The sequence below is a fragment of the Equus asinus genome, chromosome 1 (assembly GCF_041296235.1).
Source record: "Equus asinus isolate D_3611 breed Donkey chromosome 1, EquAss-T2T_v2, whole genome shotgun sequence".
Classification (NCBI taxonomy): domain Eukaryota; kingdom Metazoa; phylum Chordata; class Mammalia; order Perissodactyla; family Equidae; genus Equus; species Equus asinus.
The window spans coordinates 201074128-201193106 of NC_091790.1; the positions used below are offsets into that span (position 1 = coordinate 201074128).

The window sequence follows — 118979 nt, forward strand, 5'->3', positions numbered from 1 at the left end:
AACAAGAAAATATCAACAACTCAACAGAAAAATGATTTTTAAAATGTGAACAGTTCACAGAAAAGGAAATGCACGAGGCTTTTAAGCTTAAGATGTTTAACGTTACTCATAAGAAGAGAAAAACAAAGTAAAACTAAATGAGATCCCACTTTTTACTTACCAAGTTGGCAAAGATCAAAAAAGTTCATAATATACTGGGCTGCAAGCGTGGAAAGAAACAGATACTGTTGTACATCGTTGGTGAGAGTTTATCCTACGACCTCTGCGAAGAACAATTTATTGATATACTTCAACATTTTAAGTGTACATACGTCTTGACCCAGCAATTCCATTTCTAGAAATTTTTCCAACAGATTTTGTACCTATGCACCGAGAAGTATATTGCAGGATATTTGTTGCAATATCACTTATAACAGCAATATTATCTAATTAGATTAGAAATAATCTAAGTGTCTCTCAATAGGATATTAGTGTCAAGTAAGGAACTATGAAGGGTCTGAGGTTTTACCCTATTGCAAGTTCACAGTTAGCCTGCCATGGTTTCCACAGATGCTGGAGAAGACAGGAGATGCCTGGGTCAGAGACAAAGGGCTTTATTGCTCACAGAGCCAGGCAGCATGAGCTTCATGTTCCCATCAATTTGCCCATGGGGGTGATGTAGTAGGGCCCGGGTGACCACCTCACACACAATGAACCTGCATCACAGCCAAGGAACAGTGAGCTTACGAAACTCCTAACCTAGGGTTGCCAGATTTAGCAAGTAAAAATACAGATGTCCTGTTAAATTTGAATTTCAGATAAATAAAAAATAGTTTTTAGTATAAGCATTACATAGGTTACACTTGTACTAAAAATTACTTGTTGCTTATCTGAAATTCAAATTTTACTAGACATCCCCTATTTCACCTGTCAATCCTATCTCAGTCTTATAAGGGGGATGTTAGCAGACTTGTCCAACCTCTCACCTAGAGGAAGACAATATCTTTATTTTCCTGGTCAGGAAACAAATCTGCCTTCTCCCCCAGAGGGAGACACTACCTCTGTCCTCCCAGGTTGTTTGCCATACAAATATCCTTGAAAAGCTAGTCCAGGACGAAAGCTGCCACAAGACATGCAGAAACGCCATTGAGAATTGCCCACCAAAAGTTTGGATAAACTCTGGAGTAAAAACAAATGGTAACATCCACCTCATGTACTTGATGTAAAGATCAAATTAGACGATTGTGTAAAGTGACCCCAAAATAGTAATCACTAGTTCAGTGTTGGTTTCCTTACCTATGTGGTAATTGCTGTTTTTAATTTTTTCAAGCCTCTTTTGTCAAGCTTCTAAGAAGTCATTCAGCTTGCCAACCTCTCTACTCTTCTTCTGCATCTAAGCTCTACTCCCCACATTACCACGTTTTCAGATCCAGCAGCAATGGCCTACGTGTACTTTTCTGCATATCTCATGCTGAGCACACCTCTGGGACTCTGCCTTGCTGTTCACTCTGATTGGAATGACTATCTCCCATTCCCAGGACATCTGATAACATCTATTTTTCCTTCAGGACTTAGCTACCATGTCACCTTCTCCAGGAAGCCTTCCCTGAAACTCCCAGGACACAGAAAAATTTTCTTTCCTATACGCTACTTACTATGGCTACTTTCATTTTTATATCTGTTATGGGTTGAATTATGTCCCCCAAAAAAGATGTGTTGAAGTCCTAACCCCGGATGTCTGTGTATGTGACTTATTTAGAAATAAGGTCCTTGCAGATGTGATTAAGATGTAAATTAAAATGAGGTCATACTGGAGTAGGGTGGGCCCCTAATTCAATGTGTCTGGTTTCCTTATAAAAAGAGAAGAGATGCAGACACAGAGAGGACACTGTGTGATGACGGAGGCAGAGATTAGAGTGATGTGTCTACAAGCCGAGGAGTGCCAAGGATTGCCAGCGGACACCAGAAGCTAGGATGGAGCAAGGAAGGACGCTCCCCTGGTGCCTCAGAGGGAGCAAGGCCCTACTGACACTTTGATTTTGGACTTGTAGCCTCCAGAACCATGGGAGAATAAATTTCTGTTTTTTGAGCCACCTAGTTTGTTGTATTTTGCTATGGCAGCCTTGGGAAACAAATACAACATCCCATAATTACACATTATGCTTGAGTTGAAATTATTTGCTTTCTTGCCATCTCCTACCCCCAATAGCTCCGTAAAGAAAGAAACTTTGTCTTATTCTACTCGTTAACCCCAGTATAACATCTGGCACATGTAGGCACTCATAAATGATTGTTAAACTTAAATGCTATAGTGTCAATGATCATTGATGACTTTTCCCAAACCCAAAGTTGTTAATCAGTTTATACTTGACAGTGAAAAGACAATTTTGCATATTATTGAACATTCCAAATTGTAATGTCTTCTCAGTGAAAAATCTATAAGCATCTTCAGACATCTCTGATTTGCAGGCCCTTTGTCTTATCTCATTTAGTTAACAATTTCACATGAGCATTTGGTTTAAAGGCCACAAAGGAGGTAGCACAGCAGAGTGGTCAAGAGCTTGGACTGTGAAGTCAAAGGAACTTGCATTTGAATCCTGACTTCACCTTTTTTTTAGTCCTCTGACTTTGGGCAAATTATTTAACCTTTAAAGCATGTTATTTTCATTATAGAACAGTTGAGAAGATTAGATCATATAACACATGTAAAGTGCATAGCATGGTCCCTGGCATTTGGTACTCAATAAATGTTAGTGATTATTGCTGTTAAGAAATCACACAATGGGGGCTGGCCCCTGGCCGAGTGGTTAAGTTCACGTGCTCTTCTTCGGAGGCCCAGGGTTTCGCCAGTTCGGATCCTGCGTGCGACATGGCACCACTCATCTAGGCCATGCTGAGGCAGCATCCCAAATGCCTCAACTAGAAGAACCCACAACTAAAAATATACAACTATGTAGCGGGGGGCTTTGGGAAGAAAAAGGAAAAAATAAAATCTTAAAAAAAAAAAAGAAATCACGCAATGGGAAAAGACTTTAAGATATTTTTTCCAGAACTAGAAAAAATATAAGAATATTTTTATAGTTTTGGAGTAAGGAGGAAAACATAAAACTTAGAAGGCATAAAGGGAAACACTGAAAGATCTGACTACATAAAAAGAAACTTTGGAACATTGAAAGACATAACAAAAAAATGGAAGTGAGGGTTATATTGCTGGTGGGAATGTAAATTGGTATAACTTCTCCGGATAGTAATCTGGCCATAGGCCTCAAAATCTAAATAAATAATCATAGCCTTGCCCAGTAATCTCCCATTCCTAGCAACTGAGTCTCAGGAAAAAATTTAAAAAACATATAAAGATTTATGGACAAGCAGAATCATCCTAAGTTTATGTAGTGGTGGAAAACCAGAACCTGAATGTATAAGTAAGTTATTAAATACCTGTCCAATGAAATAATGTGTACACATTAAATTATGTTTTAGAATAATATTTAATGCTATATAAGATATTCAAGTATATTAAGTAATAAAGGCAGCTTGCACAACAGTATTTATGGTTCCAGCTATGTTTTAAAAAACCCAAATATACATAGAAAAAAGAAGCCTGGAAGGATAGACACAGAAATTCTAAGAGTGATTCTCTCTGGATAGTACTATAGGTGGCTTTTGTCTTCTTTATACATCCCTGTATATTTCAAATTTTTTGCAAAGCACAGAAAAAATAAAAAATGTGAATGGAGAAAGACAAAATGAGAGTAAATGTGTCAACCTCAGAATTTTGGTGGCCACTGGTGGTAAAAACACAAAATAATCTCAACCTATTTACATCATATAAATATAAAGATATTTAAATAATTTAAATATAACATCCATAATTTCAGTCTATATGGGTAATAATCACTTGGGAATTTTCATCTACAAACTGTGATCTGACCACTGCACAATTGTCAGGTCTTTCGCATATGCCTAGATGAAAACTACATGCACATGTAGTGGGGCTGAGCTGACCTTTGGCCTCAGGCTCACTATTTGGCCAAATTCTGCTGTTCAGCTGTGGCTTCAACCTTGGCCACTGCAAAGTGGAATAGCTGAATGTTCACTCAGTGTCATTTCTGGCATCCTTAACCTGCACGTGAGTAACGACCTGTGATTTAGGTAGATTTCCATCAGATCCCATCGGTGGATCAATCTTCATTAACATAAACATGGCAGGTCACTCATATTTATTCTTAACATCTGAATTTCTACTTTCAAATTTAGGTATTCTATAATCTAGATGTAACTTGAGGTATAAAATTTGATAATGTGCTTTATATGTTGAAACGCTAATAGTCAGTTGAACTATATATGAATCTATTTTTAATATTGCAAAAGTAAAAGGCTACAATAATTACTGAGGATTGTGAAAGGTGTTGAATCTATCTAATAAGAACTTTCAAATACTCAAATGTATTAACAGTTAATATGAATACTGAGAGAATGTTATCCAGGTAACTTTAGAAAGAACATTATATCCTTTTTGAGCCTACAGATGTTTATAAAAATATAAATACTATCACAGGTCAAAATAATAAAGATTAGATTAATAGTTCTAATTACTATAGAATTATTTGGTACAATTGCATTCATAACACTAAATAAGCTAATCTTTAGACTAATGTTTAATTATTTAACTCCATTTAGTCTGTGAATGTTAAAAAAAAAGCCCTATTTGGTAATTTTTCACATATTAGGAGGATAAATTAAAAGTAGAATGTCAACCGTGGCTACCTCAAAATTTCACAAAGATGAAAAAACTCACATACAACACATATATATAAATCACTTTGATTGAGACAATTAAAAATGTAGAACATGAAAAAAAAGCAGAAAGTTTAGATTAAACGGGGCACCCAAAATACATTTGTTCTCTCTAGACAACAAACTCTACAAGAATGCTTTTAATAAGACAATGCCTCATGGTTTGGGATCTATGAAGCTTAATATTTTTTAAAGCTTGTAGAAATAATTGCTATAGATCGATAACCATTTTCAGCAGTTGAAGAGAAAGGATTTTTGAGATTTGCCCAAGCTATGAATTCTAAATCCTGACTTCTTTTAGAAAACGTTCCTAAAACCTTTTTCCTGATTTATGATTTGCTGTGCACAAAAAAGTTAATGAAATTATTACATATGCTACTACAGTATATGGCATATGTGACATTTGGACATGAAGAATCAACCTCAATTTTTCAGATTTAAAAACAGAGAATTAATGATTAATTCAACCATGTTTCCTCTTTCCTTACCTGATGAAAGATTCCTGGGTTTCACACACATTATGAATCTGACTTTGAGAAATATTTATGGAATATAAAATCAGTAAAGAGAAATGCATGAACTCCACTTCAGTGGCCCAGGGTCACCGGTTCGGATCCTGGGCACAGACATGGCGCTGCTCATCAGCCCATGCTGAGGCAGCGTCCCACATGCCACAACTAGAAGGACCCACAACTGAAATATATAATATACTATGTACTTGGGGGATTGGGGGAGAAAAAGCAGAAAAAAAATTAATAGACTTGAAAACACATCTTCGAAGGAAATATTAAAAGAAAACATTGGAATAATTTAGATAGGAAGAGAAAGGTCTGAAAAATTAATGCTTCACATACTTGAAGAAAGTTATATGATAAGCATTAGACTATAAGTCAACACACCTGGGTTCTAGTTTTTAATTACATCTCTAATAAAATTTTTATTAACCCAAAAAAAAAAAAAAAGAAAGAAATGCATGAAATTGTCATAGACCATGGAACAAATATGGTGAAGGCTATGAGCATAAACATAATATAATTAGTCTACACCTTTCATTTTTATATTCAGAAAATGGTTATAGCTTAAAAAGATGTGGTGGAAAATGACTGGGTGCAGGCAGAAAGATTGTAGACCACTTCTACAATATTTTTCAGCCAATAACAAATTACGTGACACAGAAGAGATTTTGAAATTGTCTTGTCATGTACATACACAACATATTTAAACTAGATGCAATAGCAGCTATTGCATCCTTCAAAGGCTGATAGAATCAAGAAGGCCTTAATTTTGTATTTTCCAGAGAACATTAGCAACATAGGAAGACTTACTGACAGCCAATGGTTGCTTGCAGAGCAAGCAGGTTGTTTGCTGCAACTTGCTGAATAAATTGGCGTGTCTTAAGAGTGCAAGTATTTCCTACACGGCTCCTGCCGAAAAGACCTTCCTCTGATTCTACTCCAGGGCAGCTGCTGAAATTGGTGTGCATAAAGGAAAGCTCAGACGCAGATGGAAACGTCGATTATTTTCTTAACTTGAAAACCAATTAAATGGCTCCATTTTCACATTTCTGGATCCAAACTTTAAGGACAAATTTTTCTGTAGTGATTGTGTAGAGCAGCAAGAAAAGACAAAAATATTAGAAATTACGAATAATATAAAGGACAGCCGTCTTAAGTCTGCTTCTGAAAACATCGTGCATCTTTTTGAAACAGTGCACAAAACTTCACTCAGTGAAACTGCTTCAATGAAATGCCATCAATCATCCAAAAAAATTTCAAGGCCAAAAATTAAAAAGGAGAAAAGTCTTTACCTTTTTTCCTTTTTTTTAAAGATTGGCACCTGAGCTAACATCTGTTGCCAATCTTCTTTTTTTTTTTTTTCCTCGTCTTCTCCCCAAAGCCCCCCAGTAGGTAGCTGTATATTCTAGTTGAGGTTCTTCTGGTTGTGCTATGTGGGACGCTACCTCAGCATGGCCTGATGAGTGGGTACCATGTCTGCACCCAGAATCCGAACCCGCAAAACCCTGGGCCGCCAAAGCTGAGCACACGAACTTAACCACCTGGCTACGGGTGCGGCCCAAATCTTTACCTTAATAAGTTCCTATTAGGAAAAGGCACATTTAATAAATCGGTGGCAATATTACCATATTATGATGGCAGAGCTAGCCTCCCTTCTCTACGGAGCTCAGTTGAAAGTACCTCATTTAGTAATGCAAATGTCCCTGTTTAATGGCCTTAGCAGCAACCGACAGTTGACAGGACTGAGAAATTATTGTTCTTGCCTTATAAGGTCAAACTCTAAAATTTTAACTACTACATTTTTAATAGTAAAATTATAAAAATGAATTTCCTTTCCAAGAAAATTCAGATTTTTTTCCAGAAGATCACTCTGTTATGGCGATATTTTGATTCAGAGAATAGCAATTTTTAACTATCAAACATTCACCCTTTGACCAAAATATACATTCAGGTAGACTTCAAATTACATGCTGCAGGCATAGCTACAGTCTAAAAATAGCTTGTATGCTCAACAGCAGGTGCCCCGACAGGATGGTTCTCATACTTTTGTGATTTATAGATACTTTGACTGTTATGGACATTGACTTGATTCATTTGTTGAAATACAGGTTTGGGAGGACCTTGATTCATGATCACATGCTCGAAACGAGGACTGTGCTGGAAACTCCGGGTTATGCGGTTGTCTTACCAGAATACACACTCTGCCAACCTCCACAGATAACACTTGGTTCTTTCCCGTAACCTCAATCATCCGAGACATAAGGAGGACTGTAGAGTTGTGGTCCTAACACGGGCCACGTGGGATGTGAACCGCTTCACCTCGGCAGCCACATGTGCAATTTCTGCAAACGACGAACGTCTTCTCCATCCCAGATGCGTGCCTCTCGGTCACTCACTCTAACCCACAGCTCCCTTGGGTCCGGCCTGCCACCCGGATCTCCCTCCGCCGTTTCCACCTTTCTAGAACGGGCTGCCCTCCCGCCCGGGCGCCTCCCATCAGGCGGTCCCTGCGAACTGGGCCGCCAGGAAGGACCACTGCGCAGACAAGCCCTGGTTTGGGGCCCTGAGCTCCCATCTGGGGCGCGTTCTCGGGGCGCGCCAGGAGACAGGTCTCCGTGGAACCGAGCCCGCCGCCGGGGCCGAGCCGACCTAGCCGCGGGGCGGAAGTGGCCGCCAGGGCCGGCAGGGGGCGCGCTGCCGCGGCCTGCGGCGCGTCTAGGCCCGAGCCGTTCCGGCTGCGCTCGGTGCCCACAAAGCGCCAGCTGAGGGGCCGCTGCGGCCGAGCGCGGCTGAGCCTGCCCGCCCCCGAGCTCCTCCGGCCGGCCGCCCCGCGCCCCTGCCGCGCCCCCGCGCCCGAGCACCGGGCCCACGGCCGCGCGAGAGCCGGGCGGGCGCGCCTGCGGAGAGGCCGGGGGCCGGCCTGCGTGGGGCCGCGCGGCGGCGGCGGCGACTCCGGCCGGGCCGGGCCGGGCAGCGCGGGGCCATGGCCGAGGCAGCGCCGGCTCCGGTAAGGCGGTCCGCGCACGAGCGCTGCGAGCCCGGGAGGGTTGGGGCGCCTGGGGCTCCGCGACCGGGCCCGAGCGAGGGAGGCGGGCGGAAGGCGGCGTGTCAGGCGCGGGGCCCCGGAGCGGGGCGCGCCCGAGCGGCCGAGCGCAGACGGGCGCCCCGGGGGCCCCCGGGCCCGATGGCCGGGCGGGACGCCGCCGGCGCGGGGCTCGCAGGCTCTCTCCCTCCGCCCGAGAGGTCCCGCGCCGGGTGCGAGGCCCAGGGCTCCGCAGCCCTGCTGGAGGCTTCTAGCGGGGAGAGTCTGGGACGCTACCGAAAGGGGAATGAGTGAAGAGGGGCGCCTCGGCTCGGCGTCCGCCCGCCGCAGCCCGCCACGCGCAGGCCGCTGGGCTGGCGTGCCCGGCGGCCCCGTGCTCGCAAGATCGCCCTCGGTGCCGTGCGCCCGGCCGCGCACAGCCGCAGGTGCGGCGGCCACGGTGACACTTAGGTGTGTCAAAGGACTGCGTGCGGCTCGGGAGCGCCGGGCCCGTAGCTGACAATGCCGGCCACGCAGGAGGGCCTCCGTCCACGCTGCTGCCCGAGTGACCGGTGCGGGTTCCGAGGGTGGAGCACCGTCTCGTGTGGGTTCATTCAGCCGATGTCGGCGGCGGGCCCGCGGGTGCCGGGCGCTCCACCAGTTGCTAGTGCTGCGGAGACGACCGGGGCAGTCCCTGAGCCCAGACCCGGGTAGGACGAGCAGGGACCAGTCCAGTAACAGAGGACTGGAAAGTATGCCTTGGATTTACCGGTTTGAGAAGCCTTTGGTCACCCCAAGGAGAGCCGTTTTAGTGGGTCAGGAGCCAGACTGCTACGGAGGAGTGACATGAAAGTGAGAAAGGTGGAAGGGGAGGACGAAGAGGAAGCAGTGGCAAGGGGTGGGGAATAGAGCAGAGAGGAAAGCCATCCCTACCCTTGGACCTATTCTTCCTTTTCCAATCTTTTTTTTTTAAATATGGTAGAGATCATGTGTCTATGCTAGCCCTGCCCAGTAGACACATAATGGAAGCCACATATAACTTTAAATTTTCTAGTAGTCGTGTTTAAAAAGTTTATAGAAATAACATTAATTTTAATATTTTATTTAACTCAGTGCGTACAAAATATTTCAATGTGGAATCAACATTAAGAAATTAGGAAGTTTTACATTTTCTCCCCATACTGTGTCTTCAGAATCTTGAGTGTGTTTGATACTCATGGCACATCTCAATCAAAATAACCGCATTTCAAGTGCTCAGTAACCACCATATTGAACAGTGCAGGTTCATCTTATGGAGAAGAATCAAGAGATTGAAATATTGACCATAAAAGAAGAACAGTGTACCTAAAAATGTGGAAGGAGTTGGCATTCAGAGCTTAAGTGGAGAGATCAATTTTAAATAGGATGAACCTTTTTCCTGTAGGAAGAAAAGCAAGATTAAGTTACTGATGAGTTTGAAGTGGGAAGGAATGTGAAGAAAAAGAGGAGAAAATTGAGAGCGTTTGGTCTAAGTACTCTAATTTTCTTCTCAAAGTAGGAGTCCATGTCATCTTCTTAGGGAGAGGGGGCCTGCAGCGGACAAGAATCTCACTACTCAGCGCGTGTTCCCTGAGCCAGCAGCATCAGCATCACCTGGGAGCTTGTAAAAATGCAGAATCTCAATTTTCCTTCCAGACCTACTGAATCAAAGTCTGCATTTTAACAAGATCTCCAGATGATCCTTATGCACATTCGTTTGAGAAGTGCTGTGCTAAAAGTTTAAGGAGAGTGCTGGCGTGGGAGTTGTAGTGGCCACTGGACGGAAAGGGAAAAGAGACATGGGGGCACCAGGCAGTGTTGAGCCCCCTCTGAGCTTAGAGACCGTTGGTGTGTGGTGACACCAGTTTACCCGGTTGTGTGACTTCCTTTAGCAGGGCTTACTAGCCTGTTTACAGGATCAGAATGAGAACCATCGGACTGATTCAAAGCTAGAGGTTAGCTGAGCAGGTGAGGCAGAAAGACACATGAGTAAAGGGGTCAAAGATGGCTGAAATGATCAAGGAAGAAAGCAAAGCCTGGATCAGGCTGACAAACCAGGAGCAAAGAGAATGGGCAAGGGTTTAGTGGGATTGCAGAGCAAGTGAAATGAGAATAAGGTGATGGGTGAGCTGGAGAGATGGGAGCTTGTGGCCAGAGAGCAGGTTATCAAATTCATAGAGTCAGAAGGCTTTGTAGGGGTCATCCTCGTCAAACCTCCTATTTTTTTGGTAGAGATTTCTTTTTTTTAAAATATGTTCTTTGTTTCAAAGTGCGTTCAATGTTGGGGCAAGCTATTATTTTCTTGGAAAGATCTAGTTCAAAAATTATTTATATAGGCCAATGTTTGCCTGCCTGAAAATTCCGTGTTGGTTCTAGTTCTGCCGTCTAGAGTAACACTGTAAGATTAAACAAGCCTGTTTTGCTTTCTGTTTTATAACCCTTAAATGTTCGCAAATAGTTGTGTGTTTTCCAGACTCAACATTCTCTGCTTATTCAAGGTTTGCTGAATGGTATGGTTGTGGTTTGTAAGCAGGGTGGTGGACAGGGCCACAGCATAAGTCAATCAAAGGTTTATCAGAGGGCACTGAGCTCAGTGAAACCTGGAGAGATCCTGATGCATTTAGCCTTTTCTAGAGAGAGGGGATGCAGCAACAGCTTGAGCCTCTGGACGCTGGCTCTAGGGCTTTGCATCCCAGGGAGTATGCCGGGCTGGTTCTTGATCCAGCTTCACTCATTCACTGTCTTGCCTAATCCATCCCTGAACCACCAAAGCAGCTCTCTTGGCTCCTGATGTCGATGAGCTCCATAAAGAGGAGGCTTATACAGGTGGTACTAAAACTGTATTTAGATTAATCTCAGTTGGCCAGTTAAGCGGTCCTTATCTGATTTTATTTTGGATTAGGGCTCCTTCTAACACTCAGTGTCTTGTCTCATCTCTCCACTGCGCACAGACTTCTGAATGGGACTCCGAATGCCTTACGTCCCTGCAGCCCCTTCCTCTTCCCACGCCCCCAGCAGCAAATGAGGCACACCTGCAGACTGCAGCCATCTCCCTGTGGACAGTGGTGGCCGCTGTGCAGGCTATAGAGAGAAAGGTTGAGGTCCACAGCCGGCGACTCCTGCATCTAGAAGGACGGACAGGGACAGCAGAGAAGAAGCTGGCCAGCTGTGAAAAGACAGTGGCCGATCTTGGGAACCAGCTGGATGGCAAGTGGGCCGTGCTGGGGACCCTGCTGCAGGAGTACGGGCTGCTGCAGAGGCGGCTGGAGAACCTGGAGAATCTGCTGAGAAACAGGAACTTCTGGATCCTGCGGCTGCCCCCGGGTATTAAAGGGGATATCCCAAAGGTAATACTTTCGCTTCTAGATGGAAAGTGGTCTCACTAGTCCTTAGCCTAGTAGTAAGGGATAATCTTGGTCAGTCAGTTAGGCTGAAGGAACTATGAAGTTGTTTTGTGTTTCTCTATTTGGGAAGCATTCCATGTTTAATACAGCGATCATTGGAAAACTGTTTCCAGTCCAAAGTTGGCTATCTGATAGATGGATTTTCTTCTCTTTTGCTTTCTCCTGCCCATTATCCCCTGGTCACTTTTCTCTTTGTTAACCTGTCTGCCACGATCTTGGTGTGGAAACTAAATATCATTTAAATCAGTCAATTTGAATTTGTTGTCAATTCTGGTGAAAAGTTAGAGGGAAGACAAGGGAGGGGAGGTAGAGTAAATAGTTAACATAAGGGTTTGGGACCATCTGGGGCTGACGTAGATCCTGCCCGTCAGCATCCTTTGCAGAAGTGTGCCGCAATGCTGGGGCCCAGCCTTTCTGGAGGGAATAGCCCATAAAACAAAAGGGAAATAAACACTATTCCTCAACTATGGAAGACAGCCTTGAGCCAGCTAGTTTCCAAGCATGCCTGCTTATTTATTCCTTCATTCAACAAATATTTCTTGAACACTTACTATTTGCTTGATGTCTACATCCTGAAGGCACAGCAGTGAACAATTCACGTAAGCTCCCTTGGAGCTTAAATTTTAGTGGATAAAGAAAGATAACATTAAAATCCATTTAAGCGCTTTGGTAAAAATATAAGTGCTATCTGATGATTTATTTTAGATTGGCTATCAGAGAAGTTCTCATAAAGGAGCTAATATTTAGGCTGAGACTAAATAACAGGAAGGATCCAGCTGTGAGAAGATCTGAGGAAGAGCTTTCTAGGCAGAAAGAATACCTAGTGCAAAGTCCTGAAGGCTCAAAGGGACTAGGGACACTGAGGGGAAGGAGGAAGGGCAGCCGCTGTGTGCACTGAGTAAACAGGAGGCAGATCGTTTAGGGCAGTGTGTTTCAGCCCTGGCTGTACATAGGATTCATCTGGGGAGCTTTTAAATTTTGATGGGCATCACACCTAGAGATTCTGATTTAATAGGTCCAGGATGGGGCCTAAGCATTAATAATTCTTGAAGCTCCGTAGATGATTGTAATAATGCAGCTAGAGTTTTGAACCACTGGGTCAGGCATTGGAGACCAAGGTAAGCAGTTGGGGTTTTATCTTAGGTGTAATGGGAGGAAATTGAAGGGTTTTAAGCAGAGGAGTTATACTGGTGTATATTTTGAAAGAACCACTTTGGCTGCCATGTGGAGAATGAATCATGGGGGTAAGAACAGGAGCAGGGAGGAAAACAATAGGCAGCTGTAATAGGGGTGAGAGTGGCCTGGATGAGGGTAGCAGTAGTGGAGATGGAGATAAGTGGACAGATTCGGGATGTTTTGATGGTAGAATTGACAGTAAGACTTACTGATGGGAAGTAGGGAAGGAGGAATTAAGAACAACAATAATTGTAAATTTAATGTGTGGTGATTTACTTAGAATTTTACTGTTCTGAGTGCTTTAGTTATTTCATAAGAACCCTAACTTGGGTTCATATAGTTACTAAATATAAATAACAGAGTTGTCTTGTAACCCAGTTGGCTCCAGAGCACATGCTCTTAACACCTTAGGTTTAGTGACTCTTAGGCTTTTGGCTTGAAGAACCGGATGGATGGTGTTGGCATCTACTGAGATGGGGATATCTTGAGGCATGGGAAGGAATTAAGAGTTCTCCTTCGCAGTGTTAGGTTGGAAATGCCTGTGGCACATTCTGGAGAGATGTGAAGTGGTCCCTGAAGCTCAAAGGTGAGAAATATTTGGGAGTCGTTGATGTCCAGGTCATGTTGTAAGTCAAGAGGCTGGAAGTGATGACCTCAGGAAAGAAAGTGGGAAAGCAAGAGGAGTCCCAGGGCTCAGCTCCAGGGAAAGGAGGAGCCAGCAAAGGAGACTGAGGAGGAGTGGCCAGGGAGGCGGGAAAGGAAACAAAACAGGAAAGTATGTGGGGTCACAGGGACAAGGAGAAAAGCATTTCAAGGAGAGAGTTGTCATCTGGGTTGATATGTTACCGAGAGGTCTAGAAGGAAGAAGATGGTGAATATGATTTGGCAACATAGACGTTGCTGGGAACCTTGCAAGAGTTGTTTCAGTGCAGTGAAGCCGGGGATGGAAGGCTGAATGGAGCTGGTGGAGGGGTGAATGGGAAGAGAGAAAAGGGAGAATGACAATAAAGGACTCTTTCAAGGGTTGTGAAGGGGAGCGGAGATGAGGGAGTTGGAAGGGATGTCAGAGGCAGTATCTGACAGAGAACTTGCCCCAGTGTTTTTATTTGTGTATCTGGAGCCCCCTAGAAGTTCTTTGGGAAAGTTTAAATTTGTATTTGCCGTAAGAATAGCAGAAAAGGGAAGTTAAAGTTACTTATGGTATTACCCGGATAAATGGGTAACATTCAACCTGTCCATCTTAAACTCCAAAATCATATAAAAATAATGTTGTGATTTCTTCATGAAATTAGAATATATTGAAGATTTACTAGATTGAAATACAGGAAGTAAACTTTTGTGTCCTTGCTTTGTTGCAAATGCTCTTATTCTGCCCTTACTTTGAATTTTAATTTTTTTTAATTTTGGTAAATATACATAAAATTTACCATTTTAACCATGGTTAAGGGTACAGTTCAGTGGCATTAAGTACATTCACATTGTTGTGCAAGCGTCACCACCATCCATCCCCAGGGTTTCCCAAACTGAAACTCTGTACCCACTAAACAACTCCTCATTCCCGCTGCCCCCAGCAGCCACCATTCTGCTTTCTGTCTCTGTGAATTTGACTACTCTAGGGACATCATATAAGTGAAATCACACAATTTTTGTCCTTTTGTGACTGGCTTGTTTCACTTGTGCGTAACATCCTGCAGATGAATCCATGTTGCAGCAGGTCAGAATTTCCTTCCTTTTTCATGCTCAATAATATTCCATTTTCCCTCAGAATTTTAAAAGTATTGGTCCATTATCTCATAACACCAAATGCCATTGATGAAAAGTTTAATACCAAACTGATTATAATTTGTAAGAAACCCATTTTTTTTTCCCTGGAAGTTTTTATCTTCTATTTATATTTTTCTAAAATTTGTTGGCTATGTCTGGATATAGGTCTTTTAAAATTTGTTTTGGACCCTTGGTGTGACCCTTCATTCAGAAGAGTGGTATCTTTTCAGCTCTGGGAAATTTTCTTCTATGAATCTATTTTTATAATATTTCACACACCCTCCCCCATTTTTTCTGTTCTCTTTCTGGAACTGCTGTTGACAGATGATGGATTATTGTCTTTGTTTCTTTAAATTTTCCTTAATATTTTTTACCTTTTTAACTACAGTTTCTTGACCTTTCCTTCCAGCATTTCTAATTTTTATTTTTAACAATTATATATTTAATTTTCAATAATACTTATTTTCTGCTCCTTTTTTTAAAGCAGCCTGAATTTTTTTTATAGATGTAATATCTACTAAATTTCTTTGAGAATCTGAATTAGAGGGTTGTTTGATTTTTAGCTTATTGATTTTTTTCCCTCTAGGATCTTTTATAGTATTTGTTCATCTTGGTGCTGTTAGCTTTTTAAAAAAAAATCTTGAGTAATCTGTGATTGTTCATCCATATTTATAAGTGGAGGATTAGATTGATTACTTTGGTTAATTACAGGAAGCTGACATGTTTTCTCTGCCACCACTTTAGTCTCTTTAACCACAGGATCTTTCATTTGCAGGAGAGGGCTCCCTCCATAGGCGCTCCATGTAGATGGGCTTCACTTTAAGGTGCTGTGGCCAGGAGCAAATAGGCAGTGCAGGGACCACCCGGAGCCCAGAAGGAGTAAGGCAGTACTCCAAGCCGTCAGCTCCCATACTGGGGTCCCCTGCTGTCCCAGGCAGGTTGTGAAATTTCCATAGAGATATGGTCTGTCATTTCGGCTTTGGGGTAAATGCTGCCGGCTCTGCCAGGGTTGATGAGGAGGACGAGAGAGGGGGTCCTGCTTCTAAAGATAGCCCTTCAAACGGCAGTTTACAGCCACTTTTACTCCTACTCAGGGTATCTGCTGACTTCGAGCTTGGAATTCTCTGGATTCCTCCACTGCAGTCTTTCCCTGTGCATCAGGGAGATGCAGCTTCCTCGCACACCTTAGACCCCAGCACACGCCCATCCTCCGGGTCTCAGTGAGACTCATCAAGAACTGTCTGGTGACGGCCTTCTTGCTCATTCTTGGCGGTGTTGTAGATATGTCCCCCATCTCAGCGCTGTGGTTTCAGTGGAGTCTGGGAGGGAAGAGAAGGACGTGTGTGCTTAGCTCACAGTCTTGGACCAGAAGCCCATCTGATCGTTGATTTCTGTGATCATTTTATTGTGAGTTTTTATTGTAAGCTATGACAAATCTCCTGTGTAGTGAGGTTAGATAAAAATTAAGTATTGAGTGTTTACACTTCCCTCAGCCTGATTGTAGGTGCTGAGCAGGATGTAAAAATGAGTAATTTATGGTTCTAGCCCCTAGGAACAAAATTTCTCGTTGAGGAAAAAGATGACACAAATGAAGCAGAAAGAAATAAAATTGCCTAATAGTATTGGACAGACCTTTGAATCTTCAAGGCTATGTTAAATTTATGAAGTATGTATATTTTTATTGAATTTTTTAATTTTGGAAAAGATACATGTATATACATCTTAGGGGGCCAGCCCCGTGGTGAAGTGGTTAAAGTTCCAGGTGCTCCGCTTTGGCAGCGCGGGTTCATAGGTTGGGCGTGGACCTACTTCACTGTCAGCCATGTGTAGAGGCATGCTACGTACAAAATGGAGGAAGGTTCGCACAGATGTTAGCTTAGGGCTAATCTTCCTCAAGCAAAAAGAAAAAAAAAAAAAGGAAGATTGGCAACAGATGTTAGCTCAGGGCTAATCCTCCTCAGCAAAAAACCAGAAAAATGACAGTGTCCAAAACAAAGAAATCTACCTGTCTTTTAGGACTAGCTGAAGCCCCATCTCTTCCAGACTCATCCCAGTCCCATTATAGCTCTATTTTAAAAATTTCTTGTCCATGTTATTAATTTGAATACAGTCATACATTCCTTTTGGGCAGAAACCAAATTTTTTTTTTTTTAAGATTGGCACCTGAGGGGCTGGCCCCGTGGTCGAGTGGTTAAGTTCGGGTGCTCCGCTGCAGGCGGCCCAGTGTTTCGTTGGTTTGAATCCTGGGCGTGGACATGGCACTGCTCATCAAACCAGGCTGAGGCAGTGTCCCACATGCCACAACTAGAAGGACCCACAACGAAGAATATACAACTATGTACCGGGGGGCTTGGGGGAGAAAAAGGAAAAAAATAAAAATCTTTAAAGATTGGCACCTGAGCTAACAACTGTTGCCAATCTTTTTTTTTTTTTCCTGCTTTTTCTCCCCAAATCCCCTCAGTATATAGTTGTATATTTTTTTTTAGTTGTGGGTCCCTCTAGCTGTGACATGTGGGACGCCGCCTCAACATAGCCTGATGAGTGGTGCCATTTCTGCACCCAGGATCCGAACAGGTGAAACCCGGGGCCACCAAAGTGGAGCACGTGAACTTAACCACTTGGCCATGGGGCCGGCCCCCAGAAACCATATTTTTATAATCTTGGTGCTTCGGATAAACCTTGTACTCAATGGATATTAATATGTTGTGCTTTGTGAGTTAAATACTGCTTTGCATTTGTACCTATGTCTGCAAATGACTCTTTACATGTCCTTCACCCTCTCAAAACGCACAACCCTAAAGTTTATCACCTTTCTCCTTGAAAATATTGTCAACTCCCGGAGGTTGGATCTGTCTTAAGTTTTTCCTGTATCCTTTTAGGGTCCCGCACAGTTTTTTGTACTAGTAGGCACTCAGTAAAGATTTCTTGAATGATTGAATTGCAGTGGGAGGGACTAACCCCGGTGTGATTGTAATTTCAGGTACCTGTGACATTTGATGATATCTCCATCTACTTTTCCACTCCAGAATGGGAAAAATTAGAAGACTGGCAAAAGGAACTTTACAAGAATATCATGAAGGGCAACTACGAGTCTCTCATCTCCATGGGTGAGGCTAAGTTGGCCCCTTGTGAATGAGGTGACAGCAGCTCCAGGAGGGCTCAGAACAGTCTCTTTTCCTCCAGTGGTCTTCATTCTCACTCTGTCCTCACACCCTTCAGATTCTGGTTCCAAGCTAAAGATTTCCAATTCACCCTTGCTAAATAGGAAATCATCATCTCTCCTTTGCCAATTCACGGGATAGAGAGTGAAGTTCAGAGTTATGGGTGTGCCAGCTGCAGTGGTTTCCATGGGTATCCTTCACTTTGAAGGGTCCTTGATCTCTCCCCCACCCGAGGCACACTGTCGCTCTTACCCAGTGAAAGCAGCAGGTGGCGGTGCTGAAGTCGCACATGTACCTTTCCCACCCTTTACCTCTCCTCTTACCTGCTTGCCTGATAGATCTCTTCCATATTGGAGGTGGATGGATGGGGAAAGTGAAATAGAATATAAAAGAAATTCCCTGGGATTGTGGCTCTCAAAGTCCTCAGCACAGCCTTCATGACAGTTAGTAGCATCCTCATTGATCTCTTTGTCATACCCCTTTTCCCTTCTTTCTCTCCTAGATTATGCCATGAATCAACCTGATGTCTTATCTCAGATTCAGCCAGAAGGAGACCATAACACAGAGGACCAGGCAGGGCCAGAGGAAAGTGAGATTCCCACAGACCCCAGTGAAGGTAAGTGGGAGAAGAGATTATCTAGTCCTTGTCTCTCTTTCCTGGTCAGGGATGATGGCTCAGCACTAAGTAAGCAGGGCTTGGGGTCCTCGAGCCTCTTGGTGCTAAAGCAACTAGACTGTGAATGGATCATCAGGCATTTAAATAGGAGGGGGAGCTTAGAGATCACCTTGTCCAATGCCTTCACCCACCAATACCACACATCTGAGGGCTATGACAAAGGTTCTGAGACGTAAATATTTAGGAAAAAGAATGTCCTTAGATGGCAGAGGAAGCAGTCATGCTCATCTGAAGGGAAGGGCTTGAGGGAATGTACACGTGGCCATTAAGCAGTGCTGGAGGAGCTGGGCGTCTGCGTGGTCCCTCAGAGATGCACTTAACCAGTGGACCCCGATGACATCCACCTGGGCAAAGCAGATTTTGCTTGGTTTGGGAGCCAGCTATCATTAATTAACTTGCCTTAATGTTTTTAGTTGGCAGCTGCTTGATAATGTGTGGGAAAGACTACTAGCCACAGTGCAGCTGTATTATTTCTCTCAAGCCCCACCTCTGCTATCAGAAAAATCTCATACAGTTTTTGTTCTTTGCTTGATAGAAAGCTCATAGAAAGTTCATCCTGCAGACATCCCTATTAAATGAACTTCTCTTACAACCTACCTCCTGTCCCATGCACTGTTTTTTTTCTAACATTTTATTATGAAAATTTTCAAACTATCGGAAAAGTTAAAACAATTTTACAGTGAACACCTAGATACCTACTGCCTAGATTTTACCGCTAGTATTTTATCACATATATATCCATCTCTGCATTCCTCTATCCATCCATCAACCCATGTTTTTTTTTTTATTATTTAAAAAAAATTTTTTTTTAAAGATTTTATTTTTTCCTTTTTCTCTCCAAAGCCCCCCCAGTACATAGTTGTATATTCTTCGTTGTGGGTCCTTCTAGTTGTGGCATGTGGGATGCTGCTTCAGCATGGTTTGATGAGCAGTGCCATGTCCGCGCCCAGGATTCGAACCAACAAAACACTGGGCCGCCTGCAGCGGAGCACGCGAACTTAACCACTCGGCCATGGGGCCAGTCCCCCATCAACCCGTCTTATTTTCAACCTATTTCAAAGCCAACACAGACATCACATTTCTCCCTAAATAGTTCAGCATGAATATCATTAGCCTAGAGTTCAATATTTGTGTTTTTTTTTTCCATTTGAGGTAAATTTTACATACAGTCAAGTGCTCAGATCTTAGGTGAACATTCTCTAAGTTTTGAGGAATGCATATATCTGCCACACATATTATTTCTAAGAACTGTGAGTGATTGTATTTAGGCAATGTAACAGGTGGAATTTGATTCATCTCTGTATCATGGATACAAATAATGATTCTAAAATCATATCACAAATAGAGATGGCTGACTTAATTCATTACTGGAAAGAACTCCTTAGTCTACTTTATTAGTTCCTGACACAGCCTCGATAGTATAAATGAGTGTGTCATTTTTGGGGACGAATGGAAAAGCTGTAGGTAAGTTGGCTTTGTAATGATACATGAAAGTGTCATTTACCTGCCATCTTGTCAATTTATTTTTACCTTCGTTTTTACGACTCCATTTATGGGTAGTCAACCTATATACATTAATACATTTTTACTTAAAATTAACAAACACTGTAAGCATTGAATTTATTTAATACTCTGGTTTGATTCTTTAGAGTTTTAGCTTGCTTTGATGATTATCAACCTAGATATTTACCAGAACTTGAAGATAGGATTCATATGACTTGAACTGATCAATATGTAGAATTTTAAAAAAGCTCAGATGTGTCTATCCTTTAGAACCCTTTATATTTTCTCCCTTTTAGATTTAATTATATATTCATGGATTTTATTCATTTAATGCAATTATTTTTTTTTTGGTTGCTCAAATTGTCAACTTGGCAAGTGAGAGGACTTTTAAACTGTCTCTTGTGTCCTTCCAGTACTGCCTCAGTACTTGTTTTCTTAAAAAAAAAGGTTCCAGAGTCTCCTCTCTCAGTAGAGTCTCACAGGACACACTTAATCCTCCAGCAAGGGGTTGTGATAACACATGCAGAGTGTCGTCTCCCAGAGAAGCTCCCTGGAGACTCAGTGCCCAAGGTTTTCACTGGAGCTGCTCATGGAAGCACCCTCTGCCTAGCACACACCACAATTCCAGACTCCCAGAAGGCAAGTGGAGGTTCAGCATAAACCACACTGTTTGTACCAACAGTTTAGGCCCTGTGAGGCACTCTTAACATTTAGGGAAAGTTTTACATCAGCACAGGGAACTGTTTGCCAGCCAAGGGCCAACCTCGTAAGCAGGCCTTTCTAAGTCTCAGCGTCTCAGGCCTGCTGTGTTGACACAGGCCTATTTTAGATTTTCTTTCTCATAACACATTAAAAAAGTCTGGGTTCCTTTCAGTGGAGAATAGTATTAAACTGTCTGGTCATTAAAGTTCATGAAAGATTGTTCCACACGAATACTAGGAAGAGGATACTAATGCTAGGCCACTTTAATGAGAGAATTTATAAAATATCTTTCTGATAGATTATTCTCCACTTAAGCCTAACCATTTAAATCATTTTTAAAATCTTGTTCTAATAAGGAAAAAAAGAATCAAAACTTTTATTTTTGAGCAGACAGCTTCTCTCTTCTCTAACATCATCTTTTTTTAACCAATTTTAATATGCCATGGAATTTGTTGTTAGACCAGTGTGTTTATGTTAGAGCATTGATGTACTTTTCGAAACCTGAATTTTCTAAAATACATTTGGATTTATCTATATTTCTTATAAAACCCATAATTTATGATTGTATTCCATTTTAGAGCTTTAACAACTGTGCATTATAATTAAATAAAAATATATAGGTAGAATAGATTTGGAGATAGTGATGGTACCATGTAGCATCCCCTCCTTTTTATGTCCAGATGTCATGGAATTAATTTTATACTCCAGGGGCCAGCCCAGTGGCGCAGCGGTTAAGTGTGCACGTTCCGCTTCAGCAGACCGGGGTTCGCCGGTTTGGATCCCGGGTGTGGACACGGCACCGCTTGCCAAGCCATGCTGTGGCAGGCATCCCACATATAAAGTAGAGGAAGATGAGGCATGGAGATTAGCTCAGGGCCAGTCTTCCTCAGCAAAAAGGGGAGGATTGGCAGCAGATGTTAGCTCATGGCTAATCTTCCTCCAAAAAATAAAAATAAAAAATAGAGCATAAAATTTTTATTTTATTTTATCTCCATTACTTGAATCTGATGAGGGGAAAGAGAAATTGTATCCTCTTAGGGAATAGTCATTGATGCCTAGTATCTTAGATAAAACTGCAAACAATTAGTAGAGAATGGTAGTGAATGGGAGAATGTAGAAAAATACAAACACGAGATTTTCTGAAATTCTTTAACTCTATTACTAGGGCTAAACTGCAGACCAGCTGTGTGTGTGTGGCCATTATTTGGTCACTGATAGTTTTAATACTGAACTCCAATTTTTTAGAATTTTTTGGAGAAAAAGTTTACCCAAGAAGTTCAGATAGAATAATTACTGAAAGTCCATTATCTAGGCCTTCTTCTAGTTCAGAAGCTGTGGACTCAAGCCAAAAGTCTAGAATGACCCAAAAGTAAAATAAATTAACTTCTAAAACTTGTAGTCCTGGGGAGACTTCTTTGATCATTGTCATTTCAGGTACATTGTCATTATCCTATGTTTATCCCTGTTTACTCTGGTCCAGCAAAGCCATCTCTTCCTAGACAAAATCAGTGATTAAGGCACATCCCAATATGATAATCTTTTTATCTTAGTTTAACCTCTTTGAGAGCAAGAATCATCCTGGACATGATAAAACTTAGGGGTTTTAACTTATTACACAAATACTTAACACATTCTTGCTATGTTACAGTTCCATACCTGTTTCACAAAAAGTTTAAAAGGTTTTACTTTTTAACTATGATAGTTTCATGTGTCAATTATTTTTTATTACCTGCTTAAGATGTCAGACCTCAGCACCAGTTTTAACTCGCTTAGTTTATAAACCTTCATAACATTCAGAACCTCGAGGTTCCAGCTCCTTTTTAAACAGCACGGGCCCTTATCTGTTTAAAACATACACACACAAAATCAGAGTTCCTCACAGTTAAAATAACATTCAACCAGTGTAGACATTAAAATTTTATATTTTCTTGTGATCGGCCTTTCTATTTTTCACCACCTCTCAAACCTAAAACCTCAGCATTTATCAACTTCCTCTTACTGATCAATATTGTTTTTCTCTATTCTCTAGCTTTCTCCAAAGGCTGCTGCTTGCATGAACCAATGATTTTCCCGTCACTTTGTGTCTCTTTAAGTATCCACTGTTGGGATTCCTCAGGCCTACGAGGAATGTGCTTTGGTGTGCCATTGTGGCGACCTGGCCAGCTTTTGCCCATACTGTCACGATACAGGTGTCTGTATCAGGCCATCTTAGTGTTCAAATGCTCCTGCTCCTTTTATTTCACTGCCAGAAGGTCCTCAGGTTGGACACTCCCACCAAACTGTAGCAGACACTGCTGTATTCTATGCATTCTATGACAGTAGTGCAGAGGACCAACTATTTAATAAAATAAAACTTAGTAGTGGGGCCAGCCGGGTGGCGCAGCGGTTAAGTGCGCATGTTCCGCTTCTCAGCAGCCTGGGGTTCGCCAGTTTGGATCCTGGGTGCGGACATGGCACTGCTTGGCAAAAGCTGCTTTCTTGGGTTAAGCCAGCTCCCTCCGACTGCAGACCTCAGGCATCCCACATATAAAGTAGAGGAAGATGGGCACAGATGTTAGCTCAGGGCCAGTCTTCCTCAGCAAAAGGAGGAGGATTGGCAGCAGTTAGCTCAGGGCTAATCTTCCTCAAAAAAAACCACAAAATTTAATAGTACTGATCTAGTTAACCGACCAGAGGCGCATAATCATTCAAAAAGAGACATTAGGTTCCTGGGGCTTCCCAAGTTAAATGAAGACATACTCAGCCGGCAGGCTGTAATAACAACAGCTGCTTATGTTTCTGGAGAACTGCCTTGTTTTTTTTTTAGCCCTCCATAGCTTTTACGGTTGGCTGCTGACTAATATAAGAAAAGATTGGAGGGGCTGGCCCCGTGGCCTAGTGGTTCAGCTCTCTCCGCTTCAGCAACCTGGGTTCGGTTCCTGGCTGTGGACCTCCACCACTTGTTGGTGACCACGCTATGGCAGTGAGCCACATAAAAAACAGGAGGATTGGCACAGATGTTAGCTCAGGGTGAATCTTCCTCAAGCAAAAAGAGGAAGATTGGCAACAGATGATAGGGCAAATCTTCCTTAGCAAAAAGAAAGATTGGAAAGAATCCAGATGCCCATCAGTAGGGGACTCTTGAGTAAACAATGGTATAGCTACATAGTACAGCTATAAAAAGGAATGAGAAAGATCTCTGTAGACTGCTGCAGACAGATACCCGGAATATATTGTTAAGTAAAAATTCCAGTTACAGAACAGTTTATGTTGTATGCCACATAAAGAAGGAAAATATGAAGATGTATAAAGTTTAAAATGAAACCCAACAAGAATGGTTACCTATACAGGGAGAGAGAGACTAGAGATGGAAGGTAGGGCTGTCTGAATGTACCTTATTTTATAGTTTGATTTTGGAGCCTTGTAAATATTTTACATAATTAAAAAAACAAATTTAAAAAATCAATACATGCTGAAATAACTAAACCATGTATCAAGCTGGTGACATAAACACATAAAGTAGATTTCTTTCAAATGACTTTAAAACATAACTATAAATCCCTAGATGGATGTGTCCTAAAGACTAGAAGAACCACAAAACATCTTAAATTGTGTTCATTTTTTTGTTAATAATATTGGTATTATTTTGAAACATATATTCAGATAAAGCAAAGATTATGTTAATCTTATTATGAACCAAGATTTTCAGGATAAGAGAGAAAAGATACAAGTATAAAATCAAAAGATTTAATTAAAACCTTGTAATCTTAAATATGAATCATAAATATTAATATGAACTCAAATGACACTTTTCTTTTTCTAAAAGGTATGTATTTTATAGCTCTGTCCATTGAAAAGACTTAGAAGCAACGAGAACCTATTAGCGTTAGTATGCTTATCCAGAGTGTGGTCTCTAAATTCCATTTCTCAAAGAGATTGTTGATTGTGTGCTTGGAGCAGGAAATGTACCAGATGAACCTGGGACGGTTTGTCATAGCAAAAATGAAGGAAACTAGGTGTTTGATGACATGAAAAGACATAGAGCTGATCTGAAGGGGCTCCTACTGGCCAAAGAAGGAACAGTTTGAGCACTAAAAAGAATGGCTGCAATGGATTGAAACTCATCAAATAACATTCTATGAGTTCATAATGATAAGCAAACAAATCAAAACCACGTGAATCACTTTTGGAGGTTTCTAAGGCACTATCATTATTCAGAAAATTGATGAAGGAAGCAGTTAAGCATTTTAAAAGTCTCATGTTTTGCATGAATAGAAAGTTCATCCTCTGGATGTCTGTTAAAAGAACCTCTTCCTTATACACAGTCTCCCCTGCCTGCTTTTTTCTTTATATATACGTGTGTATAAAAGCTGGGAGAAAAAAAAATAAGGTGGGACTATATTTAATACACTTCAGCCTTGTGGCTCAGAGTAGGAAGCTGAGAGGCAACCTGCCACGTACACTAAAACCTGTGTTTTTCCATCTGTGCAGTCTGACAGTCTTTGAGGCCTTACTCTTGTCTAACCTCTTATCTCTGCTTTGGGCACACATTTAGGTTTCAGTGGTCTCTACTTGATTTGAAAGGCATTGGGAAAAACAGTGAGTTCTGTTCATTTTCTAGGAATAAAACCATAACCTGCCTACAAGGCTTTTTTGAGAAATAATATAGAGAGCTTGAATTTACTCTTTGGACCTTGTCAGCTTGCCAGCTTGTCCTTTTAGGCCAAAAAAGGCTATATATGCCTCGGCTGGAATAGCAAACACAGCTGTTTCTGTGCTGACCAAATGAGGCATGTTATGTGCAAAGCCTTGAGAGGCTGTTCTTTTTTCTTTCCAAAAGAATCCCCAAGGCCTGAGGAACTTGCAAATACTATTCTCCACCATCCCAGGATTCAGGAAACAATGACCTGGATCATTTTTTCTTTAAAGATTGGCACCTGAGCTAACATCTGTTGCCAATCTTTCTTTTTTTCTTCTTCTCCTCCTCCCCAAAGCCCCCTGGTACGTAGTCGTATATTCTAGTTGTGAGAGCCTCTGGTTGTGCTATGTGGGACGCCGCCTCAGCATGGCCTGATGAGCGGTGCCATGTCTGCACCCAGGATCCGAACCACTGAAACCCTGAGCCACCAAAGCGGAACTCGAGAACTTAACCACTCGGCCACGGGGCTGGCCCCTGACCTGTATCATTTGATAGGCAAAGGTAGTAGGATCTCTTGGAAAGAGCCCAGAATTGGGAACCTGAAAAGTATGTTTCTGAGCAGTCAGATCTGTGTTTAAACTGATATAACTTTGTAATTTTGGAAATGTATTTGTTTTTTTAATTAACATTTAAGAAAAACTTTTTTGGTCAGTTTTGTTTCTTTTGCTTTTTTCTGCTGTATTTTATTTTATTTTATTTTTTTAAAGATTGGTACCTGAGCTAACAACTGTTGGCAATGTTTTTTTTTTTCCTGCTTTTTTTTTTTCCTCCCCAAAGCCCCCCCGGTACATAGCTGTATATTTTAGTTGTGGGTCCTTCTAGTTGTGGCACGTGGGACGCCGCCTCAGCGTGGCCTAACCAGCGGTGCCATGTCCACACCCAGGATCCAAACCCTGGGCCGCCGGAAGCGGAGCGAGAGAACCCAACCACTCGGCCACGGGGCCAGCCCCTGTCTGCTGTATTTTAAAGCAGACCTTTGATAATATGGCGTTTCACTGTAAATACTTCCTTATTGGCCACTTAAATGGAGAAAATATTACCTGCTTCATTATTTCATAAAAAAGCTGTGAGAGAAAAAAGTGAGAACATTTTGAAAATAAGTGTGCTAATGAAATGACAGGTACTGTTGATTCTAGATTATTTCAGGTGTCACCTCCAAAATAAAAATTGATTTCTTTTGAAGTGGGCTCACTGAAAATAGTGAATCAGGCTGAGTATATCATATAAAAATACATCAATTTGGTTTCATTTTGAACTGGTGCTCTTGATATATGCATTTTTTTAAAAGGCTGATTCAGTTTTGTTGTGATGGTTAGTTAGAGATAAGTATTTGTACAAAACATAGTGTTCAACAAACCCACATGATTATTGTCACTTTTTGAGTCAGTCCCCTGAAGGGCATTCTCTTTGTCCCCCACAAATAGAGCCTGGCATTTCAACATCAGATATTCTTTCTTGGATTAAACAAGAGGAAGAGCCCCAGGCTGGGGCCCCACAGGCGTCCAAGGAGAGTGACGTATACAAAGGCACCTATGCCGGTGAGTAATGGAGGAAACATCCATGCCCAGAACAGCTTACACCAGGACTGACCGCAGACAGCAGGTGAAGGGGTGTGGGGGCAGAAGTGAGAGAAGAATGGAGAAAAAGAGGGGTGGGAGGAGACACACTCAAGTAAGCTAGAAATGAAACTAAGATAAATTTTAAGTGAGAAAACACTCTTAAATGTAACAACAAATTAGAATTGTCAGAGGAAGAAAAATAAGTGCATGCAGATGGACCAAAAGTATGAAGATAAAGAAGAACATTTGAAGATTGTGTAGAAAGGATAGAACAAAGTGGCGGGGGGGACAAGCAGTGGAGACAAAAATGTCATTGGAGAGGCGCAAATGGGAATGTTAATGAAGAGCTCTCCCTCAGGAAAACACGATGGGAGAAGAAACAAATATCTTCCTTCTAAGATATTTAGCACCAGCTGTATTTTGCCATCTGAATTATAGAAGAGAATCTCAAGGTCAGAAGGGACCCAATTCTTTCTATAACTTAACGCAACCTGTTTTTTAATATCTTCTATGCCCTGTGTTCTTTTAGGCTCTAGGAAATAAAAATTAAAATATTGAGGACACACATATCATTGCTAGGCATGCCTGTTGTTAAATGTGAAGGGTGAGTGGGATGGATGACTAACGTGAAAGAAATGAGAAGTTTGGAGAACATGCATCAGTTTTAGTTTAGTATTTAGATAAAGCCTAAAGAAGGATGTGAAGCCAGAACTGGGCCTTAGAAGACTGGTATGATATGGTTGGGTATAATTTGGGAAGATAGGAAGAGAGGGGGTGCATTCCACAAAAGAGGACAGAATGAGCAAAGATGTAAAAGCAGAAATGTATACTTTACTTTCAGCGAAAGTAGAGAGACAGCTGACTGCAGTGAAGGAGTTACCTGGCAGAATGAAGAGGAGTAGGAATAGATAAGTACGTGATTTTAGGCCTTGTCACACTAGGCACCAGAGAATCGCTGAAAGGTCGTGAAGAGGAGAAACAGAATGAAGTACTGCTGGGAAGCTTGATGCGCAGGTTTTTCCTTTTCCAAGCAGGGAGCGTTGCAGAGGTGCAGTCGTGAGTTCTCTGATTTGCCACAGGGACCACAGACGCCTTGATGATTATCTCAGCCCTCCCTGAGCTTCTTATCAGAGCCAGCGAAGGGCTCAGGCAGTCTGTTAGAGCAGGGCAGGAGGACTAAGAGTTGCCACAGACAGGTGTGGACAGGCATGACTCTGAGTCCTTTCTTTCAGATGAAGAGCTTGTCATCAAAGCTGAAGGCCTTGCTAGAGCCTCCTTGTGCCCTGAGGTTCCGGTCACCTTCTCTTCTCCACCAGCAGCAGCAGCAAAGGATACTTTTTCAGATGTGGCTTTCAAAAGCCAGCAGTCGGCATCCATGACAACTTTTGGACGTCCAGCCCCTGACCTGGCTGAAGCCCCTGAGGGACAAGTGACTTTTACTCAGTTGGGAAGCTACCCCCTCCCGCCTCCAGCGGGGGAGCAAGTGTTCTCATGCCACCACTGTGGCAAGAGCCTCAGCCAAGACATGTTGCTGACCCACCAATGCAGCCACACTGGTGAGCACCCCTTACCCTGTGCCCAGTGCCCCAAGCACTTTCCGCAGCAGGCCGACCTCAGCAGCAGCTCCCAGGCCCAAGCCGCGGAGACACCCCCCACCTGCCCCCACTGCGCCAGGACTTTCACTCACCCGTCAAGACTGACCTACCACCTCCGGGTCCATAACAGCACTGAGCGCCCCTTCCCCTGCCCCGACTGCCCCAAGCGCTTCGCCGACCAGGCCCGCCTCACCAGCCACCGGCGGGCTCACGCCAGCGAGCGGCCCTTCCGCTGCGCGCAGTGCGGCCGGAGCTTCAGCCTGAAGATCAGCCTCCTGCTCCACCAGCGGGGGCACGCGCAGGAGCGGCCTTTCTCCTGCCCGCAGTGTGGCATTGACTTCAACGGCCACTCGGCCCTGATTCGCCACCAGATGATCCACACAGGCGAGCGGCCTTACCCGTGCACTGACTGCAGCAAGAGCTTTATGCGCAAGGAGCACCTGCTGAACCACCGGCGGCTGCACACGGGCGAGCGGCCCTTCAGCTGTGCGCACTGTGGCAAGAGCTTCATCCGCAAGCACCACCTCATGAAGCACCAGCGTATCCACACCGGCGAGCGGCCCTACCCCTGCGCCTACTGCGGCCGCAGCTTCCGCTACAAACAGACGCTCAAGGACCACCTGCGCTCCGGCCACAACGGAGGCTGTGGGGGCGACAGTGATCCCTCTGGACAGCCGCCTGACCCTCCAGGCCCCCTCCTAACTGGGCTCGAAACCTCTGGCCTAGCCGTTAACACTGAAGGTCTGGAAGCCAATCAGTGGTATGGGGAAGGGAGTGGAGGGGGAGTTTTGTGAATCCCCCGCCTTTCGTGGTTATCCAGGCTCGCAGCAGGGCGAGAGAAACGCCCACAGCCCCTCTACCCCCGCAGTAATGACCATCTGGCACGTCGTTGAGTTTGGGGTCCTGTACGCTTGGCTAGTGACATGCTTGTGTTTCGGAACTTCAGCAACATTACAAGAGCACCACACCTTGAAACCCAGAAAGACCTGGAAAGAAGCCCAGCATCCCCATCTTTTCAAAAATATTACCTAAGCAGAAGTTATAAGAATGTTGCAGAGAGGTTGGAAAGCAAGATTTGGCCTCTGGTAATCCGTCACAGGGTAGTAGATTGATACTAATTGTAGCTCCAGGTAGAGACAGGTGTGTGGGAAGAGCCTCCAAAGCTAGAAGCCCATGGTGAGGGCCGGGAATGTCTGACTGAGGCTTGTGTCAATTCATTGATGGTAGGATGGTTGCTAGAAGAAAGTGCTCAAGCCTGGGTCCATGTTCCTGCTCCTCCCTGACGCCAGCTCCTGTTTGTTCATGGGCTTATGTACTGCCTCTCCCCAAATAACACCAGATGGCCTTCCCAGGTTTCCTAGATTAATTCTCCTAATAGATTTTGTTTAATATTGGGGGAGCAAGAAATCGGACTTTAAAAGCTTTTTAAGGAGGACAGTTCTTAATTTGCACCAGCTTGATTTGAAGCATTCAGGCTCTTCCTGGCACTTATACTGCTAGAAACCTTTGTCAAGGTCCTGGTTAAAAAATTGGGAGCAGTGTTCTCAGCCCCAGCTTTAAAAGCTAGAGATCCCAGAGAAATGACAGAACAGCCTAAAACTTGTGCCTGAACCATATTTCTTAGAGTCATTTATGTCAAATTCTTACTGTTTCCAAGCCAATAAGCTGGTTTTTCCATTGCTGGTCTGATGTTCTTGACAGTTGTCAGCAGAAAAGATCACAGCACTTTCCAGAAGCATTACAGTTTCAGAAAGTGCAGCGGACTCAGCTTTCATTTCCTCAGTCGTGAGATAGTGTTATAACGCAGCTTTCTTGAGCCATCAGTGTGTGTGCTCACTCCCTCTGGCTCTACCCCATTGGCAGTGGACAAACTGAGGGACTTGCTTGATCACAGAGCTCAGCTCTGTGCACACAAGGACAGCCTCCTCTTGCTTGTTTCGCTCCTAGGATGGTGGCTACCATGTGTTCTTTTGCTGGGGTAACTCAATCACCTGGAAGCATCTGAGCCTGGTCTCACTCCTAAGTGGCTTTGCAGTTGGGCATAAGTCCCTTTCCTTTTACAGATATCACATTGTCATCTGCAAAGTGAGGCTGATGAAAGGAAAAAAGTGAGCCCTTAGAAATTTAAAAAAAAAAAAAAAGGGAAAAAAATGTTATGATACATTCCTTCTCCTGCCAAAATCCTGTCCCTATTCTGGCTTCTATCCAGGCAAAGCCAAATAAGACAGCATAATCAAAGCGGAGACATTCTTGCTGAAACTTGACTGAAATCAATTTGATTTGTTGTTTTACTCTTGCTTGGAGCCTGAGGTAGAAAACAGAAAGAGAATGCAGAAGCCCTAAGTCTTGGGCAGAAAAGCTGTTTATTCCTGTACTCTTGTTTCCCCTGAATCTTCCCAAGATGCCTGGAACAAGGTCTGCGAGTATTTAGACAGGGCACTTTCTTGATGAAGTGATAAGACTCATTTTTTCCTTATCACCTAGCCGAACCTTCATCCTACCTAGTAGTGTGTAACCACACTAGGAAAAAGTGTTACCCTGGCTAGCTTTGCTCCTGGGCAGGCTCTGTCTGAACATGCTGCTCTGTAGGATCGTAACATTTATAAAACATGCTCTGTGACATTCACAATACTAGGGATCGTGGGAGACCTGAGAAATGTGTGTAAGAGCTAGTCCACTGTCATGACTTAGTCTGAAGGTGATGAAAAAACCCAAGGGTATAAAACAAACCAAGACAGGTGATGAGCAGAGCCCTGGCATATCGGGATGAAGAGTTTTCTAACTAGAATCTGGAGCCATATCGTGGTTAAATTTGGGTGTTCTGGGAATCCCAAAGCCAGGGTTCCAGTTTCACTAGAGTGAACCCACTGAGAACTTGAGGGTGAGATCCAGCCCTGTTTTGCACCTCGATCTCCCTAGTGAAAAGGGAGAAGAATCAAAGTGCTCTCTTTAGGTGGTGAGCTCTCTTTTTCTGAACGGATTTGAGCATTTGCCAGGGTGTGCTGGAGAAGGTGTTCCTACACTACATGTGATGTTGGACTAGATAACATGGAAGATTTTACTCAAAGATTTACTGAGGACACAGCTGATTAATGGAAGAGCCCTGTGGGTTAAGATGCTGCCGATAGATCCCACAGTCCCTTCTGCGAGGCACTGTAGCCAACAGGGACCCAGACTTTGGCAAGAAGTGAACACAGTACAAGTACCAATGGGGCAAGAAGCTGAGTGAAAGGGGCTGGGCAGGGCCATGGCAGAAAGATGGAAGTAGGTGTTATCCTAACCATCAGGCCTCTTATAAACTAGGAGGTTCAGCTATTGTACATTCTGGTCTCTTTTCCCTCCAGCAGTCCTCCATCAGGTAGAACTCCAGGCTAGCTCTAAATCAGAGGTTGTTTGCTTAAGATTCAGGGTAGGGAAGTAAAATGGACCAGTGGAAAATAAAGTCCAACAGAAAGGTTTCGGTGTGTGGAGGAGAAACTGTTGGCCCATCAAGGGCTCCTGAGAGAAACCATGCATTTAACTCTGCAGTTGAAGAAGTACCTGAGGATTGGTTGTCATGACCAGACATGATATGAAGGAGGAAAACCCAGAAATGTGCCCTTCATCAGTCTGCCCTCTGGGCTAAGAAGTCTGTGCTGTCACATGTAAATGGGCACCATCTTCTGAGTGGATCCAGGTGTTGACTATAACCAGATCCACACGTCGCTTACCAGGCATTTCATTGTCACCATTAGATGAACCTCTGATTCAGCCACAGATATGAAAATAAGTGGAAGTTGATTGCTTATCTAGAAAGTGAAAGAAGATAACTCTGCTCCTTTCTGCTGGACATTTGATATTGGCAATACCATAGCTGAGCTCCAGCCAGAGCAGGGCCTTCCATCACTTCCCTCATCATTGATGATAGTCTGCAGAGTTCCCATTGGGAGACTCTGCTGGGCTGCTTTTTGGAGCATTTTTGAGAGATTTGAGTGTCCGTGCCTATCTCAACCACGACCAGGCCCTGTGGCTTGCTGGGGAATAACAAATGTTCATTGTCTCAGTCCACAAAAGCCTTGTTGATTAAAAAGGACCCGAGTTCCTTTATCTGTTCATTGCAAATGGGATGGAGAAGCCAAATTTCTGCTCAGGTTTCCTCTTGAGGAGGGGCAGGACACCGCATCCCTCTTCTATATCATAGCTTCTTAGACAACAAAAAGCATCCTCAACAGCTGCCTGAGGGGTGTTCAGTAGCAATGAGTAAAAACAAGTCTTTCCCCAAAAGGTTCTTATAGACCAGAGATTCTGTCATCGTCAGGTCTATGTCTGCTGTGTGCGTGGTGGATCCCTTTGACCCTCTTCTCTTCACTCTGCTTCATCTGTAGCCAGGGAAGCAGTCAGGGTTTGTACATAGGACATTCTTTGACTAGGGAAGTCTCAGGCTTTTACAAGCAAAGGGTGTTCAAGTCAGGTCAAGTTGGGGCATCGGGGATGGGGACTGCACAGGGTCTTAAGGACTAAAGCAGGTTAGTACAGCTTCATGGTTTAGAGCATGGACTCCGAGTCAGACCTAGATTCAAGTCCTGGCATCATCGGAAGTAACATTATATAACCATCACGAGCTTGGGTTCCTTATCTGTACAACAGGAGGTGTTAAGGTTTAGGGGGAGACCTAGGTGGAAGTGCTTGGCATAAAGCCTGACACATAGAAGGTGTCAGATGGCAGCCATCAGGAAAGGTGTACGGGACCAACCAGAGAGAGGGTCGTAAAGCCAGCTGAGCTTGAGGTGGGAAGTCGAGAACTGAGGCTGCTCTACAGAAGCACGTGATTGCTTGATGTCTCAGCTTTTTCCTACCATCTCTTGCTTCCGTTGAGCCTATTTACTCCATCTTTTCTGTGTCTCCTGGCTCCCACAAGTTTCTGTGTGCTATGAAATCATGTGGCTCTGATTCTCTTGGTTTTTCTTAGTTCAGATTCTAAGGTGTGGCATCTGGCCCAGCTCCTCTTTCTAAACCAGGCCACAAGTTTCCAGCCAGCCCTTGGATTGGCTGCCCTTGGGTTACATGCTCATCTTGGTTCACTCAGCCGTAGTCAGGTGGGAAGGTCCTATGGTCCCTGCATCAGGATCTCTGGGCCTGGTAGATTCACTTGGGAATGGGCAAACAGTGGCACAGTTTGGCATTTCTAGTGCTATCAGGATTGGAGAGAATCTGTTTCACCTGTATCAGGGTTCCATAAAAGACTTCTGCTTCATCAGCACTAGCAGACCAGAGCTTATTGTCCCTTGCATAAAGCACCTGGAAGGTGCTGTTTTTGTATCTTGCAAAAGGAGTAATTTGTCCCTTTCTAGGATGTTATTCCTCCCTTTCTGTCCTTGCTCCAGTTTCTTTCTAAATGTGTAACTCTGGCCATAATTATATACACACACACACACACAATGACTTTTGTCAACTTGGTCAAATTACCTCTTCAAGACAAAAACTTATTTCATACCTCTAAGACCAGCCCCCGGTGAAAGAACGCAGATAGATACAGTCCAATCAGAGGAGCCTCAAAAGCAGTGTGCTACAATGCTGTAAAAACTGCCAGGTTACGTTTCAAATAAAATGTTGATAAAACCTCATTGGGCTATCTGGCTTTGTGTGTGTTTATTAACAAAGCCAGTATTTACTGTAAAATCTTGAAACTGGTCTAACAGTTAAGCTACCCGAGAATGGAGGCCATGTCTGATTTTGTATCCCTCATGGTGCCACGTGCTGTTAGGGACATGGACGCTTGATGAGTCATTGTACAGTGGGAAGACCACCTGACTAGGGTTAAAAACTGGATTCTGGTCCTAGCTTAACATTCTATACCTACTTGATATGGAGCAAGCACTTAATTTGTGTAGCTCTCGTTTTCGTAATTCTAATGTATGTGCTCATTGAACAAGATGATAATAGAAGGTCCTTTCCAACACTAAAATCATAGAATTTAAGATTTTACTTCTTGGTCCTGTTTTCCTTGTCTGCTTTCTCTCCAGATTCTGCCCTATTGAGTGATTGCTTTGACAGCAGAATAAACACCTTGGAGAGGTATGCATTCTTACAGAATAGTCTCATTCTAACCATATTATAATTACTCCAAAGCCACAGACTGACAAAATTCTAGCAAAACTGTAAGATTTTGTTTTAAATACACAGTATGCCTTTGACTGCATTTTTTAAGCGTAGGAAAACACACCAAATAACAACGGTTGTTCCAGGGTGCCGGAGTCATTTGGTGATTATTTCTCCCTGTAAATTTTATGTAATGTAAAACATTTTGTGTATAGCATTTTTAATGGTTTTATAAGAATAAGGATTATTGTAATGGAAAAGGTCCTGGAAAGGAAGTCAGGAGGCCAGAGTTTTAATCTTGCTTTGGTTTTCTTGTAGTGTGAAGATAATACACGTTACCAAGTTTATGTAGGTCTAGTGAGACTCAAATGAGGCAAGGTCTTAAGAAGTGCTTTGAGACATTGTAGGCCTAAGAAGAAAGTGTTGATAAAGTAGGTGCAGGAGAATTACTTGTTGGCCAGTTAAACAACTTCCTGGATGTTGTTGGTGTTTCTCTTCATTCAAGACTGGGCAGTGGTCATTTCTTCACCTCCAGTTTGCTTGCCTGTGCTGGGGAGAAGCTAGCCTGGGATTGCAATTTGGGGAGGAGTGGGAGAACAGAAGTGTAAGTGAGCAGAGATTGAAAACAAAGTTTGATGCAGAAAGTCTTAGGTTAACTTACATAATGTGTTGACTTCTACCAGCAACTTCTGCCAGATAACCAGTTTTATGTATATGAGGAATTATAACAAATTAGGAAGGCAGACACATTACTAGAAAGGTTGGGTTAAATAAGCAGAATTCAAAATTAAGGATGTACTTAAAGCTATGTACATCAAGTCAGTTCTTGGCTCTGAGTCTATGGTTTAAAAACATTGTATAAGAAAAACAATATCTACAAGCCAATCTCAATGAGTAAACAGGATAAAAACAATGAACCAGAACAATTAAATCAATCTTTTTATTATTAGCCAATAAGTAGCAATTTATGATGTTCATTTCCCCAGGGTGATCTTGTGGGGTTGAAAGGAGGATATGAGGAACAGAAGGGAGTCTCTGCGACACTGGTTTCTTCTTGACCGAACATTAGAATAACCCACTGAGCTTAAAAAATGTTTATGCCATAAAATCTTAAAAAAATAAAAGGGGCCGGCCCCGTGGCCAAGTAGTAAAGTTCGTGCACTCCGCTTTGGCGGCCCAGGGTTTCGGTGGTTCGGATCCTTGGTGCAGCACAGACATGACACCGCTCATCAAGCCACACTGAGGTGGCATCCCACATGCCACAACTAGAAGGACCCACAACTAAAATTATATACAACTATGTACTGAGGGGCTTTGGGGAGAAAAAGGAAAAATAAAATTAAACAAATTTATGCCAGGGCCTGTCCTGGCATGATTTAATTCATCTGGGATGGGGCCTGGATGTTTTTTTAAAGTTCCCCCAAGTGATTCTAATGTGCCTGGAAGTTTAGAAGATCATGGAAAGAGAAAGTGAATTATTGGACTGGAAATCACCAGTTAGCCTGCTTTAATGGAGCAGGGAGCTGTAGACTGGAGATTAAGAAAGGGTCTTTGAATCCACAATGGGAAGTCACAATTTGATTCCTGAGGCAGGACCCAGGAGGAAATGAAGAGATGGGAACAGTTGTTGAAAAGTTCTGACTGACCTCGGTGGTTAACTCAGGGCTCTGGAGGCAGGGAAAGTAGCATTCACTTCAGCTGTGCCAGCTGCGGGCTCTGTCCAGAGACCCAGGATATAAAACACAGCAGGATTCGGGATGAGCACAGATGGGAACAGTACCAGTGCCTGCGCCGTGGACCATGGAACCTCTGTCTGGGTGAGCCTGCTGGGGCCGGCTCCGTGGCCGAGTGGTTAGGTTCACGTGCTCCGCTGCGGCGGCCCAGGGTTCGGGTCCTGGGTGCGGACATGGCGCCGCTCGTCAGGCCACGTTGAGGCGGCGTCCCACATCCCACAACTAGAAGGACCTGCAACTAAGATATACAACTGTGTACAGGGGGGTTTTGGGGAGATAAAGCAAAAGAAAAAAAAGATTGGCAACAGTTGTTAGCCCAGGTGCCAATCCTTAAAAAAAAAAAGCAGTTTGCTGAAGAACACAAAGGGACCTTGGTGGCGTCATTACCAGCTTGTATTTAGCAATAATAAATGACTTTAATACCTTATTTGTTGCATTTAGAAAAACATGAGCACTAGACTTTATTTTGAATGAATTTTGACCAGTTTTAGCAGTTAAATCCACACTTGAAGGGTTGCCCATTGAGAAGATTCAAGAGAACATACTGCAATTATTACTAACCTAAAACATGTCTTCTGCATAAAGGGTTTCTAAGCCCTAGGTGCCTGTTGCATTAGAACTGTTGGGTAGCTTACTCATCTAGTCACCCAAGCAATTACATGTTTATTAAGACTGACGAAAGTACCATAGAGTCATTAAGAACTAAAGAGGAGCCAGTGAACTTTACTTATCTGCTGTGAAGACTTACAAAGAAGGTGAGGAAATGCCTATTAGAGGTAGACAGAGTAAACTCGAGGGAAAAAGTAGAATTTTCTCCAAACTTACATAGGTTTAATGCAGAAATTTGCAGAAGTTAGTGAGAGAGAGGGAGAAGGAAAATGCATATATGTGTTTTGGCATTTAACTTTGAATAAAAATGTTGGCAAAAGGTGGATCTGAAAAAGGCAAGGATGTTGAAAACTCATTAGCAAGAGCAAATTGACCTTAAAACTGTATAATACAAAATATTTGACTAGGATCCCCACATTAACACTTTTTGCCTTTTCTAAGTAGTCTTGGCACTTTATCACCTTATCCCCAGCCCCCACCTTTTCATAAAGCCCTGCCTCTGATTTTTAGTCACACCCAGGATGTCAGTGACTTTGAAACCTAAGGAGTTACCCTTTCTTGGAGGTTGGCCTATCTAGGGACAGTGTCCTAAAGTGAAGACAGGAAGTTGTAACCATGGACATGCCGGTGGGTGAGGAGGGCTTGAGGATCTGAGGCTGCCCTCTTTTCCCTCTCTCATCAATAACATTGTGGTTCTTAAGTCTGCTTGTTAAATTAGGCATGGGGAGGCACCCAGATAGAAGTGCAAATCTGCTTACCCTCGTCACGTAGCTCAGAGTAAGTCCAGAGGTTTTCTTCCTCAAATAAAGCTTGTAGTTGTTGAAAGGAACTGGAGCGCACAGGGAGCACCAGGGGTTCTTAGGAAATGAGAGATATGTGGATTAGGGTTCTCCAGAGAAACAGAACCATCAGGACATATGGGGATATATAAGAGGAGATTCATAGTAGGAGTTCACTCATGCAAGTATGGAGGCCAAGAAGTCCCATGATCTGCCATCTGCAAGCTGGAAAACCAGTGGTGCAATTCATTCTGAGTCCAAAGGCCCAAGAACCAGAAGCACCTATGTCCACAGGCCAGGAGCAGCTCAAAGAAAGAGCAAATTCATCCTTCCCCTGCCTTTTTGTTCTATCCAGGCCCTCAACGCATTGGATGATGCCTGTCCATGTTGGTGAGGGCAATCTTCTTTACTCAGTCTATTGATTGAAATGCTAATTTCTTCTGGAAACACCCTCACAGACACACCCAGAAATAATGTTTTACCAGCTTTCTGGGCATCCTTTGGCTTAGTCAAATAGGTGCTTAAAATTAACCATCATAACACGTAAGTGTTGTGGTGTTTATGAATTCCCTCTCCTTTGGCCTCTCCTACAGCCTTTAGTTTGGCATCTATCACTTCAAATACCCTGTCCAGAGCAGTAGCTATAGAATTCCTAGGTGAGGAGATGAAAATCAGTCAACTCCCGCCTGAGAGACTGAGGGGACAGCCTGGGTCATTCCCTTACCAGAAAGTTTATCAGTGATGATACTTGACTTTTATACTCCACTTTATCCAGTTGCTCATTCTGCTCCACAGTAAGGTAGATAATTGCCTCATAGTTACCCAGTGGTTCATAGAAACAAGTCTAATGACCAGACGCCTCTTCCAGGTACAGGATCTCTCCCACCCTAGCAAATGTCTCAGCCCCATCAGCCCACTGGTCTCTGGAGTACCCACAAGAGGGTCCATGGCCTGTGCTGCTACAGCAGCCCCATCCTCATGGCCCTTCTTGTTTTCCTGCTGGGAAGTGCCTCTAATCCCCCCATTCACACCCTCCTGCTGTATCCTCTACCGGTTTCTGTGTCCTGTGGTTGCTAGGCTTGGTGGTTATAAAAAATGCTAGTACAATGAAGCCTGTGCACTTATATTCTGTTTGAGTTGAGTAGCTTTGCTCATATGACAGTAAGCTGAACCTCTGGCCCTGGGGAGCCATTCTCTAGCTGCAAGGGGTGAAAGTGTGGCTGGCCATGTGAAAATCTGCCCTCTGTGAAGGAGAAACCTGAAGTGGATGTACAGCAGTGGTGTCCTATTATGTAAAAAGAGAAGTAGTTATTATAAATAGTGTAATGTTTAGGAAGGGAATTAATTTTAACTGCTTTATACTGAAAATATAGCTTAAACCCTTGGGACTAAACTAGCCTCTCTTTTCTATCTCCAGGAAAGAGGGAAGATGGTTAATGATCTGTGGGTCAGAAAGTGTGCTCTGAGATGTCTTGCTGGTGAAGATGAATTTACCTGGATATGTCCAGCTCCACTTGCCTGGTCCCCCTAATAATGTGGACATGATATTTACAATCATGAGGGCAGCCCTTGGCCAGGGGACAGAGGGAAGGAGAGCCCTGACTTCTGGGAACATAATCTTCACTAGCCTGTAAGCTCCCTGAGGATGGTTCTAAGTCCATGAGATACTCATTCTGTGTCCTGGAAGGGTGCCTAACGGAGAAGGTGTGTGGTAATTGTCCTGCATATGGCACTCTAAGCGCATGTCTCACTCGGACCAATAAGGCCCTTTATTATTAGGTGCATTGGAACACAAGGGTACCACTCTAGGGTCGTTCTGTGGCTGGTCTGCCTCTGCACAGGGCGATAAGCCTTGGAGGTCTCTGTCGTAACAAGGCAGGGCCTAGTCATTTAGGAAGACAGAGTAGACACTATTCTGAGGATTATTACAAGGACTTGCCTTTTGGGGGTAACTACCCTTGTTGAGCGCCTACTATGTAGTGTTCTCACTGTTCTCATCTCATTTGATTTTACAGCTGTGGAACAGGCATCAGAAGAGACCTACTGAAGCTCAGAGAAGTTAAATAAATCGCTCACAGTCACAGCTAGTGAGTGGGGAGTTTGGAATTTAAACTCAGGTGTATCCACCTGCAAAGCCCACCCTCTGCCTGAGCAGCGCCTGCACACAGCAGTTACTCAGTAGACACTCCTGGAATGAATGCATGACCCTCCCCCTCCCCATCCTCTCCATCAGCCTACCCTGGCCTCTCCCTGGTGCCTCCTCTGCCTTGGCCCTAAGCTTGAAAGTGATGTTGACCTGTATTTAAAGATTTTGGAAGAGGCTGCTCTTAAAACGCAGCGCACCTTATCTGGGAGGGAGAGTTTGGTCCTCTTGTGACACATTAGCCCAGATCACTTCTTTATCATCCAGACCAGTGCAAAGGCCTGGAACCGATCCAGGTAAATTTGGCTTGGGAAGAGGAAGAGTGGGGAGGTCAAGCCCGCAAAGGAGTGAGGGAAGGGGACCAGCCAGAAGAATCTGGAGACACAATTACTCTTGCAAAATTTTCAATGGTCAGGCACCATTTTCCCTTGGGATGCCCAATATGTATTTGCAGCATTAACAGAAATCAAGCCCACGGTTCAGCCCCCTGCATTGTTTGGGACTTCAGGGCAGGCCATCCCAGACTGAGGGGCTCTAACGAGCATATCCGCCCAGGGCCACTTTGGAGGCCCCGGAGCGGCCCCGGCAGTCCCCGCAGGAGGGCAGGAGCTCGGAAGCCATTGGCTGGCGTGCTGGCGGCGGAGGGGCGGGGAGCGCCGCCAAAGGGGACTGTTTGCTCCTACGGGCTGTAGATGGAGCTGTCCGGCCCCGGCGAGGGGGAAGGCGCCTGGAAAACGTTCTTCCTCTCCCTGGCCGGCCCGAGCGGGGAACAGCACTCCCAGGATGCAGTTTGTGTCAACACGGCCGCAGCCTCAGCAGCTGGGCATCCAGGGCCTGGGGCTGGACAGCGGGAGCTGGAGCTGGGCCCAGGCTCTGCCTCCGGAGGAGGTCTGCCACCAGGAGCCGGCGCTGCGCGGGGAAATGGCCGAGGGAATGCCGCCCATGCAGGTGGGTGCAGCCCCCGCCCAGCGCCATGGCCGCGCCGCCGGGCCGTGGGGGCGGGGCGCGGGCTGCGGGCACCGGCGCGGGGCGGCCGCGGGCGCCAGAGGGCCGTGGCGGGCGGCGTGGGGCGGAGGCCCCGGGGGCCGGCCGGGCAGGGCAGGGCGGGCTCGCGCGGCAGGCCCGGCCCGCAGCCCGCAGCCCGCGCCCCTCACCCCTCGCCCCTCGCAGGCCCGGCCCGCGCGCCGCTAAGCAGCAGGGCCCCGAGGCCGCGTGCCGGCCGGGCCCGGCGCCGGCACCGGAGGAGGCCCCGCGGGGCGGGAGCCCGCAGCGCGCGGGGCCCGGCAGCTGGCGGAGCCGCGGCCGCGTCACAGCCCGGCCCGGGTTTGCGGCGCGCTCGGGCCGGGGCCGGCTGCGCACCGAGTGGCCCTCGGGTGTACACTGCAGGCGCTCCGACGGAACGGGATTGCCCTGCTGTGTTGCCAGCTTTCACCCGGTACACCGAAGAATTCACTTTTCCCTCGCCCCGGGTGTGGCAGGGAGAAGGGGCCATCGAGAGGTGGCTTTGCCTTCTTTCCAGTGGTTGGCAAACTTGGCTGCACGTTAGAATCACCTGAGCAGCTTTTAAGAATCCTCACGTCCAAGCCTTGTCCCAAACCAGTTACATCAGCCTCTCGGGGGTTGAGAGCACGATGCAGTCATTTCTTAAAACTCCCTGAGGATCTTAAGGAGCAGACCAGTTTGAGAACCAGTGCCCCAGAATCTTGTGTAAGACACGAGGAGTGAGGCCTGTGGGAGCTTTCCCACGGGGAGAGCGTGGGAGCTGACCGCGGGCTGGACGCGTGCTGGTGGCCTGGTTCTGACAAGTCGGCCAGGAGTTGCTGTGTTGTATTTGATCGTTTTTCAGCTTTAGGTCTCCAAACCTGCGAGAAGGAAACTGGGCCCAGGGACTTTCTAAACTTCCCCTGCCAGCCCTTGTCCCCTTCTGTGGGCCAGGCAGGAGTGAAGCCTGAATTAGCCCAAGTGGGCGGCATTGATGGAAATACTGCTGCCTCTGAAGTAGCAGGGTCTGGGGCCCAGGGCCCTGCTCTCCTCTCACCCATGTCCTGGAGAGATTCCCTGGAAGCTGTGGGGTGTCCCTCTGTGGCTGTCACAGCTGCTCCAGGTTGTGGAGGGCAGCTGGCATGCCTGTCCCTGGCCTGTCCAGGTCACCTCTAAGCAGCAGGCCTCCACTTTGCCCAGCCTGAGGGCCTCTTCAGCAGCAACAGGGAAAACAGAAAATGACCCCACCTCGCAGCCCATGTGGCAAGGAGAGGCGGTTATCAGCCCTGCTGTTGTCCAGTAAGCTGGTACAGTACAAGGCCAGTTCCCAGGTCACCGGTGAATTGTGACCACCCTCTCTTGGTCATAGGGCTCAGCTCCCAACCTGCACCTTTGCCTTCCAGGATGAGGGAGCTGAGAGCTGGGGGGAGGCCCTGGGCCATGGGGTACTGCTCCCCGAGGAAGCAGGGAGGGGGCTGGGAGGTCTACTCTTCCTCTTAGGGATGTCCCCTCCTCCTTTCTGCAGTAAGTGACAGGTTTTTGCAAATCTATTTTCACTTTGGAAAATATGAGTAAATAGTTGTATATGGAAGAAGGCTGCTTGTCTACTCTCTTGCTTGGGCTCTCTAGTGTCTCCCTTGGCCGTGGCCCTGCTGGAAGTGGTGGCAGCACACTTACCTGAACTGTGCTTTTTGTTACCTGCAGCTCATAGGGCTGCTCCAGTTGACATGAAGTGAGATGTTGTGGAATGACCAGCCCCTTCTCTGTGCCTCCATTTTATCATCTTTAAAGCGGAGATAATCATTCTTGCCTTAACTTGCTTAGAGATTGCTGGGAAGATTAGGGTCAGATGACTTCCATGAAAATTCTTACTTTGAAACAGAAAACACTAGGCACCCTAAAGAGTCCATCACTAAGTCTAGCCTTGAAGAAAGCAGCTGTTCTCGTCAAAGAAAGTGGTATATGATGTTTTAGGCCAGGGTCCATGGCCTTGACTTGCCAAGGGTTGAGGTGGGTAAACAGTGACCAGCCTGACTCTTGCAGGCAGGAAATGCGGAGGTTGGGTGGGTGGCTGCTCGAGCTGTGGCTGGGACATTACTGAACACCACAGCCTGAGAGGCGGGGCTTGGCAGAAGAACGAGAATCTGTGGCATTTGATTAGTTGTCCCCTGCTCTCAGGCCACCCTCCCCCTCTCACAGGGTCTCATCCCAGGCTATCACTTTCTCCCTCTGCACACAGGCTCAAGAATGGGACATGGACGCCCGGCGACCAATGCCTTTTCAGTTCCCACCCTTCCCAGATAGGGCCCCCGTCTTCCCTGACCGCATGATGAGAGAGCCCCAGCTGCCCACAGCAGAGATCTCACTCTGGACCGTGGTGGCCGCCATTCAGGCCGTGGAGAGGAAGGTGGATGCCCAGGCCAGCCAGCTGCTGAATCTGGAGGGACGGACGGGGACAGCCGAGAAGAAGCTGGCCGACTGTGAGAAGACTGCTGTGGAGTTCGGGAACCACATGGAGAGCAAGTGGGCCGTGCTGGGGACCCTGCTGCAGGAGTACGGGCTGCTGCAGAGGCGGCTGGAGAACATGGAGAACCTGCTGAGGAACAGGAACTTCTGGGTCCTGCGGCTGCCCCCGGGCAGCAAGGGGGAGGTCCCCAAGGTATGTGGCAGTCCCTAGGGGCAGGGATGGAGGTGAGGACCAGCACATGTGAACAGAACTCTTGATCTGATCCTGTCGGTCCTTCTCATGAACTTCTCTAGCTCCCTGTTGTTTAATTTCAGTGTCTTCTTAAAGCCTGTCTCCACTTGAACAGCCTAGTCTAGAATGTTCTACCTCGGTGAGGCTGGCCTCCACAGTGTCCCACAGAGCCTGCATGTCTCTGTCATTGAGTCTTTACTGTCACTGTTTCCAGCCCCTCCCTGAGGTGGCTGGGTGTCTGCAAACTCCTGCAGCTCTTGGTGCTTGGGTTTTCCACCTGGCACCTACAAACGACCATTTGTCATTGGTTAGCTTTGTCTATGCTCGTCTGAATTTGGTTGAGACAGACCCAAAACCACACTGTCTGGAATCTCTTGAGAGTCACCACCACGACCCTCTGGTGGGCCCTGTCACAGTTCCTAATTCCTGCTCCATTTCCTCTTCCATTCACTCCCCTACTCCCCCCGGCTCATCTACACTGCCCTCTCAGTCGAAGACCCTTCTTTCTAGTCCACTGAGAAACCGGAGTCACTCAAAAGGGACTTCACATGTAGCTACCACATTCCTCTGTCCACCTGCCTCGTGTCCCCTGCCCTCCCTGGTACTGTGGGCTCGTCCTCCTCCCTGCACTAACTGCAGGACATCGCTGGGGGTTTTCTACCTTCTCCTCTGCATCGTCAACTTTTCCCTCTCTACCGGTTGCTTCCCACCAGCGTGGAACATTGCCCGTCTCTAAGAATAACCCTCCGCAGACCCTGCATCTCTTCTGCTTAGTGCCATGTTTCTCTGCTCCTCTTTAGCACAGAATTCCTTAAATGGGTAGTCTATGTTTGCTCTCTCCAGTTCTTTCTTCCCCATTTTCTCTCCTATCCTTTTTTAACCTTTTTATTATAGAAAATGCAAACATATGCAAAAGTAAATAGAATAGTGTAACAAACCCTCATGAACCCGTCATCCAGCTTCAATACTTATCAACTCTTGACCAATCTTATTTCCTCTAAATTCTTACCCATGTTCCCCTTCCGTTTTATTTTGTGAAGCAAATATTAGATAGAAATCATTGTATTTGTAAATATTTCAGTATGTAGCAAAAAGGTCAAAACTCTTTTTAAAAAATAATAATCTCAATATTATCACCACCATAACAAAAACCTCAACCTACTCCAATATCTAATTGGTGTTTAAATTTTCACTTCTTCCAAAAATGTTATAATTTTTTTTTTTGGTGAGGAAGATTGTCCCTGAGCTAACATCAGTGCCAGTTTTTCTCTATTTTATATGTGGGATGTAGCCACAGCATGGCTTGATGAGTGGTACACAGGTCCACACCTGGGATCTGAACCTGCAAACCCTAGGCCACTGATGCAGAGTACGCGAACTTAATTACTATGCCACTGGGTTGGCCCCCAATAATTTTTTTTTCTATTTGTTTGAGTCAGAACTTAAAGTCTACAAATTGTGATTTCTATGTCTCTTAAGTCTTTTTTTTAATCTATAGGTTCCTCCTCCATCTCTTTCAGTTTTCCTTGCAGTTTCTCTGTGGAAGAAACTAGGCTGTCCATCCTGTTGAGTTTCTCACTGTCTGGATTCCACTGATTGCATCCTCTGTGGTCTCATTTAATGTGTTCCTCTATTCTCAGTATTTCAGTAAATTGGTAATCGGATCATTCTCCTTGGCACCCATGCCAGTCACCCACCTCTCCATCCTATTGGTCTTGCCAAAGCCCTAATGATGTCCATGGTATTAAAGCCAGTAGTTGGTGCTCAGTCTTCATCCTCCCTGCCTGTCAGCAGCATTTCGTGCAGGTGACCAGTCCCACCTTGAAAAACCTTCTCCGGTGACTCCGGGACACCTCTCTTGATTCTTTTCCCACCTCACCAGCTGCTCCTTCTCAGTCTTCTTCGCTGGTTCCACCTCCTTTTCCTGACTTCTTATGTTTGCAGTGGTCCAGGGCTTGGTCTTGAGGTTTTGCTCGTTGTCTACACTCCTTCCCTTGTGATTTCATCCAGTCTCAGGGTTTTAAATGCAGCCTGTGTGCTGTCAACTCTCAAATGCAGTCTTTTCTTCCCACTCTTTCTCTGTATCTTGCTCAGACTTCCTTCTTGATTCACATTCCCAAGTGCTAATTCAGCATCTCCATCAAGACATCAGTAAATAGCTTACGTTTAACGTGACCAAACTGACCCCTTGATCTTCCACCTGAAACCGTTGTATACAAAGTCGTTCTCATCTCTGCTGAAGACGGCTCCATCCTTCCAGTTGCTCAAGCCAGAAGCCTTGGAGTCATAGTTGCCTCCTCTCTTTCTCACCCCCTGCTTCCAATATATATACTTCCGATAAACACTGTCTGATTTTTCTTCAAAATATAGCCAGTCTGACCACCCCTCCCCACCTCCACTAATCCTGCCATTGTCTAGTCAGAGACACCATCACCTCTCATCTGATTATTACCGTGGCCTCCTGCCTGGTCTCCTTGTCTCTGTCCTTGTCCCCCACCCCATATAATCTATTCTCAGCAGAGCAGTCGGAGTGAGCCTTTTTTTTTTTTGTGAGGAAGATTAGCCCTGAGCTAACTGCTGCCAATCCTCTTCTTTTTGCTGAGGAAGCCTAGCCCTGAGCTAACATCCACGCGCATCTTCCTCCACTTTATATGTGGGACGCCTACCGCAGCATGGCATGCCAAGTGGTGCCATGTCCGTACCTGGGATCCGAACCAGTGAACCCCGGTCCGCCGAGAAGCGGAACGTGCGAAATTAACTGCTGTGCCACCAGGCCGGCCCAGAGTGAGCCTTTTAAAATATAAATCAGTCATATTACACCTCTGCTTAAAACCCCCAAATGGGTTCCTGTTGTATTCACCATGAAAGCCCCTGTTCTGTCAGTGGCCCTTTCTCTCCAGCCGCACCTTTCCGTCCTCATCTCCACTCCACTCCCTCTTGTCTACTCCTCCAGCTCACCGGCCTCTTGCGGTTCTGCCAGCATACCACACAGTCCCACCTCAGGGACTTTCCTCCACTGTAAAAGCTCCTTCCCTGGGTAGCTGCTCGGTCGTCACTTGATCAGTGTGTCCTTCTGTGGCCACCCAATACAAAAGAACGATGTCACCCCACCCCCAGGACACTCTTCCTTGTCCTTGCTCTCATTTTCTCCAAAGCACTTGTGCCACAAGCCATCTTAAATATTTACTTCCTTTTTTGTCTTCTTGGTTGATTTTCTGCAACCAGAATGTAAATTCTGCTTGGTTCACTGATGTGTTTCCGTGGCTGTGATGGTACCTGGCTTATAGTCGATATGCAAAAAATATTTGCCGAGTGACTCCTTCCAGCTGGACAGCTCACACTTGCATGTAAGGAGCCGGGTCTTCTGTGTCTTTGAATCTGCTGAGGTGACCAACCCAGTGATTTTGCCGAGGACTTGTTTAACAGTGATTGATTGCGGCTTCACGGAGCTGACTTGCAATAGTGGCTCTGGTTCCTCCCTAAAATGCTCCCTGCCCCTGCAGCCCACAGGGCCTCGTTTTCCGTGTGGTTTGGCTTATGTTGCTTGTCCGGCACAATCAGGTCTCCTTACACACTGCCCTTTCCTCTTGTCTGTGTGGCATGTTGTAACTGGGCGCTGTGTCCTCACTTGGCACCGTTGGGTGTTGTGTGCGTTGGATCAGGCGTCAGGAGTCTTGAGTTGACGTGTGCCCTCACGGAACGATGGAGTGGTCCTGGGATCTGGAATCAGAGGACTGGGGTGTGAACCTTGGCTTTGCCATGCACTGGTTTTCCTGGTCAGGTATGTTTTTTGTTGTCTCTGAGCCTCTTCAATTCCTCTTTTGAAAAAGGTGAAGTATAAATAAATAATTCCCAGATGGTCCCTCTGAATTTCAGCGTTCTCATCTGTAACGTCAAGATGATGATATGCTTACTGGATGGAGTTGTGAGGATTAACTGATTTTGTTGATGGGACAACACCATCCTGTTGTATTATGTGTATTATTTATCTCTTGCTGTTTAACAAATTACCCCAGAACTTAGCAGGCTAAAAAATTATTATTTATCATTTTGCAGTTTTGGTGGGTCAGGAATTTGGGAGCAGCTTAGTTGGGTGATTTGGCTGGAAGTCTCATAAAGTTATAGTCAAGCTATTGACTGGGGCTGTGGTCATCTGAAGGCTTGACTGGGACTGGAGGGTCCACTTGCAGGATGGCTCAGTCACTTGGCTGTGGGCAGGAAGCTTTAGTTCCTCACTGTGTGTGCCGCCCCACACAGCTGCTTGAGCATTCTCATGACATGGCAGCTGGCTTCCCCCAAAGTTAGTGATCCAAAAGAGAGAGACCAGCGTGGAGGCTGCAGTGTCTTTAATGACCTAATCTCAGACGTTGTCACTATCACCTCTTCATTTATTTGTTAGAAGCGAGTCACTAAATTCTGCCCACACTCAAGGGGAGGAGAATGAGGCTCTGTTTTTTGAAGGGACTATCAAAGAACTTATGGACATAAACCATAAAGAATGTTAATTATTATTGCTGACAGTAGTTCTAATTCATTGTGTACTCTTGGCCGTGCTAGATGCATCCTCCTTGTCAGATTCAAGGAAGGCTGATCGTCTCTCAGATCCTTTGTGCCTCTTGGATCCTGTTGTGTTTGTTAAGTGGTTCACAGATAACTCATGGATAGTCTTGTCCGTCCAGCTGGACTGTAGGCTCCCTGCCGTCTTGGACCACGTCTCAGACTCCCACTGTATCCTGGCATGGGGGCTTTTTCCAAAGTGATGGCTATTCCACTGTGAGAATGTGACTCCAGAGTTTTGACCCTCCACAGAAATGGTGAAGTGAGGCAGAGGAGTTGGCATGTTGGAAAAGCTAATGAACTTGGTTTTGGGTACATTTAGTTTGAGGTACTTAAAAGATGATTAGATGGAGCCACGCAGAAGGCTGTTGAAATGTGGACTTTGAAGGGAGCAAGGAAAGTTGAAGAGTGTCATCTGCAAAGAGGTAATCATTGAAGTTGTGAAAGGAGTGAAATTGCCAAGGAAACAGTGAAGGAACAGGGAAGGGCAAGGGCAGGACCTTGGTCTTGGGGGAGGAAGAGGAAGCAGTGAAGAATTTTGGGACTTTTATCTAGCAGCAGGGAATTAAAATGAGGAGAGTGGTCAGTTTTCCCAGGTTGGGGATTTGCCCAAGTCTGGCAGAAGGTCCAGGGAACTAGAAATTCTGGTTCTGTTTCCAAAGATGGCTGATGAGCCAGCAGTCAGTAGGTGGCAAGCGGTGTGCATAGGATGCCCTTAAGGCATAAGCACCTGATGCAAGGGCTGGCGTTTCTGACCCATGTAAAGGTGTTGCCCACTCACCCCCCTGTGCACCTGTGGGCCTCGTGCCCAGAGGACTGTATTTTTCTAAAAAGTCGGACAAGGTGCCATATAGGTGATCTTTGGCCTTGTATGTGCAGGTACCAAGACTGATCAACTAGAATTAGGGCTTGAGGGAGAATTGAGGGGTTGGATTTCAGAGTGAGAGTGAAGGGCTGGTCCAGGAGGGATGTGAAAGTGGTGGGAGGTAAGGCTCTGTGGTCGGAGAAGGGAAGTTCAGTTATTAAGGTCATGGAAGTGAAACCATTTTGAGCCACTTGGTCCAAGTTGAGGCCATGCTGGTGAGTGACTGATATGAGTACAGACAAGGATCCTTGTCAAATTGAAATAAGAGCTTTCTGTAACAGATGAGACTACCTGGAATAACAAGCGACCAACGTTAGATGATGGGTGACTCAGGCTGCAGTGGAACTTCCTAGTATTGGCGGTACTATTCAACCCACCCAACAAATGTTTACTGGCTCCAAACGGTGTGCTTCTGGATGCTTGGGATATGGCGGTGAACAAAACAGAGCCAGATCCTGGAGCTTTCGCACATGCCTTTAAATTTTACATGTTTAATGACAAAAATATTACTGTTTACCAGAGGTGACCTGACCAGAAATACAGTTTTATAACAGGGTTTTATGTCTTTGGCTCACTGATACCTACTGAGATCCTACCACGGCTCTGTCACCCTGAGTGCCACAAGCCGCACCCTGACTTCAGGTCTATGCTTAGGGACCCAATTTACCTAAAAGTGAAATTACAAAGGATATGGTAAAATGTTTAAAAATAAAAGGCAGTGTTGGCCATCATTGTTTTGGAAGCACGAGAAGATCGGGAATAGGGTGGAGCGACTCCGTTGGAATGGACGGGGCTGGGATTTGGAGGATGGGGGCCCCTGGACAGCAAAGGCAGGTTCTGGGGCAGAATGGGCCCGTGGCCTGTGAAGGGAGGGTGGGGGGAGAAGCAAGCAGGAGGGACCCGAGTAAAGCTCTTGTTGGCCTAGGTTCCGGTGACTTTTGTCGACATTGCTGTTTACTTCTCTGAGGACGAGTGGAAGAACTTGGACGAATGGCAGAAGGAGCTTTACAACAACCTTGTGAAGGAGAACTATAAAACCCTGATGTCCCTGGGTAAGGACACCTTCCCTCCTCTGTGGCGAGCAGCCTCTGGAGAGGGGAGTGAAATGCTTATCAACCCATCTTCACACCACCTGGGCAAGGTGTTGCATGTCTATACCTAATGGAAACTCAAGAAACTGTTTGTTATAATGCTAGGAAGATAGAATGATTTGTAATAGGATGAAAATTAAAAACCCAGTTATAGAGCCTATCACTATAGAATTGAACGCTATGTTACTCCTTATTTTGGAATAGAAATAGCATCATTTGCACTTCACTACACACTACATCCCAACAGCCTTGGATGAGCCACAGTCAGTCTGCTGTTGGCTTTCAGAGACCACCTATTTCTACACCAGAAATTGGGGGATCTGTTGACTTGTTTTCAAGGTTCCTCATAAGAGGTCACCTGACACACTCACATAATTGCTACCACCTAGAGGGGCACTCCGGCGGGCAGGGAAGTTGGGAGAGGGGAGAGTTCTGCCACTGCCCTTGATTGGGACCCATTGGTCGACTTCACTCAGTCCTTCCTTCCCTTCCAACTCATTCCAGACTCGGAGGGTCCAGTGCCCAAGCCAGATGCTCCAACCCAGGCTGAGCCCAGGGAAGAGCCTTGCATGTGGGAGCAACGAGATCCAGAAGAGAGAGAAATCCTAATGGATCCAGACACAGGTGATGGCAGCTGGAAAGGGCCCTGGGTCCAGGGCGGGGCAGGCTAGAAGCCCTGCCACCCCTGTGTGAGTTCAGGAGGGCTTCTCTTGAGTTGCTTGTGGTTCTGCTGCTATTGAAATTTGTCAGGGAGAGATTGTAGGGCTCGGAAGTGCACATGGATGTTTGTCTTTTGGGTTAGAGCCATGCAGCTCTGGATGCCTAGGTGAGCTGGGTGAAGAGAAGAGGAAGGCCAGGCTTGCAGCCTCCCAGGCCTGGCAGCAACCAGCAGTAAGTGACCCGAGGCCTGGGAGCAGCCCGGGCCCAGCCCGAGGCAGGTGGACAAGAGGGTGGAAGGGAGTCTGCACGGACACAGTTTGCTGCTGCCTGGTGCTTCTTGCTTAGTTAGTATCTCCGTATCATCATCCCATTCTCACACAGACCCGTGCATCACAGGCAGACTTACCCTTCAGAGCTTTCTCCTCACTCAAGAAGGAATCACTTGTCTTGAGAAAATCCACTTTCTGAGAGCATTACACTTGGTCAGCATTTCCACCTGGGATGGAAGGTGCTAGGGTTCCAGTCCCAGCTCTGCCCTTGGGGTCTTTTCTCAGGGCCTCAACTCTCTTGTGCAGAGTTGGACCGGGTGAAATGTGGTACTCTCACTGTATTCTCTGCCTTATCGTATGAACTTTCACCTGTCTGTGCCCTCTGTCCTCCTCCTTTCTAAGAGGAGAGCATTGTCACTGAAACTTCCCTTAGAAGTCAGCTCCAGGACAGCCCCCTCCCTCCCAGTCATTTCTCTTTATTGAGATATAATTCACATACGTAAATTCACTCTTTTAAAGTGTGTAATTCAGTGGTTCATAGAGTTGTGCAACCGTTATCACCGTCTAATTCTAGAACCTTTTCATCATAGGAAACCCCATCCCCATTAGCAGTCCCTCTCATTTCCCTTTCCTCCCCAACCCCTGGCAACCACCAGTCGACTCTGTGTCTGCGGATTTGCCTCTTCTGAACATTTCATCTAAATGGCTCGGTCCCCATCTTCAAGCAGTGCAAGTGTTTGAGGTCAGCAGCCGTGGTAACCTCTCACACTTAAAGCACTGTAACCTCAATGGTTCCGCTGAGTTATTATCCATCGCTGTGTGCGAGATGGAACAGGGACCATTATGCCCATTTCGTGGATGCAGTGAACACACTGAGAGCCAGACCGGTCAAGTGACTCATCTGCTGGGCTGGGGGTTGAAACCAGGATTCACGTCTTCCATTTCTCATCTAGTCGCTTTCCTGCTGCCTGAGCTGTCTCCTGCCAGGCTAGTACGTCACACCATAGACCATCATAAGAGGAAAATGCCCTGTTTGTCTTGTCTTGGGGTCTACATAGAAGATATGTCATTGTCTTTTATGCATAAGGATGCTGTGCATTATCCATCCAAAAATGAGGCTGGGTTGCATCTCTTTGCCCAGTCTAACTTCTTACTAATCACATATGTATGTGTGAGTGAGTGCATATGTGTGTGAGTGTGTGTGTCTGTGTCTGGCCAACTCTTTCTGACTGGGGTGAAAAACAAGGACAGATGACTCCTACACAGAGGTCAAACTTATGGCCTCATCCTGATTAGCACCCAACACAACATGGGGCTGTTCCCAGAACTCTCTCCCCACCTTATCTCACCTCATTTAGTTGCTTGGCCTACGCCTTTCAAACATTCATTTGTCCTGAATGTTGATCACTTCTCTGCAAGTAGGACCTTCTGCTCCTTGGGGTACCCTGCAGTCACCCGCAGGAACCCGAGACCCCTGTGCTCTTCCCTGGCAAGTGCTGTCAGCTGTACTCCTCACCCCAAGAATGTCCGGGTGACAGTCATTCAGAAAAAAGACACCAGGTGATGTGATTCTCTGTCTCCAGGAGCAGAACCCCTGGTGCCTGCACAGGACGCATCCTCTCAGGTGAAGCGGGAGGAGTCCCTGTGTGTCCGGGGCCAGCGGGTCCTGGAGGAGAGGGCCATCCCCACAGAGGCCATTTCTGGTGAGTGACTGAGTAGCCTCCCAAACCTGGACGGGAGAGGCAAGGTCCAGCAGGTCTGCAGGCCCCTAGCTCTGTCTGTCGTGTGTGCCAGGCCGACGCGCGAGCTGGGAATGGAAGAGCTGTGGATCCAGGAGGGGCAGAGAAACAGGATTTTCCCATGGCACAAACATGGCACACGGCACTGATGATTTGCGGGCCCATCTGGGCTTAGCTTGTTCTGTTTCCTCTTTTCTTTGTAATATCAGTTTTTAACTATTCCTTCCTCTCCTCGAAAAGCAATATCAGGGCAGAAGTACTGAGTATAAGGCGCTTTATGCGGCTCTGTGGGTAAGGGAATGTAGTGGTCCATAAGACCTGCTCCTGACCGGGAAGAGCTGTTGCTGTTTTACACGAGTATTTACAGGCTGCTGCCTCTGTGCCAGGCACCCGCACGGCTGCAGGCCTGCGGGGTAGACCAGATAGTGTGTCTTAGATGGCATGCCAGCTGGACTCTGTATGCGAGAACTCTGGTAGAACAGATGTATATTAGTCAGAGTTCTCCAGAGAACCAGTAGGGGGAGGGAATGTGTGTGTGTGTGTGTGTGTGTTTGTGTGGAGAGAGACAGATTGATCGATTGTCTGGTTTTAAGGAATTGGCTTCTCAGATTGTGGAGGCTGGTATGTCCAGAATCCGCAGGGTGGGCTGGCAGGCTGGAGACCCAAGCAGTCTGCTGGCTGGATTCTCTCTTCCTCGGGGGAGGTCAGTCTTTTTCTATTAAGCCCTTCAGCTGGTGGGATGAGCCCCACCTGTGTTATGGAGGGTAATCTGCTTTATTCAAAGTCTATCAATTTAAATATTAATCTCATCTAAAAAAAATGCCTTCACAGAAACATCTAGAATGTTTGGCTAAATATCTGGGTACTGTGCCAGCCAAGCGGACACATAAAATTAACCATCACAGATAAATGAACGTACTGTAGCTCTTTACTTATCTACAGGTGAGAGCTCCACAAACCTCACCCCCCTTAGTCATAGGTCAGGGACAACAGCCTCTAAGCAGAGGAAAGCCCGTGCTGTTGTTATCGGGCATGTTCCTGGAAAGCATCACGGTGTTTCTGTCTTCAAAGAGATCTTTAAGAGAGAAGGAGGCAATAAAGGGCCAATGACGTTTAATAGACTGCAGAAGAAAGAAGATGTAGGATACATCTTAGAAAAATCTTGTTAAAATGTTTAGGATCAAAGGCTTTGTGGAAGGTGCTGCTTTCCTGGAAAGTCACCTCGTGAGGAGTACCTCTTTCCGTGGTGGTGCTCAGTATTCAAGCATGAACCTCACTCTAAGGATGTTGGTTTCTGAAGCACAGAAAGATGTTCCTGAGGTCATCGTTATGTCCCTCCCCCATAGTATCCACTTATTTGCAGCAAAAGTCCCATTAATTGGGGCCAAGCTGACTTAAACCTATAATTAATTAGCATATAATTTAATGATACCTGATTTTTAAGGAAAAGAAATAATTTTATGAAGTGAGAGATGTATTGAAAGCATCACCTTGTGGGCCTTTTCGTGTCCCCTAACGCCTGTGCTGCTCTGTCCCACAAGCAGACTCACCAGCCTCTGCCCAGGACCTCCTGTCCCGGATTAAACAGGAGGAGCACCCGTGCGTGTGGGATCAGCAGGATTTGGCAGAGAGAGATATTCCAACGGACCCCAATTCAGGTGAGCGAGATGCCAGAGTGGACATCAAGGACAGGCAGCCCCTTGGCCGCCTTTCGTAAGTGGTGGGAAATCAAGCTGACTGAGTCATATTTGGTTAAAGGTCGATAAGAGGCTCAGAGAATAAAATACAACATGTTCCTCAGTTTGTGACTTTGTGTACAGATTTTGGGATATAGCCATTAGTAAAGTGGAGGGGATCTTTTTAAAGGAATCATTAAATCGATAATTTGTTGTGTCACTGTAAGTGATACTAAAATTATTTCAGCACTGATTTTTGAACAATAAATATAACCAAAAAGCCTCTTAAAAGTTGTCTATATTTCTGTGACAGAAAGAAAGAAATTGCCATTTTTCTGGAATTTTTCTTAAATAAATACTAACTAGTTAGATATCTTCCATGAAACTTGTAGGGAGGGTCCAGGCACATAGGGAAGCATAAAAGAACAATAGGAAAGCTGCACCCGCCTGGGGCCATGTGTGTATGTGTGTGTGTGTGTCTGTGTGTTCACATAGGCTCACAGAGCTGGAGAAATCCAATGTCATCTCACTTGCTAGTTATGACCCCAAAGTCTCATCCCACCCCACATCCCAGGAGGAGAAGACCAGACGTAAAGTCTAGCATCCCTTGTAGTTTGTCAGTTCTGCCACTTTACAATGAGGAATCGAGGGGTCCAGGGCAGAAGGGAAGGCTGACCCTTCCTGATAACGGGCCGCCGTCGCCACTGCAGTTCTTACAATGAACTTTGCTCGCTGCTTCTGCCATTGCTGATTCTTAAGTCCTGCCACTCATCCACAAGTCCCGTGGGCCTTCAGAGACCAGACTTCCCCGACCTGTCCTGGACCACAGGTTGCTCTGGGGCTCGGTGACAGAGCTGGAGGAACTAGGTTCTAATCCTGGCTCCAGCTCTGCACAGACTTTGGGACGAGCCTCGTCTTCTCTGGCCAATTTGAGATGTAGCAAGCACAAGTGAGATCCCATTTATGAAGGCATTTGACAGGAGGAGGACGGCCGGTAAATGAAACACAGACACACAACCACCACGTGCCCTGCGAGTCGGAGCGGTGGCGTTTGCATGTAGTGGTTTTCAAACCTTTTTGAGAGGATGCTCAGTGGAAATGAACAGAATCTAAGACTGCCGTCTTTCCATGAACAGAGTCTCTGATCTCAGCACATGACATTTTGTCATGGATCAAGCAGGAGGAGCAGCCATACCCGTGGGGCCCACGCGACTCAATGGAAGGAGAGCTTGGATTAGATTCTGGCCCCAGTGAGTAACGCGCCCCCGGGACTCTTGGGTATTTTGTCCAGGGGGTTGGTTCTCACCTCAGCCCACCCCCTGACAGGGTGATGTTCTCTATGGGAGCCTTCCAGTGGTCTGCACCAAAGCACTGTCCCCTTTCCTTTTGGAGGATGGCAGCTGTGTTCACTTCCTGGGGCTGTCTTAAAGGACCGCAACTGGGTGGCTTACAACAACAGAAATGTATTGTCTCACATTCTGGAGGCCGGAAGCCAGAGATCCAGGGGTCAGCAGGGCCCTGCCCTCTCGGAAAGCTGCCGGGGACTCCTTGCTTGCCTCTTGCTAGCTTCTGGTGTTTGTTGGCAATCTTTGGCATTCCTTGGCCTGTGGGAGCATCAGCCCAATCCTTCGTCTTCATATGGTGTTCTCGGTGTGTCTGTGTCTTCACCTGGTAGTCTTATAAGGACACAAGCCATACTGGACCAGGGCCCACCCTGCTCCAGTGTGACCTCACTTTAACTAAATACATCTGGAAAGAGCCTATTTTGAAATAAGTTTGCATTCTGAGGTACTGGGGGCTTGGATTTTGACTTATCTTTTTGGGGGGATATAATTCACTCCATAGCAGCAGGGAAAGGAGAGTGGGCTGGGAGAGAGCTGAGCCACTGGTGCCTGAGCAGGAGTTGATGACAGCAGGTGGCTCACATACTAGGAAACGCTGGCCAGAGGACCCAAGGCAGCCCTGAGCTGACATCCTAGCATGCCTGGTGAAGATACTGATGCTCAAATAGGGAGAGGGGATTTCTTTTCCCCCAACAGGTATGGGACCAAACATCTTGCTGACTTTGGTCTCTTGGGTCTTTCTTGATGCTCTATTTATTGGCCAGTGACCTCCGACATGTGTTCACAGATTATTTAACACTCTCAGCATCAGGCTAGCATTCCTTGCCAGACCCAGTACCATCGTCTTGCCCTCAGGACAGCTGACTTAGTGTCTTCTGGTCGATCAGAGTATTGAAGGGGCAGCTAAATATATGTTCCTTTTCCATACTCCTGACACGTTCCAGGAGCTTAAAAGCCATGTAAGAGCTGAGGACATAGGTTATTTCTGATCTGAAAGGCCATTTTAGGCTCAGGTAAGAGGATCCCACCCTCGGAGACAACTTAATTCAGTCTGGAGGAGCAGGGTAGGACTGGAGGAATGGGCAGGGATGGGAGAGGAACAGTGTATGCCCTAGTTTAAAATAGAATTTAAAGTGGTCCTCTTTCTAACCTGTTGGTGGGGTGGGATGAGACAGGGAAAGCCAGGAGACTAACCATGAGGACAGGAAGAAGTGACAGCCGTCGATTCCACTTCATTCTCTAGAGCGCCCAGGCCACTGTTTCTAGCTGTGGCCTTGAAGGCATAGGTACCAGTTCGTGAAACATGCCAGGAAATTCTGCCCCAACCTTTGTCTCTCAGTGCTGCCTTCTGGCTTTTCCAGGTCAGATAGGAGCATGTGGACCTAGAGGAGCCTTTTCCTGGGGACCTGTGTGGTTGTGGGGACAGATCTAGAAAAGCCTGTATGGAAATTGCAAGGCTTTGCAAATTACTATACTATTGTACATCTTCAGTTTGGATTGCCAAGTCATAGAACAATTTGCCTTGTGATGTTTTATCTCTGGGAGGCCTTCAAACCTTAGCATTTGGGAGGAGATGCCCAGAATTTGGGAGGGGGGGAGTGGTATCTGGAAATGCTGCTCCTGCCTGCCCAGGCATTAAAGCCTCTCACCAGAGCTTCTCGTCCTTCCCCCAGAGTGGGCCTGCCTTTCACACCTTAGTGTGGGAGCGTGAAATTAGTGTCTCACCTGTGATTTCTTTGAGGTTTAAAACCCACCTAGTGTTGTGGTTGCCAAGGACAGCCGGATGGGCTTTGGGTAAGACATGGTATCATGTGGCAGGGTCTTCTGGAGAGGCTTTGGAGGGGGAGAGAGCAGTGAGGGTAGAAAGTAAAACACAGAAATATGTGATGCGTGTCCCTGCCAGCCTCCTTCCGCAGCCCTGGGATACGCAAGAGAAAGACCTAGTGTCCTGTTTTTTTGTTTGTTTTTTTGTATATGTGAGGAAGATTGGCCCTAAGCTAACATCTGTTGCCAATCTTCCTGTTTTTGCTTGAGGAAGATTGTCACTGAGCTAACATCTGTGCCAGTCTTCCTCTATTTTATATGTGGGATGCTGCCACAGCATGACTTGACGAGCAGTGTAGGTACATGCCCAGGATCCGAACCTGGGGCTGCCAAAGTGGAGCACGTGAACTTAACCACTATGCCACTGGGCAAGCCTACTGGTGTCCTGTCTGACTTAAAGTCAGACTTCAGCCTAACTGGACATTACATTTTAGTAAAAAGGATTCTTCATTTTATATATCAATAAGCATGTATTAGTCTCTAACTGCTCTCTGACAGTTAGTGTAAGACAGGAAAAAAATCTAGTTCACCCAAAGTTAGTGTGCATGAGGTGCCATCGAAGCAGGAAGTATGAGTAGGACATTGGAGTCCAGTGGCTACCAAGTGCTTCTGGAGTGAGTGGTGGTCAGGAGCCTAGAGCTGGACCACCCTACCTAGATGCCAACACTTACAGAACCTGATTTGAAAGCGCCCTCCTGAAATTCCCACATTATTGACTGCCTTGGGTTAAAACGGTGGTTCCAACCTTTTTTAGTTTCTATTATTTAACAAATATCTACTTAGTGCCTACTCTGTGCCCTGCAGTATGACAAGCACTTGGAATAAGCAGTGAAGAAGGACCAGGGACCTTTCCTTTTGTGGGATGGTGATGGAGAATAAGCAAGCCAACAGCAAACAAGATAAAGTCAGAGGGTGCTAAATGAGAACGACTTAGGGAAAACAGGAGGATGGGAGTGGGGGCAGGAGGGCTAAGGCAGGAGCGACCTCAATGGGGAAGAAATACTGTAGTGTGTTGACCATAGGACTGTTTGAGAAGAGAAGACCAGAGAGGGAGGGTGGGGGCAAAGGCCATGTGGCTTCAGGGGCTGAGGTTGGAGTGATAGGCTGGGAGGAACCTGACCACTTATGACCTATGGGCCAAGTTAGAGTTTGGATTTTATTCTAATATGAAAGGAGCCTAACAGAGGGCTTAAACAGGGCAGTGACATGATCTGGCTTACATTTTAAAAAGAGAAGTTCAGGAATGGACTGGAGTAGGTTGGGGAACAAGAGCCAGAAACAGGGAAACGATTTAGGAAGCTAACGGAGTTGGTACAGACCAGGTGGAGACGTGACAGTTGGTCAGAGTTGGATGGTAGCAGTGCACATGGAGAGAAGTGGACGGATTCAGGATGTACTTTGGAAATATAACTGATGGATTGTATGTGGTGGATGAGGAGTCAAGAGTGACTCCTAGGTTCGGGTCCTGAAGAACAGGGTGAGTGGAGGTCTCTTTGCTAAAATTGTGAGCCCTTGAAAAGAACCACTTAGGCTGTGTAAATCAAGTGTTCTACCTTGGACCTGTTAAGTTTGAAATGACATCCAAGTAGCAGTGTCAGGTAGCAGATGAGCATGGGAGTCTGAAGTTCAAGAGAAAGCTCAGGACTAGATTGGTTAGGGAGTTATAGGTTGCAGTGACTTGTGACACCAACTACCTGGAATTAGGTCAAACCAGCCAGATGAAATGCCCCATCCTCCACAAGACTGCTCTCACCAGCTGCAAGTTCAAGGGTCCCCAGACCACCCTCACTTCTCATCACCTGGCACAAATTAACCCCTCAGGTTCAGTAATCCACTAGAAAAACTCACAGAACTCAGGAAAGCACTATACTTACGATTAGTTTTATTAGAGCAAAAGGATTCAAATCAGAACCAGCCAAAAGGAGAGATCCACAGGACCAACCCTGGGAGAGTCCTTAACACAAAGCTTCTGTCGTCTGTTCCCCCTGGAGTAAGGCGTGTCACCCTCCCAGCAGTGACTTGTGACAATACTCAGGGTATTGCCTGCTAGAGAAGTTTATCCGAGCTCTGTGTCCAGAGTTCTTACTGGGGCTTCTTTACATACGTATGATTGATTGAATTATTGGCCATGAGGTTGAACTCATTCTCCAGCCCCTGTTCCCTCCCTGGAGGTTGGGCTCCAAGCCCCAACCCTCTAATCATGTGGTTGGTCTCTGGCATGTCCAGCTCCCATCTGAGTCATCTTGTTAACTTAAACTATCTAGGGGCCCACCATGAGTCACCTCGTTATCGCAAACCATCAGGGTAAACATCAGGGCCTACCTCGAATAACAAAGACACTCCTACTGCCCAGGAACTGAGGACACAGACCGGCCAAATTGTTACATGGAGGTTATTTTAAGGCTGAGGATTGTATGAGATCTAGGGGGAGTGTAGACAAAGAATTAAAGAGACCCCAGGTGTGAGCTGGGAGCAAACCAGAGGAGCATGGAGTCACAGAGGCTAGGAGAAGAGAACCTCTCAAGAGAGAGGGAGGGGTTAATTATGTCAAACGGGATGAGGGGTTGAGTTTGCAGGACAGGAAGAGGCATTTGGATTTGGCAGGTTGGAGGTTGTTGGTAACCTTGACAAAAACTGTTTCAGTGGCGTGCTGGGACATGCCTGATTGTAGTAGTCTCAAAGAGAAGGGAGGTGAAGAAGTGGTGAAAGCAAGTATAGATAACTCTTACAGAATATTGCCGTGAAAAGGAACAGAGGAATAAGATGAGATGGTAACTGGAGCAGGGGAGCCACGGGGTCAAGGGAGGATGTTCTTTTAAGGTGGGAAATACTGGACCATTGTGGCTGGTAGGATGTTCTTAACCGCTCTAGAACCCTGATTCAAATTGCCTGAAAGAGTAAAGACGTTTGTTCTCTTACATAACTAGAGGTTGTTCAACTGCAGCCTCAGTTGATTTGAGGACACAACTTCGTCATCAAGGACCCAGGTTCTTTCCAACTGTCTGCTCAGCCATCCTTGGCGGGACTGGGCAAGATGGCCGCAGCTGTTCCCAGCAATCACACCCAGACCCAGAGGAAGAGGAAAGGCCATCCTTTTTCCTGTGCTCTCTCTAAGGAGTGAGGAAACTTTCTCAGAAGCCTCCCAGCCAACTCCTCCTCACATCTCATTGCCCAGAATGTCGTCACGTGCTTATGTCTGACACAGTTACTAAGCCAGTGAGCTCCAGAGTAAAAGTCCCTGAGTGAGAGGCTGGAGGAGGTGTGACATAATCCTCGCAGAGTGGGAAAGGGGGACACACTGAGAAGTGAGGTGGGATGCCAGGCTGGGGGGGCGGGGCCCTTCTGAGATGTGTGTGATTTTCTGCAGCCATCCTCAGCTGCGTGAGTGCGCTCGCAGTGTTGGGGTTCCCCAGGCAAGCAGAACAGAAGAGAAGGGACAGAGGCATTACGGGTGTTTCATAGCAAGTGACAGCTGTGTTGACCGCAGAGCTGGTCAGGAAGGGAGAACAAAGGTCAGGGGGCATGATGGGACGGTAGCAAAAGGGGACGGATGCTCACACTGAGTTTGAAGAATTATCAGAGAAGGATTAGGGTTGTTTTGAGTTGGGTTTCCTGGGAAACAGTCCCTGAGATGGAGGTTTCCTTGCACGTGGTTTCTGGGAGTCCTCTTGAGAATAACGCCTTTGAAGGAGCGAGAGTAGCAGGTTGGGTAGAGGGAGAAGCAGCGCCCACAATGCAGCTGCCCCAGAGGCCAGAGCCAGTCCCAGAGGACCGAGGGATGGCATCCCGGATGAAGTCAGGAGAGCCACTTTGGCCTCTCCCCTGGCCAGTGTCCTGTGGAGCTGGTTCTCTGCCAGGTCGGTTCTGATTGGGATAGAGAGGGGCTGGCTGGGCCCAGTCTATTTAGGGATGTCATGTAAGCAGGACAGGCCTCAGTCAGCCTCCCACGAGCAGGGGGGTTGGGTGGAAGCGCGGCAGATGTGGCCTGAGGAGTGGCCTCCAGGAGCAGACGCCAGGGTCCTGGGCAGAGGACTGAAAGGGATGCTGACAAGAGATGGGGGACAGAGCGCGAGCGTCACTTTCTTGACCCTTCTTCTGCAGCTGCCCCTAAACGGGGGAGGGGCTCCTCCAGGGAGGAAGGACTATGACTGGGGCGATCCGGGAGGTGAGGGAAGGTTTGGGAATGAGAAGGCTCCCGAATATAGTCAGCAAACAGAACAGTTCCTCAGTCAGCAGGCGGAGTCCTGGGCCCAAGGTCCCTGCCCTGATGCTCAGAGCCTGGACTTGTGACCCCTCAGTAGTGGAGAAGTGTGGACTTGGGGGCGCAATGCAAAGGCATCATTGCAGAAGCAAGATCAGTGCTTCCTGGGGAGGCTGGCTGGGCAGCCACTTCCACACAGGGCTACGGAGAGCCCCAGGCTCGTGGGGTCGGGGACCAGGGTGGGACTCACACCAACCCAGCTTACCGTGCTGCTGACAAGTCTGAAGGCCACTTGCTTAGTGGAAACCCGACTGCAAAGGGAAGGGTGGTCATGGTCCCAGCTCCCTGCCTTCCGTTCCTGTAGACCTCCAGACCAGGCTTTTTACCTTGGAGAAGTTGTGGCAAATTCTTTCTCTTCAGTCGAGAGATTCTCCTTTGATAAATTAGCCTGGACGTCAGAATACAATAAAGGCTTATTTCCAGGCAGTTCTGCCTTCCGCATAGCCCCCAGCCACCCCCGCCCCCCCAATGTGGAGGGGTTCCCTCTCCTAGCTGGGGGCTACCTGCTGGACCCGCTTCTGGTGCTCTACAGCCGGCTGGTGCTCTGCAGCCGGCGGCTTTGGGCAGGTCAGAGGGTCAGGGAGCCCTAGAGCCATACAGGACACGACCGCTTGCCTTGTTCAATCCCCTCATTTTTTAGAGAAACTGAGGCCCAGATAGCCTGTGACTCACACGAAGCCACAGAGCAAGTTAGTTAAGGACCTGGGCCCCCTCGCAGGGACGGCGGCAGAGCACCGTGAGCATGTCACTTCTTCGTGTCTCCTCCTCCCCAGGTGACAGCCTGCTGATGGTGAAGAACCCCGCCCCGGCCCCGCCGCAGCCGCAGCCCCAGCCCGCTCCGCAGAGCCTGCCCCCGCTCCCGGCGGCCGAGAACCCGGGCGGCGCCCCGAGCCGCGGCGCGGCCGGGCTGCTGGACGACGGCTTCCCTGCGCCGGCCCGGGAGCGGGGCGCGGCCGGGGCGCAGGCGGGCGGGGAGGGTGGCGGCGCGGGCGGGGGCCCGGGCGGGGGCGGCGCGGGCGGCGGCCCGGGCGGCGGCGGGGGCTGCGGCAGCTGCTGCCCGGGCGGCCTGCGGCGGAGCCTCCTCCTGCACGGCGCGCGCAGCAAGCCCTACTCGTGCCCCGAGTGCGGCAAGAGCTTCGGCGTGCGCAAGAGCCTCATCATCCACCACCGCAGCCACACCAAGGAGCGGCCGTACGAGTGCGCCGAGTGCGAGAAGAGCTTCAACTGCCACTCGGGCCTCATCCGCCACCAGATGACGCACCGCGGCGAGCGGCCCTACAAGTGCTCCGAGTGCGAGAAGACCTACAGCCGCAAGGAGCACCTGCAGAATCACCAGCGGCTGCACACGGGCGAGCGGCCCTTCCAGTGCGCGCTCTGCGGCAAGAGCTTCATCCGCAAGCAGAACCTGCTCAAGCACCAGCGCATCCACACGGGCGAGCGGCCCTACACATGCGGCGAGTGCGGCAAGAGCTTCCGCTACAAGGAGTCTCTCAAGGACCACCTGCGCGTGCACAGCGGCGGCCCGGGCCTCGGTGCACCGCGGCCCCTCCAGGCGCCGCCGGAGCGAGACTAGGGCTGGGCTGGGGGCGGGGAGGGCCCGGCGGCAGGAGCAGGGGGTGGAGGCGGGCCTGGGGGCGGCCTGAGGATCCACCGTCCTGCCTGTGGTTCTCCCCCTCCCTCTGCCCGCCACCTGCTGGAAATCGGGAACAGGTATTGCACTCCAGACAGGGTCCCCCGAGGGTTGGGCAGGGGTCCCCTAGACCTGTCTGGCCTAAATGGACAGCCCAGCTCATCTCATAGGGTGGACCAAGGGGCCGGCTGAGCAGCTTCCCGCGGGGAGGGTGCCAGAGGGACAACGACGGGGTGAGGGGCCTTGGGCACCCCCCTCAGACAGCTCGTGTGCCCATTTGGCCTTTGGGGTCACAGATTGTGATCAGGGGAAGCAACGGGGGAGTCTGGGCACCCTCTGAGATAAGGAAGTAAGGTCCTAGGGTTAAGGGGCGCTGCAGAAGGAAGCGGAAGGTGACGGTGAGGTGAGGGATGTGCTAAGGGTTACTAACATCTCCGATGACAACACTGCCTCGCGTTTGAATAGCGCTTTATACTTTTTTAAACGTGTTTTCTATCCGTTATCTATTTCGCCCTTAGCCTATCCCTCTGAGGTAGGTGGAGTAGGGTTTTCCTGACTTGGTAACTCAGGAAAGTGAGCTGCAGCTGAGATGGTTTACCCAAGGTCACACAAAAAGAGTGGCAGGGCTGGGCCAGGCTCTGCACCCCAGCGCAGTGTCCCCACCACACACTCTGCCTACCTCCGTGGTCTGAGAGACCTCTCTGGCCTTGCCTCTTCTGGTCTCTCTCCTCTCTCTGTCCCCTGACCCACCAAAAATAATCAGAAGCAACAGGGGGCCAACTCATGTGCTTACTTGGAATGGGGAGCAGATTGGCGACGAAATGCCCCAAGTTGTGCTTCTGAAAGGCTCTTATGTGGGCACTCCTGGGCAGAAGGGCCCCCTGCCCCCAGCCTGCCCTCCCCCGCTCCAGTCCCTCATCTGGTGCAGCAGCATCTTTGCACTGCACAGTAGTGACCTGGCCCTCCAGAGGCAGCTGGCGCCCTGGGTCAGACCTCACCCTGATGATTTATTCCAGTTTCCCAGGGCAGAGGGGTGAGGGAGAGGCTCGTGCTGCAGGAGCAGCCATCGAGGAAGTGAGTCTCTCCAGGAGGGCCAGGCAAGTGGGTGCTAGAGTCTGAGAGCCCTCAGTTTCTCTCCTGCCCTGAGCCTCCCAACTGGTGCTATCTGTTAACTGACCATGCTCACGGACATGGACACAGACCCTACCATGCTCCAGACCCTGCAGGCGCCCCAGGACGCGCCCAAAGGACTCCCTTTCGTGTTGGTGCATCTGCTCCATGGTCCCAAGGGGAGACAGGCTCCATTTCTGCGTCTTGCATCGCCAGGCACTGGGGTGGAGTGGCATGCCCCAGGACCCTTGTTTGTGTCAAGAATGACTTTTCCTGCTCCTCCCATCGATTCTGCTTCTCTCCCAGCCAGGGAGCACAGTGGGCAGCCAGCACCTGGCACCACGTTCGTGAGCGCTCTGCTTCTGCCCTTCCCCTCATCTGCACCGCTCTGCTTTCCTCAGACCCCTTTTTGCCATGCAAAGGGAATTCTTGAAATTAAATAAAAGGTGTCCAGATTGCAGACTGCATGTTCACGAGCCCGGAGGGTTCTCCAGTGTGGCTTCGTATGGGAAAGCCCCCCTGGACTGGAATCCAGCTAACGAGGATTTCTTCTTTTCTTCATTTTTGCTTTTTGAAGGAGGCAAATCTTAAGAAATCAAGTTGAGATGAGAAATTAAACATAGAGAAGTTCAGTGGAGTTTTGTTAGAGCAGAAGGGGGCACTCCAGTGTTTTGGTTGGGAGGGGGCGGTATTCTGCTTTTCAAAAGCATATGCAGAAAATTAATATTTTCATAATCTAAATCATGGAAAATAAGACCCACAAAATTTTTTTTGGCTGTTGAGAGTATGAAGAAGGGGGGAAAATCACTATTGAGACATGGGTTTGAAACATTTGAGCACACAGCTCAAACCTATCCCTTTATTTTACCCTGAAGGAGCTGATTCCCAAAGAGCTTTAGTGACTGAGTGAGTGGGAGAGCCAAGACTAGAGTCTGGTTTCCTGCGTCCTGTGGTGGACCCACTGCACCCGGTGCCCATCAGCTACACCACGAGCCTCCAGCACCGGCCCCGGGAGAGCCCTAGAGTGCCCTCCACCTGGAGCTCAGCAAAGGTGGTGATACTCAGTGTGGACCTCTCCCAGGCAGCAAGGATCCTCTCTGTGGACCCTGCAATCCAGTCCACTTACTGAAGCAGGACAGGGGTCTTGCTTTGGGGATGGATTTTTATTTTCCTTCTGATAATGTGTTAATTAAAATTAACTATTTTAATTAAAAATTAATGCATGCAGTAAAAATTCAAATGGTAAAAAAAAAAAGACACAATGAAGAGTAAAACTCTTTCCTACCTGACTCCCTGTTGGGAAGCATTTGCTGCTAAGAGCTGCTTGTATGTCTTTCCAGAATTGGAGAAGTCAGGGCCTGAAGGGTGCATTGCTTGGGGCAGGGGAAAGGAGGGGGGAAGCATTGTGGGATGAGGATGAAACATGGCAGCGAGGCAGCAATTGGGATTGTAAGGCAGGAGGCTGGAGTTGCCAGTTGAGTCACAGCCCGGCCACGGAGGGCCTTGAATGCCAGAGCTGTTGCATAGATAGGCTGCCAGTGAGCCTGAGATCCACTGTGCCACAGACCCCCTGAGAGCCCCCTTAGAACTCCATAGAAGCAGAGTGCATAGCTCTAAAAGAAGGTCAGAGGATGAAAATGGAAGTCTTGAGAAGGCAAGTTGAAGCTACATACCAGTGAAAATGAAAAACCACAGGTAAAGGTATCTTACGATCAAGGGTTTGGGTACCATAACTGGCTCTCTGAGATCTGGTTCCTGGATATTGCATTTTGGCAGAGAGTAAGGGGGAAAAGGAAATGTCATACCAGGCCCAAGATGAACCAGCCTGTGCCAAATTTTACAGTATTGGTCCATCTGATTGTTAGAAAAGCATGTAACAGAGCATCCTAGCAGGCCGGGGCCCTGATGGGCATGGTTGGGAAAGGCCATGGCATTCCATGTGCCACTGACTCCTTAGGGAGCCATTAAGGAAGGAGATTTCTAAAGCAGTAATTCTCGGGAAGAAGGGTCCTGGGTGTATGTCAGAATCTCACCCTACCCGACCCTGTGAGGTTTCCTTAGGTGCCCTTCCATAAAATCTAGCGAGGTGCTGGCACTGTGTCCTAAAGGTTGAGAACCTCTGTTCAAACCTCTTTAGGCATATATTAAACCCACATCATCCCTCAGCATAATCATTTCAGTAGGTTTACTATCTCCTATTCTGAAAGAAGACTGTCGTTGAGTTGTCTCCCGTTCAAGATTCAAGGGAGATCCTATATCCAGACTTAGAAGTATAAGCCAGTGTTGGTTACCTGACTGTTCCTGCTCCTTCCATCCCTAGGGGGTCCATGTCCTTTAACAGTAAAGTGGCTTGAGTCCCCATCCTACATGTAGTGTCAAAACCAGCAGCCTGTGCCCCACATCTCAAGGATTTGGGGGTGAGGAGAGGTTTGTTTTCCTTTGTTAACTCGTGCTTTTTGGATTCTCAGATTCACGTGTCTCTGCCTTCACGCTGCTGGTGCTCTCAGCTCGGTGTTACCCCAGGTGGTGGAGCTCTGTGCTTTTCCTCTGTTGCCTTCCCCAGATAAGATACTTCTGCGTGGTAGACTTATCCTTCAGAGGTTACAGAGAGGGTCTCATAGCCTAGTGCATGATCCCTTAAAAGACCTTGAACCATTCTGACCGTCAGGAGTTTCTCAGAATTCGCCTCTCCCCTTCTCAATCTTGTATCTTCCCTGCCTCTCCAACGAGTAGCTCCTCTCTCCCAGGATACCCAGGGAAATCCCCAAATCATCACTTACTATGGAGAGCAATTTACTTCTATCTTTGCTCACCTTCTGCCTTTAAAGCCTTGCCCTGGGGTCTCTTCTTCCATAATTAAAATGGCCAGTAAAACTCTTTTGCTAAACAAAACACTGTTTTCTCCCTCTGAGGAATTCTGTACCAGTTTTTAATCAATCAATTAATGAAGTTTTGAATAGATTTTTACATTAATATATTCAAGATTTTAAATGTATAAAAGGATGTGCCATAAAAAATCTTGTTACCCAGTCATCCAGTTACTCTACTGGAGGCTGACAGGCCAACCAGGAAAAAGGAGAAGTTTCTGGAAGGAGCTTGGAATCATTCAGACTCGGGAACAGTTGCATAACCAATCCGGGACAGAGATAAAAGTTGTCACTCATCTCTGCTTCTTTGTGTGTGTTGGGATCATTCTTTCAAACCAAGTTACTCCAAAAAAAAAAAAAAGGGGGGAGACAGGACTGTTCCTGACTAATATTTACAGCTTCACCAGAGAGGAAATTAACTTGTTCCCTCAGCTCCACTTAGAAAAATTCCAAGGAAGGGGGGGAGGGCCGGAAAAAAAAAAAAAGAAAGAAAAATCCCAAGGAAGAAATCTGATTGGTCCAGCTTAGGTCATATGTCCACCCCTGGCTCAATTACTGTGGCCAGGAGGCAAGGGTGCTACGATTGGGCTGGCTTGAGTCAGATGCCTGCCCTTCAGTCATTGTGACGGGGCTGGAATTGTCATGGAACAAGATGGCAGCACCCATTCAAATTACAAGGCTAGGGCCCAGGGGAGAGCTGTCCCCAAAGAGAAGGAGGTGCATTTATGCCCAGAGGAAAGGAGAAGTGCACAGCTGACAAAGTGAACAGATATCCACTACACACATATATACAGCAGGGGGCAGCTTGAGCCAAGGTGTGTTCATTTTAGGATTCTCACTGACCTGGAAGCCTAGAGGGGCCTGCTCCCCAGGGGGTTATTTATGCAAAAGAAGGAGCACAAGAGACATGGTCCCTGCCATCTAGAGACTTGCAGGATAGCAAGGGGAACAGAATAAAAAGGGTCTCAACTAAGTGGAATAAAGCTGTGGTCAATAAACTTTCCTGAGTGAAAAAATGTTTGGCCATACATATATGTTAAAATATATGCTGTAAGTCATACACAATAGAAAATTTAAAGGACAAGATAAATATTTTTAAGGCATTTTTAATTTTATATTATTTGTGATTCAAAGAATACTTTTTTCTGTCACAAAACATGAGGGTGTGGGTGAGATAATGTCTAAGGTCACCTTCAGCTCTGCATGTTACAGTCACGTTCCACAGATGTAGAGAGGACAGGATGCAGGTACTAAGAGTGCATTTTCTTGACTCCTCTAATCTCTACTACGACCAATGAGAATAATTATAACCTCATGTAAAACTTTATTTAAAGGCATGTGTCAAGATCTGAGTGTCACTGAGAAAGGACAAATGGGTAGCTTCTAGGAGACACAACAAGATGACATTTATCTTGGTGAATTCATTGCAGTTCAAGGCTTGGGCCTTGCCAAAGCAGAAACAAACCAGAAACGAGAAATTGCCTGTCCCTGAGTGCTTGTTATATGCCAGGCGTTCAGCTACGTAAGCACTTTACTTAGACATGTTATTTTTTTAAATTCCATCAACCACTCTAGGATGTGGTGTTCGTGTTCTCAGTGGGAAGACACTGAGGCAGAGTGAGCCTAAGCCACATCACTTAGTAAGCAAAGGAGCCAGGATGCAAACCATAATAGCGATAGGAGTGCTTCTTGAGCGCTTAACCTGTGACAGGCACTGTTCTAAGCACTTGAGTTGAACTAACGTAATCTGCACAGCAACTCTTTGAGATAAGCTACTATTCTTTCCCACTAATAGTGCGGAAATAGAGGTACCGAGGGGTTAATGACTTGCCCAAGGTTCACATCTGGTAAGTGGCAGAGCTGGGCTGGGGACCTGGATGGTCTCACTCCTCAGCTCCACTTTCTAAATCACTGTGCTACACCATCTCCACAAGCCCGCGAGACTGCAAACCAGTGCCTGGTGCTGCCTCCCTTGCTCAATGGAATTTTGATCTAAATATTTTTCCAGAGTTCCAGACTCAGAGTCAGGGATGCTCAATCATGCTGACTCTCCTGAGATTGATGGATAAGCCAGAGTATCAGTTAAATAGTTCCTAGGAGTACACCAGACATTTGCATCAGCCTGACCCTCATATTGTCTCCCAGTAGCTACACAGGAAACTGCATCCTCCGAAGGCTGCCTGGTGAGCACAAGAAACAGAATAGAGGGCATGAGTTCTATAACTTAATGACCTCGGTATCCTATGTTCTGACCTGTCTGTCTCCACAGTCGTGATACATTTTTTCTCTGTATCTGACAGTAAGTTTTTGTTGGCCTGAGACAGTGGATCAGGCCCCCGACCGTATCTCTGTGGCTGTAGTTACCTCAGCCTGGCCCATTCTTTCTTTAGATGAATTAATGATTCAGTCAATCCTCTGTCTTTTCCTGGAGTTGACTTTTCCTATTCTTACTCTCTGATTCACCATCCAATCATTCAAAACTACTTACGAGCACTTTTGTGTGCAGGAAATAGAGGATATAGTGGAGGGACATTTTAGTGAAGGAGACAGAATTAACATGTAAACTAATGAAAAACGAGATTGTTTCAGATGGTGATAAATGCTATGAAAAATTTCAAAGACGGTAGCTAGATTGAGCATGGGGATGGAGGAGGTGTTGGGCTGTAGACAAGGTGAACAGGGAATGTCTCTCAGAGGAGGTGAAGTCTGAACTGAGCCCTGCATGCTAAGAAGGAGTCAGTCATGTGAGCTTTCTGTGGATCTTAAGAGTTTAGTTCTCAGGGGAAGCGCTTCATGCCTATCATTCGAGGTGGCAGTCCATTGCCTGACGATGTGACACAAAGTAGGCAAGTATGGCTGCAGTAGTGTTGTGTATTGGGTGATCAATTGGTAATGCAGCCATGCCTTCCAAAGCAAACTGTGAACTCGTCATCTAACAGGTAGGGTACTGGCTGGATTAAATATTTGAAATCGGGGCTATCTAGGATTTTCCAAGGAATGTGATTGCCATAACTAATAGGCTACAGTGGGTTGGCCTGGGCACCTGACCCTACACTTTGATATGGGAAGTACGTCTCCAGCTTCTAAAAAGCCAAATAACAGGTAAAATTTTGAAATAAAACCACTTGCCATTTGGGACTAAACTTCTTTTCCCCAACTAGATTATATGTTCTTCCCTCAGAGCAAAGTCTGAGTTTTATACATTGAATCCCTCAAAGCGCCTAGCAGAGTGGTGGGTTATATGTGGGACACACAAAGGCCAGTGGGTTTGCCTTAAATTTTGAACCTGCGCTGGACTTGGAGGGTCTCGCACGCTCTGGCCCGGAGCGCCGAGCTGCTGTTCACCCTCCTGCCGAACGGGGGCGCAGTGGGAATCCCGCGCGGTGAGGACGAGCGGCCGGAGCCCGTCTTGGCCGGGGAGGGCCGCACTCCCACAATGCACCTTGTGTCAACACGGGGCTGGGGGCGTCTTCCAGGAGGCTCGGGGGCGCCCAGCAGACCCGGGCGCGGCCGGAGGGGTATCAGGCGGGGCCGGGGTGTTGAGGGGCGGCTGGCAGCCATGGCGGAGTCGGCGCCTGCTCGGGTAAGAGTCCTGCTGGCGCGGACTCGTGTCGCGTTCGGGATGGCGGAGCCCCTGGCCGGGGCGGGGCTTCGAGGTCCGGAGCCGGCGGGCTGGCCTCCCGGGGCGGCTGGCGCGGGCGAACAGCGACCTCCCTCGCGACCCCGGGGCTCTGCCGCCTCCTCTCTGCTCCAGCGCCACGCGCCTTCGCCGGGAAACTTCTCGGAGGCTCGTGTCGTGTTCGTGGATTTGTGACCCTCCCCGCACGTTTTCTCCGTCCTGCCAAAAGAGAGCCCGTTTCCAGGCTGGAGAGGGACCGCGGGTTGGAAAGCCTGCGTCCCCCTCACGGCCCAGGGAGCTCACCCAGTGCCCCCGGACCCCAGGACTCGTTCCTTCTCCCGCGCTCTCCTGCTACAGACTTCTGTCCTCGGGTCGCAGCCACAGGCTGAAGTCCGGCTGGCTTCCTCTCCTTGGGGACAGGTGTTACTTCACGGTGTAGTTGCTGGGTTTTGTTTGTGAAGCTGTGCTATCTCTCTGCCTCTCCCCCTTCCTCAATCCTCCCCATTCAGAGAATGTCAAGACACAGAGCTTGGGGTGGGGAGAATCTTGGGCATGGAGTCAGGAAACTATTTCAGCCATAACTCAGCTCTCAGTTGTCCAGTTTAATGATTTTAGGCAGCTGTGCTCACTCTGGGCCTCCGTTTCCTTAGCTGTAAATCAAGAGTGTTGGACTAGTTGCTAGACGATCCGTTAAGGTTCCTGCCAGCTCTGACATTATTCCAAAATAGTGGCTAATTTGATAATACAAGAGGATTTCCCTGGAAAGGGCAGATGGAATTTCATTGGCTTTTAGTGCAGCATTTCTTGGTCTAGAAACACTTTCAGAATCATGAGAGATCTTTGTGAGAATTGGGAGGTAAGGAGATCCTGTGATGAGAACTTTACCATGAGCAGGATGCACTGTATTTGATTATTGTAGGAAGAGGGTAAGAACTAAGAGGGGAAGGGTTGGAAAACTTAGTGTTTGCTTTCAAGGAAGTTTCAGTTGGATTGTGAAGACAAGACACTAATGTTTACAGTATTTTCGTCATCTGACTCCTCTAAGCCAAGGCGATCCAGTCAAAGACTTGGGTTTTTTTCAAGACCAAATTAGTACTCAAGTGGGGCAGGAGGACAAGTTACTAACTTTCAGAGTACTTCTTCCTGATTGGTCAGTGCAGCTACTTATGTGTCATCAACAGAGCTTATTAAAAGAAAGCCTAAAAGATCCTCCCAAATTCCAAATTATGCTTTAAACAACTGTGGATCTGTCATTGTAGAAGGTATTTAAATCATCCTTGAGCATATTTCTGTTCTCAAGCATTCTCTCTTCAGATGAGGATTCTCTACCTCTCATTTGACAGTATGGCCTGACGAAAACAACTAAAAATGCTGGGGAAAGAACATAAACATATTTGAAATGTATGTTAGTGAAGAATACTTGGAGCCCAAAAACTAAGTAAAGGAGGGAACTCTTAAGAGGTAAGCAGAGTTCTGAAGCCAGCTTTGAGGGCATTTGCTAAACATTCATCTGTGGTGTTTATGACCTCAAGGGGCCTGCAAAATAGAAGGCAAAACTCAGGGCCAAAGACAGGCAGTCTAAGAAGCCTCCTACCTCTGTCCCATAAAGCTGAGACTTCAAAGGGCAACATTCAGGGTGGAAAGCTTACCCCCATGGGATTGCAGAGAAAATTATGTCAAACGTTGGTGCTGAGAGATGCATACAAGATGCCCTTTGAGAATTTACGGTGACCCTCAAGTGGCTTTATTGCCCGAATACTGTTGCCTGGATGGTCCGGGAAACATCAAGCCAAGAATTTAGTTTAAAGTAGTCTCCAGGTATCACAAAAACCCACAGATCTTCTCTGGAGGAGTCTATATTAAACTCAGACTTCAAATAATTCTTGTAGATAAAATCCCAAGAAAAGTGAATTCACAATGAAAAATTGCCAAACAAGCAATGAAAGGTACAAGGAGAAGCCAGTAAAAGTAAGACAACAAAAATTAGACCTTCACAGATTTCAGATATTGAAATCCCAGAAGAAAAACATATTAAAATTCCAGAAGGAAAACACACACGCACAATCTGTACTAGAGGCCATATTTGATGAATAGCTAATGGCTGAGAATATTGTAGGACTGATACAAACACTAATACATAGAAACACAGTAGATCCTAATCAGGATAAACAAAAAGAAATCTCTACCTGGACACGTAGTAGTGAAAGTACAGAAAAACAAGACAGACAGAATTCTTAGGAGCAGCCAAAGAAAAAAGACATTGCCTCCAAATGAACTGTATGGAGTTCAGCTTCTCAACAACAACAATGGAAGCCAGACAACAATAGAATGATATCATCAATAGACTGAGAAAAAATAACTGTGATCCCAGATTTTCATATTCAGCAAAAGTATCTTTTGAAAACAAGGGTAAAATAAAGATATTTTCATACAAATTAAAACTGACAGTTTGCTACCAATACACTCTCATTAAAGGAAATTTTAAAGGATATACTTAAGGTAAAAAGAAAATTATCCCAAATGGAAAGCCTGAAAATGTAAGAAGGAATGATGATCCATGAAAATGGGTAAATCTAAACAAATATTGATTGAACAAAATAGTAATAATCTCTTGTGGGGTTAAAAACAAAGGCAGAATTAAAATACATGGCAGCATTGTAAAAGTTAGGAAGAGATGATCAGAATTCTGATGTTTAAATGTCTTTGTAAGTATGCTTCCTGTAATTTCTAGGATAGTCACTAAAAGACTAGAAATTGGCTGTGTAACTTACAAATTAAAAGAGGGAATACTAGAATAAGAAAAAATCATCTAAAAGAAGGCAAGAATGAAGATGAAAGATGGGATAAATAGCACTCCCATAAAAGGTAAAGGTAAATAAAAATAGATCAACAATGACAATAAACGTAAATGGACTAAATACTCTAGTTAAAAGGCAAAGATCATCAGGATGAGGAAAAATCCAACTATATGGTTTATAAGAGATACAACTAAAAGATAAAGCTATAAAAATGGTTGAATCTAGAAGGATATGAAAACTTCTACCAGGCTAATACTAATCAAAAGGAAATTCGCTGAACTATGTTAATATTGCTAGAGATAGAAGGCTACTACTACTTTTATAATGGCAAAACACTCAATTTACCAGCTTGATATGACGTTTCTATTATATGCACCTAATTATATCGCCTCAAAGTGCATAAAACAAAAATTGATAGAACGACAAGGAAAATTCACTATCCTAGTAGAAGATTTTACCACAACCTTAGTAGTTTATCAAGCAGAAAAAAAGTTAGTAAGGGTGTAGTGCATACAGTAGAACTTTCTGAGAGGATGGAAATATTCTCCCTGCACTGTTCAATATAATAGCCGTAAGGTACATGTGGCTATTGAGCACTTGAAATGTAGCTAGTATAACTGAGGAACTGAATTTTTAGTTTAATTTTAATTAATTCAAATTTAAACAGCCACATTTTGTATATTGGACAACACAAATATAGAGAATATGATTAATTATTTTATCCATATATCTGTCAATATATAATTTCAGTGTGTAGTGAAATTGATGAAGAAAAAAGAGAGAAGGTAAAAAAGCCCTGTTAGGAATGAACGGGTGTTCACGCATGTCTGGTGGTTGATGCTGACTGTAAACTGGGACTTTAGCAGGGCTGTTGGAAGGGACATCTCCATGTGCCTTGGGATTCCTGGGGTGAGTTCAGCCCTGCCTGCCTGTGATTTGTGCCACTAGACATAGAGTGGAGCAGAGACAGACTGTCCCTGCCAAACCCTTCTTTAATTGCAGATTCGTGAACAAAATACTTGTCTTAAGCTGCTAAATTTTGAGATTATTTATTATACAGCAATTGACAATTGGAACAAGTACCTAGGGAATATGTTTAAGTATCAAAAGATATTAAAAATACCATAAAAAGGAGTGTTTACTATATGTATGGTTTGAAGCATTTTATTCTAATGATGTGACTTCTTAAATTTCTCTGTGGATTAGATGCAGCTCCAGACAGAATCTCTGAAGATACTTTTGTGAAACCTTTCAAGTTTGTAGAATATCAACATGCCAAAAATAGTCAAGATAGTCCTGTAAAACAAGGAGGTGGGACTTGCCTCACCAGATATCAATAATTATTAAAAAGCTGTGGTCATTAAGTCAGTAATATTGGTAAAGCAATAGAAAAATTGACCTGTAGAACAGAATAGAGATGCCCCAAGCAGACTGATGTGTATGAAAACTTGACGTATGACACAGATAGCATTATAAATCAGTGGGTAAATGATGGATTTTCCATGGTGTAGGGTTAGATCTGTTGATTTCGCATGTGAAAATTGAGCCTTGCGCTATACACAAATATCAATTCTAGTTGAGGTAAATACTTAAATGTGAAAGTCAAAATAAAGTATTTATTTATTTTTTTCCTGATTCTCCCCAAAGCCCCCCGGTACATAGTTGTATATTCTTAGTTGTGGGTCCTTCTAGTTGTGGCATGTGGGACGCCATCTCAGCATGGTTTGATGAGCAGTGCCATGTCTGCACCCAGGATTCGAACTGACGAAACACTGGGCCGCCTGCAGCGGAGTGCGCGAACTTAACCACTCGACCACAGGGCCGGCCCCTCAAAATAAAGTATTTAGAAGGCATTATTGCAGGATATAGATTTTTTTACACCTGATATGAAAGTTCAAACCATAAAAGAATTAATACTGGTAAAACTCAACTACGTTGAAGTTAAGAACTTTTTGTCAAATGATAATAGAATAAAAGAAATGAGGCAGAAATAAGAAGGTATTTGCAACATATATAACTGATAAAGATTAGTATTCAGATTCTACAGAGAAATGTTATGAGGACAGTAAGGAAAAGTCAGATAACCCAAAAGATAAATGGATAAAAGACTTTAGCAGGTAGTTCTCTGAAGGGGAAATTTGAATGGCCAATAAAGATAAAAAAGATGCTTATCATTTGTTGGTAATCAAGGAAAGTCAGATGAAGACCATGATGAGGTATCATTTCAGATCTACTAGAGGGATAAAAATTTTAGTATCAAATGTTGATCAAGTTGTGGAACAGCCAGAATATGTATATACTTTTGACGGGAGTGAAATTGGTACAACTACTTTAGAAAACATTTGGTGTTATCGGCTTAAGTTTATGATGTGTATGTACACTATAAGCCAGCAATTCCCTTCCTGGGGCTATACCCCAGGGAAACTTGCTCATGTGTACTAGGAGCCACGTACAGTCTTGTTCATTGTAGCAGTGTTTATAATGACAAAGATGGGGAAACATCAATAGTGGAATGGAAAAATAAATTGTACAGTTCACATGATGGAATATTACACAGCGGTGAAAATGAATGAATTACAGCCACCTGCAATTACAGGATATTCCCAGGAATTGTAGAAGAATGATTCCACTTATATAAAATCCTAAAACATGCAAAACTAAAGAACATGTTGTTTTGGAAACAAACATATGGTAAAAAACATGAAAAAATGCAATTAACAGTGAAAAATCAAATTCAGGATAGTAGCCACTTCAGAGAGTTGCACAAAGGACTGCAAAGGTGACATATAAGTATATATATCTGTGTGTATATATATGTGATACATATGTATTTTTTTAACTGAGTCGTGGTTACATGGAGATGTGTTGTCACTACATTATATATTTTATGAATTTTGTAAGTTTTTTTAACTATTCAATATTAAAAAGTCATCTTTTATCTTCAGAAGTCACTTTTTTTTGTGTGTGTGTGTGTGTGGAAGATTAGCCCTGAGCTAACATCTGCCACCAATCTCCTTTTTTTGCCAAGGAAGACTAGCCCTGAGCTAACGTCCGTGCCCATTTTTCTCTACTTTATATATGGGACGCCTGCCACAGTGTGGCTCGACAAGCCGTGGATCTGAACCACATAGGATCTGAACCGGCGAACCCTGGGCTGCCAAAGCAGAACATGTGAACTTAACCGCTGCGCCAGTGGCCGGCCCAAGAAAGTCATCTTATCTCAGAGTTGGAAGTGACCTTAAATATCATAGTCCAGCTTAATCAAGTATCACTTTAGAATGTTGTATAGGGGCCGGCCCCTTGGCGCAGCGGTTAAGATCACACGCTCTGCTTTGGTGGCCTGGCGTTCGCTGGCCCGGATCCCGGGCATGGACCTCTGCAGTGCTTATCAAGGCATGCTGTGGTAGGCATCCCACATATAAAATAGAGGAAGATGGGCACGGATGTTAGCTCGGCGCCAATGTTCCTTAGCAAAAAAAGAGGAGGATTGGCGGCAGATGTTGGCTCAGGGCTAATCTTCCTGAAAAAAAATCGCAAACGTTGTTTAATTGTTTTGTGTTTACTCAAGCAGATTGTAGTTTCCTTAACAGCAGGGTCTGCATCTTGTACTTAGTGGTCATAAGTTATGGTCATAAGCCATAGCTGCAGGCCCACTATATGACATGTGATCTGACAATAGAATACAATATTCAAGAAGGACTCTCCCATAAAATCCAGAAATATGGTAATGTAAGTATCCTTTTTGTATTTCTCACTCCTTTTAGGAATACTGTTAAATATGGGATTTAAGGGAAAAAATTATGAAAGAATACAAGTTTATTGAAAAAGTCAAACAAGCAGTAGTTTACAGTCAAAGATTTAAAATCCCTCGCTCTCATCCCCCCGAATGTAGCTCATGTTAACAATGTACTTTGGTGAATATCTTTCCAAACCTTTCTATGTGCTAAGGCAGACATATCCACATATATTTTCTCTTCTTTAGGAAAACGGGATCATAATAAATATATTTTCCTAAAAGTGAGATTTTTAACCTACTAATGTATGATGAACACTCTTCCAAACCACACATATGGATCTAACTCATTCTTTTCAACAGTTGTGTCCCATCACTTTGGTCGTGCCATAATTTAATTAGCTGTTCCCTTATTAATAGGTGTCTAGATTATTTCCAGGTTTTGGCTATTCCAAAGAATGTTACCAGTAATCATCTTCGTAGGTATGTCTTTAAATAATAATGCCATTCATTTTTGTAAGATAGATTCCCATAAGTGGGATTACTAGGTAAAAGGGTTCTTAATGACTTTTTTGAGATTTTTCTTCCCTAAAAGTTTGTAGTGTTTTTCATTCCTCCTAGGAGTGTTACGACAGTGCCAGTTTTACCAAATCATAGTCAGCTCTGAATATTGTTGCTTGTCCCTCTTTTTCATGTTTCTCAACCTGGTGGGTGAGAAGTGGTTTCACTTGGTTTTATTTGCATTCCTGATGGCTAATGTGGTTGCCTTTTCATTTGTTTATTGACCATGTGCATTTCCACTGTCACAAATTATTTGTAGTCTGCAGTTTTATATTGGGGTTATTTATCTTTTCTTTCTATTTTGTATTCCGTTTACAAATATTCTCTCCCTGTTTTTTAGACTTTGTTTATGACAGCTAACATTTTCTCCTCCCTTGACATTCTAAGTCCTGTTTACTGAGATACAATTTACATACAGTAGAATTCACTCTTTAGGCATACAGTTCAATGAGTTTTGACAAATGCGTAACCATCATATTGCCAAGATATGGAATATGTCCATCATCCCAGAAAGCGCCCTTTTGTAATGTCTCCCTCCCCTCCCCCCAGCACCTGGCAGCCATGGATCTGATTTCTGTCCTTGTAGTTTTGCCTTTTCCTGAATGACATGTAAATGGAATACAGTATTTAGCGTTTTGTGGTCTGGCTTTTCACTTAGGTTTTGAGATTCATCCCTGTTGTTACGTGTGTTAATGGTTTGTTCCTTTTTCTTGCTGAGTGGTATTCTGTCATATGGGGGATCAGTTTCCTAGGGCTGCTCTAACAAAGTCCCACGAACTGGACAGCTTACACAACAGAAATGTATTGTCTCAGTTCTGGAAGCTGGCAGTCTGAGATCAGGGTGTCCACAGGGTTCGTTCCTTATGAAGGCCGTGAGGGACACCGTTCCGGTCCTCTCTTGTAGCTGCTGGTGGCCCCAGGCATTTTTTTGACTTTGGCAGCACAACTCCAACCTCTGCCTCCATCTTCACATGGTTATCTTCTCCCTATGTGTGTCTTCCCATGATCTTTCCTCTGTGCTTGTGTCTCTGTGTCCAGATTTCCCCTATTTTATAAGGACATCAAATCATGCTGGATTAAGATCCACCCTAATGCCCTTGTTTAACTTGATTACTTCTGTAAGGACTATCTTCAGGACATCAGAGTGCACTGCCTCTGCTGCCACCGCCATGAACAGCGTAGGGGAGGTTTGCATGGACTTGAAGCACAAGTGTGACCAGTGCTTCAATCGCTGGTTGGCGAGAAGTTCCTCAAGGTGGACGGCTCTGGGGACCCGTGCACCAACCTCTTCAAGTGCTACCAGCAGTGTGTTCAGAAAGCAATAAAAGAGAAGGAGATTCCCATTGGAGGACTGGAGTTCATGGGACGTGGCAAAGAAAAGCCTGAAAGCTCTTCTTGACCTTGATGTCTCCTTGAAAGTGGGCTCCTCAAGTCAAGAAATTGAGGACTCTGGATTTGGTCACTTAAGGCTGTGAAGATAGCCATTGATTTGATGAGTTTAGGAGGGAGGAGTTTCCTTTCCTCCACTGTTTTCCTCTTACTTGTGAAAGATGAACCATGTCTCTGCTGTGAGATGATTTCCCACTTGCTCTGGCACCTTGCAGAAACTCACTGTGCTAAAACTGAATGGTTTCTTGAGATTATGGTTGCAGTCCTTGATCTGGCTTTAAATATACCTTGTATGTAAATAGTGATAAACTTGTCAGGATGGTCAGGGTTGCCTGACCTCTTGAGTTATGCTGCAAAGGACGTTTGGCACACTGTACTGGAGTCATTGTTCATAAAAGCAATTGGCTAGGATGTCTTCTCTCAGGGAGCTAATGCTCTGCGAAGGGATCCCAGTACAACGGTTTCAATCAGTGCTTGAGAGCACAGTTTTATTTTTATATAGTAACTTAACTGTTAAGATTGCTGGTGGACTGAGCTAGCCAAGAAGAGGACAGATTTTAAGTGTTAGATCTCAGATTCTGACGTGAAAGCTTCAAGAATGTTGCAGTGAACACCATTTCAGAGCTCATAGTGGAGAATCAGGAATTAAGATCCTTGGATTAACTATGGAGGAAGATCCTAAATTATAAAGATTTGCTGTTGCCAGCTTTCAACTCAAGCCAATGAATTAAGTCAACCTGTATATCATAAAAACGCCAAGATGCTGCAGCTAGTTAAATGGGAGATGAGTTTGATTTGCCTTGTGTGCCCACCCTGCCGGGTAGTGTCTGTAATCGTGAAAATGGAATAAATTGTAACATTTAGTTTCTATAAAAAAAAAAAAGGGCTATCTTCAGATAAGATCACTTTCTGAAGTCCTGGGGGTTAGGACTTCAACATATTTTGGGGGGAGACATAAGTCAACCCACAACATACGGATGAACCACAGATGGTTTGTCCATTTACCAAGTGATGGACATTTGAATTGTTTCCATCATGTTAGATAATTCAAAACAGAGGAGAAGTAGAAACTGGGTGTTAACTACTCTTTTCAGCCTTTTACTGTGTGGAAGAGGAAGACATTATTCTTCTGCTCGGATCCTGGCCCACCTTCCTGTTTGGAAAAAGTTAGCAAGCAACAAAATGCTGGGCCACAGCGAAGAAAGAGGAGACTCCGAAAAGCTAAAGACTTCGAGACTTAAAAGCAGAACATGTGATGAAATGAATTTATCTAATGATCTAATGTTTTGTTTCATTTGCATTTATCCTTTACGTTAAACTTTTCTTTAGATCTTTTTTTAGGGGAGATATTTAAGCTTTTGACCCATATGTTTGATGATGAACTGAGAGGGTTGGTTAACTGGAGTAGGTCATAGCTAAGCTTAAGTGTTCAGTTCTGTGCTCATCAGTTTCCTTTTGTCCCGTTCTCCAGACCGTAAGCCTGGCCCAACAGTTCTTCCAGAGACATTTCCTCTCAGTGTCTTGGTCTCAATGTCCTCATTGTGGTTAGAGAAACGGCCTTGAATGAAGTATGTGCCATATAAAATAATACGAAGCTTTGAGTGGGTTAGGGCTGAAATGAACCGGCAGTGGGACAATGTGGGCAAGAGCGCAGCTTCGAGAAGACTGCCCAAGGGTTGGTTTTAGTAATTTTGAGCTTCATCCTCAGTAATTTTCCTACTATCAGGGACAGACCATAAAAATGAGAAGTAAAAAGAAAATGTCAGTAGATTTAGTCATATTGTTTCATAAATGCTTATTAAGGATTTAGTAAATGTTATCGACTGTACTAGCTGCTAGGGTGCAAGGATGAATGAATTGTCTTGTAGGTCCTGCTAAGGAATTTTGTCTTTATTGTAGGAAGCCATTGAAAGGTTTTCAGTGAGGGTGACATGATCAACTATGAAGTGTGGCAGGAAGGTGGAGTCAAGAGTGGATGTAAATTAAGTCATTTATTGCAGCAAAACGTTACAAATAGTCCAGAATATCAAATACAAAGAAATAGGTTTGAAAAATGAATACTGACACAGGAGAGTTTCAGATCATATGCTAAGTGTGAAACGTAGGTAACAAAACATCACGTACAATAGGATTTCAATTTTGTTGAAGAAGAAATAAGTTAAAAGATGAAAAAACTTATAGAAAATACACCAAAATTCTAGCAGCGTATTTCTGGATGGTGGTATTTTATATAACTTTTTCTTTCTGCTTGTCAGTATTTTCTTAATAGAATGTACGTGTATAATTTGCACTATCAGGAAATAAAAGAACATGCTTTTTTTTAAAAAAAAAAAAAAGTAGAAACTAGGTACTCTTTGTGCTCCTGGATGTACGTGGGCATTATTTTCTTTACGTGCTGTTTGGAAGTGACACTGACTGGCTGACCCCGTGTCTGATTCTTCAGCACAGGAGGAAGCGCCGCTCCACACCTTTGACTTCTTCTACGCTGTCCCCACAAGCAACAGAGAAAAGCTCCTATTTGCAAACCACGGAGATCTCACTCTGGACAGTGGTGGCTGCCATTCAGGCCGTGGAGAAGAAGATGGAGTCACAGGCCGCCCGGCTACAGAGCCTGGAGGGACGAACAGGGACAGCTGAGAAGAAGCTGGCCGACTGCGAGAAGACGGCCTTGGAGTTGGGGAACCAGCTGGAGGGCAAGTGGGCCGTGCTGGGGACCCTGCTGCAGGAGTACGGGCTGCTGCAGAGGCGGCTGGAGAACATGGAAAACCTGCTGAGGAACAGGAACTTCTGGGTCCTGCGGCTGCCCCCGGGCAGCAAGGGGGAGGCCCCCAAGGTAGTCCCGCTGAGAATTAAGTTAGACGAGACAGGGAGCCCAGGCTGTTGTTATCTAAGATTCTAAATTGCTGGCTTTTCCTTCCTGGCTGTGATTGGAGGGACTCATTGTGTGACATTTGTGATTTCAGGTGTCCAGGTCACTTGAAAATGATGGAGTCTGTTTTTCAGAGCAGGAGTGGGAGAATCTGGAGGACTGGCAGAAGGAGCTTTACCGGAATGTGATGAAGAGCAACTATGAGACTCTGGTCTCTCTGAGTAAGCAGCAGTTTTCCTCCTACAATGCTCTCTCAGACATCCTCCAGTTCCTGCCAGGAGCTGCGACCCAGACTGCACCTGAGGTTGTGGTTGGCCTTGGATCCCCTGTTGGCTTGTGCTGGGCTGAGACACGGGAGTTTCTTTTGGAACCTGTGGAAAAGTCTCACTGTTGTGCATTTTGTATTTCTTCTGTGTGGTCACATAGTCAGTTCTTGATATTTACTAGTAGATAAGATGCCATCACATGCATTATGGTGTATATTGCTAGGGTTCCTCATGCTGTTTTTAATACTTAAGACTGTTTGACAAGAAGTCCTTTACCTGGGATGAGGCATGCAGCACAGGCTAACCAAAAAGCTTTCCCTGGCATTTGGCTGGAATTACAGCCAGTCATTGTCGTCTCAGTGTTTATTTTGTGATGATTAGAAGTGCTGCTTAATAGACAGCATCTTTATATGTAAAGTATTAGCTATTACATAATAAATGCATTTTGTATGGTAGCCAAAATCTGTTAAAACATAGGTTCATGGAATTGTGTCCAGGAGGCCAGTGTACTGGAGCCGGGGCGGGGTGGGCAGTAGCAGATGGGTGTGAGAGGTGACCATGTGCCCTTGGCAGGGTCACGTGCTCTGCGAGTGGCTGTCTCCTTGTCTGCTGCTGCAGGGCTAACGGTGCGCCTCATTGCAGAGCTTTAGCATGGAGGAAATTGGATACCCTGAAAGGAAGCGACACTGAAACCACATACACGTGAGGAAGTGGTGGTGCTGAGAAGGGTAGTGGGCTCTGGAGCCTGACTGCCTGAGCCACAAATGGCTAATGAAGGCGCATCAAAGGCAGCAGCTTGCTGACTGGATCATTTGAATTGGCCATAATTTTCTGATTGTCCCAAACTGCTAGGGGAAAGTGACAGGTAGCTTTGAATCTTTTGAAGTTTTGATATCAACTCCCTGACATGGGTCACCCTGTTCATTGGCAACTGACCAGTGTGCAGTGAGCTCTCTGCTGGGCTTATGCTGTGCTCTTTCCAACCCAGAGGTCCTTGGCCAGCCAGAAGAAGAAGTGGAGTTGGGGACAGAGATGCTGGGTGACTTGGAGGAGGAAGGCCCTGGTGGTGTCCACCAAGGTGAGTGGCTCCAGAATATTCCATGCCTCTGCTCCCTGCAGCTATAGTCATCTTTCCCACTGCTAAACTGCCCAGCACTGATTATCAGTAACCTCATCTGGCATTTACTTATCCTAGACTTCTTTATGATTATCGTTACTTCATCTCTTTCATGTGTGTCTTCACTCCTTCCCACTGTGTGGAGTCCTTAAGGTTCCTCACTGTATCATACTCCTTCATGCCCCACACGGTAGAGTACATAATAGGCTTTAGTCAAAACTTGCTGGAGAGTAAGAACAGGGTTGGTCAGATCTTCAGGAGTGAAGCTGGCTGGGGAGAGGCAGGAGAAGCATTTGTAAGCCAGGTAATTGGGAGAATTTGCAGAAAGAACAGAGCTGGATACACGAATTTTTAAGGTATAGGTTTAGTTTGTTTTTTTAAAAAAATCATTCACATTTATTATTTTAACACTCTTAAATTAGTGTAGTTGCAGTATATTTTGCCATTTTTCACAGGGATTGAATATAAATGTGGACAAACTTGGAGAACTATCATTTATAACATTGTTCTATAAACATAATATGTTTATAACATAACATGGTTCTATAAACATAATATGTTCAGATTTCCAACTAGCGTGTCTCTACCTGAGTACAGGTTTAGTTTTCAGGTCTTAGAATCCTGTCGGTCTCATCCGCCTCCAAATTGTCCTAATTCCCTTGATGTTGGGATGCTTTGAATTTGAAACAAATTCACACGTTTGTTTAGCTCCAAAGAAACTGAATGTGATCTTTCTGTTGGTTTTCTTTCTCTTGGCAGCAGAAGGGATTATGATCAAGCAGGAGGTACAGTACACTCAGGAAGGCTCTGTGGATCTTCCCGGAGAGTTCTCGGGCATTGCTGAAGAGCAGGCTTTCCTGAGCCCGGAGCAGGCTGAGCTCTGGGATGGTCAGGGCAGTTCTGTCCTCTTGGAATTAGGTCCTGGGAACACTAATCTAGAGGAGCCCATTGGGGGCAGTAGAGACCCTAGCAGTGGCAGAACTCTGGGCTGCCCCCAGAAGCAGAAGTCTAATGGGCAGGTGCAACTGGGTCAGGAATGTGGGCAGGGCTTGAAGCTGGAAAGGGACACTTCTGGCCCCTATGAATGTTCTGAGTGCGAGATCGGCTTCCGCTGTAAGCAGCAGCTGGCCACACATCTGCAGACCCACTCAGGGTGGGAGTCTTACTCAGCCTCAGAGCCGGAGGAGAGCTTTAGGCCCAGGCCACGGCTTAAGCCCCAGTCCAGGAAGGCAAAGCTGCATCAGTGTGCCGTGTGCATGAGGAGCTTCAGCTGCAGGGTGAGCCTAGTGACCCACCAGCGCTGCCACTTGCAGGAGGGACCCAGTGGTGGCCATCGTGTCCAGGAGAGGTTCTCGCCCAACAGCCTGGTTGCCCTTCCTGGCCACATCCCTTGGAGGAAAAGCCGGAGTTCCCTCATCTGTGGTTACTGTGGCAAGAGCTTCAGCCACCCGTCTGACCTGGTGCGGCACCAGCGCATCCACACAGGCGAGAGGCCCTACAGCTGCACCGAGTGCGAGAAGAGCTTTGTCCAGAAGCAGCACCTCCTGCAGCACCAGAAGATCCACCAGCGGGAGCGGGGCGGGCTGGCCCCAGAGCCTGGAGGGGCCAGTGGCCTGCTTTAAGGGTGCCAGCCCCTTACCCGTCCAGGGGCGGAGGGGGCTGGCATTGGTCCCCCTGAAGAGACACTGTGCAGAGTCAGGGCCTGACTTCTTCCTGGGAGGAGTCACTTTGATTTGCCTTCTCGTGACCAAGCACCGAGCCCAAAGGCTCCTGAAAACCATGTGGAAGAGGAAGAGTCTGGGCCAGGCGTCTCCCTGCTGTCTTTACCCTGCTGCTGTTTGCTGTCTCTTTGGCACCTTCATGTGTCTGATTTTCCGTCTGTGCTGGGTCTCCTGGGCTGTAGTTGGCTCTCTGACCCCACTGGGACTGGTGGCTAGTTCCAGGCATTTCTGAATGTCCCAGCATTTCAGGTCTTCCCACGAGGTTGAGTCGGCCAAAGGAATGAGCAGGTGTGTGGAAGAGTTCTGGGAAGCATAACCCTCTATTTCTCTTCTTTTGTAGTCTCTTTGTTAATGACAAGTAGAAGAAATAATTTAAATGAACTGCTTATCCTGCTCTGAAGAACCTTTTTTGGAATTAGATTTTAGTTGATTTAAAAAAAAATACAGTCCGACACTTGGTTTTTAATTTTCAAGAGTTGTAGAAGTTGTTCCTAACATGGGGACAGGGCCTACCCTCTAGGAGGGAATCGTTTACGGGGCTCTTTTAGCCCACTCACACTTAGTTAGGCCAGAGATCAGGGGCATAGTCCTGGGGTGCCCCTTGTGGGGGTCCAGAGGGGGCCGACTGAATCAGAAGGGCCGAGAGGAGGAGAGGAGTTGAGCTAGACCCAAAGCCTCTGCTGAGGATGTGGAGCCTCGTAAAGAAGCTGAGAGGACGGAGCTGCTCCCGGGAGTTCAGGGTTCTCACCACAGCCCTCTCCGTCTGCATCCCTGCCCTGGCTGTGCTTCTGCAGCCTCCCAGGGTAGAAGACGACTTTGTCACTTAGGGTCGCTCAGCTTATACCAGTGGTTATTTGAGTTTGTCCCTACTGCACCCGTTGTTTCTTGAGGTGGTTCAGATTACACGCTTTCCAAATTAGTTCTGGGACTGACTGTTCTGGAGATGATGGAGAAAAAGCACACAGGTGCTTGTCTGTCTGTCAGTGTTGAATACCTACCCCACTCTTGTTTGGGGAGATGGGAGTGGGCTCCCGAGTCCTGTGTGAGTGTCCCCTTTGCTGATTTGCAGTTGCCTAAAATAAAACTTGCTGTTAGCAAAAATAAAAAAGTGCTCATGTTGGTTTTTCTCCATTTGTCAGGAATACCCTGCTGGGGCCAAGGTGGAGGAGGTGCCTGATGTGGAGCAGTGACAGCCTGACCTGCATTCTTAAGCCTAGGACAGATGAGAAGAGGGCGTGTATGGGAAGATTCATGGGACCCTCTTTGTGGTGCTCGAGGGCTGCAGGCAGTCTGGGTGTCGGTTGGTGGAAGGTGGGAGGTAGAGAGGGCCGGTAAAATATGGTGGGTGCACCCGGAAGTACTGGGTAGCGTTAGGAATATTGGCTTAGATGTGCGTGTGGCCACGTGGGTCAGTCTTGAACGTACAAAGCTGAGTGGGAAATGTAAGAAATTGGATGATATCTATAACAATACCATTTATGTAAATTTAAAATGCACGTACACGAAACAAAACAATTTGTAGGGACACAGAAACCAAAAGATACACATTAAAGGCATTACAATTGCCCATGGGAAGAGTCAGTGGGATATGAGGATAAAAAGGAACAAATTAAATAAATAAATAGATAAAAATAAACTCAGGTCGATGTAAGGCATGGGATTGTCTTGTTCCAGAAATTGAACATGGAGGGAAGTTGTCATAAGCAGATGCTGTGCGAGGCACTCAACCTCGTTACATGCAGGAAACCAGCTGCTTTCCTAAATTCCTTCTACAATCTCCTTCTGCCCCCAAGCCTTTGCCTTATAGATACCTCTGCAAGGCGCTGTTTTAAATTCTTTACATAAAAACAAACTTACTCCTCACATGACCCTATGTGGTAGTACCATCATTACCCCATTTTGCATGAGTTGTGGAAGAGACCTGAGAAGTGAAGTAATAGGCAGAGGTGGCCATAAACCTAGATCAGTCTTGCTTCAGAGCCCACACACTTGACCATGGGTGCTGTTGCTTCTGGTTGACCACCATTAAGTACCTCGTGTCCTGGCTGGATTCTAAGTCCTTGTTACCCAAAGTGTGGTCTCTGCACCAGCAGCATCAGCATCCCCTGGGAGCTTGGTAGAAATGCAGTCTCTGAGACCCACTGAATCAGAATCTGCATTTTAACAAAACCTTGGTCATCCTTTGCACACAGAGGCACTGTTTTAAGTGATAGGCAAAATCAGCCTCTTGCCTGTTTCACCTGTCCACTGAAAGCCTGCTCTGCCAGGCACTGAGAAGAAAATAGGAAATGGAACTGTGTGAAGGACAGGGACGATCAAGTGAGGTTTAAATCAACACCTAGGGAAGAATTAAATGCCAAACATTAGTGACTCTAAGCTGCCCTATTTCCTTCCTTTTCCTACAGGTGAGGTTCCAATCATTACCTACCTGACTCCTGAATAACCTACCTGGTCTCCTAGCCCTAGTCACATCCTTTTTGCTGCCAGAGTTCTTGTCCTGGAACACAAATTGGACATGGGCTTTCCTCAAAGCCTTGCAATACATTCAGCTGGCTGCTGATGAAGAGCAAGCTTTCAGTGTAGAACTCAAGACTTCAACAACCTAACCTACTCTGTTCCTTCACCTTTCACTCTTTCTAAATTATCTATGCTGCTGCCACATTGGGCTTCCTGTCACGTAGTGAACAGGCTGTTCTCTCCCACCTTCACGTTGAGCTCGTGCTTCCGCTTTCCCACGAATGCCCTTTGTGACCCACATACTGTGTTTCACTGCTGGGTTTATGTGCCCCTTCTTCGAAAGCTTCGCTCGTCCATTTCTTTCATTCAACAATCACGTATTGAGCACCTGTTATCCAGGCACTCTTTTAAATACTTGGGGTACGTCAGCGTAAAAAACAGACATCTTTGCTCTAGTTGAGTTTATGTTCTACCAAAAGCAGTTTTCTTCCCATCCTGCACATTTGCACAGCCCTTTCCTAGCCTAGCACAATATTCCATTCTGGCTAGAGTTTGTTCAGTCCCCAATATCCGAGCAGCATCCATCTGTGAAGTCTACAGAGGGATACCAGGTGAAATCAGCTTGCTCTTGAGCTTACAGGCTGTTAAGGGAATCTAATACAAGTTGGAAAATTATATATCTCAGAGAACAATTACATTTAGTTGTAGGACATTGGGGATGGCTTTAGGAGAGATGACTTTTGAACTGGACCTTTAAGGATGCAAAGAAGGACATTCTAAATGGAGTGACATAACCAAAATAGAAGACATTATGGGCCTATACAAATACCGATTCATTTGATTTGGCTGGAGGGTCGGGTGTGAGAAGGGGAGTAATGGAGGATGTGGCTGGAAAGAGGTTGGGGCCAGACCAAGCAGTTGGGATTTTATTGAGTTAGTAATGGGAAGTTGAGAGTTTTGAGCAAGAGGGCAACCTGATTGTAGTTGTGATTTGGGAATATTAACCTGATAAGAGTTATATCATGCTTTTTTGGTGGGGAGGAGGTGGGGGGATATGTTGGGAGGTTTCGAGTGAGACCAACAAGAGCCCATGAGGACCTGATCGGCTGCAGTGGGACGAGAGCGAGTGACAGAGATGGACAAGATCGCCAAGGCAGAGTCGACAGCATGTGATGCCTTTTGAAGGCAGGGACTATGCGTTAATCTTATCCAGACAGCTGCAGGCACAGGGGCTTCACACATAGGTGCTCGCCACATGTTCGTTGAATGAACAGGTATAATAGGTATTCACAGAATAGGAAACTCAGTGTTTGAACTCTGGAAGGCTTCAGGGAGGAAGGGGTACTTGGTTGTACTTCTGGTCTCTCTTTACCAACACTTCCCCTCCTAATGCTTTATAATTCTGGGTGGGTCCACTTCCTAATTTAATTTAAAATTAAATGCCTGGATTGTAGAGTAAGGGTGGGGGCACATGAATTCTTTCTCTGAGCTGCCCCTATCCCTTGGCTGAGGATGTCGTGGGGATAACGAGCACTTGAATATCTTGACCCCACTTTGAGTGACCCCAGGTGTTGTTTTAGTGGCCCTCAACCTCTGATGACCCCACCTTCTGCTGCAGAGGCTGCTGACAGGCTGTTTCAGTGACCTGCACTTGGCAGGGTCAGCCCTATTCCTCCAGGGTCTGTGCCTCCACTTTGGAAATCCAGTGTTGTCAGTTCACTCAGAAGTAGTCAGGCCCCGGAGATCTGATCCAAAAAAAGAGCAAACTCACAAGAGACAGATTAATAATTAAGGATGCGGGTAATTTTAATTGATATTAGAACAACACCTGGCCTGATACCCAGGCTGGCCTGCTCAGCAAACCACATTAGGGCGTAAGGTGGTTGTGCTTTTTGTTCGATATATTCATAAAATCAGAGCATGGGAACAGGAGGCAGCTGTGGGAGCTCGATAAACAGGGCCTTCCTTCTCACAGTGCGATGCCAGGCCAGTAGAATCAGCATCAGCTGGCAACTAGTTAGAAATGCAAATTCTGGTCACCCCCACCCCCTCCAGCCTCAGACCTGGAAGCTGGAGACTGGCGTCCAGCAATCTGTATTTTAACGAGCACTCCAGGTGCACAGGTGGACATTAAAGTTTGAGTACCACTGACACAGAAACTTTTTTCTAAAAAACTAACACCAGCTGTCAAAAATTAGAGCAGTGTTCACTGAACAGAGCTTGTTAAATACTAACGTTTTCTTCCTCTGCAATCCATTTTCCAGACGCTTTCTGCTTGCGTTGGGCATTAACTCTTATTTTATAAGATCGCCATTTACCAGTACTTTATAATCCTGAATATATTGGCCTGACTGACCCCTGATGAGGTCCTAGGGGTGCTCTTAATGTCTTCAGCACACGTTTGCAAATTGTCTGTCAGGTTGGGTTACTGCAACAAGGACGTCCACAAGGAAGAATGCCATACATTGATTTGATTTCTTCTTACCTTAAAGTAACACTTCCTAAACCAGCCACAAATTCTAGGGGTGCACCTTACTTGGAGAAAGTATCAGTGTCTTTATGTTTACTATGTTAATTGACCATACTTTTGCTTGGATCAAACATATGGGCAAATAATTTCCTCCCCTCCCACTTCACCCCCACCCCCAAAAAAGAGAAAATACTTGAAACAAAACACACACAGGAAGCAACAAAACTGCAGAGTAATTTCTAGTGGGAAGAGTTTGCAGGCTTATTGGACAAACTATAAAATGAATGGGAAGTGCAGAAAAGCTAGAAAATAAAACTGCATACAATATATTTTGCTTTATATTCAGTGATTAACTCTGGTTTTCCAGAGTCAGGCTCTTGGGTTACAGCTGAGGCAAATGGGTCTCAGATTGAGCGGTTTATTCAAGATGCCTCCGGGCCTGAATCAGTGATGGGTTTACTCTTGCTGCAAACCCAGCCTGGAGCCAAAGCTACAGAGGATCTGCGGTTGGCTGACGGGCCGCTGAAGACTGGGTGTGGCAAAGAGAGCTTCAGAGGGCTCTGCAAAGGGTGCCTGAGCAGGGTGTCTGCTCGGGAGGTAGGCCCCAGGAAGGAGGAGACCCAGGACCCCACAGACGGTTGCGAGAGGGAGGGCTCTTTTTTAATGAAATTTTTCCCGAGGTCTTTCTATTAATTCTGGAAAACTGAAAAGAGTTTCGAAACCTTTATCTGTCCTCTCCCACCCCCTGGCTTTTCCCGGGCATAATGTATACCCAGCTCACAGTCACTTTAGGTCCACCGGAGGTGTTAAAACGGTAAATCTAAACACACTTGCGATTACCCGGCCCTGACTGCCCTTCTTCCCCGATACACGCGGAAACTCCCGACGTTTCGAAATTTCCTGCGCGTTTTCTTCCTTAGCTCCTTGGCCCCATTTCCCCGTGTGGGACGCGGGGGTCCCTCAGCCCCAGCATCCTGGAGAGGGGTAGGGGCCTGGGCTGGGCCTCCAAGCTGCCCCCGCTTGTGGCCCGCGCCCGCCCGGCGCCTGCCCGAGGGTCGCCTCTGCCCTACGGGAGCCCGGCTGGGGGGGCTGGCGGCGCGTCCGCCCCCGGCGTCGACTCCCGCGGCCCAGGCGAGGGCGGGCGGCCGGCCTCCCCCGGGGACCCCGCGGCCGCCAGGGCGGGCAGGCGGGCGTGGCGGGCCGCGGGCCGCGGGCGTGCGGTCCTTCGGGCTGCAGGGGGCGCTGTGCGCGCCCTCGGGCCCGGCCGCGAGCGCAGCTCTTGTTTAAAGGGCCGGCGGGGCACGTGGCTCGGACGCAGCTCGCGGCCGCCCGGCAGGAGCTCCGAGGCTGGGCGGCTCCGCTCCGCCTCTGCCGCCGCGCCGCGCCGCGCCAGGCCCGACAGGCCGGCCCGAGGAGAGCAGCGGGAGGGACGCGGGCAGCCATGGCCGAAGCGGCGCGCGCCCCGGTAAGCGCCCCGGCGCGGACGCCCGGACGCCCAGACGGGCCGGGCCGCCGCCGCCGCGTGGGCCCGCCAAGCTCTCGGCCGGCCGGCCGGCCGCCCGGAGCGGCCCCGCGGCGCGGCCTCCGCGCCTGCCGCCTGCGCCCGCCGCGTCGGGCCCGCGCTCAGCCGGCCGCCCTCGTCTGGCGCCCGCGCGGGCGGCGTTCAGGCCCACTGCCCGGGCGGCCCAAAGGCCAGGCCGGCGGCGCGGCGGGCGGGCGGCCCGACGGCGGGGGCAGGCCAGGCTCCCAGGGACGCTCAGGATGACAGGCCTTTGCATTTGCTCAGCGTGGCTGTCCCCCTCCCCCGGCCGCGTCCATTGTCTCCTGTGAGGCCCCCGGCGGCGGCGGGGAGGGCGGGGCGCCGGCTCCATGCGGTTCTGACAGCTGGCGCCTGGGGCTCCGAGAAGGGACCGGCCCAAGGTCACTCCCTAGTCGAGGCCAGAGCCTGACGCCCAGCCGGGGCTTTGGAATCACACCCCCTTTAAGGGACCCAGCATTCTGCTCTGACCTAAGAGAAAGGTGTTGAATGCTGTTTGCCAGAGGGACTGTAGGGTTTTTTGTTTTTGTGTTTTTTGTTTAGCAGATTTTAGAATGTTGGCTAATGCAATATGTCCACTTGGGAGAAAATAATCCTTTGGCCACTTTTGACCTACTAGGAAAACACCTGTAAAGAGCTCAATAAATATATCTGCTATTATTAATACATCTCAGGTTTTTGAAACTTTGATTTTTATGGATGCTTTTTAAGGAGGAATTTCTTCTCCTCTTTAATTAGTGAATTTGGTATGTGCTTTTTTGGGGGGTCCCCTGAGTGCAAGGGAGGGAAAGGGGGTGGGAGCCCTTCAGGCTTATGGCCCTGTTCCTTGGGGGAAGCCCCCCAAGGCCTGTCTATAACTGTACAGGTGACATCATCAGCTCCCACCCAGCCCAGGAGCTTCCCTCAGCATTCTCCCTGACCACTCCTATCCACCCACTCCCTTCCCTCTGCCCTCGTTCTTGCACTTCCTCAGATTCCAAGAAACTCCCCAATATAATCACAAGGGTCATTTGGGGTTTTTTTGTGTGTGTGAGGACCACTGGCCCTGAGCTAATATCTGGGCCAGTCCTCCTCTACCTTGCACGTGGGATGCCACCACAGCATGGCTCGATGAGCGGTGTGGTGTCTAGGTCCACACCCAGATCTAAACCAGGGAACCCCCGCTGCCAAAGCGAGCACACAAACTTAACCACTATGCCACCCGGCCAGCCCCCCAAGAAACTCCCCAAACAGGACAGATTTGCCCTCAACTTTTGTTAGCCTATGGTATCACACTGTTACTATGTATAGTGACAATTAATAGTGGTGACTATTTCTGTACAGAATTTTTCTTCTGGGGAAGGAAGAACCACATAATTTTTTCTGCATCCCTGTTGTACCTTTACTATCACAGGTGTTCAGTAATGGTTATTGAATGAATGTATTGTTTAATTGTTTAGTCACTCATTCATTCAACAGGTGTTTACTGAGCATTTGCTATGAGTGAGGCACTCTTAGAAGCTGGGACTACATGGGAGCTTATGTTCCCATAGGGGAAACAAACCATAACACAGGCCAACACATAGAATGATGACAGATTATTAGTGCTATGAGGGAAGGGACTAACAGGGGCCTGTTTTAGATGTGTCTGTCAGTGAAGGTCTCTAGGAGGCGATGTTTAAGCTGGAGCCTCGTGTGAGAGGGTGCCAGGAGTGGTGTGGGAAGAGCTGACCGCAGGTGGAGGAGAGCTGGGTGTATCCTAGACATCTGGGCAGGCCAGGGTGGCTGGAGTGTAGTAAATACCCGGGAGGATATAAGGTCTGGGAGGCAGGCTGAGGTATGAAAAGAAGTTCAGATTTTATTCCAGGTACACTGGGAAGCTATGGGAGAGTTTTAAGCAGGGGACTAAAGTGATATAGTTTGTGCTTTTAAAAGAGTACTGACTGCCCTCTGGAAAGTGTATGGTGGGGGAGAAGGGTGAAGTGGGGAAGTCAGCGGGGTGGAGTTGCAGTGGCGGGGTGGAGTTGCAGTGGCTCAGGTGAAAGGTGATTGGGGCTTGGCCTAGGTGATCGCGGTGGAGAAGGAGAAAAGAGGACAGATTTGAGATACTTTGAGAAGTCATATGGATAGGACTTGGTGGTGATTTGGCCATGGATGATGAGTGAAGTGGAGGGGTGAGATGTCAGTTCACATTTCCAGCAAGGCTTTTAGGAAGATGCACTGAGACTGAGGCCTTTGCACACGCTCAGGGACGGCTTGTGCATCGGTCACCAAGGAGCTGGGGTGCTCCAGAAGCTCTTTTCCAAGGCACTGAAGGACAATGTAAAGAAAAAGGGGGAGAAAAAAGTTCCCATGAACTATTTCACCCTGCATCCCTGAGCCAGAAGCATCTTCATCATCATCACATCCTCCTCGTTATCAGCTTAGCTCACATTTGTTGCATATTTACCACGTGTTAGACATTCTGTTAAATGCTTTTTGCAAAGATTGTGTCAATAATTCTCACAGTCCTATCATGTAGGTACTCTTATCAGTTCCATTTTCTAGATGTGGAAGTGAAGTTGAAAGATGTTTCTAAAACTTTGCCCAGAGCCAGCCAGCTTGTGAGTGGCAGAGGTGCTGGTTGCACCCAGGCTGTGTGACTGCAGGGCTCACGTTCTCTGGGTTTCAAACCTGTCCCTTCTTTTTCAGAGGAGGAGACTGAGAACGAAGCAGGGAAGTCACTGGAGACTGCAGACACTTTCTCTCTTTGGCTATGTTTTTCCTCCTATTTCGCACATGCTAACACCTTGGTCCAGGCAGTGTCTCCTGTCCTGAGGCTGGACTCCTAACTGATGTCCCTGCCTCCCCATGCCCCCCACGGCTGCCTGACCTGCCTTCAGGATCCCAGATGAGGCTTTACCCGGGCAGGTGACATTCTGAGGTTTCTTTTTAAGGTGGACATTTTGATTGTATAATTCTGATAACATCTCTCCTTTCTCTTGTGGACAGGCTCCAGAGAGAGACAAGCAAACAGGAGACGAAAGGCCTTCGACACCTTCTCCGTCGCCCCAGCCGGCTGCTGAGAAGAATTCATACCTCTACTCCACGGAGATCACGCTGTGGACTGTGGTGGCCGCCATCCAGGCCTTGGAAAAGAAGGTGGATTCCTGCCTGGCCCGTTTGCTGACTCTGGAGGGACGAACAGGGACAGCCGAGAAGAAGCTGGCCGACTGTGAGAAGACGGCCTTGGAGTTCGGGAACCAGCTGGAGGGCAAGTGGGCCGTGCTGGGGACCCTGCTGCAGGAGTACGGGCTGCTGCAGAGGCGGCTGGAGAACATGGAAAACCTGCTGAGAAACAGAAATTTCTGGATCCTGCGGCTGCCCCCGGGCAGCAAGGGGGAGGCCCCCAAGGTAACCGTGGGGCACCCTGGGTGGGACAGCCCGAGGGGCCGTGCCTGTGTGTGGGTGAGTGTGCGTGACACTGTGGTTCCAGGTTCCCGTGACCTTTGATGACGTGGCTGTGTATTTTTCCGAGTCGGAGTGGGGCAGGCTGGACAAGTGGCAGAAGGAGCTCTACAAGCACGTGATGAGGGGCAACTATGAGATGCTGGTCTCCCTGGGTAAGGCTGCGTAAGTGAGGACCTGGGCCTCTGTCCACAGATTGGCCTCCCACAGTCTGTGTCTTTGCGTTAGCTTCTGTTCCTCTGGTGTCTCTGCATCTCTGTGGCAACTAGGTGGCAGGTGTCCAGTCCTGACCCAGCTCTCTTCATTCCGTATGCAGATTATGCCATCTCCAAACCGGACATCCTCACCCGCATGGAGAGGGGTGAGGAGCCTTGTCCTGACGGCCCATGGGGCCCGGAGGAGGGGAAGGAGAGAGAGGCAGCACACCCGAAGAGGCCAGGCGCTGGTGAGTGCGGCACGGTGGGGAGCCGCCAGGGCAAGCTGAACCACAGCCCGCTCTCTGGGCTTCCCAGACGAGCTGTGAGGCCAGGAAGGGAGGACAGCCCCTTCACCCATGGTGGGCACGCGCTGCCTGAGGCCCGCCCAGGGAGGGGCAGGGCAGGGCTTTTGCCCTAGAGCCATCCAGTTTGTACGTCTGGGCGAGGGGACAGCCGTGCTTGCCTCACTCGGCTGCTGTGAGGACTTGGGAAGATGGCAGACAGGAAGCTAGCATTCTATAGTAAGTGGGGACCTATGACTAACTGTAATGCTAGCAGCAGCAGCATTTTTGCCGCCACCTCCTGGTGGCCCTCCACCTCTGCTCCCGACTCCAGCTGCAGCTGTGGGGCCTGTAATGTACGGCTTCCCTTTGTGGAAGTGGGCCCTCTCGGAGGAGGCCCAGCCAGCTTCGTCCCCACAGCTTGTGTGGTATAGGACGGGGGTTCCAAAGTTGACTGCGTATCAGAATCCTTTGGGGGGCTTTTTTTTGAATAAAATTTTTAAAAAATAAATGAAAATCGAGAGAATAGTACGGTGACCTTCCAAATGATCATCAACCAGATTCAATGGTGGTCATGATTTTGCTGCATTTGCTCCATGCATCTTTCTTTCCTTTTTCTGAACATAGCGACAGGACCATTATCACCCCAACAGTTTATCATCTAATGCCTAGTCCGTGTTGTTTCCCTCAACTGTCTCAAAAATCTTTTCTAGGGTGTTTGGATCCTAATTCTAATAAACCAAAGTCCACATATTGCATTTGGTTTATAAAAAAAGTCTATAAAAAACTCGTAAGAGTCCCCCTCTTTTTAACAGCTTTGTTGAGATTTAATTCACATACCACGCAATTCATGGTTTAAAGTATACAATTCCGTGTTTTATTATATTTACAGAGTTGTGTGACCATCACCACAATCTAATTTTAGAACTTTCTCGTCCCACCAAAAAGAAACTCGTATCCATTAGGGGGAGCTCCTTGTTCCCTCTCCCCTTCTCCCCAGCCCCAGGCAACCACTAATCTGCTCTCTGTCTCTATAGATTTGCCTATTCTGGATGTTTCATATAAATGGAATCATACAATATGTGACCTTTTGTATCTGCCTTGTTTCACTGAGCATGTTTTCAAGGTCCATCCACGTCGTAGTATGTATTCATGCTTCATTCCTTTTCATGGCTGAGTAATTTTCCATTCTATAGATACACTGCGTTTTGTTTATCATTCATCAGTTGATGGGCCATCCCCAGCTTCCCTCTTTAATGTCATTTATTTGCTGACATTTTAATTTCATTTATCTTTCATCTTTTTAAATGCTATCATTTCCCGAGTTCTGGATTTGGTGTCATTTTGCCATGTTCTTCTCTTTCCTGTGTTTCCTATAACCTGGCAAGTCGGTCTGCGGGCTCATTTAGGTTCACGGTCAGTCTTACTGGAAAGACCGCGTTAGAGGTGGTGCTGTGTACTCCCTCTTGCATCTGTCAGGGGGCAGGAGGGTCTGGTTGCCTTTTTAAAAACTTATTGTGGTATAATTGGCATACAACATTATATAAGTTTCAGGTGTACAACATAATGATTTGATGTTTGTATATATTGTGCAGTGATTACCACGATAAGTCTGGTTAACATCCATCACCACACCTAGTTAGAGAATATTTTTTTCTTGTGATGAGAACTTAAGATTTAGTCTCCTAGCAACTTTCAAATATGCGGTACCATGTTATTAACTATAGTTACCATGCTGTACGGTACATCCCCACGACTTGTTTATTTTATAAGTGGAAGTTTGTGCCTTTTGATCCCCTTCATCCATTTTGCCGGCTCCCGCCTCTGGCAATCACCAGTCTGTCCTCTGTATCTCTGAGCTTGGTTTTTATTATTTTTTTTAGATTCCACATATAGGTGAGGTCATACGGTATTTGTCTTTCTCTGTATGACTTATTTCACTTGGCATAATCCCTCAAGATCCATCCATGTTGTCATAAATGGCAAGATTTTATTTTTTATGGCTGAATAATATTCCGTCGTATGTACACACCACATCGTCTTTATCCATTCATCTATCAATGGACGCTTAAGTTGTTTCCATTTCTTGGTTATGGTAAATGCAGGCATACCTTGTATTATTTGCAGATATTGCATTTTTTTGCAAATTAAAAGTTTGTGGCAACCCTGCATTGAGCAAGTCTGTTGGCACCATTTTTCCAACAGCATTTGCTCACTTTGTGTCCTTGTGTCACATTTTGGTAATTCTCACAATATTTCAAACTTTTTCATTATTATTGCTATGGTGATCTGTGATCAGTGATCTTTGATGTTACTATTGTCATTGTGCTGGGGTGCCACAAACTGTGCCCGTATAAGATGGTGAACTTAATCAATAAATGTCGTGTGTGTTCTAACTGCTCCGCTGACCGGCTGTTGCACTGTCTCTCTGCCTCTCCTTTGGCATCTCTATTCCCAGAGACACAACAATACTGAAATTAGGCCAATTAATAACCCTACAGTGACCTCTAAGTGTTGAACTGAAAGGAAGAGTCACATGTCTCTCACTTGAATTAAAAAACCAGACATGATAAGCTTAGTGAGGAAGGCACGTCAAAAGCTGAGATAGGCTGAAAGCTAAGTCTCTTGCATCAAACAGTTAAACAAGTTTTGAATGCAAAGGAAAAGTTCTTCAGGGAAATTAAAAGTGCTACTTCAATGACCACATGCATGATATGAAAGTAGAACAGCCTTATTGCTGATATGGAGAAAGTTTCAGTGGTCTGGATAGAAGATCAAGCCAGCCACAACATTCCTATAATCCGAAGCCTAATCCAGAGCAAGGCCCTAACTTGATTCAATTCTGTGAAGGCTGAGAGAGGTGAGGAAGCTGCAGAAGAAAAGTTGGAAGATGGCAGAGGTTGGTTCATGAGGTTTAAGGAAAGAAGCTGTCTCCATGACATAAAAGTACAGGGTGAAGCAGTAAGTTACCCAGAAGATCTAAATAAGACAATGAAGGTGGCTACACTTAAGATTTTCAAGGTAGACAAAACAGCCTTCTATTGGAAGAAGATGCTATCTAGGACTTTCATAGTTAGAGAGGAGAAGTCAATGCCTGGCTTCAAAGCTTTGAAGGACTGGCTGACTCTCTTGTTATGGGCTACTGCAGCTGGTAACTTTAAGTTCAAGCCCTTGCTCATTTGCTATTCCAAAAATCCTAGAGCCATTAAGAATTATGCTAAATCGACTCTACCTATGCTCTATAAATAGAACAACAAAGCCTGGATGACAGCACATCTGTTTACAACATGGTTTACTGAATATTTTAAGCCCACTGTTGAGACCTGCTGCTTAGAAAAAATGATTCCTTTCAAAATATTACTGCTCATTGACAATGCATCTGGTCACCCAGAGCTCTGATGGAGAGGTACAACAATATTAATGTTGTTTTCATGCCTGCTAACAGAGTATCCGTTCTACAGGCCATGGATCAAGGAGTAATTTTGGCTTTCAAGTCTTATTATTTAAGAAATACTTTTCATAAGGCTATAGCTGCCATAGACAGTGATTCCTCTGATGGATCTGGGCAAAGTAAACTGACAACCTTCTGGAAAGGATTCACCATTCCAGATGCCGTTAAGAACATTCATGGTTCATGGGAAGAGGTCCAAATAGCAACCTTAACAGGAGTTAGGAAGAAGTTGATTCCAACCCTCCTGGATGCCTTTGAGGGGTTCAAGACTTCAGTGGAGGAAGTAACTGCAGATGTGGTGGGAACAGCAAGAGAACTAGAATTACAAGTGGAGCCTGAAGAGGTGACTGAATTGCTCCAATCTCATGATAAAACTTTAACAGATGAGGAGTTGCTTCTCATGGGTGAGCAAAGAAAGTGGTTTCTTGAGATGGAAACCTCTCCTGGTGAAGACGCTGTGAAGGTTGTTGAAATGACAACACAGGATTTAGAATGTGACATAAACTTAGTTGATAAAGCTGTGGCAGGGTTTGAGAGGACTGACTCCAATTTTGAAAGAAGTTCTACTATGGGTGAAATGCCATCCAACAGCATCGCACGCCACAGAGAAATCATTTGTGAAAGGAAGAGTCAATTGATGTGACAAACTTCATTGTTGTCTTATTAAGAAATTGCCAGAGTCATCCCACCCTTCAACAACCACCACTCTGATCAGTCAGCAGCCATCAACATTGAGGCAAAAAGATTATGACTCTACCAGCAAAAAGATTATGACTCGCTGAAGGCTCAGGTGATGGTTAGCATTTTTTAGCAATAGAGGTTTTTTTTTTAAAGATTGGCACCTGAGCTAACAACTGTTGCCAATCTTCTTTTTTTTTTTTCCCGCTTTTTCTCCCCAAATCCCCCCAGTTCATAGTTGTATATTTTAGTTGTGAGTCCTAGTTGTGGCATGTGGGACACCGCCTCAGTGTGGTCTGATGAGCGGTGCCATGTCTGTGCCCAGGATCTGAACCAGTGAAACCCTGGGCCACCAAAGCAGAGTGCGTGAACTTAACCACTTGGCCACGGGGCCAGCCCCCTAAAGTATTTTTTAATTAAGGTATATACCTTTGTTTTTTAGACATAATGCTATTGCACACTTAATAGACTATGGTATAGTGTAAACATAACTTTGATATGTACTGGGAAATCAAGACATTTGTGTGACTCGCTTCATTGTGATACTCGCTTTATTGCAGTGGTCTGGAACCGAACTCGCAGTATCTCCAAAGTGTGCCTGTAATGCTGCAAAGAACATCATGGGAGTGTATATATCTTTCTGAGTTAGTTTTCATTTTCTTAGGCTAAATACCCAGAAGTGAAATTGTTGGATCGTATGGTATTTCTTTTTTTTTTTTCGAGGAAGATTAGCCCTGAGCTAACATCTGCCAATCCTCCTCTTTTTGCTGAGAAAGACTGGCCCTGAGCTAACATCCATGCCCATCTTCCTCTACTTTATACGTGGGACACCTACCACATCATGGCTTTTGCCAAGCGGTGCCATGTCCGCACCCGGGATCCGAACTGGCGAACCCCGGGCCGCTGAGAAGTGGAACGGGCACACTTAACCACTGCGCCACCGGGCCAGCCCCATGGTATTTCTATTTTTAATTTTAGGGGGCACCTCATACTGTTTTTCATAGTGGCTGTACCAATTTACATTCCCACCAGCGATGCACAGGGTTCCCTTTTCTCCACATCCTTGCCAACTCTTATTTCTTGTCTTTTTGATAATAGCCATGCTAACAGGTGTGAGGTGACATCTATCTCATTGTAGTTTTGATTTGCACTTCCCTGATGATTACTGATGTTGAGCATCTTTCCATGTACCTGTTGGCCATCTGTATATCTTCTTTGGAAAAATGTCTATTCAGATCCTCTGCCCATTTTTCAATGGAATTGTTTGTTTATTTGCTGTTAATTTGTATGAGTATGTATTTTGGATATTAACCCATATCAGATATATAATTTGCAAAGGTTTTCTCCCATTCAGTGGGTTGCCTTTTAATTTTGTTGATGGCTTCCTTTGCCGTGCAGAAGCTTTTTAGTTTGATGTAGTCCCACTTATTTTCGCTTTTGTTGCCTTTGCTTTTGGTGTCAAATCCAAAAAATCGTCACTAAGACCAATGTCAATGAGCTTTTTTGCTGTGTTTTCTTCTAGAAGTTTTTTGGTGTCAGGGCTCACCTCATTGTCTTTCTTTTCATGATCGTCAGGCTTATCCTTCTGTTAGAAAGTTTCCCATCCACTTTTCACACGATGATTTAATAATCATTGAAGATTGTTGCCTGCATTTGTTATTTTATTAGGAGTTGCAAAATGGTGAAATTCTGTCATTACTTCTGCACTTAATAGCTAAAATTCTTTTATAAAGAATAATTTCCCGAATCAACTCTTTGTTATCCTCATATACAGTCTGTACAGAAAGGGCAGCCTAGATGCTTAATTCTTTGCCCTCGTTGGTTTTCAGAAGGAAGAGTTATTGCCTTCGAAGCCTCCAGTGACGGCCGCTGCTTGGCTTTTCTTCTTTGGGATTATTATTATGACTTCATAGATTGTTAAATGTTTTATACATGCAGTCCTTTGCAGTCGTTATTTTCATGCTTAAATGGTCCCATCTTTAGCTTGTGGGAGCCCCTTCAAGTTGGCCCAGAGGTCATTTTGATGTGACTTCAGTGAGGTTCAAACACTGTAAGATGTTCTAGATTCATCTTGTAGGTTTCCTGGCCCACACCTGGAAGAAGAGTTTCTCCAAGGAATTTTGATTCCTTTCAGTGGGGAGTGATATTTAGAAATTGCAGATAAGTGCCAGTAGTTGCTAATTTTTGGCATTGCTTCTGCGCCTTTTCAGAAAATATGTATTTTTGAAAAGAAAAAATATCAAGAGTTTATAATGATATTTCTAATTCGAATTTAATGTTCTTTGATTTTATACTTGCATGCGACTTTTACTTGGAAATCTTAAATTCCTAACTATAGCAGCATAATTACTTTTTTGCATTATCTTATGTCCAAATCCTAGTATTTCATTATTCACTTCAAATAATGAATTTCAAAATAATGAAGGCAATATTTCTACTAACACTTATACTATTGATTGAAATCTGAGATTTCTTTGCAGCCGTTTTTGTCCTCTGAGTACATTCCATTCAGGACTTATAGACAAAATAATGCTTTTTAAAGTCACTTGGAATAATTGTTTTCTCTATGTGGTTATGTCAGCAACTTGATATACAGTGAAGTTTGTTTATTTTTAGATTTTTAGAGATGGCGCTTTTCATTTTTTGATTTAACTGAACTTTTTGAATATGTAAGACATGTTATGTTTGCAAAGTCAAAATGCTTTAACAGGGAACATTCAGGGAAGCCTCATTTCCATCTTTGTCCCCTCCCTCTCCCTACAGATAACCATTTTTATTAGCTTCTTGTTTATACTTCTGATGTTTCCTTTTGAAAATGTCAGGGACACGTAGATACCCCTGTCTTCCCCCATCCCCGTCTTATGTAGTTTGTCCTGGGGTCACTTCCTCTCAGTGTGTAGGGATCTCCCTCGTTTCTTTCATGCGTGTGGAATGCTCCATGGTGTGATGCACCACCGCTTGTGGAAGCAGTCCCCACAGATGGACATTTGGGCTATTTCCAATATTTTACTGGTATAAATAAATAATGCTGTAAGGAATACTTGGTGCATAAGTCAGTTCATATTTTTGCCCGTGTATCATTGGGATAGGGTCATAGAAGCTGGACTGCTGGGTCAAAGGTAGATGAGTGTATAATTTTTCAAGAATTTATCACCAAATTCCCCTCCGTAGGGGTTGTATCATTTGCATCCCCATCAGCCTTGCCTTAGAGAACGTGGTCAGACTTGCAGCATTTTTGTCTGCCTGATAGGTAAGAAGAAGTATTTCAGTGTAATTTTTTTTAAATAACAGCTTTATTAGATATAATTCACACACCATACAGTTCACCCATTTAAGGTACACAATTCAGTTGTTTCTAGCATATTCATAGGTCTGTGCAACCAACGTCATAGCCAATTTTATAATATTTTCACCACCTCAGAAATAAGCCCTGTACCCTTCAGCTCACCCCCAACCCCTACTCAGCTGCCCCACCCTAAGCAACAACGAATATACGTTTTGGGGGGGGGTGAGGGGGGAGATTACCCTGAGCTAACATCTGCCGCCGATCCGCCTCTTTTTGCTGAGGAAGACTGGCCCTGAGCTAACATCCATGCCCATCTTCCTCTGCTTTATATGTGGGACGCCTACCACAGCATGGCATGCCAAGCGGTGCCATGTCTGCACCCGGGATCCAAACTGGCGAACCCTGGGCTGCCGAAGCAGAACATGTGCACTTAACCGCTGCACCACTGGGCCATCCCCCAAATATAGTTTCTGATTATAGATTTGCCTATTCTAGACGTTTCATATAAATGGAACCATATAATATGTAGTCTTTTGTGCCTGGCTTCTTTCACTTCATGTAATGTTTTCAAGGTTCATCCATGTCGTACTGTGTATCAGCACTTCGTTTCTTTTTTTTTTTATTATTGTGGTTAAATACACATAATGTAAAATTTACCATCTTAACCATTTTTAAGTGTACATTTCAGTGGTATTAAATACATTCATAATGTTGTGCAACCACCACCATCCGTCTCCATGGCTCTTTTCATCTTGTAAAACTCAAACTGTATGCCCATTAAACAATAATTGCCCCATTCTGCCCTGTTCCCTGGCCCCTGGCAGCCACCATCCTACCTTCTGTCTCTGATTTTGACTACTCTAAGTGCCTCATATAAGTGGGATCATACAGTGTTCGTCTTTTTGTGACTGGCTTATTTCATTTAGCATAAGGTCCTCAGGTTTCATCCATGTTGTAGCATATGTCAAAATGTCCTTCGTTTTTAAGGCTGAAAAATATTCAGTTGTGTGTGTGTGTCTATATATATATACACCACATATTGCTTATCCATTCATTTGTTGATGGACACTTGGGTTGCTTCCATATTTTAGCTGCTGTGAATAATGCTGCTATGATCATAAATATACAAAAATCTCTTCAACACTCTGCCTTCACTTTTTGGGGGTATATACCCATAAGTGAAATTGCTGGATCATATGGTAATTCTCTTTTTAATTTTTTGAGGAACCACCATACTGTTTTCCACAGTGACTATACAATTTTACATTCCCACCATCAGTGTACAAGAGTTCCAGTTTTTCCACATCTCTGTCAACACTTGTTAGTTCCTGTTTTTTTTTTTTTAAATAATAGTCATCCTAATAGGGGTGGGATGGTATCTCATGGTGGTTTCGATTTGCAGTTCCCTGATGATCAGTGATGTTGAGCATCTTTCCATGTGCTTGTTGGCCATTTGTATATCTTCTTTGGAGAAATGTCTGTTCAAATCCTTTGCCCATTTTTGAATCAGGTTGTTTGTTTTTTTGTTGTTGAGTTTTAGGAGTTCTCTCTATATTCTGGATATTAATCCCTTATGAGATATGTGATTTGCAAATATTTTCTCCCATTCTGTCGGGTGCCTTTTAACTCTCTTGATAGTGTTGTTTGATGCATAAGTTTACAAATTTTTATGAAGTCCAATTCGTCTATTTTTTCTTTTGTTGCCTGAGGCTTTGGTGTCGTATCCAAGAAGTCATTGCCAAATCCAATGTGAAGCTTTTGTCCTATGTTTTCTTCTATGGGTTTTATATTTTAGATCTTACATTTAGGTCTTTGATCCATTTTGAGTCAATTTTTATATATGGAGTTAGATAAGGGTCCATCTTCATTCTTTTGCACGTGGATATCTAGTTTTCCTGGCAACATTTGTTGAAAAGACTGTCCTTTTCCCACTGAGTAGTCTTGGCACCTGTCTCAAGTACCATTTGACCATATATGTGAGGGTTTATTTCTTGGTTCTCTATTCTATTTATGCCAGTACCACACCGTTTTGATTACTGTTGTTTTGTAGTAAGTTTTGAAATCAGGAATTCCTCCAACTTTGTTCTTTTTCAAGATGGTTTTGGCTATTTGGAGTCTCTTGAAATTCCATATGAATTTTAAGATGGGGCTTTTCTATTTCTGCGAAAAATGTCATTGGGGTTTTGATAGGGATTGCACTGACTCTGAAGATCACTTTGGGCAATATGGACATCTTAACAATATTAAGTCTTCCAATTCATGAACATGGGATAGTTTGCATTTATTTATGTCTTCTTTAATTTCTTTCAGCAATGTTTTATAGTTTTCGTTGTAAAAGTCTTTCACCTCCTTGGTTAAGTTATTCCTATTTTGTTCTTTTTGATACTATTGTAAATGGAATTGTTTTTATAATTTCCTTTTCAAATTGTTCATCATTATTATATAGAGACACAGCTTATTTTAGTCAGGGCTGGCCCTGTGGCTGAGTGGTTAAGTTCACGTGCTCCACATCAGTGGCCCAGGGTTTCGCCGGTTCGGATCCTGGGCACAGACGTAGCACCACTCATCAAGCCATGTTCAGGTGGCGTCCCACATAGCAGAACTAGAAGGACCTACAACTAGAATATATACAACTGTGTACTGGGGGGCTTTGGGGAGAAGAAGAACAAAAGAAAGATTGGCAACTGGGCCAATCTTACAAAAAAAAAAAAAGCAGACGTGCAACTGGTTTTTGTATGTTGACTTTTATCCTGCTAATTTGCTGAATTCATTTATTAGTTCTAACAGTTTTTTGCAGGATATTTAGCATTTTCTACATATGTGGTCATAACATCTGCAAATAGAAGTAATTTTTACTTCTTTCCAATTTGGAGGCCTTTTATTTTTTTTTCTTGCCTACCTGCTCTGACTAGAAATTCCAGTACTTTTTTGAATAGAAGTAGTAAAAGCAGACATCCCTGCCTCATCCCTAATCTTAGAGAAAAAACTTTCAGTCTTTCACCATTGAGTATGATGTTCACTGTGGGTATTTCATATATGGCTTTTATTATGTTGAGGTAGTTTCCTTCTAGTCTTAGTTTGTTGAGTGGTTTTCTCCTGAAAGAGTGCTGAATTTTGTCAAATGGTTTTTCTGCATCAGTTGAGATGATCACATGGTTTTTTCCCTTCATTCTTTTAATGCAGTGTATTCCATTAGTCTAGTTTCATATAGTGAACCATCCTTGCATTCCAGGAATAACTCCACTTGGTCATGGTGTTTAATCCTTTTAATATGCTGCTGAATTCGGTTTGCTAGTATTTTGTTGAGGATTTTTGCATCAATGTTTATTAAGGAATATTGGACTAGTTTTCTGGTAGTATCTGTCTGGCTTTGATAACGGTGTAATTTTAATGGCACCTCTCTTATTATGAGTGTGGTTGAATATCTTTTTATTTGTTTATGGGCCATTATAATTTTTAATTCTGTGAGTATTTGTTCATCTCTTTTGCCCTAGGAAGCTTTTCAAAACTGCATACTTCCCAGGCCCACCAGAACTACTGATGAGAATCTTGGGGCTGCTCCCCAGGGGATCCTCATACACCAGCCTGGTGGAGGACTTGGGGTTGGGAGCCATGTTTTAGTGTTCTGAGCCAGGAGTTCCTCAAAAGCCAGGTCCTTGGGCCTGCATGTCATGGCCTGTCTGGTGCTGTCAGGTCAGTTACTGTGCTGTACTGTTTCCTTCTCTCAGACATGGCGGCTTTAGCCTGGGGTCTAGTCACTAGGTGATCAGTGACGTCCACTCCATTATCATACCCTGTGCTTGACCGGATGCCCAGGTCCCAGTGACTGCATTTAGCCCTTGCCCAGAGGCTCCTGTCCTCAGTGTCACTGATTTGCGCTTTCCAGGCCTCCCGCCACATCCAGAGCACAACCCCAGCCCAGTCAGCCCTGCCCAGGAGGAGCCAACAGAAGTGCAGGTTCCCGACCACCAGCAACACTCAGAAACCAGAGTAATTCCACCTGAAACAAGTACCGGTGAGTGCGGGCAGCCGGGCAGCAGTGTGACTGGTGCCCCAGCAGCAGTACCAGACAAGCGGTGCTGAGAACAAGTGCTGAAGCTCGAGGGTGGGAGAGATGGCTGGGGACGGGGCTGGGCTGAGCCCGACAGGCTTCCTGGAAAAGGGGCCCCTGCAACAGGCCGTAGAGGAAGGGTAGATTTTGCTGGGATCAGAGGGCATTTTCAGCAGGAGAAGATGGTCTGAGCAGAGCTGTGGCTCCTGCAGGTGTGGTGGGGGCCGAGCACTGCAGTCTGGCTGGAGCGAGGGAGGGGCCCTCGAGGGCGAGTGTGGGGCCTCCTCAGGCTTCTTACGATGGTTACGTTAATGGGGCGATGTGTGTCCTGTCCCTAGTGTGGTGCCCCATGTGTGTTCCTCAGTACTGTCCTCTGTCTGAAGGCCTGTGAGGGGCTCTGAGGTTTCAGGCAGCCCCTCCAGCGCTCTCTGTCTGCTTCTGTTTGAAGGAGATTCCTGTCCATCCTTTCACAGAATCAGACTGTCATTCACAGGGCATTTGGCAGACAGTCCAGAGCCTTGTTTTCTGTCTCCAGACTGTGCTTTGCTGGCTCACCGCCGCCCCCCTCCCGCCCCCACATCCCCACCACCCCGCCTGCTGGCCTGACCTTTCAGTCTCGGGGTTGCTTTCTCTCCAGTTGTTTCTGTGCATCTCCCTCACTGAACATGGGCTCCCTGAGGTTGGAGGTGACACTCCCTCCCTTCCCTGTGTCCCTCCTTCCCAGTCAGTGTTTGAGGAGAGGGCGCCTCCCCAAACCCTCTGTCCGTTTGAGGCCCATCAGGGTGACATTCAGATGAGGGATGAGTTGTTAGCACTGGCCTGCATGGGAATTGGGGGCGTGGACTTCACAGCTTCCTCCACCCTCTGAAGCGGAGGCTGCAGAGTGAGCACCTGCAGTCCTCTGGACCCAACCCTGGGGCCCCCTCTTCCTGTTCCTGGCAGGCGGTCGAGCGAATCGAGGGCCGGCTAGGGGATGGCTGTGTCACCCTGGAGGAGCCTGGTGTTGGGAAAGGCCCTCATGGGATTCTCTCTCACAGGGCCCCCAGCCTGCACCAGCATTTTGTCCTCGGTTAAACAGGAGGAAGAATCTTCCGATGGGGAGTCGTCAGCCTCCCCTCCCAGGGACATCCTACCCGGCATGGGGCCAGGTGAGTGAAGGGAGGAGGCCCCGTGGTCACAGCAGAACCTCAGAGGAGCTCAGGGGCCCTTTGGGAGTGGGGTGGGGGTTGGCGTGAGGGACCTGGTGAGGGGTTTCCTCCTGAGGGGTCCCTCCCTCACCCCTCAAGCTGTATTTCCTTTGGGGCTCTGGGGACCCAGATCATCTATGGTCCTGGTCATCCCCCTATGGCGGTCTGTCCTGGCTGGAAAGGTGCTGCTTGAGAACAAGTGGCACACTGCCAGGTTTGTGGTCTGGTGGCACAAAGGCCTCACGGCAACCCTGTGAAGTACCATGCTCACAGCCTCACATCTTACGGTTTGTGTGTGGTGGCCTGCGATTTAAATTTAGTTCCCCCTCTTAGAGTCTGTGCATTTTCTGTAAAGTGGGCTTATCCCCTGATGAGCAGGAGAAAGAAAGTGATTCTTGCCCATTCTGGCCTTGGGGCAGGTTTTCTGTCCCAGTAGAAAGGGGTCCAGATCTCCCTGGTTCCATCCTGGTTCCTGCTTTGGTGGGAGGCAAAGGTGAGATCTGGGTCCCCCCGGGGTTGTGGCGTGGCAGGAGACCCAGCTGCACATGGGCTTCAGACGAAGAGGTCGGGAGCCCTGGCCTTCACAGAGAACAGGCCTGAGACCCCCACGAATCCCCAAGTGCAGGGATACCACGGAGGCCCAGTACACGCACCAGTGTACCCCAAAGTTTAGATGATTCGTATAGACTCTTAATGATCCTGTAGCTGAAGGACTGACTTAGAAACAGTGGTCATTTCTAACATAGAAATCACTTCCTGTCCTGAATTATTTGTGGGGTTCCTGGGCGAGCTGCAGTGAGCGGGAACCCCCAGGTCTTGCCGTTGGGTGCTGCCCTGGAGGTTCACCCGGTAGGGCTCTCCTCCTCCGCAGCCTCCCAGCTCGTGGCTTAAGTTCAGGCTTCAGCAAGATTAGAAATTACTCTGGTCCTAGACCTTGGAAGTTGCTCGTAAAGGGCTGACGGCTTTCGTTTTAATATGCAGAGGGCAAGGTTCGCTGTTGGCCTGTGAGCCGCCTGTGTGGTCTAGCTGCTGAGGCTGCCGGCCGCTGGGGGAGGTCCGAGGAGAGCGTGGCTGGGGGCTGGCTCCAGAGCAAACCAGGGGTGAACAGCAGCTGGAGGATTTAGAAGAAAGCACAGTGTTCCAGGCTGGGCTTGCTGGCCAGGACCTGCCTTCCCAGTGTTGGGGACCCCTGGGAGCTGCTGTGAGCCCACCGGTCGCTGCCTCAGCCCCTCCTTGCCACTGCTCTGTCCCAGCAGCTCCTTTGCCTCATGCTCCCTCAGAGTCAAGCGTGTCTCACACTGAGGCCCAGCCGGGAAGCCCAGGTCCTCGTGGCTCCTCTGTTGCTCGAGAGCACGGTGCTGGGCAGGTGGTGGACGCTCCGTGTGGATTTGTTCGTGGATGAGTAGCTCTGAGTGTGCTAAGCCACCCACCACCTCCAGCCCTGAGGTGAGGCCTCTTACCTGGTCTGGAGGTGGTCAGGGCCCACAGGGCTCGTGGTCATTCATAGATCAGAACTACAGTTGTCAGAACTCTTGAGGGTCCTACAAAGCCAGTGTATCTCTGGCTCCAGGGGCTCTGCCTCTCTTTGTCTCCCCTTCATTTTCCCACTCATCTGTCTCCCACAGGTCTGGCCCCTGACCTCTGACCCCCTGGTTCCTGGTTTTGTAGCTTTGTCTCCTCTCTCCTGATGTCCTTAGCTTGGCCTGCAGGAATGGGCCTCATGGCAACAAACAGACCAGCTGACGTTAGGAGGCAGTGCCTGCTTGGTGGGGCTGAGTGAGCTGGACTCCTGCTCCGTGCTGTGAGCACCAGGAGGGGAAAAACATTCAGTGAAGGCAGGAGCAGGTGGTGCTGCCCTGGAGGCCAGGGCTGGGTTGAGTGGCCCAGGTGGGGCTGGGGCAGCCCACTTGAAATCAACGGAGATTGCTTTCCCCAGGTGGTGGTGTGGTCATCAAGACAGAAGCACAATCTGAGGACGAGATGATGCCTGAGCAGCTCTTTCTGGGGAAGTCCCCCAGCCAGACCCAGTGTAGACTCCCCAAAGGACCCAGGAGCGGGACTGGGGGCCCCGGCAGGCTTCATGCCGGGGGCGTGCCACGGGTGCGGGCAGGGGACCCTCGGCCACCAGGGGGCCTGGGAGAGCCGCCCCGCATCCTCCCTCGCAGGCGAGAGCGGACCTTCCCGTGCCCCGACTGCGGGCAGAGCTTCCGCCTGAAGATTAACCTGACCATTCACCAGCGGACCCACGTGGAGGAGGAGCACAGGGAGGCCCGGGGCAGCTCGCCCCCCGCGTGGGGGGAAGCCCACTCCACGCTGGAGCCGGGGGAGGTGGTGGTGCCCGGCCCTGTCATCCGCTGGCTGCCCGAGGAGCCTGAGGGCCACCGCTCCCTCTCAGGCCGTTCCTTCGTGGGGCGGAGGCCGGCTGCCACCAAGGTGTACCACTGCAGCGAGTGCCTGCGCTTCTTCCCACAGCGCAAGAGCCTGCTGCTGCACCAGCGCCTGCACACGGGCAATGGGCAGGGCTGGCCCGCCTGTCCCTACTGCGGCAAGGCCTTCCGCCGGCCCTCCGACCTCTTCCGTCACCAGCGCATCCACACCGGCGAGCGGCCCTACCAGTGCCCCCAGTGCGGCCGGGCCTTCAACCGGAACCACCACCTGGCGGTCCACATGCAGACTCACGCCCGAGGCCAGGCGGGCCCGCACTTTGCTGCTCCCCCCGGGCGCCCGGGGAGCCCACCCCTGCGCCGGCCCGGCCGCATCGAGGAGGGCTGACCAGGCAGGGGCCTGCAGGGGCACCCCGGGCAGGACCTCTTCTCCACCTGCGGGGCCTTTCCCCCTTGTGCCTGACGCTGCTTCCTCTTTCTGGGATGGCTTTGGACAGAGTTTTCTTTTCTTTGAAATGAGAAGCAGCAGAGTGACAGAGTGTATGTGTGACCAGATGCCTCAATTTCCTCTTTCCTAAGTTTGTCCCTCTTTGCTGCCTTTTCTACATTCCTGACTTATAAAGGATCCCTAAGGCTCAGGGGATGCCGGGTTTTGGTGGGGGTCTCGGCAGGTACCACGGACAATTGAGCAGACCAGAGACTGTGGCCCTTCCAGTGGGGGCGAGAGAGACATTGAGGGCCTGGGGTTTCGATTTTGTACAGAGTTCTTGTGCCTGCTGTCAACACGCGAAACAGCAGAGTGGACACACAGCCTGAGGAATAGGCACTGGAAATTTGAGTTTTCTACTTTATTTTGCAACTTTTTTTTTCTCCTTATGGAGCTTTTCTAGTGCTTTTGTTTTAAGTGTTGTGTGTGATTGCAGAGGGGACCAAGAGCTCCTGAGGGACAGGAATTACTCTGCCATCTCCTTGTGTGTGGGAATGGCAGAGGGGCTGTCCAGACCAGCCTGGTGTGGATGGGGATGCCTCGGCTGCTGCCCTGGAAACCAGGTGTGCGTTCCTTGGTCCAGACTGGTTCCCAGTATTCCTAGTCCTACCCCCAGCAGGTATTCACATCCATGATTGATGCTGGTTATCAGCTGAGATGGGGAACCTGAAGCCTGGAGTGGATGACACTTCCCCCAAGGACTCAGTGTTCACAGGAGTGCGTGTTCCGTGGATGACCCCATACAACACCTCGAGGGGGGATGCAGAGCAAGCCCAGGAAGCTCCTCCTGAGAGGAAGATCCTGGTCTGGGTGAGGCTGGTCAGCTAACCTGGACTCTGGGGCTGCCGGGCCTGATTTGTACAAAGGAGGGGCTGCCTCTGAGAACATGGGGCTCTGTGGCAGAGTTAGGGCAGATATGAGTGACTCTTCACCACCTCCAGCAAATGGGGTGATGACCCCAATGCTTCATCTCTCACCTTAGGGTTCTCAGGGTCCTAATAGATCTGGAGGCAACTGGACAAATAGGGAGCCTGGTTTTGTCCTTCCTTTCAAGTTCAGGAACCCCTTTCTCTTCCATGCAGATCTTCAGTCCTTTTTCCCCCAGTCAGAATCCCTCAGGAAGGACCTTTGTTTTCTAGAGTGGGTGGAGGGTGCAGAGTGAGGTCACTTTCCCTTGGGGCTGCATGTCCCAGGAGCCCTCCGTATTTCACGGAACAAATTCTTACCAAAGCAATGAGATTCAAAGCATGTAAGTTCAGACAATAGTTCCAGGCTTCCTGGAGAAGTCTAGAGGGCAGCCAGCTCCTTGTGCCTATTAAGTCACACCACTTTGGGTGCTGCCTAGAGACCAGCCCTTGGTGTGGGTGATTTTGAAGCTGGAGTGATGGGTGATTCTGATTCTTGTCTTATTTGTCTGGCACCACGTGGACAGCGTTCAGGCCTCTCCCAGGTGCCTGGGTCCCTGGCTGTGCCACATCCTGTTGCCGCCTCTGACCCTCACTCCTCTCCCAAAGTCATGAACAGAGTTGGGGGCAGATGGGAACACTGCCATCATCTTTGGGGCCAGAGTGTGTACAAGTCAGTGACAGCTCAGCCAAGTCGCCCTGGGCTTGGGAGGAAGAGCTGCCACCTGTCCCTGCTGTGGATTCTGCTTGTTTGCTCTGGCACCCCCAGCCCTCGCCAGGGGCCCCACAAGTCACGGCTGGGCTGTCAGCAAGTGCTCAGACAGGATATGGTGCAAGTGTAGCTGTTCAGAGGTTAACCCTCAGCTGCCAGAGCTAGTCTCAGGTGTTTCCTGGGGATGCCTCGCTAAGAGTTCCTAGGCCTGTATTTCTAATGCTAAATGCCCTGTGTAAATACAGGTACTCTAACAGAAGCGCAAACCACGAGTAATCGCGAGGCACTGGCTCCCGTCTTTTCTTCTTCCAAAGTATTCGATGTGCCTAGGCTCCCAGCTAGGCCGTGCGGGTTTGCCTGGCACTCAACAACTGAAATGAGTCAGCGGAGGCTGCGTGGTGCAGGAACAGAGCTGTGCTCCGCGCCCGCGAGGCTGGAGCCTGATTTGGCCTTAGACTCACTCCCAGCCCTGGGTGTCAGCTTCTTCATTTGTAAAATAAAAGTGGAGTCCTGGTGTTGAAGGCCCTTAAGCACTATGACGGCAGTGGTCCCTTGCCCCCATCGGTGCTCAATAAATGTGTTGGACTCAATGAGTGCGTGCACGTGATCTGGTTCCTGATCTCCAGCAGACTAGCCCAGGGCACGACGTGTTCCCGCGCGCAGGCTCACGCCAGCCCGGCGCCCAGAAAGCTGGGGCAGGGGTGGGGGCGGAGCTTCCCGGTATAGCCAATGGGAGTCCTGGGTGCTGGCCGCGCGCGCGCGCGCGGGCGGGGCGGAGCTTCCCTGCATGGCCAATGAGGAGCTGGCTCTGGTCTACGGGGCGGGGCCCAGCTTGCTGCTTGGCGCCGCTTGGCGCCGTTTGCCGCAGCTCCCGCGCGGTCGCCTGCAGCGTCCGACGCTGCCGCCGAGAGCGGGGCAGAGGCTGCGGAGAGGCCCGGGGCCGGCCTGCGTGCGGCCGCGTGGTGGCGACTCCGGCCAGGACGAACAGCGCAGGGCCATCGCCGAGGCAGCCCCGGCTCCAGTGAGGGCGGTCCTCAAGGAGGACGTCCTGCCTCCGTCCCTGCCCCCTCTTGGAATTGGGGAGGCTCAGCCTGGGTAGAGGGACGAGGACAGGGGCGCTTGAGGCCGACGGGCCCGAGGGGAGCTGCCTGAGTTCACACGATAAAGTCCCCTCCCCTTTCTTGGCCCTGGATTGCTCCTCTATGGACTTAACCACAAAATTTCCGAGGTTCCCGCCAGCCCGGACTTTTGGTGGACCCAGCTGTGTGGGTCGGGGTGTATGGAGGATGGACTGTGAACGTCCTTACTCCAGGACGCTCCAGGGCTCCTGTCCTGTCCTTCAGCCCACACCCAACCCCCAAACTGACCGTCTTAGGGAGACCATCACCGCATTGTCATCCCCTTTTCCTAGGTGAGACCAGTGCTGTTGTCTGGGAGGTTATTTTCACTCCAGCCTAGGCCCTCAGCTTCCTCCTGTGGCGCAGTCTGGCCTCTGGCTGTGAGGGTCCCACAAAGCCCTTCTGGATCTGAACTCTGATTCCAATTAGGATGCATTCTGGTGCCTGCTTGCTCTTTTCTGAAATTCCCTAGGAATTTAGAAGGAATTTCTCCAAGTTCTCCAGCTGCCTCTGCAGCGGCCGTCTGCCTCCAGCAGGGTCCCCAGCACCGCCCACTTGCTCTCCAGCTAGTTCCCCAACTGCAAGGTCATAGTCTCGCAGTCCCTGTCTACCTCTCCAAGTTCTGAAATCAGACAGCCTGGGACTCCTTCTTCTTGTCCACGGCCTGAACGGCAGCCAAGATGGCCCGAAGGAGATCTCTGCAGATTGGATGGGGGCCTCTCTTTGGAGGTCAGTTCCCATATACCATTTCTGTGACTAGACACAAAGAGGTGAGTCGGCCACCAGGAGAGGGGCCCAGAGTCCTTCTGAGATACAGGAAGGTCAAGATCCTCTGGAATAGGGGGAAACTTCTTCCAGGTGCCAGAAGGCCTCACTCGTCAGATCCCCAAACAGACAGTAGACGTTGGACCCCAGAGAGCGCCCATGGGAAGAATCCTGAACTAAGACCCAATGGAAAATGGGCTAGCAAAGCATTACCATCATAAATGGACAGAGAGTGTAATGGATTTGAATCCCAGCTCTACCATATAATAGTCATATTAGCTTACCTAATTACTTAACCAACCACTTCTTCTTCATTCAGGAACACAGCCCAGCAGGAGACAGGAAATGAGTGAGAAACTCGGGTCCAGAAAACTTCCCAGGGGCCCAATGCATACCCAGACTGCTATTTCAGTCTCCAGTGTTCTAGAGCAAACCCACCCTGATTACTGGGCTGAGGTGACTAAGGCCCTGTTGTTCTGGCCTTGGTGATCTCTTAGGCCCTTCCACCCTGACATTCACTGGGGTGTGACCTTCTGAACTGCCTGAGATATCGGTCCTGTGATGCAGGTGCCTTGCCGACCAGCCCCAGGGTGGCATCCACACCAGGACGCCAGGTTTGAGCTGCCAGGAAATGGAGCCAGAGAAAGTTGAAAGCCAGAACTTAAGAGTAGTCAGAACAAGGAAATATTTCAAAGAATATCCTGCCATGGGAGGTGGAAAATGTAACATGCATTACTAGAAGTAATACGATAAGAAATTCACGATTGCCTCAGTGGGAACAGCTGCAGTATAATGGAAACCCTCCTGGAAATGGAACTCTACTAGAACTTGACTCAATGCCTATCCTGCCATTTGAATCCTGTGCACGGTGGGGTTGCTGTGAGTATGACATGCACTGAAGGTATGGAAAAGCACTCAGGCTGTGTTATATTGGCACATATTCTATTAGTGAAACAAATATAAAGACCGTGGACCAATAATCAGGAAGTGTTATGAATCAAAGACTGTGATTATCCAACTCTGTGCAACTGAGGTCCCCCAACACCTCCTCCAAAAAAGCACTTAGCAAAGTATCCCACACATACTAGGTACTGGTCATCAGACACCTGTCCCTTCCTTTCTTCTCTCACAGCATACCTGTTCCATCTCCAAGTCTGGCCTCCGACCAGTTCAAGGTGTAACCTGGAGGAGGCAGATCCAGTCTTCACAGATGAGGGACGAACATCTTATCTCTTTGCAATGTTCTGTCACAAATCTAGCATCCAGGAATGTATCTAAAACCATTTCAATGCTGTTTCTACTAGATGTCTCTCCTACTCTCAGAGACGTAGGAAAATCTCAACAGTTCTTGTCACCCAGGCCAGGGACGGACTAGGTCATCCTAAACCTGAAACACACCTGACCAGAAGTCCTCTCTAATGCAGACCCCTCCCAGCAGCAGCTGCTGTGAAACAGGAACTTCTGGGTCCTGCGGCTGCCCCGGGGCAGCAAGGGGGAGGCCCCTGAGGTACAGGAACTGGATGTGGGTGGAGAGGACCTGCTTGGGTTCCTCAGGGTCCTCACCTCATAGGAGGGAGTCCCTGTGGCTGCTGAAGCCCGACCTCTTGGCTCCTAATGCCAGTCACCAGTTGGCTTTAAAGGGCCAGAATGTCAGGAGTGAAGTGTGACACACAGCAGGGATGTCTGCTGTGGCGGGTGGAGGGGGTTGGTCGGGAGGGGTACAGTTGTGCAGCAATGCTTGTGCCTGCTACCCCAGAATGGCCTCTGAGGGCTAGGACTGGCGCAGGTTGGGGGAATCACAGAAGATATGTGTGCACCTAGGAGAAGGGATGGGCACCCAGGAGCCCTGATCCTGAATCCTCCCAGGCTGTGGTCCCTGCCCTTATCTGAAGCAGCTGTGACGGAGATGAGTTTGCATTTGCCCAGTGGTTTGGCCAGCAGTGCCCTCTGGTGTGGGGGTGGGGAGAGAAGAGACGAGCTGGTTTTAGCTGTTATTTGGAATGGCTGTAACTCACGTTGGCATGGGCGACCTGTCCTTCCAGGTGCCCGTGACTACTGAATATGTGGCCATGTATTTCTCAGAGCAGGAGCGGGGCAGCCTGGAAGACTGGCAGGAGGAACTCTGCAGGCACCTCCTGTAGGGGAATGAGACACTGGGCTCCCTGGGTAAGGGGCTGGCCCCTGGGGGCTTCCTTCGTTCCCGAAGTCTTTGGTTTTATTCCTTTATTGACTCAAATGAGCCTCGTGGGTCTGAGAGTCAGAAGCACTTTGAGATCATTTGATCAGCCCTCTGTCACCAGGCAGGTGGAAGGTATCCTTAATTCTCATTTTTAGCTTTTATGAAATGAAATACAGGGAGGTTAAATGCCTTGCCCGAGGTCTCATGGAGACTAAGTATGAATTGGCATGGGCTCCTCGCTGTACTGCCCTTCAGTGGCGCACGCCACTTACGCACACAGCTTCTCTCACTCGCCTGCCTGTTTATTCTGCTGAGCCGGGGCCTCCCCTAATTTATATTTGCACCCCTGGGACTCCCTGAGCTGTACTCTGCACACTGTGGTTTTTCAAGAAACTCCTCCTGAATGAAGGATTTTTTCTGGGCATGCTTTTAAGAGTGGCCCAGGTCTGGAACATAAGGTCCAGTCCCAGAAGGTGAAGTTCTTCAGGTTGTGGATAAAGAGCAAGTGTGGGTGTGCACGCGTACTTGTGTAAGACGGGATGAATCTAGATTTTGCAGCTACCCCGCTCCCGCTCTATCCCAGCTTGCACATCTGACTTCTCCCACTGCTTTAACCTGTGCCCCTTCCCACACCACACGTCCCTTTGGAGCTATCATTGTGGCCTGCGTGCGACCACTCTGGGAGCTTGGGGGAAGGACACGAGGCAGACCAGATACCCAGGACCCAAGATTGAGAAGGCTGTTGTAGAGCGGGCAGAATCCTGACAGCAGACCTAGGTTGGAGGGTGGCCTTCGCCTGAGACTGTCCCTTATCCAGATCTTTCCCCATGTCCCTCAGCGCCTGTCCTCTCAAACCCTCCTCATCTGTGCTCCAATTCCTGCTTCCTTCTGTCTTATAGGCTTCAGTCTCCTTGCAGGAAGGGACGAGTCTTTCTAGAACATCCCCAGCACCTAACACAGTGCCTGGCATATATGCGGGTAATAACTAGTGAGTGATTATTAAATAGACGATGAACCAAATAGGAGCTCAGTTCTCTTTATATTTCAAATAATAGCATTGGGTCCGATACGCAGTTTTCAAAGCTTTTTTTTAAAGCGAGGAAACTTTTATTCGAATGACAGCTGGAAACATATAACACAGGGCAAAGTGGGACCACTCTGGTTGAAGCAGGGGACAGGAACCCTGGAGCTCTGTTCTCTCAGAACACAGAGGAGCATGCCGAGACACCTGTTCCTTGCTTTCGAGACTCAGACATTTTACATGGGGAGAAAGGCCCACCTTTGAAGCAAGTTCTTTGAGTAGGTAAGGTAAGTCACGGTGAGCTCAAGCTGGGAAGAAGGTGGGTATTGATCAGGGTACTGAGTGGCTGGCATGTAGACAGATGCTAAAAGTAGCGTTTTTAGACTCCTGCAGGGCTGGGGCACAACTGAGGGCAGAGCCAAGTAAAGGGCCCCCCAGACAGTGCGGTTGAGATGGCTTTATTTACTGGATGCTTCCACAGCAGGCTTCTCCTACTGGAATTCTAGGTGTAGATGGGGGGGGGGGGCAGTGGGCAGGGGGAGGAGGGGAGGGGTTCTCCTTCAGTGGGTCTGGCTGGGGTCTGAGCATCGCAGTTTTAACATGTTCCTCAGTGGATTCTGATGCAGGTCCAGGTTTGAGAACCAAGCCTCGGGGATCCTTCTGAACAGACACTAACCAGCCTCTACCCTTTGAAAGTGTTTGAGGAAAAACACGGGGCTTAAGAGACAAGCATACCACACTGTGCGCATCATCCTGCAGCTTGCTGTTTACACTTAGTGATGTGTCTTAAAACGTTTTACTGTCGGTGCGTTTTGATCGACTTCACTCTGAGAGCCTGGGCTGGCTGCATGC

At 46.9% G+C, this 118979-nt stretch overlaps 4 protein-coding genes and 1 pseudogene across 6 annotated transcripts; all 5 read left to right on the forward strand.

The window, feature by feature from the left end:
- Positions 1–5681: 5681 nt before the first annotated feature.
- ZNF398 (zinc finger protein 398) lies at positions 5682–36787 on the forward strand. The gene is made up of 6 exons (XM_044765033.2): positions 5682–8298; positions 11283–11678; positions 17656–17782; positions 18339–18452; positions 26820–26933; positions 28187–36787. The coding sequence occupies exons 1-6, from the start codon at positions 8275–8277 to the stop codon at positions 29341–29343; spliced, it is 1932 nt and encodes a 643-aa protein (XP_044620968.1). The 5' UTR covers positions 5682–8274; the 3' UTR covers positions 29344–36787.
- A 2973-nt stretch (positions 36788–39760) lies between these two features.
- On the forward strand, positions 39761–67909 carry ZNF282 (zinc finger protein 282). 2 transcript variants are annotated; one of them, XM_070515387.1, is made up of 8 exons: positions 39761–40839; positions 43112–43531; positions 49918–50044; positions 50588–50707; positions 52596–52715; positions 54293–54409; positions 55564–55677; positions 62629–67909. In XM_070515387.1, the coding sequence occupies exons 1-8, from the start codon at positions 40675–40677 to the stop codon at positions 63426–63428; spliced, it is 1983 nt and encodes a 660-aa protein (XP_070371488.1). In that variant the 5' UTR covers positions 39761–40674; the 3' UTR covers positions 63429–67909. The 2 variants fall into 2 exon arrangements, with proteins under 2 accessions (XP_070371488.1, XP_044620835.2); XM_044764900.2 differs by having other exon boundaries at positions 39769–40839; positions 54296–54409.
- A 2953-nt stretch (positions 67910–70862) lies between these two features.
- On the forward strand, positions 70863–86643 carry ZNF212 (zinc finger protein 212). Of its 2 annotated transcripts, none has more exons than XM_014830508.3 (5): positions 70863–71045; positions 82006–82395; positions 82526–82652; positions 83686–83775; positions 84574–86643. In XM_014830508.3, the coding sequence occupies exons 1-5, from the start codon at positions 70899–70901 to the stop codon at positions 85434–85436; spliced, it is 1617 nt and encodes a 538-aa protein (XP_014685994.1). In that variant the 5' UTR covers positions 70863–70898; the 3' UTR covers positions 85437–86643. The 2 variants fall into 2 exon arrangements, with proteins under 2 accessions (XP_014685994.1, XP_044621132.1); XM_044765197.2 differs by having other exon boundaries at positions 70896–71045; positions 84577–86643.
- Positions 71052–81999, forward strand: LOC139045869 (TP53-regulated inhibitor of apoptosis 1 pseudogene; annotated as a pseudogene).
- Positions 86644–91734: 5091 nt separating the features above from the next.
- Positions 91735–113636, forward strand: ZNF783 (zinc finger protein 783). Its single transcript, XM_070515411.1, has 7 exons — positions 91735–91927; positions 94970–95371; positions 95454–95580; positions 95742–95870; positions 107205–107333; positions 108407–108517; positions 110493–113636. Exons 1-7 carry the CDS (start codon positions 91904–91906, stop codon positions 111326–111328), a joined length of 1758 nt encoding a protein of 585 aa, XP_070371512.1. The 5' UTR covers positions 91735–91903; the 3' UTR covers positions 111329–113636.
- The last annotated feature ends 5343 nt before the right edge of the window (positions 113637–118979 follow it).

Excerpts from the sequence above, each read along its gene's own strand:
- ZNF398 (XM_044765033.2), top strand. The coding sequence starts at position 8,275 with ATGGCCGAGGCAGCGCCGGCTCCG. Across the intron at positions 11,679-17,655 it reads TTAAAGGGGATATCCCAAAG|GTACCTGTGACATTTGATGA; the intron begins GTAATACTTTCG and ends TTGTAATTTCAG. Across the intron at positions 26,934-28,186 it reads ATACAAAGGCACCTATGCCG|ATGAAGAGCTTGTCATCAAA; the intron begins GTGAGTAATGGA and ends CCTTTCTTTCAG.
- ZNF282 (XM_070515387.1), top strand. The coding sequence starts at position 40,675 with ATGCAGTTTGTGTCAACACGGCCGCAGCCTCAGCAGCTGGGCATCCAG. Across the intron at positions 52,716-54,292 it reads CCCCACAGAGGCCATTTCTG|CAGACTCACCAGCCTCTGCC; the intron begins GTGAGTGACTGA and ends CTGTCCCACAAG. Across the intron at positions 54,410-55,563 it reads TCCAACGGACCCCAATTCAG|AGTCTCTGATCTCAGCACAT; the intron begins GTGAGCGAGATG and ends TTCCATGAACAG.
- ZNF212 (XM_014830508.3), top strand. The coding sequence starts at position 70,899 with ATGCACCTTGTGTCAACACGGGGCTGGGGGCGTCTTCCAGGAGGCTCG. Across the intron at positions 71,046-82,005 it reads CGGAGTCGGCGCCTGCTCGG|CACAGGAGGAAGCGCCGCTC; the intron begins GTAAGAGTCCTG and ends CTGATTCTTCAG. Across the intron at positions 82,653-83,685 it reads TGAGACTCTGGTCTCTCTGA|AGGTCCTTGGCCAGCCAGAA; the intron begins GTAAGCAGCAGT and ends TTTCCAACCCAG.
- ZNF783 (XM_070515411.1), top strand. The coding sequence starts at position 91,904 with ATGGCCGAAGCGGCGCGCGCCCCG. Across the intron at positions 91,928-94,969 it reads CCGAAGCGGCGCGCGCCCCG|GCTCCAGAGAGAGACAAGCA; the intron begins GTAAGCGCCCCG and ends TCTTGTGGACAG. Across the intron at positions 108,518-110,492 it reads CCTACCCGGCATGGGGCCAG|GTGGTGGTGTGGTCATCAAG; the intron begins GTGAGTGAAGGG and ends TGCTTTCCCCAG.